Source organism: Atheta coriaria, unplaced genomic scaffold (assembly GCF_025399875.1).
Source record: "Atheta coriaria isolate IRGN ID8LTWV9N9 unplaced genomic scaffold, Caltech_Dcor_3.1 hic_scaffold_4_pilon, whole genome shotgun sequence".
NCBI lineage: Eukaryota > Metazoa > Arthropoda > Insecta > Coleoptera > Staphylinidae > Dalotia > Dalotia coriaria.
This window is the reverse complement of record NW_027045446.1, coordinates 6,938,300-7,074,276: the sequence shown is the minus strand read 5'-3', so window position 1 is coordinate 7,074,276 and position 135,977 is coordinate 6,938,300. Positions and strand designations below refer to the sequence as shown.

The 135,977-nt window shown below is 36.8% G+C and overlaps 10 protein-coding genes and 3 long non-coding RNA genes across 15 annotated transcripts; 8 read left to right on the top strand and 5 right to left on the bottom strand.

Annotated features, from left to right (window-relative positions):
* Positions 1 to 1,973: 1,973 nt before the first annotated feature.
* LOC135790957 (putative odorant receptor 85d) lies at positions 1,974 to 3,928 on the bottom strand. 2 transcript variants are annotated; one of them, XM_065301261.1, is made up of 7 exons: positions 3,436 to 3,928; positions 3,260 to 3,379; positions 2,910 to 3,004; positions 2,649 to 2,853; positions 2,438 to 2,593; positions 2,298 to 2,384; positions 1,974 to 2,236 (listed from the first exon to the last, which is right to left on the bottom strand). In XM_065301261.1, the coding sequence occupies exons 1-6, from the start codon at positions 3,649 to 3,651 to the stop codon at positions 2,319 to 2,321; spliced, it is 858 nt and encodes a 285-aa protein (XP_065157333.1). In that variant the 5' UTR covers positions 3,652 to 3,928; the 3' UTR covers positions 1,974 to 2,236; positions 2,298 to 2,318. The 2 variants fall into 2 exon arrangements, with proteins under 2 accessions (XP_065157333.1, XP_065157332.1); XM_065301260.1 differs by having other exon boundaries at positions 2,910 to 3,379; positions 3,436 to 3,925.
* Positions 3,929 to 17,396: 13,468 nt separating this feature from the next.
* LOC135791081 (uncharacterized) lies at positions 17,397 to 39,496 on the top strand. The gene is made up of 6 exons (XM_065301394.1): positions 17,397 to 17,885; positions 31,452 to 32,472; positions 32,542 to 32,666; positions 33,547 to 33,694; positions 33,761 to 33,820; positions 36,746 to 39,496. Exons 2-6 carry the CDS (start codon positions 31,497 to 31,499, stop codon positions 37,174 to 37,176), a joined length of 1,740 nt encoding a protein of 579 aa, XP_065157466.1. The 5' UTR covers positions 17,397 to 17,885; positions 31,452 to 31,496; the 3' UTR covers positions 37,177 to 39,496.
* On the top strand, positions 35,224 to 35,996 carry LOC135791264 (uncharacterized). Its single transcript, XR_010547987.1, has 4 exons — positions 35,224 to 35,315; positions 35,372 to 35,545; positions 35,594 to 35,758; positions 35,817 to 35,996. It is a non-coding gene; the product is annotated as an uncharacterized lncRNA (long non-coding RNA).
* A 22,480-nt stretch (positions 39,497 to 61,976) lies between the features above and the next one.
* LOC135790857 (GS homeobox 1-like) lies at positions 61,977 to 62,897 on the bottom strand. Its single transcript, XM_065301141.1, has 2 exons — positions 62,560 to 62,897; positions 61,977 to 62,403 (listed from the first exon to the last, which is right to left on the bottom strand). Exons 1-2 carry the CDS (start codon positions 62,853 to 62,855, stop codon positions 61,977 to 61,979), a joined length of 723 nt encoding a protein of 240 aa, XP_065157213.1. The 5' UTR covers positions 62,856 to 62,897.
* A 5,908-nt stretch (positions 62,898 to 68,805) lies between these two features.
* On the top strand, positions 68,806 to 69,927 carry LOC135790450 (uncharacterized). The gene is made up of 2 exons (XR_010547774.1): positions 68,806 to 69,466; positions 69,538 to 69,927. It is a non-coding gene; the product is annotated as an uncharacterized lncRNA (long non-coding RNA).
* Positions 69,928 to 70,308: 381 nt separating this feature from the next.
* On the top strand, positions 70,309 to 71,987 carry LOC135790488 (alcohol dehydrogenase class-3-like). Its single transcript, XM_065300707.1, has 4 exons — positions 70,309 to 70,445; positions 70,533 to 70,622; positions 70,678 to 70,921; positions 71,030 to 71,987. The coding sequence occupies exons 2-4, from the start codon at positions 70,602 to 70,604 to the stop codon at positions 71,896 to 71,898; spliced, it is 1,134 nt and encodes a 377-aa protein (XP_065156779.1). The 5' UTR covers positions 70,309 to 70,445; positions 70,533 to 70,601; the 3' UTR covers positions 71,899 to 71,987.
* Positions 71,931 to 74,979, bottom strand: LOC135790487 (uncharacterized). Its single transcript, XM_065300706.1, has 8 exons — positions 74,775 to 74,979; positions 74,267 to 74,696; positions 73,946 to 74,209; positions 72,980 to 73,858; positions 72,753 to 72,921; positions 72,540 to 72,691; positions 72,286 to 72,486; positions 71,931 to 72,233 (listed from the first exon to the last, which is right to left on the bottom strand). Exons 2-8 carry the CDS (start codon positions 74,495 to 74,497, stop codon positions 71,985 to 71,987), a joined length of 2,145 nt encoding a protein of 714 aa, XP_065156778.1. The 5' UTR covers positions 74,498 to 74,696; positions 74,775 to 74,979; the 3' UTR covers positions 71,931 to 71,984.
* A 434-nt stretch (positions 74,980 to 75,413) lies between these two features.
* Positions 75,414 to 76,400, bottom strand: LOC135790856 (uncharacterized). The gene has a single exon (XM_065301140.1). The coding sequence runs from the start codon at positions 76,398 to 76,400 to the stop codon at positions 75,414 to 75,416; it is 987 nt and encodes a 328-aa protein (XP_065157212.1).
* A 2,024-nt stretch (positions 76,401 to 78,424) lies between these two features.
* LOC135790440 (protein tolkin-like) lies at positions 78,425 to 85,530 on the top strand. Its single transcript, XM_065300645.1, is given in 9 exon segments — positions 78,425 to 79,206; positions 81,633 to 82,535; positions 82,538 to 82,579; positions 82,671 to 82,901; positions 82,953 to 83,294; positions 83,347 to 83,814; positions 83,869 to 84,681; positions 84,684 to 84,928; positions 84,988 to 85,530. Coding segments are annotated over 9 exon segments (3,351 nt in total). The 5' UTR covers positions 78,425 to 79,031; the 3' UTR covers positions 85,120 to 85,530.
* Positions 85,531 to 86,653: 1,123 nt separating this feature from the next.
* Positions 86,654 to 87,791, top strand: LOC135791023 (uncharacterized). The gene is made up of 6 exons (XM_065301335.1): positions 86,654 to 86,778; positions 86,831 to 86,924; positions 86,982 to 87,263; positions 87,321 to 87,461; positions 87,524 to 87,571; positions 87,650 to 87,791. The coding sequence occupies exons 1-6, from the start codon at positions 86,773 to 86,775 to the stop codon at positions 87,706 to 87,708; spliced, it is 630 nt and encodes a 209-aa protein (XP_065157407.1). The 5' UTR covers positions 86,654 to 86,772; the 3' UTR covers positions 87,709 to 87,791.
* Positions 87,792 to 88,592: 801 nt separating this feature from the next.
* LOC135791022 (glutamate-gated chloride channel-like) lies at positions 88,593 to 93,597 on the top strand. The gene is made up of 7 exons (XM_065301334.1): positions 88,593 to 88,843; positions 89,525 to 89,649; positions 90,106 to 90,179; positions 90,845 to 91,145; positions 91,402 to 91,545; positions 91,617 to 91,769; positions 93,152 to 93,597. The coding sequence occupies exons 1-7, from the start codon at positions 88,797 to 88,799 to the stop codon at positions 93,514 to 93,516; spliced, it is 1,209 nt and encodes a 402-aa protein (XP_065157406.1). The 5' UTR covers positions 88,593 to 88,796; the 3' UTR covers positions 93,517 to 93,597.
* A 2,446-nt stretch (positions 93,598 to 96,043) lies between these two features.
* Positions 96,044 to 125,448, bottom strand: LOC135791099 (lachesin-like). 2 transcript variants are annotated; one of them, XM_065301418.1, is made up of 11 exons: positions 125,284 to 125,448; positions 119,397 to 119,592; positions 112,041 to 112,177; positions 106,090 to 106,300; positions 101,749 to 101,910; positions 100,783 to 100,917; positions 100,004 to 100,142; positions 99,749 to 99,903; positions 99,480 to 99,563; positions 97,554 to 97,598; positions 96,044 to 97,396 (listed from the first exon to the last, which is right to left on the bottom strand). In XM_065301418.1, the coding sequence occupies exons 2-11, from the start codon at positions 119,446 to 119,448 to the stop codon at positions 97,200 to 97,202; spliced, it is 1,317 nt and encodes a 438-aa protein (XP_065157490.1). In that variant the 5' UTR covers positions 119,449 to 119,592; positions 125,284 to 125,448; the 3' UTR covers positions 96,044 to 97,199. The 2 variants fall into 2 exon arrangements, with proteins under 2 accessions (XP_065157490.1, XP_065157491.1); XM_065301419.1 differs by lacking the exon at positions 125,284 to 125,448 and having other exon boundaries at positions 100,783 to 100,914; positions 119,397 to 119,594.
* On the top strand, positions 125,299 to 126,066 carry LOC135791100 (uncharacterized). Its single transcript, XR_010547919.1, has 2 exons — positions 125,299 to 125,436; positions 125,694 to 126,066. It is a non-coding gene; the product is annotated as an uncharacterized lncRNA (long non-coding RNA).
* Positions 126,067 to 135,977: the final 9,911 nt, after the last annotated feature.

Genomic DNA, 135,977 nt, shown 5'->3' with positions numbered 1-135,977 from the left:
CATATAGATTATAGAGATAATTGCGTAAATAGCAATTTAGTAAATACTACATCAGACAGCACTTTCTTGATTGAAAAAATCTTCTAGAATGAAACGCGGGTTAAACAGATCAATATTTAAACTACGGTCAATGTGATTGAGATCAGGGAAAACCATTTGTCAGACCTTTTCTAAGTTTTTATAGACTTTTCTCTTTATAAACCATTATTTCAACAAGTATTTTTCTTTTCGCTTAAATATTACCAAATTTACTTATACTTTGTTAAATATAAGTATTAAAGTTGCATGATAAAAATAATGTGAAAGAAAATATGTCAAAAATCCATAACTTTACATTAAAAAGAAAATGGAGATAGATGTCGGATCAATTTGAAAGCACGTCACGCTGAACCTCTTTCAAAGCGACATTATCCAATAATGAGACATTTTTGTTAAAATATTAACTTTTTACAAGCTCGCGCACGAGTTTTTCGCCGCGATTTATAAGATATGTGCGTTGCTACATTTTTCTTCAAAACACACGAGCTGACGTAAGTTGCAGTATGAATTTGATGTAATAATGTACGAGGCAAAACAACGCGATAACCAAACGAATGTGAGTAGCGTAAGCGTGTCAAGCAACGAAAGTAAATTGTTTAAATTTTCAATAAAAATATATTAAATATTTAGAAGTGCTTTGATACAAACTCAAGTGGGCCGAACTGTCAAGCGACGAGGATCTGTTATATCTTTACTGGAGTAGTACAATGAAAGTGCTTTTAAGAAATAAAAAATATTTAGTTTAAAAAAAGAACAATTCTCTGTTGATTAAAAAAATATCATTTATTTATATTAAAATATTTTGTGTTTCAATTAAGTTATAAAAAATAAAAATAAAACTACAATAATAGATTTTAGTTACATGTACCTGATTAAGTAGTAATCCTTGTTTGCATTGTTATGTATTCTGCGTTGAGTTATATGCTGCGTTCTGTATTCGATCATCGTTGCCTGAAAACATATTTAATTGACATTGCCTTAATTTTAATTAAACAAACCGTTGCGCCCCGAAATCTCTTCGAGGCGTAGTTAAAACCGTCGTTGTCCTTGTTTTGTCGCTGCTGATTTAACTACCGCTTTGCGCTAACTACCCGGGCAGCTTTTATCTTCGCAGCCCTTCCAACACATCTTTCTATCGCGTGTTTCCAGATGGTTTAGCACACACACACATACAGCACACACACGCAAGCGTATTAAACAGACGTGTGTATCAATTAAGCATCCTTTCTTCCAGCAGGACGCAGATTTGCGCTACGGGTTCGTCCTATAAAGGTGTATTTAATGCGTACACGTGTAATGTATACCAAAATGGCAAAAGTATTCTCGAGTGTGTCGGTGAGTCAGTCGTTAAATAGGAGTTTAACGATTCGTTCGCAGGATAACTCTGGGACGGTACGCGCCGCCGACGGAGACGCTTCATTAGCATGCCGACAACGTCAGTGTCTTTAACACTATTATTTACCCCAACACGATCACGGTATGCTCGATGGCGCGATAAGCACCATACCAGTAAGAGTAGGTATAATCAAATATGGGTTTATTGGAGATTTATAAAGTTATTCTCGGTATATTAAACTAGAATAACAATAACAAAATTAATAATACAAAGTTGACATAACCAAAATTACACCCTAACATTTATTATTTTATAACCTAGACTAACTAACTAACTAACGCAGCTATTTGCTAATAATAACTAAACATGTAAACTCGTGATTTTGATTTTTGGTTGGCCGAAAGCAATTTAATAAAAATGTGTAGTTGTATTGAACAAAACATTCAAATAATATTGAAACCTCGCGATTGGTAATAAAATTTAAATATTGTGTTTTGTTTTCCTTTGTTTGTACAAATAAAATTGACGTCCAAATCATGAATAAAGTTCACATAGTTGAAAATTTAATTTTTAAAACATAATAATAATTTTAGGCCCTATATTAAATATAAATAAATATTTCGAATTTATTTCATATATTGATACAAATAACACTAGATTACTTTTTAAGTGAATTTTTTTTTGGCAAATTTTGGCCCTAGAGAATGTCGTAAAAGGCTCAGTAAAATCTGATAATTTTTATAATATTTAAAATATTTAAATAAGCTTGTAACGGTTATGTTGTAGTTTAAGAGACTTTTTATCATGTTTTTGTTGTTGTTCAATTGTAATTCCTAAGTGCTCTAAAATTCTCACCAAAAACTGAAATTAAAAAAAAAAATTAAAATATGCTATTGAATTTTTGCTCAAGAATCTAATTTACTACTCATGAATAATTGCACCTTCATCCATCAACGTTTTCTTTCATTTGTCGCATTAGAGTGTAAAACGAAAGTGATGTTTTAAACACCTATAAATATAATTATTGTTAAATAAAACTTGTGAAACAGAAATACTACTCACGACAACAAAAGCTTCGCAATTAATTTCAGCTAGTCCAGCTGCCATAAACTTGAATTCTTTTTGGGCACGCTGAATGACAAATCCAACATTTTTCTGAAGTGACACAGGTCCGTTGTACCAAGAACTACTGTAAATAGCCGTCGCTAACCGTTCGGCCTAAAATGATCAGTGTTTTATAAGTTATACCCTACTAACAATATCTGTTAAAAACCTCTGCGGTATATTCGGTAGCTGGAAAGCAATACAATGCAAATTGTATATATAGGCACAATACGTAGAAAACACTTAGAATAAATCGCTCAGGGCTTCCAAGACTGTCAGCAAAAAGATACAATTCCATACAGCTCAAATATATTGACAAGATGTACTGACCCAAAAGTGGAATACTTAGAATACTCAGCATCTCAGCTGTGAAACTGAAATATAATTTAATCAAAACGTAAATTATATGAAAATTAAAAGATGATAATACCTAAGTATAAATTTATGATGCTCCATACACTTTCTAAACTTTGATAGGTATTTTGGATCGTTAATGTCAAGATGTTCCAAAACATAGTTGATTATCTGTAGCTGAACCACAAGATGTGCAGCATACGCAACGTATAAGATGTCAAAACCGCAGACAAACGAAGCAAAAGCAAACGCGTAGACATATTGAAATGCGAGGATCACGGCGTATGCGTGTGTATAGTCAGGTACGTAGCATGTAATCAACAATTCACCTTCTTTGAAAATTGGTTGTATGTAAAACAGAGACATCGTGAAGTACACGGATGCGCGAAATATGTGAGAAACGTAGTAGGATGTTTTATATGTCACCTCCAGTTTCTTCTGTAATGTTTCAGGAAATAAATCGGGATTCCAAAATGTTTTGTGTTGCTCGTAGAGTTTCAAAAAACGTTTGCGATGTAATAATAGTGGTGTTGATTTAATAAACATCTGTAAATGTAAAAATAATTATTTTGTTCATTTTTGTTTTTGGTTTATAATTTAACCTGCAAGAATGTTGTCATGCCTTCCATAGTTTTCGCAAGTAGATCAACATCACCATTTAGATGAAACAACAACATTGTTGATAGCGTGCAATAAAAAACCGCGGCTATAAGCCAGAAAATGCAGATAGCATTTGCGATTTTTGGGTTGTCATGAGGACGTTGTCGATTGATGCCCAATGAGAAAAAACTAATGTCTAAAATGTTAGCGTATTTCATTTTTTTTTGTATGTAATTTTTTGAAAACTGAAATTGGAACTAATTGTACTATACAAGGCAAAACAGTATTTATACAAGATGGTAAAGAACAATTACAGTAAACTTAATTTAATTAATTTCTATGTTTGAGAAATGAATGCGCGTGTTTGCTTCAATTTATCTTACGATTATTGCATTACTAATTTATGTAAATACTATACACTTTGTTTAAACCACCAAATAAATTACGCAACATATACTTTTTATTTTTTTAATAAATAACAAACAAATATTTTAATTTATAGATTTATAAAACATAAAATAAATTTTTTGAATAACACCACTTTGATTATAAATTATTTTGTAGGAATATGCGTATAGTTTCGCATTGTGTATTAAAGTCATGTCAATATTAATTTATTAATTTTGCCATTACTTCGCAAGTATCACGTGTCGAGGATGCCAATTAAAACAATATCATACTAAAATTACGCATAATTGGCATATAGTGTATATTGACATGCGTGGGATTAGCAACTTTCCCTCATATTTATTTCATTACTTTATTCAATTATTTTAATTTCGAATATACCAATATGTAATATTATATTTAAAAAATGATATGTGTGAGTAAATCAGGGAAAATTTTAAAAGTAGGCACTCTAAAACTGCATGGTCGCTAAAAAAGAGAAGTTAATGTATGTTACAAACTTCATTTCATCATTATAAATTTATTTGCTTCATAATCCATCAAAGTTAGCTTATATAATAATAGTATTATGCTAAAAGCACTCCATTAAATTTGGTAAAATTTTATCTGAAAGCACAGTTGTTGACGACTTGTTTTACTATATTATAGGTAAGGTTGGTGCTTGACTTTGATACCAAAAAAGTTATTCAGATAGTTGATAACCATATTGTGATGCAATATGCTGTGTAATGTATTTGTGCTCTTCTGTTTTCGAACGCATTTAGCAAACTTAATCAGGCCATATTAGTGCAAATGCAATTCCTGTAATTGATGCAATTTGCGGCTGAAGCCATAAAATTAGGTTAAAACTAACATTTCACCACGTCTAGTCTGTTGTAATTCTAACGCGTGCATTTGTTTAGGGCGTTTAGGGAAAACAGCCCACGCGCAACCTTTGCACAGCTCTGCTTTAGCGCTTTGCGACTCCCTCACTCGAGGACAACTTGTGGTGCATCATGTCGGCTAGGCAGACAACAACGGGCACAAAGTTTGCGCGAGGCTCGCTCGTAATGGAACATTAGTTGCAAGATAGCGCGAGCACTTTTCAATTAGATTATTATACCTCCGAAGCGGCGTCGCGGCGTATTAGATTGCGCCGTTGTTTGTTCAACATAATATTCTCGGCAGGCGTACATATTGCGCAGGCGTTTAATCTTAAAATTTCAGCGTGTGGCCGTGTTGGTGCTATTTGTGCGAGCGTATTTCTACGTTTGCACGTTCGTTGGGTAAATATTCAAATATTGAAAATTAAAATGGGTGGCGAGTCAATATTTTCTTTGAATTCCCGACTTTAGAAGTGAAACAAAGTGTAGAGAAGTAAAACATATTCCAGACTAACTCAAGCAGATTTTTTACACATATTAACATAAAATAGAATAAAAACAATTTTTTTATTTCAACGCACAAAAATATCTTGTTAGATAAATTCCTATTTTATTATTTCTACTAAGAAAATATCGCAGAAATCAACAAAATAAATTAATTTCCGACATAAATCTACGATAAATCTAACCAGACCATTATTAGTTTCTTGATATGAAATCTGATATTTCATTTCATATCTTTTTTTTTTCTCTTGTCTTTTCGGTGTTTTCGACTTTAGGACATTTGGACTAAGAAAGGTCCGATCAACACCTTGTCGTCGCCTTTAAGCACCTCTAAATTTATCACCGTCCTTATCGGTACGACTTTGTGACCACATTACATTTACACCTGCTTTGCCTCTGAAGCCGCCAGCGAGAGTGCATGGGAAAGTATAATAAAAAGTATAAAGCGTCGAAGGCATGACGGCATGACGGAATTAGCAATCAGTTGATTCGGTCCGGGCGCGCATTTGATAAGCGCAGGACGTTTGTAGGACGCAAGGAGTCGTAAAACGTTTTACTGCTCGTGCAATCATAAAATAAACGAACGAAAAAGGCACCGAAAACGGGGGCGCTCCGCGAGAAACGAAAGCGAACGCGTCGAAATAAAAAGCAACATTTGGAATGAAAGAGTTTTATTGCGATTTGTCCAACTAATTGGCAAAAAGCTTGATTTATTATTATGACTGTTTTATTATATCTTCACATAAAATATAATTTAGCACAAAAATCTTGTTTTTTTTTATTTAAATAATATTTTATTTTTGATTGCCTAGGAAAATAAACATTTAACGCATTTTCAACGAAATAAATTGTAAAATTTTGTAAAGTTTATTATTAAAAAAAATATGGGCATTAAACATGATATTTTACAAACAAGTCTTTAAAAAGATAAATGAAATAATACTTTTGTCAACAGTTATAATAAATCCCTAACTGACCACCAAACAAGATAGATAAACTGTTTAAACCTTTAACATTTTGATACAAAGTAGAATTCCACCGCAATTTCCTTCATAAGTCTTTTTCCTAGTAGTGGTAGGTACTAAATCAGGAGCACTCTGGGCATATTATCTCGACGAGCAGATTTTCTTATCAAATTTGGCGTGTTGCACGTCACGTCTGTGATTATTATAATTATGCGCTTGCGACGTCGATGCAGCTCGGCACCGTCGCTGCGCTGCCATCCGACAGTAGACGTAATCCAGACGAGCAGTTATGCCCGACCCAACCTTGTCAAGCTGTCTGCGAAAATTCTGAAATTTAAAAGCTTTTTGGGCGCCCTCCGCTCGCCAGTCGACGTTTGCTAACCATTGGCGGCAGCGGGACGCCTTTCGAAATAAGTACGAACAACATACCTCCTCGCAACTTTCATCTCCACTCGAAAGAAAGGTGCGCAGAGTGCGACGAGACGTGAGTCCTACGTGCAACATTTTAAAATCTGTCAGACAAAACGTCAGCAAGAATTAAAGCATCTTCAGTAGCAGGCAAATCCGAAACATGAAAATTGTGGAGGCGGGCCCACTTGCTTCCTTACTTTTGTTCAACTTTTGCCATGTTTAGTATTTTAATACATGACATGTTTGTGAAATCGTGATAGTGGTTGCATTTGCATTCCGGTGAATATGCAGTTTAATTTTTGGACGTATGAATGCCATCTCATTGTGATTATCATCATAATGTTCATACCTACATCGCAAACCCGCTCGCTGGAACAAAATGTTTTGTTCACAATTGTTTTCTATACAATTTTACGCGCGGTCCTGTGAATGCATTACGCCTCCATTATTTCAACCGAATTGCGGCTCTGTCGGACGGCCTTCTCTGCTATTTTTATAGACTTTGAAAAATTCACATCTAGATAATACTTGCCTGTCAACGCGTCAAATTAATTTTGTGATGCAATCATGCAAACATACAACTCAAACACATTCCAAAATGCAATCAAATATAAAATAGGTATTTCAAAAATTTTCAAATTACAAAAAATATAATATATGCTATATTAAAATAGAACATGAGAAAATTAAGACATTTTATTAAGAAAAAAATTTAATGAGATTGATGTTCTGGTTGTAATTTAAATTTTTTGTCCTTTCATTGTCATCCCGTATTCATAATTTGTACCGTTTAATTTTATACCTGCCAATCAAGCAAGTGGGCAGAGCGTCTGCAACGGACAGCAACTTCCATCGACCCAAAACTCTACCGAACCAGCCAAACCAATTCCGCTCCACTGCCAAACCAAACTAACTGCTGCAAAATCCTCGATTTTATCAACGACGCCATACCCTCACCGCAAACTCTAATATTCAATCTTGTTTACCTTCATCTCAAGCTAAACAAATCAATTATTTCAAATATTTTGAATAATCATGGATATCATCTATAATATCGAAAAGTCGTTGCCCGAATTTTATTTGGCGGTGCATGTATTGCCCAGTGTTAGCCAGCAGGTATTGACATAGTCGGCTGATGTCTAATCAATACTGATTAAACAAGTTAGCACTGCATTGGACCGAACCATCCCACACATGGCCAGGTTACGTGTACACAGGTAAAACTAAAAGCTCGTATACACATGAACCGGAAACAAACAGAGATTCCGGATGGAGTTGCCTGGTAAATGCATCGTGGGCCAGTAGTTGGTGTCCGGTGTGGCAAGGTCCATGCTCAGCTGCAGGATAGAACAGGACTTACCTGCATTCGATGTATGTGTAATGGTTGAGGTGGTAGCGCATCTGGGAAACAATCCGATCTCCAATATTCCAGCTATTCTCATTAAATGCCTTATGCCGGTGGAGTGCTTCTAATCCTCAATAGTGTTGTTTGTTTAATCAACCATACAGTTTAAGATAAATTTTACAATGCCTAAAATTATAAACATTTAAAATTCTGTTCTAAAACATAATTGAAAGCCATTTATAAATTTAATCCAAAATAGTGACAACTCTATTTTTCTCAAAATCTTGAGCTATTTAAGGGCATAACCATATTATATAAATAGAGTGGTCGCTCTCGGAAGCACCTGAAAAAAGGAACCGAAACCAAAGTGACAAAAGTGTAAGCATATGTGCTACATTTATGCGTGCGCGTATGTGGGATGTGGGAGGGTTGGAATATGTGTGTACATGCGCGAGCGTTTTGGGGTGGCTAAACAAGCGTACTCTATCGTGTGAACGCTTCGGCGGGCACACACGACGCGTCGCTCTGATGTTCATCCCCGGTTGCTGCCGCTTTGAGCGAAAAGACCAAAGAGTTGTTCGAACATCGGGAGCGCGTCGAGTGCACGACTACCTGCGTCGAATAACATTTTATCGATGTGGCATAAATAAACTGCGCGCACGAGCAACTCGGAAGTTCGCAAAAAGCGAGCACGTCATCATCATCGCTGAAAACATTAAAAATGCAATTCAAAAATAAAGCGCGGATAAACGCAAAGTAGGAACGGCAAGAGGGAAAGTTTTTGTAATTATGGAATTTTCAGAAATTTGTGAAATGAAGTAAGTTTTACAGAGTTGCTGAGTTGTTAACAATTTAGTTAAAACGTCAATGGCAAATATTGGATTTTCGCTGCCCGACTTGATTAGTTTAAGTTTAAATCGATAAAGAGTTTCAATGTTGCCTTGAGCCAAACTTAAATTACCTGTTTAAAAACGCTAGAGTTTCTTTGAGTGCTTTGATTGAATCATATTTGGAGTTGATTTGTTATTTTTATGATAATAGAAAGTCAAGATGAGTGAACGATCGAACTCCTGCCTTCTGTCAATGTTTGTCCAACAAGCGAGACATGCCCTATCTTTGCAACCCAGATTTCAAGCAAACAAAAAAGAAACTCCTCAACTTTCATCTCCCCATTTCTTTGGCAACAACGCTGATTTTCTAACTTTCAGTGATTCCGCTTGATTTCTTTCTGCTTCGCATGAATACATCTACTCACATACAAGTATGCATTTGTTTGTGCCGCATACGATGATGACAGTCGTGGTAGGACATCTTCATTATACCATTTCTGCCTTTCGGCGGCGACGGCAACTGCTGCCGCTGAGTGTATGAAGTCGCCGCGTCAGAAATTATCAGCGACGCGCGCCTTCCGCGGCGTTTTATTTTGCCACTACTCGCGCGCGCGTTCCACTTGCGGCGATAGTGGCGGCGGCAACCGGCGGAGAAGGCATTGTGTCGAAATGTCGGTGAAGCGGACGAGATAGGCGCGGATATTTCCGAATGGCGGTGATGACAATGCGAGCGCCGCCAGGCGGACGAAACGCGTTTTGACGTCTGAGCGTCGACCGCTTTTGAATTTCACGAGGCGGGTGGCAGCGCGGGGCACGTGCAAGAGGTTTATCTTTGTAGCTGAAGAAAGTGAAATGTGATACATATTCAGTTGATGAATGCACAATTAACGTCATCTCATGCGTCTCAAATCAATAAAACAAAGCAAATACACATTCCCAGTGCTAAAAAATAAAAACCAGTTGATTTATTATTAACAATAAAACGGTATTTCTTGCTAAAGATAATTACGAAGTATAAAATCTTGATGTCCATCACTTGATTAAAACCAGCTTGGAAGGGTTTTTGGTGTGATTAATGAGTAAAATTTGATTTATCATAAAATGTTGCGCATTCCACCGATCTACTGCGTGCCGTTCAGTTTCCAGAGATAATAAATCACTGCAAATTAATTATCGATTAATCAAATAATAATCGCTATCGCTACCTGCGCGACGCTGACAGTTTTTCATGTCGATGTGAAGCACGTCCATTCCAAGCCCACACTTAGTTTATCAATCATTGTTCTAAGCAACAAATTTAATTAATAAACAATCCAATCAACTTCCGGTGGCCTTTGAAACTTGAGACGCAGTCTCCTGGGTTTTGGGGACTTTGAACACCATTACGCAATTCTTAATCTATACATCTAAAGTTTTGGAAAGTGATTCACGCCGAGGGTTTTCGATTAACGCAAGGTTTATGCGATATTAAGGGTTGTTGGTCAAACTAATCTACACTTTCATTATATGCAAATCGATAGACGATCACACTTTAACGGATAATTTCAATAAAACGTAAATATTTTTGTTACACTTGGGTTTGAGTGTACTTATAGATAAGAATATTATGTTGAGTAAATTGAAATTAATGTTGTTATCTTTATCAACCTGTATAAATATGAAACTCACCTATTTTACCTATGTGGTGACGATGAGCGCGCCATCCCCGGCGCCATCGCTAGTCTGGCTAGTCGGAGATATCTCCCCCGAATGCCTTGCCACCGCGCACCCCGCAGGCACCAAACAATCCACCATCCAACCGATCCACTATATTCTAATAACACAATACCGGGCCCACCGCATGACGGCTATACAAACAATGTGAGACGATATCGATCCGAACCACCGGCACCGCCGCCGCTCACCTATGCCGCTTCCGTGCGCGAGAGAATGGCGAACAGCATCTATCCAGCCGCAGAGGCGGCGGGTGGCATTTCCCTTTGCTAATTGATATATGTCAGTGAACGAAGCGGTAGATCGGCGAGAAAAGCTCACAAAGCGCACTAAATAGAGAATTGTGAGGATAAACACCGAAAGCACGTGCAAATGTAAATTTTGCGGTAAAAACTGCTAGAGTTCAACAAAGGAAAACAAGAACAATGGAAAAATTTAGAATGACAAAACATATTGTAAGGGGTTATTTTGTGACGCGGTCGGAGATGTAAGGGTCGACGATGAGGTCAGCGTTGGCATGGTCCAACGCCCGCATTGTGTGTCAACCGGCTTACGTCGAATTAATCATGCTAATTGAACATTCTGTGAGTTTGCGTTTCTGGCTACCAACGTCAACAATTTCACACTACAATAAAAAAAAGAACTTTAAAAATGTTTTTAGGAAATGTATTAAATATAATAAAAGGAAATATTACCACTACCGCCAAAATATGTAGCTCAGAAATCAATTTATTCACCACCAAAACTTAAAATCAACTTTATAATACACATAGATTCAAATATAAATAACACAAACATTGTGCATCTAATTTAATTTTTTTAAATTTAATTTTAATTTAATTTATTTTAGTTTCAATCATTGTACAATAAATTTTAAATTTAAAAAATCTAGAAAAAATTTATTAGTGCCGATTAGTGTAAACTTGAGATAAAAAATGCAAATAAATTACTTTTATACTTTTGATTATGACATACGATTTGAGAATATTTCACTAATTAATTTACACTAGAACACAGAATAGAATTGACTCTAGACGAAAATACGCAGTAACAAAAATACAAAAGAATTTATATTTCATTTGCTATACTTTGTAGCTTCCCAGAATAAGGTAATTAATGATTGTTATACAACGTCCTTGAAAGAAGAAAATTTTAAACTCCTTACAAGACTAGCAGTAAAGATCGAAGTGCCGATCTAGCAATCTGTTATCCCTCGATTCCTCCAAGCCGGATTGAGCAAACGAAGCGTGTCTATTTTACGCCACAAAGTAAAGAAATATCAGCTCCAGAACCCTCCGGTCTTCAATGAGAAACAAGGATGAAAATTGCCAAGTTGGCACAGTCAACCCGGCGCAATTTACACACCTTCCAAGGAAACTAAGGGATAATTATTTTCATTTGCTTCATTGGTTCACCTCTTCAGTGATTATCTGATTCATCAATAAATTACGGCCGAGCATGGATTAATCTTTCGCAGCCCGCATGAGTCCTTGTAACTGTTTTGTCGAAGCTACATGAGTGCAATATCCCACACTTTACCTAAAGTGCATTCATATTGGTACGTATATTCTAGAAATTGATTCACGACATAATTGCTTTGAGCAGGCAACATTGCCGAACAATGACGCATAATCGGATTTCCAATTTTCACTTTGATGCTAGCAGGTTTCAACCTAGATAACGTCTTGAGCTTGAGGTTCAACTTTCCAATATCAACTGCTCATACGACAAACCAAATAGCGTAGATTTAAATTGAGGTTATATATAGCTAGTAGGTCAAAGGTAATTTAATTAAAAAATATTATATTAATAACTATGAAACCAACTTTTTTCAGGCAACACGTAATCACATTACTTTGCCACGACTTTCTGCATCAAAGTAAAATATTGCACCGCTTGTAAAAGGGCCAGGAATAATTCAATTAATTAAAAACGCCACCAATCTGAATTAATATTTGAGTAATTGAGTTACGAATCGTATTATTTTTAGATGTTATATACATTTAAGAATAATTTATTTATTATTGCACAGAAACAAATAAAATTAAAACACATGTTGAATGGGTTGGTATGTGAAATTTAGTCCAATCGTCCGTTAATTATTCTCCACCTGTTTTATCATGTTTTGCAATATAACACATCATTTCGTAATATTTTACAGAAGTTATAATATTCATGAAATTGCATAGAAAATATTTCCATTAATATTTTCGCACAATGCATATAAACTACGCAACTACGTTTTATAAAATGTTGGTGCACAACAATTTGCTGTCGGGTTACCTTACAATATTCAACACCACTCTAACATCCAATCAACCAACAGTTGAAATGGTTCTTCGAATGCACTTAAATTTTAATTAATCAATAACGTTTTAATTTGCTTCGAATTGAAAACAAATTAACCTACAAAGTGTTTTAAATTTTTGTTTAAAATACAAAGTAAATAAAAGAAGAATAATTTTTATGTAATATGTTTTAGTTTTATTTATGAATATTTTTATATGCTATAGATGATGTTTATTATGTTACGTATAATGCATATTTCAATTTTTACTCTGTATATGCGCAGGTAAAAATGCTTTAGAAGTGAATTAATAAATTAGTTCATCATGCTCTTGATGCCCGTTTGCCGGCCGGTGAAAATTCTTGCTACGCCAGATTTAATTTTGTTCTCAGCGTCGCGATGAAAAAACGCATGGCTGAAAGCATCGCTGAAAGCATTTCCGTCTCGCGCACTCCACCGAGGGCGAACTCTCGCTTATTCGATTTAGTTTATTATTAATTGTGTTTAATGCACGGTGCGTGGCAAAGTTTTAGCTCAGTTCTGTGATGTTCAATATTAAACGTTAACAAAATGTGTTACTTATGGATGATAAATCAAGCTTAATATTAAATTATGTAAATGTGAATCAAACATACACAGTAGTTATTTTTAAAATAATTATAAACTGTATTATACAAATAAAAAAACTGTTGTAAAATTAGTTTAAAAATAAACCTGTCAACGTTTATTATTTAATTTTAGAATTTATTTTGTGCTACAACTTTTGCGTTCCACATAAAGCAGATTTATTTTGTAAAAACACATCAACGCATATTTCCAACGCGCACTTTCGTTTTTTAGTGAACGATAATAATCAAAACATTAAAATTGGATTTTTAAAAATTTAAAACTTAATTTAGCGCCCTCCGGATGGAAAGAGACGCGCCAAAATTAGGCGTTGTTTAATTTAGAGCGCGGAACGAGCGCGACGCTGTTCCGATTGGCGCGCTGCGCTTTATTACACGTACGCTAGCATCCCCGTCCACATCCAGGCAGCATTAATTGCCAAGGGTATCAACGTATCAAGCAAATCAAACGACAAACGCGCGTGCCTGCTAGAGTATTTAAATTGATGCGACGACGAGGGGACACCAATGCGCCGAAGAGAGCTAGCACGCTATGCGCGGGCGGTAAATAAGCGTAGGACGAAAGGGTTGCGCTGAAAATGCATGCGAGCATTTTGAATTTCAAATTTAAAATTAAGTTTTCATAATTTAGTTTGCCGTTTGCAATTTGTCACAATCGTGATTTTCAACTACTCGTATGTGTGGCATTTTCACTGATGGACATGGCTGAAGATCCAATTATGATTATTCAATATTGTAATTGAAGAACTTTTTTTACTTCTTTAAAATGTAGAAGTATAATATAATTTCTTCTTTGGAAATAACTTTTTAATTTAGCTTATTAATCAATTCAGAACAATTGACGGAAATGATATTACCGAAGGTGATTTTAATTTTATCTTTTTTTTTAAAAGCACCTAATTAGCAGCGGATGCAAGCTCAATATTTGGTTGCAACCATGACAGAATGACGCGGGTGCGTTCGTAAATTAACTACACGTAAAGCTGGAGTTAATAATTCCGCGTACTGTGCTGCGAATTTAGCGGAAATAATTAATCGGTTGGCACGCTGCAATATTCAATCAACGAGCGGCCGTGCGCATTTTTGGAATCGAATTTGTGCATTTATCAAATTATTCAACGTGGCTCAGGTCGAAAATTAATATTTTGTAGTAAAAGGTGATTACGTTTCATGAACAAAACAATAAACAATATTAAAGCGCGTTTCGCAAAAGTAACAACTCGTGACAGAAAGTAATTAAATATATTTATTAAAAGTGCGGTTATGCATATATTAACAAGAATATAAATGTCTTTTTTGTTATGCTGCATAAATCTCTAACAGAATTTTTGCAAAACACTTGTTTCTTTATCTCCTCAAGTGAGCCACACTTGATCCTTTGGTGATCCATCCCGGAAAGAAAAACACAAAAGGATAAAGACCTCTTTGGAGCATAAATCGTCCTGTGTGGCCTGCGCCTTGTGTTATATTTCTATGTTTTTATGTTCTCGTGGTATTCGCGTGTGTCCGGTAACAGATTTAAGGATTTTTCTAGATTTAGCTCGCGTGCGTCCACAACTTGCACGGGATGCTATGGAGAAAAATGCACTGGGTCCTAATGTCCTCCAGGGTTCGGGACGAAAGAGATAAACTCGCTCGCACTCAAAGTTATGAGATATGTGCGCGAATCAGGTGCTAGGAAACCCTCGTCGTATTTCACAATAAGCTCCGCGTCTGACAAATAGATGATGAATGTTGTTTTGCATTAAGCGCTGCCGCAAAAACACTAAGCGGTCGAGTGTTCGAGAGACACATTAGGCAGGCAAATTTCGAACAAAATGGGCTACCGTTTTTCCCCAGGTAAATTGAGGCTGTGCTTAAAGTGTACGTGTAATGCTTTGAAAAACTAATATATACATGTAAATTGTAAATGCAATAAAAGTATTTCGTTACAAATTAAATAATTAACTTACATTGAATCGTAATAATCTTTTGTTTTCTTAACAAAATATATTCGTAAAATATACTACTCATTTATTAGAATATTTAGAAAAAATAAATATTAAGAATAGATTTAAATTTTTAAAACTATTATTGCTTAGATATCATTAGCATTTCATGAATATTATGTGTCTAAAATTCCTATTCAACATTACTAAGAGAAATATGCCTAGTGAATACTAGTTGAACTTTTTCTTCAAAATAAGGGCTAGGAAACATTGTGAAGCATACTTACATATTATTGATTCTGTTTGTGGAAACGCAGAAGAATTCTATAAACACTGAATACCGCCATCTATAGCCCTCTGGTAAAAGTAATATAGGGGATGACGTTAATACCCTTTACTCTGAATGTTTGCGTATGTTTTTATAGAAAACTATTTATTATAGCATATGTACCGTTTTAACCTCTCAAGAATAGAGCTATGAACAATGTAAAATAGAAAGTTATTGTAAAAATATTTAGTAATATATCGCTTTTACAACGATATTGTGAGGGTATAGCGTACAGTAAGTGTTTACTTAACTTTTTGTAAAGTTTTACAGGAATTTTTCATGAATACTTTGCTTGAAATATCCAAAAGCGTATAAAACTGTATACTAGGGTGTCCGTTATTTCCCACATTGATTTTTTTTTTGTTGCCGCCCTCTGAAGTTTTAGTTTTTGCTCTAAAATAAATGATCAAACGTAAATTAGCTCTTAATTCTCAATTTAAACCGTGCCGGAATCATGATACTTTTTCCATTTAAATAACATGGGATTTCCTGACGTTTTACATTTAATTTTTTATCTCCAAAGTAAATGAACCTACAGCTTCGACAAAGACATATTCTAATGCAAAATTTTACCCTCTACAAAAAAGATCTCTTTGGTTTTTTCCATAAAAACATTCCTGTAAAAGTTATTTGCGATTAAAAGTATACATCGACGCGTTGTCGATACGCGGCTATTGTAACTTAAACTCTAGTTTCGATCAATTGACCATAGGTGGCGCAGTTAGAATTTGCTGTGAATGAGATTATAAACTATGTGAATAACTTTATTTCGATTTCCTTGACTACGACAATGTGCATAAGGCGAATTTAATACAGCATGTGATTGATATTCAGGTGCAAAGAAATGTTGTACATTTTGCAAATAAATTCTAGTTTAGGAATTTTGCAACGAAATTCTGCAATCTCGACTCCGTCACTTAACAAAAAAAAAAATACTCAAGCAATACATGCCTTTTGGCAACGAGCAATTAACTTTTTATTTTTATGGTGATTATGCCATTAATAAAATTATTTTGATAGTGACCATCAACAATGATATTAATAAAAATATACCTAATTAATAATAATAATAATAATAATAACAGTTTGTTGGAGGCTCCTCACAATTCATTAAATGCCAGTTACGGTAATTAAGAATTAATAACATCATTGTGAAGAGGGCTATTTAATTACATTATTTGCACAACCTTTTACTTAATAAGACTAATGGCAACACTTAAGAATTAACTCAGAAACTAGAAACTAAAAAAGATACACATGAACAAGAAAAACTGCATCTAATACAAAACTTTGAAAAGAATTTTAGAGTTGCAACTTTAATTAAAGTAGTTTTTAGTTAGCTAGGATACCAGAAAATCGTTATGCACTAAATTATTAATTTCTCCATCGGTTCTAATACAGAACGTAATAATTAAACTGGTATATACGTTAATATTATCTGACTACACTGACACATATACTCGAATATGATGTGAGTAAAGTAAATGTAATTTAATAAAAAATACATTTAAAAGATGTACCTATTGTGTATTTGTGTTTACTTGTTAAATATTTCATCATGTGTGCTTATTTTTTATGAAAATAAATTATGTTAAAGTGCAAGGCGTCCCGCTGTCTGTCTGATGGCAGCGACAAACGGCGAATAGCGAGCGTCAGGTGACAACGTCGGGCGCCGGCGGCGGTGGAATTGTTGGCTGGTGGCGGCAAGGACGCCGCCGGCGGCAGGGTTAGTCTCATGCCAGTCCCGCACGTCGCCTCGATGCAATCGCACGCGCTCGACGCCACGCCACTCGACGGACGGCACGCGCTCGCTAACACCGGCGGCGGCGACGGCAACAAACGACGCCTGCGACGGACGTCAACTCGGCCGTGAAAGCGATCACATTATTGTGAGCATATTAACCGTGCGCGACCATATGGACGCAATCATTTACAAACGAACTTTGTAAATAGATTAGTTTAATAATTTACGACATACAAACAAAAACCTCGATACAATTTCAATCGTAGAAACTATGTATTCAAATAGTGGTAAATTCAATAATCAAGTTTAGTTACCTAAGTAAATGTGTATAACAGAGAGGAATCAAAACCCCATTTGAAAACTGTCTTAATAAAACTTTAGTTAGAAGATGTCTTCATGTGAAATGTGTGTTCCGAGTTTAAACAAATTGTGCGTGTAATCGTGCGGAGTTTGCAAAGTGTATGAACTAACATGGGACAACTTTCACTCTGTACTCGCAGGTGAATATCGATTTGAACGTATTTTTCCTTCTTAAATATTCATACTAATGCAGTACTGAATATAGAGAATCAATAACACTTAAATTTATTTATTGCGTTATTTCTATAATCAAAATGTTCTACTTTTATACCGCGTCTTGTTAGTCATTTGTTTGTTATTACATTAATTAAAAAGGTGTCAAAACTTTAAATTAATATTTTTCTACTGCTACAATAAAATTAAAAGTTTCTTACTTAATTAACAGCGGCGATGCAAATTTTCTGTTGTGTAGGCTAAAAATAAAGTCATCTTTGTTTTCGTCGACCCGATCGCACATATCCAACGAAATTTTCTTTTTCGTATCTAGTTCTTAATACATTCGCAATGTGCTTTACTCAATATGTATGAGATGCCCGGAAATTATGTCGTCGTTGTGCTCATCCACACGTGAACTCGTTTCGAATTTGTCACGTAGCACGGAAAATACAGCGCCCGAAAGATCGTTGAAGATAAAAAAACATCGTTATAACATTGAATTTACTTCCTCCGCGTTGTTAGCGGCCCGTTTAATAAAAATACATTTGAGGCCAAAAATCACCGGAAAAATAAAGAGATGTTTGTTTTGAAATGCAAAAGGGGAATGGGAAGAAATTCGCGAACAAAGAATTATGGAAGATGCGCTTGGCGTTGTCGATGCTGAAGCTAGAGCGTGAAAATCTGGCTTTATCGGTCTCCAGGGAGTGTTTCAATAGATCTCAGCTTTTCTATCCGAGGTGCTATCGCAATCTTAGTTGGGGTTGGAAATTTATATCCGGAAGGTTTTTAAGTTACGTTCGTAAAGAAGATTAGTTATGAGCATGCAATTTTTATTTTAACCGCTTGAAAAAAAAGAGTAAAATATTAAAAAATTTTATTGGAGTCCCATATTATTAAATATTTTAATATTATGTCAATTTCCGTTTTGTAAGTGGATTTATTCTCTCTTTTTTTGAGCCAAAAAGATTGATTTTTATTTTCGAAATCCTGTCATTTTATTTCGGTTTTACGATTTTACAGCCACCGTTGTTTTCATATTTCATCATTTTTTATCATGTTTTTATTACATTTGCTCTCTGCTGAAGCGCTTGCCCGCAAATTCAAGCCTCTCCGCCCGAAGCGATGCGACTCAGACAAAACGCAACGAATGGCGACGGATTAGACGTTTCACACTTTTTTTGCGTCTCCCGTTTCATTGTACTTTTATATGCGCCAAAGGGCATGGAGTTTTACAGATGTGGGTATAATACTTCAAAAAATATATTTTTATTAGCATTATGTTTTGGGATAAGCCACTTTTAATCATAAAATATTTGCACATTTATACCACAAATTTTTAATGCCATCAAAATAAAATAAAAAGCCTTTTGTTTTAATATTTCCTATTGTGTTCGTATTAAATTTTTATTGTAAAACACAGGATTTTCATTCTTTTGTTACGTAAGTCAATAATAAATGTACGTATAAAAGTATATTACTATGATTTATAGTACGCCCAACCTAGACATATCACTTGGTTATGTTAAAAGATAAAATAAATTTTGTCTATTTGAGTTTGGCGAGCCAACCCGCCCATGAACTAATAGCGTGCCAACAATTTCAATCCCTTATCCGGAGTGTCTTTCGTCTTGAGTTTGGCGCTCGATCCAGCGACTTCTATGGAATGAATAGATGGATAGTTTTTGGCTTCTGTTACCATTCCGGGTGGAGGCGACTGGCGATTTAGGCGAATGCCGGCGGCGCGGTGGTTGCGGTCGTTCGGCGCGCTTTCGTGCTTGGGGTAATTCCGACGGACGGACAAATTGTTCGATTATAGAGATATATACGTTGTCCGACCTTTGGCCCAAGTATTTGCCAACCAAATACAACAAATCGATAGAAAACGTACAAAAAAATGTTTGAAGATAAACAAAATTGTATTTTTTGTAAAATATAAAAAATGATAAATCAGTTGAAAAAAACCCGACTATCAAAAAATAAATCAAATTTTAGAAATCATTTATTTTCAGCTTAAAAAGTTTTGAAATTTTCAATTTTCTGTTGTTTGCAAATCCAATTTAGTTTTGGTTTCGCGCGTCTAAAATGTCTCTGTACAAACCTACATAAACTATGTGATTAATGACGTGCCTCTTGCCGCCATCATTATCCAACCAAGTGTTTTAAATAATGATGCGACCATAAAACCGCACAGCATTCAACGCTAGTCACAAAAAAACTCCTCTCGCTGTTTTTCTCGACCAAACTCAACTTAACTCCAAGAAAAATACACTTTGTTGGATGCGCTGGCCACTTTAGTTGCTCGTGGCAGTCGGGCGATTGGGGTTTCCTGGGCTTGCGTTTTTTATCTTTTATGGATGCAGCCGCCGTTACGCGCAAATTCTACCCGCTCACGTTTACAGTATGCATTTGGTTGGTGCTTCTTGTTCTATCTTCTTTTTATCATTTATGAACATCCGGGATCTACCACCATTCAGTAACATCTATTGCATGCAGAGATAGTATCTAGTGTTTTTGCTTCTTTTTTACTTGGTAAATGGTTAATGCTTTCATTGCGTTACTGCAAATTTGCACAATTTATCTTTAAATAGTTTATTATTTAAATAAATGATTATACATTTCACTATATTAATCACAAGTAAAATAAAAAATGAGAAATGTTTTGAATGTAATAAGTATATTTTAAAAAGATTTATATAATGTGTCATTTATTTCAAGATATATTTTCTCGTTGCACCAAGAAGGATTTGACTTGATTAATGGTGAAAATCAACAGGGAAAACCCATTTATTCCAATTTGTCGCACTCAGCCGGAGTGAAAATTATAGGATATCACAAAACGTAGAATTAATTCACAAAATAGAAAATAATAATTATTCAGAATAAGTTTTCATGCTAAAAATAATAAATTTTAAAATTGTTGTTTATAAATATACCTACATCTATTTTAAATTCAACTATAAAGTTTTTTGGTACGTTGAAATTAATAAACATCATGCATAAATGAAGGTATTTATTGTTATAATTCGATGCCCGCATCCCAAACTGTTGATATCTGCACACGGCAGGCAAGTCCATTAATATAATGAGTTGTTGGAGCAAAACGACGATTGGGAGCGCTCTTCTGCGCTACCGATTCATTTGATTAATTTATTACCTGGATTTATTGAATATGTGCGGTGTATTCCATCCTTCACATTATCAGTTTACACTGTACGTCAAAAACGAATTGTTTACTATTAATTACATTTGTCAAGAACAAATTAATTTCAGTTAGGAATTGAAAATAACGTCAAAACTGTATATTGTTGACTTTTCTCAATTAATTGGAAAAAATATATTTATTTGATGACAATAATAAAATACAATTTCTAGTTTGACTTCAAATCACATTAGGAAAAGCACTAAAAATCAGAGACCACAACAACGCGCAATAATATTATAACGTAATAATAACGGATTAAAGCGGCCGGAAAGCGTAATCCTTGTTTTACGGCCGCTTGATGCCATAAAATGATTTGATTGCCGCTGTGCGCTTCCGGCGTTTATCTCCCCGCATAAAAATACGAATAAATGACGAACAATATACGAAGGCACACAGATGATTAGGTTGTTGGACCCGGATTCCGTTGAATTTATGAACATATTCTCAAGGACATTTTTTGATCAGTTTTGACGTTGTTGCTTTTAGAAATGCAGGTTGTTTCTTTTCGTCACTATTTTTATAATAATATTAATGTTAATGTTTAACTGCGCATATATTTTATTATATCCTAAGTTTTAAATGCCCGGCACCTCCACATAACTGTTTACCTGTGTGTATTTTCAAAACAAAATAAACTCTGAAACTTTTTATTTTTGCTAGAGCAACAAAACATACTATACAAGCATAAGGTTATTTCCTGCCAAAGTAATGTAAAGATTGCTGACGGTAACTTGAGGTAACTTGCGATAACTCTGTTACGTGATTTTCTCATTCGACGACGACGCTAGGTGGTCCGATTCGTGTATGCTTTGGGTAAAGAACGCATATAAACACGACGTGGTATGGTAATCAATAACTCGTTATTTTCGATGGATATCGCACGTTAGCTCGAACTACCTGACCTCATTATGTAACACTTCGAGCGGAGTGTTAACTGGAAGAAAGCAAGGAAAGTGAAAAATAAAATAAAAAATAAAAATTAGGAACATTCTATTTATTAAATATCCAAACTATAAAATTTTTCACCCACTTTATAACACACTTAATAAATTTAATTGAAAACGGCTAATAAAAGATTTGATTTGAAGAACTGAATAGATTTTTTTTTCATAGAAATAATTTTTTGTCGATTTTTTTGACAATTCTAATTATGATTAAGTGAACCTAAGTTTTTAATATGAATTCTTTAAAACTTTGAAAAATTAATGAGTTTTGGTTAAATTTGTGAAATATTTCATTAGTCCTGTCAGGATCAGTTTGCTGGAAACTTGGCACAGCGGGACTAATTAATTATTGATTCCGTAGAGTACAAAAATTCTTTTCGCTCCATTGTGTGTCACGCTCGTTGTTGCACTTTTTCTTTTCTTGTTCGTTATTCGTTTGCAAACTAGGTTTTTGACGTTTTTTACGAAATAAAAACAATAGAAAAAGCGGATGCAGGAGCTTTTTAACGTTTGCTCATGACAACAGAAAAAATCAACCAAACCCACAAAAAATACACAAAAAGAAGAAATATGAATGGGAATTTGTAAGCAATTTGTTCGCACTCGCGTGCGCTAGGTACACGAATTTATGAAGTCGCATATTAAATTTCTTCGCCCAACAACACCAATAACGCAAAAAGATTTTTTGCATGTTTGCGTTTTTTTATTCAAGCCGTGTTACGTTTCACACAAAATTTTATTAATAAAACTCTCGGGCCCTGGAGGATGATGACAGAAAAAACGCGACCGTTAGAGGGTGGAAGGTGTAATAATGCTAATGTCATGCTGCTTCACGACACGGTTCGCGTCTGATAAATGAGACAACTTTAGTAGCGGCAAACATGTCCAAGTTTACGTTACATTTTTCTGCATCGTCGCGCCTGAGAAAAATCAATTCTTTTTTATGTAGATGCAACGCGTATGTTTGTTAGCCGAGTCCAAGTTTACGTTGGATATACGAGTAATTGAGCTGTTTTCTGGTGGAGGTGTGGACGGCCTTGACATTTAGCGTTTTTTGAAGGTAATTGCGCGTTGGTTGAACGTAGGTCCATAAATAGGTAAAAGTGCAACGCCTACGCCAAACAAATAAATTTATATGGTATGAAGGTTTCCGGAAACTAAAGTTTAGAGGAATTATTAAATAATTTAAAAAGAAGATATTAATCAATATTTGTTGCAAATTGAATTATTAGTTTAAAAAAGTGTATTAAGTTTTCTATTTTCAGTAACACTCAACTTTTTGTTTCAAATGGTCAAAAAGTCGAATTTTATGCAAGCGTTGTAGTGGCCATAAAAGAAAACAAACAAAAGCGAATAATAACAATAAAAAACACCAACAACACCCAAACAGAAAACGTTTTACGTACGACCAACGGCTACAGTCAAAACGCCAGTGTTCCTGTGAGCACTATAAATATCCATAAACTTGTTTAAAGTCCTGGGCATAAAGTGCGCTGAAAAGTACTTTAAGTGCTCGGCCATAAAACCTGCATTACACATAATAGCATAACAATAATCGCAAAATGTTGAAATTAACAACAATTTTTCAGTTTTATTTTATTCGCTAATAAAAAATCGCTTATTTCTTATCTCAGTTATAGTTTAATTTAATTGAATTGTATTTGCGTAACTTTTATGTTCACCCATTTGTATTATTTAACATTTATTCAAATTTCAATTTATCAGGACTTAAATCTTCTAATTCTATTATCAGGATTCTTTGTTTTAAAAGTGTAATAGAATTTATTGTTACTTACATCAACCACTAATTTAACCAAAGTACATTAAGTTTTAATTAAACGCAAAGTCTTGAGCAACTTGAAAAATCGATGATGCAGACAAATTGCGAATGCATTCCACGTTCGCAAGTTGCAAGCAAGTTTACGTGTACAACACGTATAAACTAATGTATAGCACCAAATTGTTCACATATTCTAGAACTACGTACTCCAGAAACGTACAAATGTTAGACAACTCGCATGTTCTTAGGTAGAAGTCTCTTCCAAATTAACATATTTCTTCACATGTTAAAGTGTTTTAATAAGAAGATTAAGGAAAGACTAGGATAATTAATGAGCGGCCCAGTTCACAACTGTGCAACTGTTAAGCGATAAAATAATGCAAAGAATAATTAGTCGGAATGTGAAATGCAAAATACGTCTGTGAAAAGAAAAGGATGCTTTAAGTGTTGAGATAAGTTGAGTCAAGTTGAGTTGTGGTAAATTATAGTATCCTCGAAGCAGACGACATCTTCAGCGGAGCGTGACGTTGAATTTTAATGGAATACACATGTCCTTGATTATCATAATGCAAAACAAGTGTACTTGGAATCTAGAACTGTACACATTAATTTGATTCAAGCTAATTCATTAAAACCGTCAAGAAAACAACAAAAACACTAACTTACCTTCATTTCGCTCTGTGGTAAATACACAATTTTAATGATGTAAGTAATTAATCCAATTAACAGAATTTGCTTTAATGTAAACAGTACCCGAGCTTAAAATAAAATTTATGGGTAAAGCATCCATCTCACTAAGCGTCGAATCGCTCACATAACCAACCGAAGCGAATTACGACTGTTTCTCATAACCATCAGTTCGCATCAGCAAATAAATACGTACATAGCAAACGACTGCCGGTGTGGTCCCACGCTGCTAATGTAAAAGAGAACACAAGCGCGTGCAAACGTGAAAATGAACGCGACGCGACGAAGAGATACAGAAAACAATTTCGGTTGCGACATGTTCCGTTTGCGTTCGGCGTGCACCGGAAACGTGAAATATGTGTGAAAGGAAATAACGCGGGCTGTCACTCGAGTGTGCGGATGCGGAGTAATGCGAGTTCAAAATGGAAAATTGTAATCGCGTTTTCTTTAATGTGCACAAGCAGAAACCTCGAATTGCCCGTATTTTGCGATATATTTGCGGGCGTTGCGCAATAAGATTAATAAGTTTAGATCTTGTTTACCAACGTGTCTAAAATTAACGTCAAACTAAAAGTAATCGACCATGAAAGTCACGGATGAAGAATTAATCATAACGTTAAATAATAGTACCAACACTGGAACTTAATTATTTATGTTTGATTACGGAAATTTCTTTTTCAATTTACACTTTAATTTATTACTTTTCAACTTTACTTCTGGTTCTCGTTATCTTATTGCTAAGTTTTTAGTTGCTTGCTTGCTCCAATGGTGGAGGTGCCCAGTGAACCAATCGATACTTCGTTTCCTTTCGCGTGTTCCTTACGGGACAACCGATACAAATAGTCCCAAGCATAAATAATGTATATGTGTGCGAGGCGCACGCACCTCAGGTAAGTAGTAAAGAAACCAGACCCGAGCGGAAGACGTCCTGCGCCGGAAAGCGCGAGGATATGTTGGCCAACCTGACGTGCAGCATGTTTATCTTTTGTATGCGATTTCACCTCAGCGAAGTTGGGGTAGAAGCTTGTGTACTCGACGCTCAGAACTATTTTTTAAAGAGTTTTGTGCAAGAGTTCACGTTAGAACATTGAGAACTTGAACGTGGATTATACAGAGCGTTACATTTTTATAGTTTAAAGTAGATATCTTCAAAAATATGCCAATTTCATGCAATTTTCAGTTGTTAAAAATACGCAGAGATTAATTGGTGAGATATTATATTTCCGATTATATAAACAGTTTCGTAATATGAAAATTTGCACGTGACTTGGCACCATTCAACCAATTCGAAATTGACACGTTGAGTTTTCCGCATGGGCAACTTTCTTCACAGATAGCAGAAAGTTTGCCAAGACACCTTTGCAAATTGCCAAACGGAGCGACACGCCGCCGCCTGCTGTCTCATCCGACAGCAAGTTTACGTAACAATTCGATGCGTGCGTAAACTATTTCAAAAACGTCGAGTGTACACCTTCAAATAATATGCGACAGCATTTTCCTCTATGAAAGTTCACAACGTCTGCGCAAATTTGTCAATTATTTGCATACGCGAACAACAACCAAACTATGTTTACGTTTTCCCCAAAGCTGCTGCTTGTTCCAGCTGCTTGCTCTGGACCAACTCTCGTAATGTAGTCGTTTACATTGAAGCGCACATCAAATTCTACTTAGAGATATTACAGTTCGAATCGTTAAAGGGCCAGTAGAAGGACCAAGATATTTGCTTCTCGAGCCATCTGCGCAATTTCAGTCATACTCGAGTCTCATTTGAAGAAATTAAGTGCACAAACAGACGAAATGAAGTAGAAATATGATAAACGGCGAAAACGTCGACGGCTTAATTAATATTTAGCAGGTAGAAAGGTAAAATTTAACATTGGAATGTTAAGTAAGAAAATATTTCGTGGATCTTTCGTGGAAATGTTGAGGAAAATGAAAACGAAATGAATTCTATTTTACAGTGGACGGAAAAAGATAAGGAAATTAATGAAGTGTAAAATTAATTTTCTCGTTTGTACGATAGGATTGGAAACGTTTCTAACTGCTGGAATCCAAGTTTGGAAAACTTTACAAAATCAATTAATTGATTTTTCGAACACTTGAACTAGGATTTATTTCATAAGACATTTTTGATGAAATATTTTGTCTGGCGTTATTGGAGTAATATCCCAATTTATCTCCTTATAAACCTTAATATCTGAAACTATAAATAGTCACCTGTAACACGATCAGTGTTGTAATAATAGCTTTGTTGCCCCCTCGGAAATGCTCCGTCAAAATGCAGACAAAACCTAAAGATTGATTACTGCTATCCAACCCTCTCATTTTTACAACATCGCAGTAGCTTTGCTCTTATTTGTGCTGTTTGCTTCTTGTTTGCCCCGCTTCCTTACAGTCTTCGACGGGCTGTCGATAAACACGAATGTGTGCTCTCTGTAGCGTGTATGCAAGCAGCCAAGTTCGCGATCAATCATTGTGTCATCTTCATGTCGATGATAAATATTTCAAACCATTTTTATTACAAGTATTTTCCATACGCGAATACAAACTTTATTAGTTTTGATCATGCGTTCGTAATTTGATCTTCAAAAATGCTTTAACGATGTTCTGAAATGCAATTTCGACGTTAGTTTGATACCGAGGAAAAGTTTTCAGGCGGATGGTTTGAATAATTTATTCGGTTTTGTATTCGTAGCGTACTCTTTGTGCAGCTAAATGATGGATTTATTGGTGTTATTGGAAAGCTTTCAGAACCATGGGTAAAGTATTTCCATGTAGATGGCGTCGAAGTATGGTGTCACTATGTGAATGTAATATTCATAAACAATGGAAATCGTAATTATCTTTGTAATTGCCGAATCGATTGGCAAAAATTGATAAGTACATTCAACCATTTCTATTATACAATACAGATATACAAAGAATATGAAACAAAAATTATTGTGAAGGAATTTTTGTAGAGAATTATGAATTTAAACATTTTATTTTTTTAAACCCTTTTTTTTCATATATATTAAGTTAAAATACTTAAAGTTTAACTTTAAAAATTTCCTTTTTTTCTTGTTTTTTTTTTTCTATTCTTATTTTTTTCCTATCATTTCCAAAGATCAAATCTGTTTCCCACGAAGAGCAACAATCAATTATCTTTAGCATTGTTTAATTTAGTTTGCTTAGGCTTATAGTGCTTTTATCCCCAGATACACCGCCATCTCAATGTTTTGTTTCGCAAGTTATTTATGTTCATTATGATCTTCTAGATAGTGTTAAAACGCGACATGTTTGCGCAGCGAATGTCTCGCCTCTCCGAACGTGAGGTTCCCACCCACAGCAAAGTAAACCGAACCTTAATGATCAACAAGACGAAGCATTCATTTGCATAAAATGATTTATATTAAGCTGCTGCTGCACGTTGCAAAGTTATTAAATTCTAGACGCGGATAAATGCTGATGAGGTGAGCGGATGGCAAAGGTAGCAAAACTTGTCGATTGAGTGCTGTTTGCCAAGGAAAAGCAAATCCAACTAGGACTGATTTTTATTTACATTGACAAAGTAAATACTTTTAAGCGTATTAGATATTTATGTGAGCATCGGGAAAGGTTGAAAGTTAATGCAAATTGAAGAGTTTTTTATCCTTTTATTTTTAGATTATTTTCTGCGTACTAGGATTTTACAGTTCGATCTTCTTATTTTACTATTACAGTGGATTTGCTTGCATTCAAAACATGCAACTGTCAATAACTTAACATAAATAAAACATGAAAGCTGAAAATACAGAAAATGTCAGAAAATAAAAACAAACATTTAAAAATAGTAACAAATTAAGCTTTAAATTTATTTTTGCTAACGCAGCTGACCGTTTTGTAGATTCAACAACGACAAGAATTTATACTTTTTTAAAAGAGAATAAATACACAAAATATGCAAAAGATTCCTTGTTATCAGACAGATGCCTCTCAAAAATATATAATGCTTCTTACTACGTCGTTGCTTGCTAAGATAAGAGAAAAATAAGAACATCTTGTTTATGATGTCCACATGAAAAGTCACGTCGAGAGAAAACTTTCTCAGAACAAAGGAAAACACAAGATTCCCGCCTACGATATTCAACATACTGAAAAAATGTATCTTGCAATCAATAGATTCAGTTAGAAGCAAAAAGTCTGAACAGTTTCGTGCTGTGCTTGCGTGACCGACTTCTCCTCAAACAACAACAAACTAATAAAAAGCCAAAAACGAAACAAAAATTATTAGGGTTTATTTATCACTCAACTCGAAAGTAATTTTATAACGGAAGGAAGTTACACTCCGTTATTATTCACGTTGCGAATAGAAAAGTATGCATCAAGTTATTAAACTCCAATCCTCCAATTTACTCGGTTTCCTGCGAAAGGAAAACATTCTGAAAACAGTTTTCAGATTTTATTCCTTAACTATGTGCCATTGCAATTATCCGGAAAATAAAATACTTGTTTTTTTGCGGTTCTTTTTGCGTTGTGGCACGCTTTTCGTGTGGTGAGCCGGAAATGAAAAGAAATAGTCTTGGTCGTGCCCGTCGGCGGGTTTATAAAAGCATACTGCTAATAAAAATTTATGAAAAGGGTTAAAACTTAAAGAACTCTTTTGGCGATGAGTTTGCAAAGCTTGGAAGTCACCAAACTCTACGTGCAAGGTTAAGTAGCAGCGCCAGGCTTTTCATAAAATTATTATTCCATTTTCTTTTCTTTTTAGTGTTCTTGGGCGTATTCTTGCTGTTTTTTTTTTATTTCGCAGTAAACTAAATGTGTTTGTGTGAACAATCGTAGCAGGAAGAGAGGAAGTGTTTTTATTTTTCATTGCATAGTACTTTTTGAAATCTAGAAAGAAAAAATAAATAACAAAAATCCCAACATAAACTTTTTTTAAAATGAATAAAAAAAATTAAATTCAGTATCACCTGAATAATTATCCGCTTTTAAAGTCAAAAATTACGTGCATCTATAGTAGCTTGAAGCTTAACTTCGTGCTTTCCGTCGTCACTGTCCTTTTGCTTTCGAAATCTGCGAGGCGCAAAATCTCTCCGGCCTTTGTGCGTCCTGTCGATAAGACCTAGCGTGCTCGAGGCGCTTAAGAGGCTCCCAAACTTGCGCCCCATGAACCACTCATCCTTCCCAGTCTGCTAATGGGGTGTCGAGTTTGTCGCGATTGCAGGTTCTGCAAGCAACGTTCGATGAGCATTCGACGTTAATCTTCACCCTTTAACTTAAAGGCGAACAAAGCTTCCGAGCAGTCCAACAAGCAACAAAAGCCCAAAATCTACTCAGTGACAAACTTGTTAATTAACTATAAATGCATCAATGAATCCAATAATTTAAACCTGTATCTTAACTAAAATAAACAAATATTTTGTTATTAACATTATGATACATAGATAAACCCATATAGCTATCAGCCACATGGGAGTAGTTGGGATCATCGGGTGTCACTCACCAAACTGACGGTGGGTTATTAATAGTTGATTAAATGTATTCCCTTGCTGAGGTTTCAATAGAGAGCTTCTTGGGAAAGCCTTTAATAACCACGCATAATAGTAATGCGTAACTCGATCGCAGGCGGTGGTGGAGCACCGGTCGATAGCCCCACCTAAGTCACGAGAGGATCTCTAGCCAACTAAGTTTCCATCGGTAAATAATGTATTGGTGTCGGTGTTGGCAGACTTAATTGCCCCTGCTCGCTTAATTGAGCGGTTTTGTTTGACATGGACCACGCACCAATAACGTTATCCTATTTGTGTTTAGCTTCAAGTTGCTTACGCACGCATCGCATCTAAATGCGGTCGAACATCACCTACTGGAATTTTCCATTTTCATGTTGTCCTTTACAGACCGTTTGTTGGTGAGTGCACCACTACTTCGCATTCTCCTCTCTTAGGAGTCTGAAGCAGGGTTTAAGAGTTGCGGTGCACTTGCAGGTTGTGAGTCGACGTTTAATTAAAGCTTCGACACGCTGAAACACGACGCACTTGTGAAGTGCACACCATAGACGGCGCTTGCGGTCTCGCAAAGATTGCGTCGTGGCCGTGTTGTTTTGACGTTTCCGGTCAGATATTTACACACACGGCACGGTAAGCATAAACCATGCTGCTGATATTCAAAGCACGTCTGCAGCCGACCGAGAGGGATTGAAAACGAGATTGAAGTTTTATTGCGTGTCACGCTTGAATAAATTAGGTTGGGTAAGCTTTCATGAACACTCTTAAAATCCAACTAAAGCTGTGTCACGAGTTCCAATATAATGAAACCCTAGTATTATATTATATAATGTAATGAAGCGTATTCTACAAATAAATATGTTTTATTCAACTTTTAAAAACGAAATATAATCGAACATTTAACTTGGAATTCATACATGTTCAAAAAGTTCGAATTATTTATTTATAGGGAAATTCAATGGAAACTATAGAAATTTTCAATGCGAATGACGGGCACTTACTCTTTAAATATACATTTCATTTGTACACCGTTTTTCTTTCTTTGGTTGCATAAAAGTATAAAACGCGCACGAGCGCAAACGGGAAAATCGCAGAATCGAAGCTTATTTCGCACGACTTCTCTCAGACTGGTATTCTGGAATCACAACTACTTATAAAGTGCTTCCGACTGCTTCTGTAAGCCTTGGCGAATTTCCATGACGCTCTCTCTTCGCGAAAACTTTTTCAGCATCTTACATGCTGGCTCTCCCGCTACTTTAACATGTAATCGCTTTCGATTTGCTCTGCAATTTGGCGATTTGTGCGCGTAAAGTGGAAGAAATGTTCAACCATATGGATAGAATTTGTTAGAATGTGCCTTATGCTCACACAAGGAAACATTATATTTTATATAAGAATTAGATTTTAGTATACCATAAATTGCTTGACAGTAACTTATACAATGACAGTAATTTTCTTTTTCTTTTCAGATGAACCAACGAATATAAAAATCGTCTGCAGTTTGCACATTCACAATGATAGCTAGAAGTCCTTCCCGTCGAAGACGCGCTTCGCGCAGTGGCGGATCGTCTCCACAGCCGGTTCGCTCGACCCGTGTTCCGACCTCTCCAGCAGTGAGCCCAGGGCGCAGAGCAAGTATCGCCGTTTCCCCAGTAGACAGCGAACGCATCCAGCGTCACATGCTTGCTCCAGAAATGATGAGTCGAAGCCCGCGGCATTCTATCATTCCCGATATATCCCTAGAATCTCGCAGCAATTCCTCAACCGAAGACATTGACGTGCCTATTGCGCGCAGCCACTCTCCACGAAACAGCTTGGTCCCAGATAGTTCACGAAGTCCTAGACATTCCCTAGTGCCGGGTGACTATTCTCGCAGCCCCAGAAATAGTCTAGTTCCCGATGGACACTACAATCGCAGTCCTAGGAACAGTCTTGTGCCTGAGGTGTCAAAAAGTCCAAGACATAGTCTAGTTCCAGATCAAACGTCAATGAGTCGAAGTCCGAGGCATAGTCTAGTGCCAGATGGAAATGGGTCAAGATTGAATTTGGATTTTAACCGGAGTCCAAGAAACAGTCTACTGCCAGATGGCACAAGAGAGGCAAGAAACTCCAGGTTAAACGAAGACCAGATGAATTGGGGATCTGGTAGTCCCGATGAAATTGTAAACATGAACAGGAGTCCCCGGCATAGTATAGTACCAGATGGAAATAGAAGTCCACGTGGGAGTATAGCTGTTGATCGGGATAGAACAGACAGAACAAGCCCAAGAGGGTCCATTGCCAACGAGTACATCGATCGCAGTCCAAGAGGCAGTATTGCAGGCGACGGCCGAAATCATAGAGAACCATTGAGCAGCCTGAACAAAAACAATAAATTTGACAGATCCAACGATATGCTCGATAGAAATGACAGGAGTCCAAGGGGGAGTTTGACCTTGACCTTTCAAGACCCACCCTCTAAATATCCAAGGAGATATAGTACTGATTATGGTAAGTTATAACAAGATTACCTCTAAAATGAAATAATACTATTAATTATGCATACGTTTTTCAATTTAGGACAAAAAGGACGCAGCGCTTCTCCTTACAGGTCCTCTCGAGGGAACCTCAATCAAGGGTACAACCAGAGCCAAACCACATGCAACGAAAGCGGTTCACGGAGAGCGAGCAGCTCGGTTAGTCAGGTAATTATCTTTTCCTTGCGTCTTTTATAAAATGCCTATAAAAGCACTTCACTTTACTCTACATTCTTGCAAAACCTTTCTGTTGTAATTGATGTATATTTAGATATTATACTAGGTATTATATAAATATATTTATAGTTTGTTAGCGCCGTAGTTCACAGATTGAGTTTCCAAGAAAATCTAACTATCTACTTCCCTTGGAGCCTGTTCCTAAACTGCGCATCGAAAAATCAATTGTGCGCTTCCCTGAAAATAAATTTATCCTTAGTTGCTTCGCTGCGCGCTTATACACACATAAATCGCTTGCAAACGCACCGGATTTCGCGCAATTTGCGTTCGCTGCAAGCGGCGTCTTGCCGTGCAAACAACGGAACACACTTAGCCCGAACAACACCGCATCGAATCAAACAATTTCCATGAGAGCTTCCCACACTTGACATGCCCGTTACGTACAAAAACATTCCCCTTCGTTCCGGCACGTCAAAATGCTCGTGTCGGCTTTGAATTTAATTCGCATTATTGATCTTCCCACCGCATCAAACACCTACGTGTACTAGTACACAACTACTACATTAGAACTAACTTTATAAGTTATTGATTATCAATTTACACGTGTTTAATCATTAAATTTAATCTCGTGTTGTTGTTGGTGTTAAATGTGCTGATAAATGTTTTCTTGTGCTTTCTTGTTCTTCTTATTGTGCGTGAAAGAAATCAGTCTGACGTTCGATGCATGTTCATCTATGACCGAACATTGATCATGCCACTCACACGATGATCAGATGACCAGGACTGATTAGTATTTTTCCGCGTGCCCGCTTTCTTTCTCTGGGTCTGTGCAGGTGTCTGGTGATGAACAAAACGTTTGTTTTCGGAAAAGAATTATGGTGACGGCGAAGCTGGTCTTGGAATCGGACTCACCCTAACAACCTACGGATCAGTGGCGTATCAGCTCAAAGACGCCAATTTGGAAGCCAACGATACATGCGACTTCATCTTCAAAGCACTGCAGATTTTCAACAAAACAGGTATTAAAATCACTAGAGTAGCACAAAATCCAAAACTCATGGTTACGTGATGTGTTGTGGTTTCAGTTGTGGTTACCGTGGTACTGGTCTTCTTATCAACTCTGCCATTGCTAATGCTTATCATGGGTGAGTACTATAAATACGCAGTACGCCTTACTTTTACCTTTGATTCAAAAGCTGTTTTACATTGGTTCGTTGGTTGGTTGGTGGAACTAAAGCGAGTAGTTGCCGAATGGCGTGCTCGTTTATCGCGCCGGGGTCCGATAACGTCGCCGTCGCCTGCGTTTTCCTTTATCTACATCCACGTAGTTAGGAAATCGTGCAGTGGGTTTAACCATGCGATAAAACGCTCGACTTAAAATATCAAACCATTAAACAATCATTCATTCCGGTAGCATTCGCGGAGAAATTCTCACTTTACGAGATTTATTTTTGTGTGCGAGATTCATTAGTACCCCATAACACGCAGTTTTCGCCTTGGTTAAATAAATTACACTGGGGATATAATGATTATGAAACATGACTAGATTGGAGTTAAATTTCTTATTAATTTAGATTAAAATTGTTGATTTTTCTTCCAAAAATGAATTATTATACGTAATTTATCTACTAATGCATAAATTACAAGCATAGTTTTAATAACAAATTATTTTCTGGACAATAGAATTAATTTTTTTATTAATTTTTAGAAAATTATAAAGGGATTATTATTTTAGGGTCTGTTGGGGGTAAAAGTTTCTGACAAATTGAATTTTGGAATGTTTCTCTCAATATTCATCAAAAGCTTGAAAGCAACCAGAACTGAAATAGCCTCGCAGGCTGCGGTTTTAATAATCGTCGGCATCGACACGTGCGGTTTTGTGCGGTTTTCATTTGAAAAGTGACGCGTTTAGATATGAAATTCCATTCGCTTTGGCATTATGTTTTTTTGTGCGGCGGCAACTCGGTCGTCTGGTTGAGGGTGAAAGTTCAAGTTCAAACAAATTAAAACGTGTTTTGCCAAAAACGTAGCATTGTTGAGTATCAAAAATTTACATTTTGATTTCCTGCTACGTTTTCTGTTGACTGTTTTTTGGCAATTGAAGGTATTTCATCACATTAATATTCAGGATGTTTGCTGTTCCGGATGCAAGTTCTCGAAGCGTTGGACCGTAGTGCTCATTGTCGACATTGTCGAGTGCTGTCGTGCCAAATTGCAACGAACTGCATTCATACCGAGAGGACGACTAATGAGAAATAAGAGATTCCTCCAAGTCAGCGTAATTTGCACCTCACGGCTTCCATGCGCATTTCTGATTTGAACATAAATCTAGATTTTACACTCGTATAAATGCAAGCAAACTTATTGCGCAAAACACAAAACAAAATATGATGATAAAAATATACAACAACAAGGTTGTTTTCAAATTCATATAGGTATACATTAAAATATCATTAAATTGTCATTTTTCTAAATCTTGATTAATGCTTTAGATTGGACTAATGTTTAAAAACAATTCAGCAAATTAAACACAGTTAAAAAATTATGACTATGCCCATACATATTATTTCATTCGGCCTTTATTGTTGTTCCACTATTGTTTACACCATGGAGAAATTTTTAAAACTCACCACATTTATGGTATTTATACACACATGATTAAATATACAATGATAAAATAACTTTTAACTTTTTAGATAATTTTTATTATTTTTTATATAATAAGAAATGCAAATTCCAATATTCAATTCAAAGATTTTGGTGATTGTGATGCAAAAGAACGCCCTGCACATTTTTATGGTACAGTGCAAGACAATCTTTTCACCGAAATTGTGATAAACAGTACAGTTACGGATTATCCTGCAAAACCAGTAGGTCTTTTCCAATGTGCGATCATAATTTATAACATCACACTTTAGATTACCTACATATTTGCTGCTTCCACGGATGGAAAAAACTACGTTTCTTTTTACACCGGAAAAGAATCAAATGGTTGTACTCCTATAAAACGATTCATTAATGAAATATATACCGGAATAGCACAGAGATTAAAAATATATCCAGTTGCTTGTCCTTTTAGAAAAGTATTTGTTTTATTTTTATTTTAAAATTTTAAATTAATGTTTTATTATAAATTTTAAGGGATTTTATAAAGGATCCAATTTTTCACTGGCAGAAAATATGTTTAAAAGCATTCCAATGCTGCCAAAAGGATATATAAAAATAACCGTGATAGTTTACAGTGGTAATGATCGACGAACTGAATTATCATGTACAAACTTTCAACTTGAAAAGCAATAATAATCAAAATGATAGCAAAGATATAAAATAAAACACGAAATAAATATTTCCGTTTTATTTTGACATGTTTTATGTGGTGCGGTTTGTTTGTGTTTTGATTATGGTTATTATTTTCAGAACGGAACATTGTTTTCGCTGTTTTTTGATTTGACGGATTAAAAGATTGCATTTGCATGCGCCACAATATAAAATTGGACAATTCCTCTTGAGGGAAGCGTTGGAACACGAGCACCATCTACGTGGATGGGTTTTGCTTCTTTCCGTTTTCCGTTTTCAGCTTTCTGTTTTACATTTTCTGTTTGCTGTTTTATGTTTTATGCATTCACGCGTCCGAAGCTTGATGCACGGGCGCGACAACGGCCGTTGAATATGCAATATTTCGCGAGGGCGCGCATGAATACAAAACACTTTTGGCATTTTTATTCACATTCAGCATTCTTGATTTTCAACTAGTAGATTATAGCGGATATTATCATATTCGCATAATAATATGTATTAAAATCAAAATTAATCAAATCTAGTAATTTATTTTTTTTATTACCAAGCGTCAATCTTTGTTGTAATTTCATATCTGAAAACGAATGTCAATCAAAAATTGATTTGAAATAATTGAAGATATGTTCAATTAAAGGAAATTTAATTAAATAATGATCTTATCTGTTTCTAGACTGAAAATTGATTATTCCAGATGAGTTCTGAGCAAAATAAATAAATAAATACGTTTACTTTATAAATTATTATACTAAATATTTCAAATTTTTGATTTTCAGGAGCACAATTCCTGCGTGATTGTCCCCGCGAACAATACATCCCCATCTACATGTTGGTAGGTGGTACGGTGGGATGTTTAAAGATGGCGTGGATTCTCTGGGACCAACTGTACACTCGTCGGCTAGCCGCAGCGGGAGCCACAAACAGCTCCAACATAGGATCCCGTATCCTATCCCTTGCGCTAACCATCTTCCTTCTCGTATGGTTCGCTCTGGGTAACTACTGGATTCTTCGCATCAAGTGGCCCGACTACGCTCCCACACTCTTCGAACCAAATCGTTGGTGCCATCGTACTCTCTACGTCTTCGCTATTGTGCATCTGTTCATAATTTACGCGATTGCCGGCGTGGTTGTTTTGCTGGTAATTATCCTCGCCGGATGTCAAGCGTTTGGCTGCCCATGGCTCGGACCTGCCGGCTCATACAAATAGCGAATGCGCTATGAGAAAACCCAAGGTGCTAGCGATAGCAGTCTACCGGAGAACTTCGAGTTGTGGGATATGCCGAGAGGATATCATTGAACCAGGTGAGGAGACAAATGCGCTACAACTAGCTTCTGGCTAGATTTGAAAAGTCTGACGAGGTACTTCCAATTTGACGTTTTATATTGAGACCAGCATTAAATACTAACAACGCGATCAAGCAAAAACTTTTAAATACTTTAAAATGCATTATTGATTGCACTGCGTCAATGTAAATGTACTGTACATACCTAATTGCATACTTGCTTGGAAACTTTGCTTTAATTCCAACTTGTTTCTTCAGATGTCGAAAAATTTGTCAATTACAGTGGCTGAAAAAGCAAACTTCAAATTCCGCTAAATGAATTAAAGCTATAGTCTTGAAGATTTTAACACATAACGCTTAAACTTTTAAATGGTTTCTATGAACCAAATAAATAACCAAAGTGTGAAGGATACAATAATGTAGAACTAATACAAAAATGCTGTAATTGACATTAAAACGCGTTAAATTTGTATATTTATTGTGTGTTGTTTATTGTATACGTGTTACTTGCATATAACCAGAGCTTAAAAGACAGTAACATAAAACGTAAGCTAAATTATTGTCTTCAGCTGCTGAACAACTATTTAGGATTAATTTCGATGTGGTAAATTAAAGTTTCTGTCGGTTTGTGATTTGCATTCTTTTCATCTCTAATGATTGCCAACACTTGACTTGCAAACAACCGCGAATTAAATGCAATTTGCATAAAAGTTCCATTAATAATCGCAGAACTCAATTCCCAACTTATAATTTATCCTAGCGGCGCGCAATTTGTTTAACTATTCAAATATTCTTTCGGTCCACTGCGGCGGTAGTTAAAATGAAAAGACAAATATCGCATTTTGCATTGAGCAAACCAGAGTCCCCAACTTAAACATATTTAATTCGGTAGAGCGAGAAGGACTGCGAGTAATTAATATGCGGGGAAGCAAGCGCAGATTCAGAAATAAAACGACAGAATTGGACCGCCGAGTGGAAAACTAGGCAAACAAAAGAAGGGAAAACCAAAAAGACATAGGAACGTGGGAATTTAATTAATTTTAATGCGATTTGACGCGCACTAAACTTTCGCAGTTTTTTCGAGAGGATTTTTACGTTTTCATTACTTATTTTAAGACTTGTATAGAGACATAATTATCAAATCGTATTTTATGTCAATTCGTGTAAGATTTTCGGTATCAACGTGGTTTTAACGTCGTTATTTAATTTATTAGGTAACAAATGTCGCTCGATAACACTTCACCGTGCATTTGACTCACCGGAATTATTGAACAACAGATAGTGTGTGATTCAATTTTGTTTTGCGTGTAACGCCATCTAGCGTTCGGTAGCTCTAGAGTGAAGTCAAATGCCATTGTGAAGGAATGTATATTTATCGAACGGCGCGCGCGGTCCAGCTTTAAAACAAACAAACAAAACTAAAGTACTAAAAATGAACGTCTAATCGATATGGTAATTGTTTAAACGTGTGTGAATTTACTCGTAAAATATTTGCTATCATGCTCCGCAAAGTGACGCAACACATCCATACAAGTATATCTATTAACTTACACACTCACTGAGCATATAATATATCGCTAAACTATATAAATTGATAAATAAACGCAGAAGAGTGAAATTTATGCAAAAGAATTTATTATACAAATTTGAAATGGAGTATGTATAAAAATTATATGAAAACTGGAAATTTTTATATGCAAATGAACCATTTGTAACAAGGTATTCTATCGAGTGTCATAACTTATAAATAAACTAATATAATACTAACGAGAATTGAAAATCTATATTTAAAATGATATGTTGGTATTCATATCGCTATATAACTATTATATTGAGTTGAATTTAAACAGATTTATGATTTTGCCGAATCAGATTTTTCTGTAGGTATTTTATCAAAAGGAAAAAGTAAAGCAGTCCGCCAGCCATGCCGGGACAAAACAAATTTTAACGAGAAAACTTTCATAGCCACGAATATATCGATCCGACGTGGTTTCAGGACAAAGTCCTTGCCATTGTCGGCACGGTTTCCTCAAAAAAGTTATTCGTTTTGACCGAGTAAACTTGCATGTTAGACGCTCAAAGATTTTCTTTTCGGATATCTTAACACCACCTAAAGCATTCATTCATTGTTATTTTTATAATAGCAAAAAAATCAATTTTGCAGTTTTTATTAATGCAACGAATTCAGATATAGAAAAATTTACTAACAACATATCATAAGTATAAATTAAATATATTTATTAAGTTATACGAGGTAGATATACGTTGTTTTTGGATTGCATTGTATACAAATGTGCTTCTTCTAACTTTATTCATAGATCATGCTAATTGATAGCGATTGGAGTTGAATAACTACTAAATGATATATTGAATATATAGATTCAAAATAAAATAATATTTTTTGCTTTTAACTACTATTAGCTGCTGGATAGCTGGTTTATGGGCACCATTTATTTGTTTGTTTGAAATCATAAAGTAATCTATTTATAATAGTGAAAAATGTGATTTGCATAAATCATATATAATTTAACTTTAATTTCTTTAGAAAAACAACTATAAACATAAAAATTTATTAATTTTGAATTTACTTTTTCTTTTGTAACTTTATCACTTCTTAAAAGTTAAACAATGTAAATTTTAGTAGAATTCTATAAAACTATACAAGGAAATGTACAATATATTTGTAATATGTAAATGATTCAACCAACAAGGTTTGCATAAAATAATAATGCTTATTTTTGACAAACCAAGTCAAAATATGAGTAAAAGTTAGTCAAATAAGTATAAAATATATCTATAAAAATATGTAATAAAATATGTAAGCAAAATATAAATGAAAATCAAAAAAGTTTACGGAAAGAAAAGTAAAAAGTAAACTAAATGAATTATTGTAATATCTGTTAATTATTTTAATATGTTCTTCAACTAAAGTAACTAGATAAAATTAATTTTACTATTTCTAAATCTTTTCTCTCTTGACGCTGTGATAATATTTGAGTGAAACATGTCTCATCAATTTTACATACAAACTATTTATTATATGTATAATGAATTGGGTTGTTAATCATAAAGGACTATATCATTCTTTATTACTAAAAATATTTATCTAAGAACACTTTTAGTATTACTCTAAAAAAATCGTATATAGAGACGTGTTTTTACTGTTGTGATTACTTATGATGAATAATTTATGTTTGCGATTTATTTTTATAAAATGCAGGCTCGAAATATTTATCAACCATCACGTGAATAAATATTTGGTGTCTGCCAAACGTGTGTGTATGTTATGTTCATGTGACGTTGTAATTCTATGTGAACTATGCGAAGTAAACCAAATAAAAAATATTAATATAAAATAAAATTTGTTCGATTTTATCAGTTTCAATTTGTGGTATTGTGGTATGATATGTTTCCGTTTTACCATATATAATTTTCAAGAGTGCCACTGCGTAGATCCTCAAAGTGCTGTTTGCCACTCGTTGTTAAATTGCAACAATAAAATAAATCCGTAATGGAGCAACTTTCGCAACGTTTGCGAACTTTTCAGGATGTTTAATGACCGAATCTCGCGGTTTCTCTTCGTTCATTGTTTCGCCTCGTTGCCGAAGCTTAAATTGGCTCGCACTGTTTCCAACGATGCCGAGTAAGTGAGTGTCGAAGAAAAGTACTTAAGTAGCATCAAATTGGTGCATTCTATTCGTCCTTACAACACCCGCCGTGACAACAACAGCTATTCTAATGAAATTCCCGAACAAGATAAATATGAAACGAGAAGGAGACAAATAACAAACTTATAGAAATGACTGAACAAACATAAAGCTAGTTGAATTGAAATTCTAGCCATAAATGAATCGGGTTTTATGAAAGTGTGAACCAAACTAACTAGGCAATTCAATTTTACTACTCAGATATTTCCATGAGGCTTAATTACGTTGACTCAATTATCCCAGGCAGGCAGTCGAAATTTCGATATTTGGTATTTGATTGACTGATGCTATTTGTTTGTTTAGGCTTCTGACGCGTATTCACTAATTGTTATGACAGCGTGGGTCAATTGATATAATTACTGGCTTTGCATGAAGAGCAAAACAACTGAATAGCTCATGATCTATTAATGCACCGAATATTCAACAATCCGTATTGTTTACTGATTAAATTTAGTTTTCTAATTAGGTAACTTTTTAAAAAGTAACTTAATATTCATATTTTCCTATAGAAAAGCTGTAATGTATATTTCATGAGAGCTGATTAATAAAATTCTCTCGTCAATGTAAATTTCGGTATCCACCACGGGAATTTAGGGCGAGCGGGCGAGCACTAATGAAAACCGCCTGTAATTTATAAAGCTCTTGACTTCGCCACCTTTTCGCAGCTTAATATGAGAAAAAGAAGCCCCGCTTGAGCCGCTTACAACCAAGATTAGATCGTCAAGCGAAAGTTGTTCCAGGAAAAACGCTAGAGAGAAATTACTCGCACACGGTTTTTTCTTCAAAAACTACATGAAAAAAGGAAGATATAGAGACGGAGGAAAAAAGATAGGGAATGCCGGGACAGGTTTCCATTAATTTTTTAATCGCACATTTTTCTTGCTGCTTATAATAACGTCAACGAGTTTGTAGCAACAAAAAACGTGAAGATTGAGAGACGATAAACATCCGTTTTAATTAAATTATGTGTTTTCAACATGTATCCTCAATAGCACTTGTTGCTGAATCTATTATCCTTAAAAATAAATATAAAAAGTATTCTTATTCATTTTTTCCTAATCCATGATCAATTCTGGCGTGCCATTGGTGTTTTACCAAAAATAATTAGTTTATCTCTGCATTAGGTGTATGTCAAAGGTGATATTGCTATCTGATCCACTGAGGCCTTCAAAGTTTACGTGGGTCATGTGGGAATGGTTTTCTCTTCGTTTTAGTCATTTCAGTTGCTCACGTTGTCATGAATCTGGGAAACTCTACAAACTCTATGAGCTCAAAATTGATTATTACCTATATCATCCTATAGGATGATATTCGTGGATGTTGCTGATGCAACATGACCGAAAGGCCAGCGGACAAAATACGAATTCTGTCGGATTAGGTTTGGTATAAGAATAGAACGAAAGAATATTAATTTGATTTTTCGAAATCGGGCAATGATAAAATAATCATCAGCACATTTTTATTGGTTTATGAAATGCATCATTTCACAAAATATCTTCATGTTAAATTAAATCTAATTAGCTCACATTCGGCAACACGGCGCAAAACTCATCATCCTGACATGTTCAATGTTCACGTGCAGTTAATTTGTTTTCCTCGCGTCGTGCGTACGTTTCAACGCTACAGGCTGTGTGCATCCATCAAAAACGGGTTAACTACATTTCAAACATACCTACATTTGCACGGCTTGCAACAGTAATATGCAGGTATAATCGAAATACACTGAAATATCAATTTTTGGTAGTCATAGAAATTATGTTTACTCAGTTATGCACACTTATTATTAATCAAAGCTTAAAATGCGAAACCTCCCAATGCAACCGAAATATTGTTAACGTTAATACATAATTCAAACAAATATTTCAGCATCAGGAAGTCTGCAGCACAATAGATTGCAACTTGCCCCCGAATTGCCCTTGAGGGGTCGATTATGTAACTTGTAACTAATATTGCCTCTATTTGCTTTTCATATAGAACAGCGTGCAGCACTATCGTACCATATTTTATTATATAGTATGAAGTTATTACCAGTTATGCATTTAGCCTGAGTACAAAGGATGTGATTATTATTTTATCAAACCCGGCGGGTATGGTTAAGTCGGTGTGCAAACATAATAAAAATTATTGTCTTGTCCGATGTAACTTAACAAAACGTTTACATCGCGTTTGCACTTGATTTCCATCCCGACAAAATGAATTCATATTTGACTTCCGGCTATAATTTTTATGCTGTTATTCAGGAGGAGATAATCAGGTATAAAATGTTTCCATCATCCCAGACAAAAAATTTTGGTATAAGTAAATAAAATCTTTTTCAGTTATTTTTGATTAAAACAAATGTTTTGAATGTTATTGCAACTGAATGAATTCAATCTTGATTTTCTTTGTTGAATACAATATAACCTTGCAATCCATTCCGCTTCATTGCACTTTTTAGCAATTTCTACAAGTTTATTGTATTTTATCGTACCGTATATCATTCATCATTGTATTTATTGTATTTAATTGTGTTTGACAAAGTTTGATTGTAGATATTGTAACCGGATTTGTTGTGGGTACTCCAATTGTGTGATTATTACCCGACTAGATATGAAGAATGAAGATGCGATCTGCACAGCAAACAGTGAAACGGCGAGCGCGATGGATGCAAACATCGCCAACGTTTTCCATTTACCACGCAGAGCAAACATGGTGGCAACGATGTGCCAATGGCAAAAGGGTGCTTTACACGTCCGCTCATCCCTTCTGACGCTGCCTACGTGGTTTACTCGATTGCAGGTACGTGGATATCTTGTATCATGAACTGTGTGATACATCTGGAGATATTTAACATAAATATAATAAATATCTACACCACACAATAATTTAAAGTAGAGTGACCTTAATTTGTCTGAATTTTGACTAATGAAAACGTATTCAAACTTTGCACAGTTCGTGTACGTTTGTCGAAATTATATTTTCATAATTAATTGTGCGACAGCCAGCAATCTAATACAATGCAGTATTTATACATTCATCTCGTATATTAACAATTCCGACACAATTTTCAGTATTACACGCGCCAAACTCGACTGGACAAATTAATTAAAACAAACTTGTATTTTATACCACGTAGCTAAACTAAAAAGTATAATTTGCTTACGTTAAACACTGACATATTTAAAATTAGATTGATTTAAATATTGCCTGGGCGGTGTGTTTTTTTACTTGTTTGTTTTCATTGCTTTGTTTGATTAATTAATCGTCGATTGGATTGGACGGATTGAAATCCGAGACACAGGACAAAAACAATCATGGCAGTTGGCAGCAAATGGGAAACATAAAAACGTGCGGATTTTCACGGTCTTCTGCATGTGATGCTCACGTCGATAGCGATTGCTGTGTTCACTTCGATGTTCTGGCGCAAAATCGCTCTCGTCACGAAATGGTAATACGAAACCGAGGCAATGTGCGCAAACAATCTCAAGCGTTCGTTCGTATCTCATTTTCATGGACGTTGTTTTATCTTACGGCTGCGCGACACGGCTCTCGGTGTTGATCGAATTTAAATGTGTAATTAAAATGAAGAATCGTAATTTTTTATGCGTTGGGTGTAAAAAGTAATGGGAACGTATACAGTTATTCTCAATCGACGACAATTACTGTTATGCTTAAGTATAGATAAGTAAGACATTATAGAAAAAAGCGTAATAAATACTTTCAATCATTTAAAATATTGAATTTTGCTATAAGCAGCAAAAAATTAAAATATATTTATTCACTGTTATCTTTGGTAATTAGCAAATTTTTGATGATTTTGTGTAGTTTGTATTTCGGGAATGACATTCTCTGATTACTGTGTGCCATAAACGTTTCTGCATCGTCTGAAGCAAATCCAACGACAACTTTTGACTTCTTCTTTCAACTGAGTACTAATATTAGCTTTGATAATTACCTCGCACTGAGAAAATGACCTTTCTGGTTATATTTACATTTAAATTTGCTTACAACAAATTTACATAAATGTGTATAATATAATCTACTTTCTAACAAAGAAGCGGAAACTATATACAACTATATTCATTTAAATGTTATTCAATTTTGATACATTTGATATCACTTCAAACTCGAAGTAATTGAATGTTCTCGAATTAATTCAAATACGAAATGTTACATTTAACATTGTTAGCGAAACCTTCCTCATACCTAGCCCATAGCTTTTCTGCCCGAATAGTAATTACCCTAGTCGTCCTACGGATTCAAATGGCATTGAAAGTCCTTTTCATTCGCGACAAGCGTAAGCCCACGAACAATAATTATTATTTTCCTGTGAAGCACTACGCATGCAAATGCTCGGCGCGTACGTCAAGCACGAAATTAAACTAAAGCGACGCTCGCAACTTTTAATCGAAACAGATTTACGGCCCGGCGAGATACGAGCGCTACACTATTACGACAATTTGATCCCAAGTTTATTTCAACGCAATAGTTTAGAGTGTAACGTTCAAATCCAATTGTGGTAGCAAAAAGTTGATGTACGTTTAGTGCTAATAAAACGAAATAGCTCGGAGTGGGGAAGAAAGTCTGATGAAGAAACGAACGAGAGGATAAGTCGTTATTAGGGTTGAATTTTGTTTGAAGTCAAACAGAACGTTTAATAATTGTTTGCACAATCGGTTATCAAACAGTGTACGCACGTTTGTTAAGAGCGATAACGAGGTCCTTGAGTTTCTCGCTCGAGCAGAAATTTATTTAATAATGTGTGTTTTTAATTGCTGTTTTATTAGCATGTATTAAATATTATTTCAAGATCCATTATTTATTAACGCGCTTCAAACAATGCCGAATCAAAAAGTATAAGATTTGTACTACAACAATATTTTTCTTTCATGATAGAATAATGATAGATTATGTAATAACATGATATTCCATTTATTTCCATATTAAATCTGCAATGTATTACAATATAATTTTATTATTGATATGATTTGGCAGGCGCATGGAATTGCATGCGGTCTTGGGCACCGCAGACAGACATGCACAGACAAAAATTCCATTCCGAGATTAAAGCTCATGACTAAAGTGCTTTAGTCACGGCCTTGACCGTCCGTGTTTAAATTACCACTTTTTGTGTCTAAAAACCGTGGAAACACAGGCGCTTTAAAAGTAGAAATAGAAAAAAAACTATTATCAAAAATTACATTTTTTTACTAGCAGGACGGCCCGCTTAGCAACCAAGAGAATTCACGAAACTAACAATGCCGACTAGAGTAGCCACCCCATTGTCGCCATATTGGACCATTGGACCACCAATGTCACCCTAATTTTTTAATACAAACAAACTAATTAATTTTTTGCTTTTCAGTAAAAAATATAACATACCGGGCATTCTGTCCTGCCACTAACACCCCTTGTAAACACAGTATAGCTAAACGCGTTGTTTGGTTAATTTCTTTTGCATTCCGCATGGCTTCAGTTACTTGTAAAGGCAATGCGCTGCAGTTAAGAATGTTGGACTGATTATAGATCCACCACAAACTTGAGATCTAGAGATGTTGCTGGCTTTTACCCAAGCCAGGATTGAAATAAATGCCTGTGATGGAAATTGGCCGCGTTTTGCGGCTGGTCCTGCAATAATTCTCCTGGCAATACCTAAAAACTTATTGATTCATTAAATTAAATTATTATTATTTAAAGTGTATACTTACCAGATTGTTCTTCATCTGGATTATGTTCAATTGGTGTAATAATACCATCAATTGCCGCATTGGGTTCAATAATATCATCACTAGGCTAGTAATAAACCAACCAGCAATGTAAAAGTGACAACCGTTAGAAACATCATAATGAACTACATTTTCAAACAATTTTTTGCGGCTTTATTCCTAATTTTCACATTATTTATTTAAATTCCTTGAATAACTATGCATATTTTTATATTTGGCATGTAATTTAACGAACTTTATTTTTTCGATTTTCAACTTGTAAATACATTAAATGCACTTATAATTAATGTTTGCACTTAAAAATACAGAACAGAACTTAAAAATAAATATTTGCACTTTGAAAAATGAATTCCACTTGAACAAAATGCTTTCCACTATGAAATTCATACTTTGCACTTATAAAACTTGCAGGGTAGTATTAAGTACGTGCCGTACTCTTAACCGGCCCCTTCTATCACCCCCACCCCACCGCCCCACAAATAATACCAAACAAGGCAGCCTACCTAACCACCACCCACCTCCCCGACCACCCCCTCACCACTACCCCCGACCGCCCCACAAATAATACCAAACAAGCTAGCCTACCTAACCATTTATAAAGTTTCAATTTAAAAAGTTGATTCAAAGCTTTAAGCTTAAACCTGAATAGGTATATAAGTTCAGTGTATTAAAATATAAGTTATACAATCTATAGTGCATAGTATGAATTTCTTAGTGCAAACTATGAAAACTAAAGTGCTGCCGTTCAAGTGGGTTGTATTTAAACTAAAGTGCATATAATATATCCCTATATATTTACATATTGTTTTGCTGAGTAATATGCAACACATATATAAAGCTAAACGATAACATGATATAAAAACCGTGAAATATTTCATTTATAACTGGATAAATATCGGTTATAAGTTAGTCATTCATATTTCCGTATTTCTTATCTGAATTATCGGTAAAATTATTCGCCAGGTTGTGTTTAATCTACACGTAGAGTAATGTGGTTGCAAAATGCATCTAACACTCCTAGCAGTCATTCACATTCTCACTAAAATCTTATTTTTTTCATATTATTAAATTTATGAATGAAAATTTTGCCATTACATTCGAAAATATGCAACCCAACGCAGTCAAACCTATGTTGTGTCAAAACCATCTGCTTTCATCTGGCTTTCTGTTTAATCCAGGACCATACTGCCACCGCAAGCTGCGACTGCTCCAAATTGTGGTATTTACCCCCCGTCAACAATCATTTTCACTTGTGCCTATAAACTGATAATATCATACCACAAAACTAACTATAAACAAAAATATTATATCTTGCTTACATAACTATACTTATTTTAAGATAGTTTTATATTTATTTGCGTAAATTTGTTGTTTAAAAAAGACGAGAATGCCAACGATAAATATTTGAACCTACAGCATAAAACAAGATTAGTAGCTTATCCCCTTTCATGTCCTCCATCGCCGGTTGAAGGTTGTCGCACGAGGTTTTCTTTAATTCCTGACACAGATTTCGCACAAGCGTCAGCATTACACGCATTACAAGCATTATACTCATTCACCACATCGCGTCCTCTCCCGGCTAGGATTCTGAGAGGTTGTTTGATCTGGCGGCCGCAAAAACGCCGCAAAACAAACGACAAAACAACGCAACGACATGATGACACTACCACAGTTAAAAACGAGGGACGCAAGGACACCAACTACTACCACCTCAAGCTGTTATTCAAAGAGAGAAAACAGAAAAACCATTGGATAAAGAACGCAAAGAGACCCGCGGCACCAAGCATTTTGAATGAATCCGCATTGAATGCGGTATTAAGTAGAAATACAACAAAGAATTAATAATAGTAATTACACAACAGATAGAAAAACACGTAAAACACACATGCGTGAGAGAAATAAACAAAAAATAAAACTAATCTTTTCAGAGTTATAAAAAAATAAAGAATTCATGACCAGCGTCACGAAACATAGAATAGTTGGATTTGACGGTAATGCTAATATAATTTTTTCAGAATTAATTCAGAATTAGTCATTTCATTGCGATTGTATGTTTGAAAAAGGGTCGAGAGTGAATATACTGCCATTGCACTAATACTCCGCGACGAATTCGTCTTTTTTGCTTCGCATTTCATTTGAAGCAGTGTAAACGCATGCACTTTTAGCTTGTGTCCTGTATGATTAAAAATTCCAATTGGATTAGGCCTGCCAAAGTACAATATACAGAATGTAAAAAGAAATTAAACTAGACCCAACTATACCAGTACTAATTTTTCATAAATCTATAGATATAAGTAGGTAATTAATTAAATGAGAATTTAAATTTCTATATATTTTTCTGTAAAAACATAAAATATAATTCAGATACATATTTTTCCAAATCATAGAATATATATAAATATAGATCACTGGAATACTTCCATTTTCTATCTTTTATTGAAATATTGATTGAGGCGGACATCCGCCCGATAATTGCTTCCAACGCCGATTGTTTGAAGTATATTGCAAAATTCCAGCAGCAGACATACTTTCTTGCCTTCTATTGTTTGTTGGAATGACAATCAACGAGTTTTCAACTTCAATACACTTCAGTACTAACTTAATAATAAGAATCTTAAGAAGAAAAAACTTGTTAAAACACTTGGTATATATGCATGTGTAAAACTTTAACTGATGACATGATGCGACACGTGATTTTTATGCTGCTGTGTACATAGATGCGGTGCTTTTGTACACCCAAGCCCTGAATTAGTTCCGCATGGTGCCCGCCAAGGGTGACAATATTAAAGTCCTCCACCTCACTACCCCATTACAGCTTATTAAACTAGACGCGTTTTAGTATCGTATCAAAAGAAATAAATGCCGAATAAAAAGCGCTCCGATGTGTTAATATAAATGGCATGAAGCTATGTTGAAGGGCATGCAACGCCGTGTCAGAAATTCGTCCTCCTCAAAATGCTTGCATTCGTATTGCACGTTATGCGCCGCAAGTTGGAATGCTTGTTAATGTCTGGATGTGTCGCCGTTAGAATTCAGGATGCTGCCTGGTTAACGCTGGCAGCAAATTTCGTTTCGTTTCGGTGCGGAACGATCGAAACGAGGCAAATGTGAATTAATAAAAACCTGACACGCCGCATCTGTCGCGCCTCGTCCACTCCACTCACGCCTCAATTTGGTGCAAGTGCAAATCGCACAATTCACTAATTTTAATTAAAAGCGCTTGAAGACATCGCAAAAAAGAATCCATTCAAATCAGTCAAGACATTTTAATTAACCCACTTTAATTAATTAGTGAAAGTAAGGATTAAAAATGATACAATTTATTTACGTATATTACATAAATCCTTTGATATCGGAAACGGGCAGCATGCAATAATAATATTGAATTTGCCGAAGTGTGAAATGCTTGACACACATTTTGACACATTTTAGCGTAATAATCACATATTGTGGTGTCGGTCTGTTAGATTAACGAAGTTGGAGCCAGTAATCAATGCAACATTAGAACACATCCTCCCGCGGCGTTGGCAGGACTGCCAGCAAAGTTCATTACCGCAGTAATTCCATTCCGCAGCCGCCACCATCACTGTTTAACGCAAACCGAATTGAACCGAACCATACCGAATTACAGTATACCACACAATTTAAATCAATATGCATTCCAATATGCTATTACAAACTATTCCGAATATTATGGGTACATTAGTGGAGAAATCAATATAGGTATCAATTTAGTTGCCTAGAATTTCGGACAACAAATTTTAATATTGTGGACAGTGTATTTCAAAAATGTAGTAAACGAATATTTATACTTTGACCTAGAAAAATCAATACTGCAATGCCGTAGAGCAAAAAGTGAAATATAAAACACAAGGTGCCAAATCAATATTCTCATCTTTTTGCAAAGCAATAAAAATCTAAATAGTTCCCATCTCTAAACGATGATGCATTAGGATAAAATTGCTTCCGGCTTTTTAAGCTCCTAACCAAAGATCAGTACTTACTACCATTGAGTATGAGTAATGTGAATGAGGATGAAAAGTACGGACACGCGTGTATACTCCGTATGTGGGAAACACCACACGTATGCAAGTGGCGTCCCACTCAAACCAGGACAAGCACAACCCGACTAATTCTCAACTTGTGAACGAGAGCGGATCCCGGAGAGACACGCGACCAGCTAACAAGAAGCACGTGCGCTTCCTGCTGGACGGAAAACAAACAAAGACTTGTTGGCCGAACGCCGGTGATGGTTACTGACAGAAGCAGAAGGTCATCACAATAGGACTGTCATAACATACGCGTAGGGGGGTTAAATTGGATAATTACACAATTACATTATTACACCGCTGGCAACAGATTGCCTCATACATTCAGACTTTGATTTTCATTAATTGTTAAAGCAGAATTAAATTTATTCATGAAATAAATGAATTATAACGTGTTTTAGTGGTGTAATTTTAAAGCATTCATGGTTCTGTTAAAATGTAAATTTCTGAATTTTCCGAATGAAAGCGTAATGTAAATGATGATCACTTGGAGGGTTAAAAGTGCGAGGTCATGTGGAGTATCATGATATGACTATTTTCCACTTACTACTCTCGATGGTCGCTAAAAGCGTTAATTTTAACGATTGCTGTTTAATTGAACACGGATGACTCTTCACTTTATATTCATTCCCAAATTTTGAATTACAATTCAGCAGAAATGTTTCAATGAATGTATTAATTAATATCTTATATAATTTATTGTTTTAGTTCCTGTCATGTTGTTAAAAAGGAATACAATATTAACGAAAGTAAAGTGACATAATCCAAACGTGAGTTTCATTACTTTCGTAATGATCTGCACTAACGAGCGTTGAATTAACAAGCGGCCAGTCAATGACGGCGGCACATTAAAAACTTTTAATTGCGCCAAGAATCTCGCGTTGAAAGAAGGCGCTAATTGGCGATGCAAACACGTGCCAGAACAAAGCTTTATAAAAACCACTAGCGTGCTGCAGAATGTAAAATATGGATGTAAAATAATAATAAGCGTTAAAGATTTTTACACTTTAAGTATATGCACTTAATTTATGATTCATAAATCATTTGGATTTTTCATAATTTTTAAAATAAGCAGTTTACTAATAAACTTATCAAAAATCAAAAATATTTTCAATCATACTCTATTGTTCAATCACTACCAATACAACAGTGAGATAGGACATGATTCATGAATGGATAAATTATTAATTTGTGTGGTTTATCACTAGGATTTATGCATTTATTCAATATTCAAATGCAATTCGGCATTATCTCATCATTACTAGTTCCGTGATGATTTATTACGCTTATAATCAAATACGTTGAAACCTTTAATTCAAAATTTTGGTCATGTCATCCTGATAAGAATCAACTGATCGATTTATCGTTATTATTGTCGCTATACAATGAATTTAAATTCGGCACATTGTGCAGACAAAATCTACATCTTTGCATCACTCATTTTTCCGACAAGGCAGAATGTCAAAAGGGTTGACGTTGAAGTGGATGTCGATTGCGATGTCAATGTGGCCGCTTCAGAAGAAAAAAAGACGAATTGGATAGTTGCGTTCGATTGGAATTTTGAGAATCGTTTTATCGCTGCGTGCAATCGAGAAGTCTAGAATCTTAACTGATTCGGCATCTTTTATTGAACGGGATCTTTCGGCCGGTCGAAGCAAAGTATAAGTCACGATGAGCTCCCGACGCTTGTTGTACGTGCAACCGTTCGACGCTTCTTGAATTTTAATCAAATCTTGACTTGATGTGTGGAGCTACGCTGTGGGTATTAGAAAATATGTAATAAATAATGTAATAAATTATATGTAACGACATCATCAAATAAATTAAAAGAAACTAATATAATTATTTTCACTACAAAAATTTGAAATGAAGAAATTTGAAAAATTTGATGTCACTTTGCAAAAGTAGTATTATATTACTTAAAAAGATAGTCCAAGTCGTAGATGTAGCAAATAAAAGCAGAATCTTTTAATCGAACATTTAATATCAGCGGTTTCACCCTGATCTTGTGGGTCGGAAGTCGAATCTTAACTGGATCGTTCAAACCAAGCCAAAAATCACTTGTTCCCCCTCCATAACTCCCAAACCATCTTAGTTTTTCCTTTGTTTCCGCGTTTTTGCGGTTTTTCCATCTTGCTCATTTCAAAAAAAGCCATTCATCAATCTTCTCCTTTATTCTAACTATTTTTTTCTTGTAATTCGAAGTAAAAGCTACGAATGTAACGCAGAAATCTCAAGTATTCAAAACGCGCCGCAAAGATTTATTCCCCATCTGAAAACATTCAATTTCAATGTTTCCCCATTTTAAGCTTAAATAAATAGAAGAAAAAAACGAATGCGAATGCAGCCACCCTCCGTGATTGTTGACGTGACGTGACGCCCGCTCGCCCTTTCCTCTCGAGGGAGATAATTTATGTAATTAATGATGTAATAAAGTGGTGTAATATCGGCAATATTGGGGTGGATTAATCTATTAGACCTGCATTCGTGCGTCGTCAAGGGTAGCACATAGCCAGTCTATTCGCAACGTTGTACAAGACAGAGCTAAAACTAGTTTCGTGAAAGAGCAGATGAGAAAGAAAAAACCTCCACCCTAGTTTTATTCCACGTTGGGTAAGCATATGTTAGTTTATCAAGGGTTAGCGTTCTATTACATTTTAGTGTTTATATTTATAATATTATGCACTAGTAAGCAAAAGTTGTGTTTTAACATGTTTTACATCACGTTTTGTAAGAAAATATAAAAAAGTATTAAAAAAAAGTGACAGATCAATTAAGGATCATTAATAATCATGAACGGGCAGATGTGATTTGCATTCGCAGAGCAAATGGAAATTTGCTAACGAGGCAAATCTGAAAAAGGTGCAATGTGAAAATGTGAATTTAATGTGTGCAAATTTTATGCATGCATTAACGAGAGCTTTGATTTCGCCGTAAATTATTGTGAAAATAACCAATATAATATAAAAAATATAGACAGATGTTTATCGCAATAAATATATAATTTGTTTGTGAAATCAAAGAAATTCAAATCGATATCATTTATAATTTTATAATGATTTATGTAAAATATACCTTAAAATAATTAAAATTGAATAAAATAGCTTACATAATGCAGAATCTCATGACAATAAACAACTTTGTAGCCTCTAAGTGACCCCTCTTAGCATGCTTAGAGTCGGTATCAGTTCGTACACAAACGAAACGATTTATCACCATCTCCTCAAAGCTTACTATAGATCGTACAAATTTCGGTAACTTGGAATCTCACTGTTTCGTATCCTCAATGAAGTCCGCCATGAATGAATTTCGAGCGCTCGTTATTGTCACCATTCGGCGATAAATACCTAACACACCTCCACAACAGACGCTGTTTGTGCTGCTCTTCAATGGACTTTTTACATGTTTTCCACTGAGTAACACTCAACACACAAAACTACAATAGAGGACTTTGAGGATCATTCATTGGCGCGTTTAAGGACTTTGTGCAAATTCAAATCGAAGACTTCTTGACTTTTAGGCATTGATATTTAGGCAAGCGTTTAGTCCGCCCGATCAAAACACCACAAAGAAATTTTGACGCTTCATTAGCTGCTTAAACTTTCTTAAACAACATTCCAACACAGTTTCGGAATGTTATTTGTTCTATCTTGAAATTTGGACAGTTCTCTGACAAGTAAACTTTTGCAATAAACACTGAATATCACACCATCCCTTTTGTACTGAATTCAATAATAAAATTACATAAATTGCAAAAATGCATCGTGCACTTATTTTTATGTCACGAGTTTTGCGTATTTATTTCATTTTTTATATAACTGTATTTTTTACTACTTGCCTATTTTTCTTCCCTAAATTGAAAATATTTCAATGGCTATGTGTCGTAATATACCGTTTGATAGAAGACCTTTTGATACGTGGCCAGAATCTCAAGTCAAAAACTAGACGATAATTGAAACAATAAATAATTTTTCCGCAGAAATATTTCAGGCAAATCAAGAAATAAATGTGTCTAACTTGAAGGTAAAAAATTTATTTTATAGAGTCAAAATTTAATAAAATAAAAGGTTCAAACTGCAAACCCATGTTAATAAAAAAAAATCGGGTACTTTAAATTCAATATCCGTACCTGGAATAAAATATTGTATTTGAATTGAGTTTGGCTGGAACTATAATATTTTTTCAATGTGCAGCCGTTATTAATAAAAATATTCCGTTTTATTTTATTACAGTAAATTATGTAATTTAAATAAAAATGTAGTCAAAACAAAAATCAAATAAAATACAGCATTTAACTATTAGTTTTATTTGTTTGTCATTATTTTATTTATATTCTTGGAATCATTGGAATCATGATTGATGACAAAAAAGTATTGCCTGAATTACTGTTAATGCAAAATAGGAATTTACCGAACTTTGCAAAATGATACTAGCTGAATCTGAATCCAATACCTGGAATTACTGTTCTGTTGCCTGTAAAGGGATATTCAATCGTTTTGTAGTTTCAAAGTTCTCTACGCGCAATAAAAAAATGCTATTTTTCGCGAATAAAAATGATTACAACGAATAATTTATATTCAATATTTAACAAACTTGTCTTTTGATTAAATAGGTAAAAATAATTTAAATAATAATGCTCAATATTTAATTATGACTGTTTATAAAGTCATCTGTTTCATCTAGATATGATTCAAACTTTATGATCCATGATGTGACATTTATGATGCCATACAGTTGAGTCCGTTTAAACCTTGTAATTCAATAACGTTTAAATCCTTATCAATATCACAATCTGATGACATGAACGCAGTCCGTCTGGTCCGATATAAACACACTCTGAATAACATTTGATCACTTGCCGCATAGGCTTTGAACGCCCGAATCGATCCTGTCTAGATGTTGAAATAGTAATTCCCGAGGGTTTCAATGAAAGCGCGTACGTTGCGTGTCCGCGTAGCGTTTAACATTTCGAATTCACAGTCAGTCAAAGTCTGAATGCAAAGGGTGCGTCGCGTCCGCACACCCCCAGAGGGGCAATAACAGGAGTTGTGCTAACACAAACACCATCATCATCCTGTGTAACATTTATCGTCATCGTCGTTCTCATTGTCATTAAACGTGTTTAATTGCTGACATTAAATACAAAGCATGATTTAGATCTTTTGAGTTCAATCTCCTTCAAAAAAGTTTATCCCTTAATTTTTTTTATGATTATCATGATCAAATGATTTTAATGAGTGATACTCATGAAGTATTATTATTGTGATTAAAAAAAAAACTATTAATGTGCGTAAATGATGCAAGTATGTTGCATGTATAAAATTTATGTGAAAATTATTCCTTTCTGTCAAAATTTATCTCCGCTTGGAGTGAATTATGAGGTGTTAAATACCCTCGAGGTGTAATTAAAGCAGTGTCACATGCAAATGTCACAAGAACCTACATTGTAACACAGCACATGTAATTGTACAATTGTACAATTGAACAAAGGGGTGTTTGATCAACTCAACTCGAATCCACTCATGAGTGTCTATTTTCTTTTAATTCACAGCTCACACCTCAGAAAGTAATATTTTTATTGCGCCATTCATGCGATTGTGTAGCGTTTAGTTGGTGAATAGGTGACGCGACTAATTGGTGGCGAAAGCAAGCCCTCCGGTTCGGGGATCCTTGAAAAAAGACACTCAAAAAGTGGTCGTCATAAATTTGAAACTTGGGTTCAAGAGGCACCCCAAAACATGCGTTTTTATATTTTAATGAGACACGAAAGAGGCAGCTGCTTCATGTCACTACCGCAAACCCCCTTACAAGTGTCAATTTATTCATATCTACATAAATATAAAATACATTTTTTGTTTAAATATTTTTTACATTGTTAACAACCATAATGATTTAATATAATTAAATCAATTGAGTCGACAAGGATTATTCTACATCGAAATAATTGTACAATGTTTTATTTTGGAATTTGCATCAATGTAAACGTGTTTATAGTCGACGATATGTAAATTCCACGTTGTGTTATCTCTAATTGTCCATCGAAATGATTTATCTCGGGCGTATTTTGCTCGTTTATTCGTATAGAGTTGATACAAATTCAGTCGGGCTTTTCAACCCCGCAGGCAAATTCCAGTTGTTTCAACTTTGATGTTTTAGCTTTTGCTGGGATTCGATGCTAAAAGGCTATTAATGTTTTAATTTGCATTCAAGCAAACACGAGAAATCCAATTTCCTGGTAACCTTTCTGCTGAACAATGTAAAAATCTAATTATTTACACACAAAAAAATGAAAAAGATTGCATAAAATGTTTGAAATGTTTATATGATTGTGTTCTCATAGTTGTGAAAGCACTCGGCCTCTAATTCTCTCACAATCACATCACAAAATGTCACTTAAGTACCTGTCAATCATCGATCCGAAGGACTGAAGCCCTAAAACGCCGAAACGAGCTTTCGAGGCGATCCCTTTAACGGTTCGTCGGCTTGAAATAAAACCACGACCAGCACACTCAACACTCAACGCATTACGACAAAAACATCCCTCAGGACTTTCCCTTGATGTACACGAAGGGGCAAAAGCTCAAGAATAATTTGTCATTTGGTTAAATCAATTATTACACAAATACTCATATGTAAACATCTTTGAATACGTTGGCTATTCAACATATGAATATGTATATGAACCATGGTTAATGATCAAGTGGGCAACAACCCTTAAAGGTGACACAAAGCCAACACAATGACATTAAAATCGATGCAGTCGTTGTTTCATGCTTCGATGCATACAATGTAATACTTCGTTTATATATTGTATTTTGGTTTTGAAATTTGCGCTTATACCTTAATGCCGTTGTGTATTTATGTTGGCAGGCGACTCTGATATTATTTCGAGCTTTGTGCGTGGAAACAAAGTGAATCAAAGCGGCAAAGAGAGTCAATAAGGGCGGTAATCAAGTTGAAATCGACTCGGCGCATGCATGTGACATTTAATTGCGTCTTTGCGAACGATACCCACTGGAAAACTCATCAGTGCGCAACAAACTCGACTTGAAATTGATTTTAACCAGACAAAAAGGTTATAAATATAAAAGTGCAAAGGAAGTGATGATATTGAAGCCTTTGGAGAAACAATTAAGTGTTTTACTAAGAATTTATATTCATTTTTTTTATTGAAAACCGACAAAAAATTAAATTTTTAGCGTTTTAGAAAAATTTCTTACGTTTTTTAAATTAGTAATGTAGTATTAAACTTAATTAACTTATCCTAATTAGTAATTTTAAAGTGGGGACCTAAAAGATATTATTCTAAACCCAATTAAAATTTATAATAAGTAACATCTTGTATATTCTTTCCTTGTAATTAATATGTAAATATGTTGTTTCAAACTTTTTTCTTCTTTCAACAAGAAGTTTAAAGTTCAAGCTAATTACACTAATAGACCGCAGAAATTGCCGACAATTAAACTGTGCGCTGGTCGGCTCGCGCGTTCTCTCGGGAAATCTCCATCGATTTCCGCAAGCTTTTAAGTGTGTAAACCCAGCCGACCGCACGATATGCCTCATGAAGTAGGAAGTAATTTCTACTCGAGACACATAAATGAGCAAGAAATGAGAGCTGTAATGTGATGGATATAAAAACGACCAATAAGCAGATCTAATAAAAAAGCAACCAAATGTGCACTTTACGTAAATGCGTAAAATTTGTTAAGTATAATATAATGTTATTAGTTAATTTTATATTAACCTTTCCCATTTATTTAATGTTTAGATTAGTTTTAGATTCATTCTACCACGCAATCTAATTTATTGCATGTGCTCGACTTTCCGTGGCATGTCGCGTCGTGCAATAATAATTCGATTAGATGAGATATATTAAGACAACGACCTTTGGCGCACACGACGGGAAACTAGGTCAGCATGAAGTTTCCCCTTTTCATCGATAACTATTTTGTCAGTTGCGTGTAGGTATCGCAATTTCTCTCAGAAAATATTTTAACTTTACGAAAAAAATTGTAAATTATTTAACATTTTGACAAACACAAAATGTGTTCGATTTTCAACAGGGTAGGAAACACATACTAACATTAAACATTTAATTTTTGTGTGAAAACATGCTTCCGCAGACTTGAACGCAAATTGGTAAACAAACTCACAATGCTTGCTTTCACCATTTCGGCCCTTACAACCTTTCATATTAAGGTCTACGTAAACATAGCTAGCAATAATGTTTCACGAGGCGAACACTTCATGTTGTGTTATTAAGGACTCAGTAATGAACGACACATAATCATAACACGTTGTATGCATTGCAACGTGTTAGATTACATAATATATAATTAAACTGTGTATTATACTGGTATGTATAAATGTTATTTTATAAAATGAAAAATAGTAAATATGTGAATTGTCGGTATTTTTCATTGACATGAGATGTATTCGTCGGAACCCTTTGTCATCCTTTAACCTGTTTGCCGACAAACATGGGAACCAAAAGTTAAGTAATAAAATTGCCCTGTTGGTTGCTCTTCAACTCTTCAGAAGCCATTTGTCAAATGCAATTCAGCTCGGATGGCTTTCTTTACTTTCTGTACATTTGATATTATCTGTTTTCATCTCTGGTCTCGTGTTGTTAGTAGAATAATTGTGCAGTTTTTATTGTGTAATCTCAATAGTAGAAAGGTTTTTACTGGGTGCGAAACGCCGACGCACTTGAAAATTCTTTAATGCAAAAATTTTCTATAAAAATTAAGCAAACTATAATTTTTTTGTCATTAAAGTGTATATTATATAGAAAAGCGCACATTTTTAACATTTTTATCCATCGCAATGTAGGCTGTATGTAGGAAAATAGCTAATAGACTCTAATCCATAACTTTACTAATTAAATTAGTGTTTGATAATAATATTCCTAGGTATTATAAATTCACCTTTCTAATGCCTTGTATAAGTAGCTTACCTACATTTCTCCTATATTAAGAACTTATTCTAGTCAACAACAACAAATGAGTACTCCAAAGTTTGGTGGGAAATTTCTACGATCAGGATTACTCCAGCCAAACTATTGATATATTTGCATACTATTCACCTACGCATTTCTATATTTAACAAGCTAGGGAAAATCTATATTCATTCATTCCAAACAAAAATCAAAAATTTCATTTTTCCAGAAGCAAACACATTTTAAATCACAATTTAAAGCATAAATTTTCTTGCCTGCACTTGTCTACACAATACTCCAGTTTCTTGCATTCTTTGAAGTCGGTAGAGTACCAGACTTACGGAAAGAAAGTACTCGTACCAACCATACTCAGTTGTACTTCCTAATAATACTAATAATTCGAAATACTTGACTTGCCCCATTATTATCCCCTCGGTTCGTTCGAAACTCACGCAGTGAATTCATCGCTACAACATTGTTCGACCTTTTAACATTTTAACAAATCGCTCGTTTGCACGTTTTTTTCTTTAATTTTACAGCAAGTGTGAATGAAGTACAAATCGTGAATGAAACACCGATTTCAATACGTTGACTCTGGTCAAGTCAACGTCGTGATTGTTGAATGTGAACATATGAATGAGAAGCGCGCACAAAGAAGCCTAAAAAGTATTTAAGAAATCCGTGAAGATGAATGAAACCAAACCGAATCGAAAAGCTCGGACGATTTAAGCGTAGGGGATATATTACTACGACTTCGTGCCACAATCGACGCATCTTCTCGTCTACCTGTGCCGCTTTGTACGCGGCGAGATGAATGAATGACACCTTTTAGATCTCATTTGGTTACACCTACAAGCACCTACAACCCTCGGGTGAATGAAGGTGGAATACAAGTGCATTGGATGACAATAAATTCTCATTGTGTTCGTGCATGTCAAAGCTCGCACCGAACACGGAAAATGCGTTCGCATTCATTCGGTCATTCGGAGCTTCATTCATTCTCTGCCAGCACAATTAAGTTCGAGTCGTACAAATAGCTTTTAAATGCTTTTTGGGAATCGTAGAATCTGGCTAGACTTTGTGTCTGTGTGAAGAGTGCTTGTGGCAGACATTTCGGCGTCGTTTATTCTTTATTCAGCCTATAAAAATACCAAACGATTTCTCAAAAAAGTATCAAACAAGTTTTTCTACAATATAAGTTATTTTTAGAATAATTTAATTGCTATGTAAAGCAACTGTTAGGTAAATTAAAAACACTCACATGTTCAAATGAGCTATTTTTATTGATTGTTGGGTTTGTTCAGAGTAAATATTCAATATGCATTGGGGTAAAATATCTAAGATGAGTCGATAACCACTAAACAGTTGTTCAAATTGTAGCAGCACTTAACCACCCATCAAAAATTGAAGATGATTGACACGATGACAGGATGTGACATGAAAAACCACATGAAGAACTATTCAATATGTAGTATTTGTATTATATTCAGGTACTCAAAATTAATTCAATAAAATAAAGGATCTATAAATTATAATATATATTTTTTGAAAAATAAGTAGCAAAATCTAACACAAAATTTTTGCTTCTTTTTCCCGGATATAAAAGTTTTTTACCACGTTCGTACCTACTTAGATAGATACCTAGATACATACTTAGATATTAACCAATTGATACCTACAATATAAAATTTGGTGCCAAAAAAGACAAGAATATAAATTGTTTTATTCAATTTTACTTATTTTATCAACGCTTATCGCGTTCTAGATATTTTTTCTCTAGCTCTGGATATTTATTCGCATTTTGGTGGCGAGTGTTGGCACTTTTCCCTCGCATCGCTCGCGTCCCCTGAGTTGGTTAAGTAACTTGGGAAGTAACGTGAAAAGTTTTATTTTATTCGAATTTTATGAAGTGGCGCCCTTCGGGCACGGCACGATGAAGAAAAGGAATGGGATGAAAATTGGGTGCGTTCTTCTCGTTCACATGTGAAAAACACACAAGGATAAATCACTCGGAAAGTCACATAGTGGAAAAAGTACAACCTTGACCAAAAATTGAATTCAAGTAAAACGGGTAGTAAAATCGTTTGCAAAGTTTTATGGAAATCTGCGAAAACTGTTAAAGCACTATTTTTTCTTGTATTCAAAAAAATGTAATAAAAAAAATGTATTTTTATAATCAAATATTTATTTAATAATTATTAAGCTTTGGTATCAAAATATATACATACAATATTTTCAATTTCATCACGCAAAATTTACAAATTTAAAGATATTTATACCTACATAAATATACATATTTTGTTTTTCTAAGTAGCTATTAATGTTTTAAAAAACATTATTTTCGTTGTGTTCATGATCATCCAGATTGGTGACATCAATATGATCTTCGTCTCCATCACAAGAAGACGAAGTACTATTTTTCGGCTTCCTGGACGAGGAACACGTCCTCAAACAACAACACTTATTCGGCGACTGACCACTGCTTCCATTTGCAGCCGGGAGATCCTCTTTCTTGTACTTGACGCGACGGTTCTGGAACCAAATCTTCACTTGCTTTTCCGAAAGTCGCAAACACGTAGCGATTTCGATCCGTCGGAGACGAGACAAGTACATATTCGCAGAAAACTCTCTTTCCAACTCCAGGAGTTGTTTAGAGGTAAACGCAGTGCGGATTCTTTTAGAAGAATCTTTATCATCAGCCGTTGATGATGTTTTAGAAGGCGGAGGTGATGGTGGTGTTGGAGTAGATTCCCTACTAGTCAGCGGAGGTGATGGCATTGCATGACCTCGTGGACTATTCTGTGGACTGCTAGACGGACTATGCAATCCAATTTGACTATCAAAACTTAGTCTAGGATTCTTGGTGTTGATCATAGTCATATGATGATTATCATCAAACATAGGTGACGAAGCTGGGCGTTTCAACGAGTTGAAGTTTCTTGTATGTTGAGGTGCTGCTTGTGAAGGCATCATTGGTAAGTTGGGTAGTGAAGGCACTGGTCGGATGGGTTGTTTCAACATTCCTCCAAATTGATGCGCTTGAGCTTGTTGTTGAGCCAAACTCAAGGAAAACAAATAAGAACTGATGTAACTCGGGGGATATGGCAACATTGGTCGTGGATCACCCAGAGGTGATGGCATGATGTATTCCTTAGGCGGATTGTTGATCAATGAATCGACGAAGAACGAACGCGACATGTTCATTGTTTAACACAACACAATTTTCACTCTTGTATGATTTCTATGTTAACAGTTTAAAGTATCTGGTATGACTGACTTGCAAAAAGTGTAGGTACCCTTTATATATCCCTGGTTTTAAAATGGTAGGGATAGTTTAGGGGTGCCTATGGGGTGTATCCTCCACTTACCAAACTCCACCTTCTTTTATACCCTAATTGTACCCACCAAGTTGGTTCTCTTTCATCTTTTGTCGCCTAAGTATGGTTTTTTGTTCGATCACCGAGCAACCGACAACCCTCGGGATGCGGGGTTGGTGGATCTGAATGATATAGTGCTCGGCAAACATTGGCCTCTTCCTCAAACAAAACTACCCCAAAAACTAACGCGCAGCAAACGTATTTGTCGATCGTTTCGCTACTCCTCATACTTATTTTCGTAGTGGGTTTAGTTGCGTGCACAATGAGCGTACAATGAATGAATTGATGAATGAACAAGGAGCAAAGAGTGTGTGATACTGTATGCGATACCAGACGGTTGAATGGTTTCTGATGGGTCGCATTTATTGCTCTTAATTGGGTGGTGTTTGCTTAAGGATTTTAAAAACGACGAGCAGTTTTAATCTTGGTCTCTTGGTCATAATTTAAAAGATTAACAACAGTAAAATTTGAGTCCTCTTTAAAAACATATTGTTGTAACTAACTCTATAAAATATTTTTCATTGTACAGGTGAAAAATAAATTTTATATAAAATCTCGTTATAATTGGTTTGTTATGTGTCAGTTTACAAACATCCCACTTTTCCGATCCAACTAGATTATCTCGTATCAAAGTACAATTGGCTTGTGCAACGCCAGACCTTGTCATACAAGCCTCTCATATGTAGGTTTACATATAGGTAATCACAATAATAACCAATTGTTACATCAGACGCGAGTTGTGCCCAATTACGAACATTTTGTTCGCACCGGAAAATAGTATCAAAGCAAGTTATCCAACTTTTTCATCTAAACGCACTCAGGCAAATTCAAAAGCGTTTGCAGACTAAAAATAGTAACATAATGAACTTCTGCAATGACCTGCGACTAAACGTCCGACCAATAATAACAAGATACTAGTGAGCCATTAGGTACGACATCCCCTTTTGATGTAACCCTTCCCCAAGTCGGCATGTTCTGCTTGGAGTCTTGGCGAGGGGCAACTTTATGATGATGCGAAATAAAACGTAACGCAACGCATTCGAAATGAAAACATTTAATTGTGAACTGCGAGGCGTATTGTCTGCAATGTCGCTTCTTGTTTCGTTTAGTGTTTTGTTCGATGTCGGCGTTCTGTGGCGGGTGCATCGGGGCAACAATGGCATCATCCTTTAATGCTATTATTGGAGTGAAGTTTTCAGTTTTCAGTTTTGAGTCCGACTGTTGATGGAGTTGAAGAGGTACAATATGTGAAGCTTTTGTAATGTGGTTAACAAACTAATTGAAGCGGCACTTTGAATATTATAAATGAATACAATACAAGATATTAAATAGGTATGGCAAAAACAAGTTAATTAAATTAATAATATTTAAAATTAAGACACAAATTGTTAAAATTGTATTTATGTGCATCAAAAACTTTGATTTGGAAAACATATTTGTTTTGTGAATACTGCCTAGTTCAAATGATAATAAAAAAAAGTAACTGGGGAATTAGCCAGTGAATGGAAAATTATTCACGTTGACGTTTCACATTTTATATATTTTTTTTACAATTGACTAAATTTGACTAAAATATTCCAAATACCTACATACCTATCTAAGTAAGTAAGATATTAAGTAAGTAGGATTAATAAATATTTTAGTATAAGCAAAATTGGATATTTTTGACGATTTGCCAATTGATACCAATTCAATTTCACATTTAGTGCATTTTTGAGATTTTTAGAAATTATTAAAAGTTAAATATTGCATCAGCTACTCGAATGTACCTACTTACCTATCTATTTTCTTCTGTTTGATCTTGATTATTATGCTAATAATTAATATGTTTTCATTTGAATAAATTGTTTATGACGTCAATATTTAAAATTATTAGTAAGTACTTCTATCTATATGTAATAACTATTGAACAGCGCCCCAAATATATAAAAAGATAAAACAAAACATCAATAACACGCTTTTCGCGTCGAACGGTTTACCTACATTTAAGCCTAACTTTAGAGACTTTGGAATAAACGTTATACTAGAACATGTTCTTGTGTTGTACGTTACTTGTTTTTATTCTTGTTGTATTTATACCAGCACTTACCAAAGGTAGGTTTATTATTTTCTTTTATATTTATTTACTACAATACTTCTTTTTTTTTGTAATGAAGAACCCGAAAAAGAGAAAATAATTTGTGCCCGGGCTAATTCACTGTTTTGGGATGGTTCCTTGGGCATTTGCTGTCTGGCATGTAAAAACAATAATAGATATTATGAACCCAGTTGTCCCTTGCAGTGACATAATAATAATATACCTAGATTAGAAAAATTATTGTGATAGAATTATTTTATTTAATAATTCAAGAAATACCGTTTTGTGCTATTTCCGATTGGAATACTAATAACTTTTTTACTAATACTTTTTTATTAAAATAAAATGTAAAATATTATAATAGTGTGAATTGATTTCACGAATTTAAAACAAAATAACTCGCAGCGATTTGTTTAAAACGAAATAAAATTCAATTCCAAGGTTTGGTTAATAACATTACGCTACCTCGTACAATTCGCAACGCTGGTGAAATCCATTTAATTCTGACAAATTGCAAGCGTATCGAATTAGAACCGTGTTATCCATTTCATTATGTCATTGCTGCAGTCACCCGGTCCTTCATTCTTCCACAACAAACCAAACACTACCCGAAACGTACGAAAGTGAATGAAAAACATGCAATGAAAGTGATAACCGCGATGAATTGCACTTTTATCTAGTTTCTTTCATTCGCCCGCCGCAAATTACATCAACCCGAGTCGTTTTCAAGTGCGACGGCAGCGGCAGATGACACTCGTCCACTCGAAACTTTATTGTCATGATAATTCCGCAGCCACGACGGGCCGCAATCCAATCGTCGAAATTAACCATATTGAAATTCCCGGCGTGCGTTCTGCACCCTCGCAGTGTGAGTGGGTGAAGTATTTCTGGGCGATTCAATGCATCGCTGGCTGGATGCCTCATCGTGACGAATAGCGGCTGTAAATCAAATTGATCGAAATTTGTTTTGACTGAAATTACATTATTTGTGCATAAACACGAGTACGTTTCGCGCGCAATACTTATTATTATTATACTTGGATTTCCATTCTCGGCTTAGGTGAATTTCTAATTTTCTCGTGCAAATGTCATCTCTATGAATAGAAGCGTGAATAAATTTGTACAGAATATGGAATGTGTGATTTGCTACAGTTCTATTCGTTTTCCAATTTCTCAATTAGAGAGTTATGAACCTACAGCAATTTATTTGAAGGTGTTCTATATAAATTCTATTTTATGTTAAAAATTATGTTTCTTATGTAATAACAATTCAAATATTTTCTAGTTATGAGAATAAAATCAAGCATAACTAAATAACGGCTTAAACTGTCATAACACCCCCTCACGAGGCACTCAAAGCCATTTAACACATCTATTGATACAAGTTTTTGCTTGTAACTTCCTGATGTGGTTCATCTTCAGAGGGTGGCTAAACAAACGCCTAATAAACGCCTAATTGTAAGCTGCGTGCGGCGCACTGGAAAACCGCCACAAGCCGGCACGCGACTTCATTTCCTGTTCACCGCCCGCGCACGCTCATCATTCTCTGTAATGTTGCGCCTCGTGCTTGCAATTCGTCACATCGTTCCGAAAAGTCACTGTGCGTTCACCACCGCGTCGCGTTATTTTATTATTAACGCCCGATGCAACCAATGCGTGCAGTTTTATGTGCAATGGTGCAATTAAGTGCTTCACATGAATTTTCAACACTCCAAACACGTGTCAAGTATAAATTGTCTTTTGAATGGATAAGTGTTGAAGAGTTTAATCGAAAATTGTTAGTTATTGCGTTTTGATACGTCAATAAATCGTGGGAATAAATTAAAACTTGTAATTTTTCGCAAAATTTAATGAAATATTTAAAATTATATATTTCTAAGTACACCAAAATAAAATAACTCTAATAAATCCTGCTTTTGTCTAGTGCTTAATAAAATAATCCGATAATTACGCACATATTATGAGAGCATAAAAGGGCGCTTATTTTTCCAAAAATCTGGAATATTATTGAACCCTATTAATTCAATATCCATTTGAGCGATTAATCTTAATCTAATGTGACATCGTGCGCGTGTTGACACACAAAACCTTTCAGTACCATGGCTGAAAATGCCGAAATAGGTAAAAACCGACGCAATGCAACGCGATGGAAACTCAAATCGGATTAAAATCAAACAATGAACGGCGCATTATGCCCACAACTTCGGTGATGTCGAACGCTTGCAGCAATGAAGGCTTTTCATATTTTTGATCAAAAATGACATCCAAGCGTAAATCTACGTGAATATATTTGGATTTGCGAGCAATTTCGGAGAAAATTACCCTATTTCTAAGCGGATTATAACCTACCCCAATATTTGTTTACATGGTGTGCAGAGCGGATTGAATTTCTGATAATAATTATTGATAAATATTGATTGATATAGTTTTGGCCCTTTTGATGTATTTGCTAAACATTTTTAAGTAATTACTTAGATCTGAATGTTTTTTGTGTACCTACATTTTCATTTGCAGATGCTGAATAGACAGTATTTGCTTCTCTTCACTTTGCAAATTAGCTCCCGCTTTTGGTTGCACGTACGAAATGGTTCACGTTAATATGCCCAAAATTCACTGCACCTCCAAAAACGAGTGATTATATCCTCCCTGGAAAATCGCTTAACAAGCCAATAAAAGAGCATCCATTCACCGATGGCGGCATTGTTCGGTTCGTGCGCTGCGCAAACAGGGAACCGCTAAAACTGACCGTTGTGTGCTTTTGGGGCAAAAAAGGGAAAAGAACGGGAAACCAAACGCGCACCTGGCACTCAACGTATCGATGCTCGTTCGAGTCATCCACGCGTATAATTAGCAGAAAATTGTGCGCGAAGCACGCACGAGAAATGCGTAAAAAGGTAATAAAATAAAATATGATGCGCAAGACACCAAAGCCCACCAAGGGCGCCGCACACTCGAGGGCCCATTGTCGGTGAATCGGTATTGATACGTTCGTGAGGCAATGTTGTGGAATCGTCGAATTAGTATCTAAGCGAATTATACGCGCCGCACTCGAATACAAATAATGCGAGAAGTATGGATTACACAATTCGATGAGTGTCTAAAACGCCTAAAACTGACTACCACCCTAGCATACCAACTCCAGAATAAGAACTGACTCCAAAAGAATCCCGCTTCTATTTCTTTCTAATATTGAATCAATTGTAGGAATGGGCATCTCTTCAAGGTGGTCACGAGTGGGTCACACAAATTGAACAACAGATACTCGCATGAATGAAATGTTTGAATGGAGGAGCGACACCAAACAGATTGTGATGCCGCCACGTAGTATTTGGATATTTATTTGGTCGTCGATACACAAATAGTTTCCAAGTGGTATATACAGAAGTTTATATTGTGTAGTTTGCTTGCAGTTACAAAACGAGGACCCTCTCAAACGTTGCGTGAGCGCATCGAATCTTTCGAGAAGGCACTTCGAGGGTTGAACTACGCAATGCAATACGCGTTACTAATTTATTATTGTCACATTCGCTATCAAAAGCACGAAAACTAGTGTTTATTGTGGGGAAGCAGCAAGTCCACCGTTAAAGTTACAGCATTAATGTGGATTTTATGTATTTTAAGCTCACTTTACGATCAAAGTCGGAAAGGTTTTTAACTTTTATTAGGTTCATGGCTTGCTATAGTAACAAACACCGTTTGAAACAATAGCAACTCGAAATAAAATACAAACGTCGATCAAACAAATATAATAATAATATAATTCAAATAAAATGACTGAATTTGATGAAACACCTGAACCACCAATAAAACCTCAAGAAAGAAAGAAAAACTACTTCGAAAAATTTTTTTGTGTCGTCAGTTGTACCTTGAACAAGCCGGTGGAGATACTTCACGATACTTTTGTGACACCTGATCGGAAAGAATATGCATGGTATCATCAGAAGTTTCCACGTGTGCCTACAATTGATGAATGCTACGAAGATGATCTAGTATGTTTCTCAGAAGCTAATTATCAATACAAGAGGGATCGCCTTGTTGATTCGGAAATTATTAGAATTTTAAGGCAGCGTTTTGAAAACTGCGTCATGTATGAAACACCTCAGCACTTGGAAAGATGTGATCATCTTTTAAAAGAATACGACGAGGCTAGTACAAACTGGTTCACAAAGTATGGAGATCTTGGTGGGTATCACAATGTTACTAAATGTTATATGAAGCAGAAACATCGATTGCTTTGGGAAAGAAAATATGGGGAAGTCGGTACTGGAATGAATGAAAAGGTAGAAGAGGACATTGAAGATGATGAAAAGAACCAGAAACATGGGTGCTAGAGTGGTGTACAATAAGAAGAATAATAGATGGTAAAATAAAATAATAATGTATGATGCATACGAATAACGACTAATTTGGCTTTGTTTTACGATTTATAAAGTAATTGGACATCTATCCAAGCTTTGCACTGCTGTAATTTACTAATGAAGACGATTAGAGGTGTAATAAGTTTGTGATTGTGTTGAATACGCTGCATATATATACAAATTAAATTCGGATTCAGGATATTTCTACGATTTTAAGGCTAATAAGTGTATGATGGCGCCATCTTGGTTCATTTTAAACAACTAATTCATACACAAACTTTCATCCCTTATTCTTTTCAAATTCTAGGTTTTTCTCTTCAAAAATGTTAATGTTTTATTCATGTAAAGCACCTAGAAAAACTGTACTGATAAGGGAAACCTGAATTAAAACTGCGTGATTTAGAAATTGTCTTACTGTTTTGCTATATATGTACTTTAAAAATTAAAATGTCTGACATGGTTAACATACGACAATTCTTTTAGTCAAAGATTCAAATTTTAAATCATGCAGATGAATCCAAATAAACAAAATATCTTATTTGAATAATTTGTAGGGCTGTACAAATTAGCCGACCAAGCCGGTTAAGGAAGTTAACCAGGCTAATTAGCTGGCTGACTACTCGGCTTAGCCGGTTAACCGAAATTAGCCAGGCTAATCAGCTAAAGGCTAAACCGGCCAATTGGCTAATTTTATATTTTATGCAATATCTTTGTTTCCAAATGCAAGTGATAACAATTCGCCGCGTTATCAATACGTTTGTCGGACTTGGCCCGAACATATATTGTATAAAATATATATAAATATATAAATTAGCCAATTGGCCGGTTTAGCCTTTAGCTGATTAGCCTGGCTAATTTCGGTTAACCGGCTAAGCCGAGTAGTCAGCCAGCTAATTAGCCTGGTTAACTTCCTTAACCGGCTTGGCCGGCTAATTTGTACAGCCCTAATAATTTGTCTTCTTCCATCTGACACGAATTCAAGGTTAGATTATTTAATGGACCGGCGACTTGAACTTTGCTCTCTAACGTTTTTAATACATATTGCCACTACATTTTTATCCCTACGTAGGTCTAGAACGTTCCCACTAGATTCGTGACTTTAATTTCTCTCAGATTGTGTTGTAGCTAATCAAAGAGAATGTCTGACACACAAGGGAAAGTAAGTTGATGTCCATGCATATTTCTGTTATCTCTATAGAAAATTATCTTTGCAGCCAATTTCATGTAAAGCAGCTGTATGCTGGGGCCCCAAGGAAGAACTCAAAATTGAAGATGTTGAAGTTGCTCCACCAAAGGCCCATGAAGTCAGAATAAAGATCATCAACACAGCAGTGTGTCATACTGATGCTTACACTAAAGAGGGCCATGATTCTGAGGGCGTCTTTCCAGTTATTTTGGGTCATGAAGCTGCTGGTATTGTTGAAAGTATTGGTGAAGGTGTAACAAACGTTAAACCAGGTAATTATTCTGTTTAGTACTAGGTTATATATCCATGCACATGAGAGGTAGATGCCTGAAAAGCAATTTGATATATTTCTTACATAAGGAATCATTATAACTTAATAGGTGACAGGGTAATCCCACTATATGTTCCCCAATGCAAAGAATGCAAGTTCTGCAAATCTCCCAAAACCAATCTGTGTCAGAAAATTCGCATTACCCAAGGAAAAGGCGTTATGCCTGATGGTACTACTCGTTTCACATGCAAAGGCAAACCAGTTCACTCCTTTATGGGCTGCTCCACCTTCACCCAATATACAGTGGTTTCTGATATTTCCGTTTGCAAGATCAATGATAAAGCCCCCTTTGAGAAGGTGTGCCTCTTGGGATGTGGTGTGCCCACTGGGTATGGTGCTGCTTTGAATACAGCCAAAGTTGAGAAAGGTTCGACTTGCGCGATTTGGGGTCTTGGAGCGGTCGGTCTTGCAGTGGCTTTGGGATGCAAAGCTGCTGGTGCCAGTCGAATCATCGGCGTTGATCTGAACCCCGCAAAATTCGAAGTCGCCAAAAAGTTCGGCGTGACGGAATTCGTCAATCCCGCAGACCATGAGAAACCAATCCAACAGGTATTGGTCGAATTGACCGACGGTGGCTTAGACTACACATTCGAGTGTGTCGGCAATGTGAAAACAATGCGGGCTGCGTTGGAGGCCTGCCACAAGGGCTGGGGAGTATCTACTATCATTGGGGTAGCTCCTGCTGGTCATGAGATATCCACCATGCCTTTCCAGTTAGTCACTGGGAGAGTGTGGAAGGGAACCGCTTTCGGCGGATACAAGAGTATCGATGGAGTGCCGCAACTTGTCGAGGACTTCTTGGCTGGGAAATTACCACTAGACGATTTCATCACGCATAACATGCCGTTGGAGAAGATCAACGAGGCGTTTGAGTTGATGCATGCGGGAAAAAGTCTTAGGGCTGTTGTAGGGTTATAAACAAGCCAACAATGCACCAATTCAACAGAAAATGTTTTTGATTTTTTATATTCTTATGAGAAATATAAAAATAAAAAGGTAATGCTTCACTGCTTTTTGATTTCCAACATCTTGTTGGCTATTATTTGACTTAACTTATCATTGCCGAGCGCAACAAGAGCAGCGACAAATTGCCTGTCCTTGGATAAGCTCTGCAATGCTTTCTCGGAGAATAAATTAATCAAATTCACACCCTCTTGATACTTTATATCCTGCGGAAGCATCTTAATCAAACGGCAAATATTTTTTACAGTCTCCGCTTCGAATTGTAGGGAGATATCTTTCTCGCGCATTTTCTACAAGATCGGATATTAGACGATAACAGATTAATCTAATTAAAGGTCTTACCTGTATACAGATTCCATAATTCGATAAATAATACGATAGTGCGGTGAAGACAGGTTTGTTATCAGCACCTTGCGTGTTGGTAACTTCGCAGATCAATATAAGAACATCAGTTAGGGACTCAGCTGCTTTTTGCATTCCTAGGGTCGTCGCAACCTCTTCTGTAATTTGCAACCATTCTTGTGTCACACAACGTGACAACATCTAGGCACGATCAGAATTTCACAAAATGAAACTTAGAAAAATCAAGTTCTTACCTTAAGTAGCTTGCTAATTTGCTGGCCATACGAATCAATTACAAAATTTGGAAATACATAATTAAGAAGACTTTGATATGAATTTGCCCCAGTCAATGTGAGGTAGTAACTGTTCAGTTTGTTAAGTTCAGATTTGTGAACCTCATTCATATCTGAAACAAATTATTACAACAGTTTTATTTAAACACTTTCCATTCGTTTTAAACAAATCACCTTCAAATGATCCACTTATTTGAGTTAAAAGTGAAGTACTGGATGTACAAATGCCAATTTTCCGTGCACAAAAATCTGAATACTTTACACGGTGTTTTTCCAAGTTGTTTATCAATTCAATTGCCAGCTCTTCTTTGTGTGTCTCATTCAAGGACTCAACTGGAAGTGACTAAAATCATTTCTTTTTGATTTAGTTTGGCGTACTTTAGCGAAAATTTACTACAAACCTTTAGTATTTGCAGAATAACATCCAAATTTTCATTATTATCCTGAGCAGACAAAATCAATGGCTTAAAAACATATGTAAACAAATGATTCACTTCAGTACACTCTGTCCTAATCAACATATGCATTAATTGTGTGATACTGCTCTGCTCATTCTCCTTCAACTCATCCAAAGTTTTAATAATCTGCTCCAACTTCATTAATGGAATGAAATTCATACTGATCACATTTTTAATTGCCCTGAAAACATCTTCTAGCCATTTAACATAGACTTCGTTTTTAATACACTCCCTAAAGAGAATCTCAATTACTTCCTGTGGATTTTCAAGCAGTAAAAGTTGAATATTTCGAATTAATTCCTCGTTACATCCATTTTGCATTTTATTCAGCAGAAGAGTGAGTTGGGGCTGAACGGAGGTCAGTTCAATGTAAGTTTTCCAAGGTTGATCGATCCAGAACGACCTCGCGATCAAAGTCGATAAGTTTGGCACAGACAAATGCGCAGCGCATTTGATAGCGAGGCGTTTGCATGATTCGTCCTTGGACATGGCTAATTCTAAAATAGAGAGCACCTCGTCCAGAGTACACAGCGCACTCCAGCGCTGCAAACACTCGCGGCTTGTGGGAATGTCGAAGATATCGCTTTTACGCACAAGAGCAGCAAACCACCGACGCTGATGTTCATCGGCGTCGTTGATATGATTCACTATTGAGGTGACAGATGCACCTGAGATGATTTCTGATAACGATTTCGGTTTCTTCGCCATGCAAGTTAGGAGCGAAATTAGTTCGGCAGCAGGTTTGACTTTCGCATATTTCTCGACTACTCTGTAAGCTTCTGTGCCAATAGCATACTGAAATGGCAAGTCATCTTCTTCAATCTGCAATTATTTTTAAAAATTATGCCCAAGTATCATTTTAAAATATATTGTTAACACTTTAAATATTTTGTAAATTTTAAGACTTACCTCTGCCCAAGTACAGAAGACATTAACTGTAACTTGTTTCATCACAATTGAAGTTGTCATAACCAAGGCATCTACAATTTTTCCACATCCCATGTGCACTTCATTCACAAGCAGCAACATCTTAAATAATTTATGAAGTGTGTATCCTATGTGTAAATCTCTTTCAGTGTCTGTCGCATTTGTTAAACTGATTGAAGGATGCACACTAAGGTACATCAATAGTTTAACAATTATATTATTAATATTTCTGATATTATCAAACACCTAGAAATGAAAAGTTAATAAGAATTGTTTAATAACATGAATAATGCAGTAGCATACATGATTATCTTGAATATCAGTTGAATTCACTTTCTCAATTAGGGTACTGACAATAATATTAACATTTTTGAGTGTCTTTCCACCATGCCCATTTATGAAAGTATCATTAGCAGCTTCAAAGAGTTCAGACACAATTTGCAAAGGCAATTTTATAGCAACTTTACCATAAATATCTATCAACTCTGTTTCAATTGCTATGTTAATTAACAGAAACTTGGAACATTTTGGCATGATGTTTATAAGATGGCTGTATTCCTTAATATTTGCAAGGGTATCATCATTTAGTTTTGTGTTTAAAATCAAAACAAGATGATTTTTTCAAGTGAAGCATTATTTCTCATGTGAAGATTGGGTGGATCTGTTATGTAGCTTTTGGAAAGTAAGAACTGCTTGATCTTGTTGACAACCAATTCAATTTTTGATTCGTTTCCTTAAAATAATAACTTATTAATGAATTGTATTTAAGAAAATAACGAAAACATTCAATTATAGGTTATAAAATACACACCTCCTTTGTGTTTAATTTCTGCCAATGTTCCGACTTGACGCTCACATTCACCAATTATATTTTGAATAGCAATTAAATCTTGTGTTAATTCCATCTTTCCTCTGTCACTATATTGCTGCAATTAAAAATAAGACAAAGTCTTTGAGGAACAACTGGGAATGTTAATCACAAAAACACAACAGTTTGAAACCGTTTTCCACTTTGACACTTTGAAGTAAGATTGGTTGTCTAAGTTATTGCTTTTTTATTTAAACTTAACAACGATATAATTTTTATTATAATTTTGAGATACTTTTTTTGGACAACTTTAATATTAGTAACAAACAACCATTTAAAAAAATGTAAAATAAAAGTATGAAAGACAAGAAAGAAAGATTAATTCTCTAACCATAGTTGTGCAATTTTTAATCGAGATGGCGGTAAGATGCACTTATTTGCATTAAATTCTTGTATTAAACTTTATTGAACGTATTTGAATTTATTAATATTCAAATATAATTATTGTTATCATTTTGACAGAAGTATACCATTTTTTTTAATACATTATTGAAAAATTTTAACATTTCTAATTAATACATACTACGTATATTCGTTATAAAAGATAATACAATAAATGCAAATAAAATGTTATATTAACAATTACAATGGTGCAGGCACGTTCGGAGTGTAGTTCCCAACGTAATTTCCAGGTGGGGAATAATTACACACGACATAAATATGACCATTCTTTTTGGCAATGCCAACTCCTAACTTTTCACTAAGCCTCCAAACCACTTGGGTAAAGTGACCAGCTTTTAAATCCCTGGGTTCTTGACCAAAAGTATAGAACTGAATTTCATCGTACCATGAATCAACAGCCTTACCACCTTCTACCGTATAGTTAGGATCAGATGACCAAGCAGAAAAGATGTTTTCTCCGTAGGTATTCTGACTCCGGTGTTGCATCACACCACGCCTTGCTAACTCCTCAGCCCACTCTTGACTGTACCTGCAAAGTTGATCATCTAGTTGTAAAGCAGGTACTCCATGCTTAGCCCTGTACATATTATGTTGGTTCAAACAGTCACGGTTAAAGTTTCCAGAGGAAGATGCGCCGTTAGATCTAGGAGTTGACGCGGCAGAAGGTCTTACGCAAGTTGGTTGGGGTGGTCCTTGAGGACAGACCTGTCTTCGAATACCACTTGACATCGGTGGTAGAACATTTGCACAGAATTGCCCCCTTACATTTCCTGGTGGCGAGTACCTGGTAACAACGATGACTCTTCCACCCTCTTGTGCCAAACCAATAGCCAACTCCCGACTGTCTTTCCAGACAACTTGAGTGAAGTTACCAGTTGGGTTGTTCTCCGGCGGTTCACAAGAGTAGTCATGTTCTGACTCTTTGTTGTACCAGTGATTTACCGCTGCTTCTCCACTGATCGTATAATTTGGATCCGTGGACCGCACCGAGTATATATTTTCGCCTAGGTCGCTGACATTGCTGCTGCGAAGTGCTCCTTCCCGGAGTAACTGCTGAGCAAAGCGGGTAGCGTCCACGGATAGTTGGGCGTTGTACTTCAATGGCGGCACACCATGTTTAGCTCGGTACTCATTGTGGGCTTGCAAACACTCGTTGTTAAAAGACATGATTGTTTAGAGTAATCACGAACAGCAAAAAAATGCAAATACACAATTCTACAATTGGCATAGAATTTGCGCTCTCGCCGGGTTTATATATGCAACTCTTATCATACACACTCAGGTAAATTGATAAGGAGTTGTTTTCAGTTCGTTTTATTGTTTTAGCAAAATGATATCATCTTTATTGATTCCATTTTACAATTCATCATACTCACAAATAGTAGAGGTACAAAGTTGAAGACAATACGAGTGAATTTACAGGATATTTGGAAATTCTAAATGTTTAGTAGACTTTAAACTGAAAAAAATGAGGAATTAGAAGAAATGACACGTGGCGCCGTAAAACAAATAAAACATAAGTTGCGATATAAGTACACAATTACTCATTTTCGTTTAATAAGGACCATAAATGACGGAACTAACTAAATGAATCATAGTGTAACAAAGTTAGATTTTATGGCCATTTAATCAAATAAATGAAGGCCATTTTTAACTTTTCACGGAACAATTATATATGTGTATTATTCGTCGAAAAAAAGACTATAAGTGATTGATTAATTAAAAAATAAAACAACAATATATTATTTTAGCAGTTATGATTAAAACAAGATAATTACACTTGAAATTCTCAATTTTTAACATTTCACGGAACAATTATATATGTATGTGTATTATTCGTCGAAAAAAGAAGACTTTAAATGATTGATTGATTTAAAAATAAAACAACGACATATTATTTTAACAATTATGATGAAAACAAGATAATTACATTTGATATTCCCCACTTGAAAAGTTTATTATGCATTCCAGTTAATTTTAACCAATTGGCAATCATAAAACGTAATTTCGGTGGCGACTAGCACGTGGTTAAGCCCTCTCACACTTGCCCGCCACCCCTTTAGCGTACTATCGCTTGTTTTCACGCCGCTATTTGCAAATGTATTTCATGTTTCGCCATGTTTGTCTGCAGCCTCTCATCTAGCATTCAGCATCGACCATGAGCGTTATTACGCTTTAACGACCATGCTGTAATTATCACCCGGCAACCAAACACGACGTACCTGCACCACCGCGAATAAATCCGTTCTCGCAGTTGTTTTCGCCCCCGGCTGGCTTTTCGGCCATCCGGCTTATAATGGTCGCAAATGAATTGCCACGAAGCAAACAGCCGACATTTCCGACTAAAATTTGCCAAGCTTTTTCATATAGGTGCGCAAGCTTAATACAAAATTGACATGGATTTATGCGAACGCTACTTTTCCAGATGTTTGTGAAAAAAAGGAAATAATTGCGCATTAGTCTCAATTTCTATGAAATATCTGATTTTATTTTTTGTATTTTTAAACCTTTTATGCAACCGACACTGAGATTAGTTTCAAATTTTGCTAATAAATCATGATTAACGCGAGATAATCTGTACTAACAGTGAAGAAATATTGTCTGGGATAATAAATAAATTGTTATTTAATAGATTATTTATCTTATCAGATGTCAAACACTTGAATGGTATTATAGTGAATCAAGTGACATTGAATCCTAAGTTAAATATCGTATTTTAATACCTGAAATATCACTTTGTAAATATTTGTGTTTCAATTAAAATCATATTATATATTATTTGCAAAACAAACATTTATATTTTTTCTTTACTCTACATTAACTATAACTATATAGATTTTAATTTAAATTTTAATCTACTTTTAAAAAGTTTTCTGATTTAAGATGCAACAAAATATGTTAAATTGCAATTCCATCAGATGCCAATTAAACACTTTCAGAGAATAAACTAGAGTTTGATATATTTTATGTATCAGAAAAAGATAATTACATCAGCAAATGGAATCGTTTGAATGTTCGTTTAAATTCGTTTCCGCTTTTGACCACACTGACCGAACAAGCCAATTCATATCCTCTCGCCCTCACATGCCCCTTCCATCGTGCAGGGGGCTGCTGGTGGTGATCCCTCGCAATGAACATTACGAACATTACACTCGCTACGGCGCGCAGCGTACGAAATAGACGAAACAAAATCGTAACGAGCATTTCGGGCGGAATGCGCGAGCTCGCTCATCGCCGGCTGTCGCGTGTGTTCTCCGCACATCCATGCATATTCAAATCGTGGCACAGAGTGGACACGATAAGCGCCCGCTGCAGCATCCTGCTGTCCCGCTGATACGCGCACATCCAGCGCAGCCAGTGGATCGCTTGCCGCCTGCGAGCGCTCGTTCAGTGTGTCTCCATGACGAGCCGAAGCCAAAAGCACCACGAGCGCCTGCAGGGCGAAAGCTTTTACGTCCGCGTATTATCCAAAAAGTGCTTCAATTAAGTTCGAAAGTCGAAAATAAAAATCATAAAACATGTAATCAAATCTATGATAATCAATCAAAATTAAAATAAATACAGTTTAAGAAGTTTAACTACAAGTGATCTTTTTGAAACTATTTTAATTTTATTTAATGGTACGAGATGTAGTGCAATGTGCGTGACTATAACTTAACACAAACATCGACAATAACAATAACAATACATCAATAAGTCTCGTCTAACACGCTAATACTAGTGATGCTTTGTCCTGCGCGCGAATCGAAAATGCGCGTGTAATGTGCGATCGCATCCACGTGCACAAAAACGCAAAAAATGTTCAACGCGCTGCGGTGGCGCGTGCTACTCTCCAGCATGCTGCTGGTTGTAGGCGTTGCCTGCTTCGACGAGGAGGATATCCCGAAATTTAAGTTTTCCGCTGATGAACTGCTGCATATGAATTTTCCGCCGAAGAGCAGTAATGATTTAGATCTGGATCCGTGCAAAGCAGGTAAATATAAATAAAAATATATAAAGAAATTTAGGTTTTACTCTCTATGTTTATATTTAGTTGATAATTTATTAATCTGCCGAATATTGAATGGAAAACATGTTTATCACACTTGTTTATGTTACGATAAAATGTGTAATATTCGAATAAATTTAGGCGACCCAATAAAATTTGTAACTTTCTTGAAAGTAACAAGTTATAATGATATTTATCAAATGTTTGTATTCCGTCCCTGCATTGTAAGTTTGAACATCCGCAGTTTGCGTGAATAGTCGAAAATGTTTCCGTGGCTCCCACTTGGGAGCCGGTGCAGCGGCTAGATAAATCGTGGCATATTCCGTCTACGAGCGCGGTGATACAAAGAGGACTTTAATTAAACACACCGAGTTGGCGCACAAAGACGCGAGGCGCCCATGCTCGGATGACTTATCGAGTGTGCCAGCGAGTTTGTTACTACAGTAACGCTCCCGAAGACGATGGTGAACAATGCCTGAGAATCGAATCGTCGCACAAAGCGATTCGTTTAAAGTTTACGAATTAATCTTGTTTATAAGTATACGATTTCGGTCGCTGAAACGAGATAAATAAGACGTCGTTTGAGTGGCCTTACGAGACTACAAGAAGTTTTATTTCGTAAAGTCTGATGAGATTTTTTTTATTGCACGAGTTATTGCAAAGAGCGGAGTATAATTGAAGGCGAATTTTCGTGCGCAAGTGAGGAATTTTCAATTTGTCGATCACACTTGACGTGGTCTGACGTTTCCATTTCGTCGAAATCGGATCTAATTTTAAACGAATTTGCGAGCGCCCCGTGAGAAAGTGGCGGCGGCCGGTTGACAAGACAAGCACCCTGGGGCGGGGCGCGACAGATTAATGTCTATAAAACGTCGAGGAGCTTAACTTTGCTTTCGGTGATTGATTGATTCATTGCCTATTGGCTTCTTGAACAAGTCTACGCTGTGCGGCAAATTGATAGAAATGTAATCAAATGATTTTTATAGGATGAACAAAAAGCACTAGTATTTTACCAATATTAATAAATCTATATGTAAAAAACAATGTCAAATTAGTTACAACATTTATAACTCAAGAACGACTCGACCGATTTTGATTATCAATAATTTATTGGATTTGTCTTTGCTCTAAATAGCATAATGTCTATTTGACAAAATTTTGTTCTTAAAGGGTGTTAAATAAACGATCTAAATTGGTATAAATATTCAATAATAATTATAGTTAAATAACTGAATACGAGATGGCGTTAAAGTGTATTATTAGCATTTCTCATTTCTCAATAAAATTGCGAATATTATTGATAAAATCGATACAGACTAGGTCTTGAACGAGAAAATAAAAATGAATTATATTTTACTAAAAACAGCGGGGCCGAGGTCGCAGTTATGAATATTGTATACAAGCAATTCTTGTTGCGAAACAAAAACGCAACTGAAAGCGAATTTAATAACCGCGATAGTGGTATATAACATAAATTAGCCAATCTCTTAATTACAGCGAGTTAATGATTTCGTAGAATTATTGACTCGAACGTCATTTGGTATGAAGGCGCGCGCTGTAGTAAACAAATCTAGTAGCAGCTGGATCAAATTAAGCCAAAGCGATAGACAATGCGCGCCCAGATGTCACGCATCGTCGTCATCATTATCATCATCTCGACAGCGCGGCGGCGTCGGCAATAGTTGCGTGCGGCGGGCGAGTGAGAATTAATTGGGTCCGATCATTCATGAAACGTTGAAGCGCACGCCATGGGACAAAGCGTCCGGCAGATAACTACAGAAATTGCACCAGCGACGCTTCTAGTAGACAAGTTGACGCTTGCTATCGCCTATCGAAACTTATCGGGCATGCGTCCGCGCGTATGCGCAGCTTGTATAAAGTCTGCGCGCTCGCCGAGATAACAGCATTCAATAACAACACTGATAGCCGGGACGCGCTCGAGGGATGGCCGCGGATTCAATGTTTCAACGCGCTTATCAGCAGCGACTATCAGCGGCCTAACTAGCGGTGGCTCTGGTGGCTGTGCACAGATCAAGGACGGTCATGTTTTACAAAATTATCGAAATTTTGTGTTGTCACGAATTGCGCACAGCAACGATGCACGGGGTCTATGATTTTTCTCGCGGGCTTTTGGCCTCATTAGCGTTGTGTTGCGAAATAACAAAAGGAGTCTATTGATTAAAATCTAATGATGATGACGGCGCGAGAAACGGTTGCTCTACTCTTGCAATTTGATGGGGAGTGTAGAGTAAAGGGGGCTTAACAAAGTGCCCACTTCAAACGGCAGCGGCGGGGAATCGGATGAGTATCGAGTGATTCTTCAAACACTTCGAATCTTACAGTTCTGCATTTAGTATAATTTATACTTTTTGATGGATGATATTTATTAACAAAAATCCTTGTATTTGTAGGTGGTTTCTTGGGAGATATTGCAATTCCCGATACACCAACTTCTAAACCCCAAGACTATCAAAAACAAGTTAATTCCTTCAAACAAGACGTTCTTGATGGATTGCAAATTGAAGAGGAAGGTCTTTCTGACCTGGTGCGTCGCAAAACCAAAATTGCCCACCAGCAGCAGCAGCAACAGAATATACCCACAATATTACCAAGTTACAATGACCCATCTTTACTGGTCAATTCCAATACTGATACAAAAACCAAAAAAGACATTCTTAAAAAACCTACTCCCCAAGAACTTAATCAAAACAGTAATGGCCGAATAGTGTTTCAATATGCTACTGAGAATGCCAAAGATGGTAAAAACACCAAAGCCCTAACTGAATTTCCTTCCCATGATGGAGGTATTTCGAGAAGGCGTCGTCGAAAGCACAAGAAACGTCGACGTGGTTCACAAACCTCTTCTAGTTCTGAAACTTCCGATGATCCTATGTTAAGTGAAGATCCTAGACCCGTTCATGAATTTGAACCAATGTTTGACTTAAAACCAAAAAAATACGCACCTCATAGACGTACCACAAGGGCTGCAACTGCGCGTAAAGAACGTGTGTGGGATTACGGTGTGATCCCGTATGAAATTGATGCTAACTTTAGTGGTGCACACAAGGCCCTTTTTAAGCAGGCTATGCGTCACTGGGAAAACTCCACCTGCGTGAAGTTTGTTGAGAGGTCACCTGATGACCATCCCAACTTTATTATGTTTACTGAACGCCCGTGCGGATGTTGCTCGTTTGTAGGTAAGCGAGGCAATGGTCCACAAGCCATCAGCATTGGGAAGAACTGTGACAAATTCGGTATTGTCGTTCACGAGCTTGGGCACGTGGTGGGTTTCTGGCACGAGCACACGCGACCTGACCGGACATGCACGTGAATATCATTCGCACACACATAATGAATGGTAAGAATCAACTTTTATTCTTAATCCGGAGCGGTTTTGACTTAGACACGTCCGGTTTGATGTCATATAATGTACCTTTGGCACGTTGCAGGCCAGGATTACAACTTCAACAAACTGAGTTCGGATGAGGTCAACTCGTTGGGGCTGACATACGATTACGATTCGATTATGCACTACGCACGGAACACGTTCTCGAAGGGGACTTATTTGGACACCATCCAGCCGATTGATGTGCCAGGCCGGAAGCGGCCCGAAATCGGTCAACGCCTGCGGCTCTCACAAGGCGATATCGATCAGACTAATTTGCTCTATAAATGTCCAAGTACGTATTTATTTGTTATAAAATACATGATAATAATAAAACAATTTGTAGAGTGCGGTCAAACATTCCAAGCAAACGCCGCACACTTCAATTCTCCAAATTTTAACAATATGCTTAGTTTTCACGAAGAGAAATGTGAATGGCGAATTACTGCCACCCACGGGGAAAGAATTGTTCTGAATATTACTGATCTTGACATTCCAAAATCTGCTAACTGCTCAGAGGACTATATTGAAATACGTGATGGATATTGGCATAAATCGCCAATCCTCGGAAAATACTGCGGTAGTGGTAAAATAAACGAGCCTATTATTTCTACAGGTAGTAGAATGTTGGTCACGTATGTAACTAAGGAACCCACCAGTCAACGTGGATTTGCTGCACATTACGAGGGTAATAATTTCAAATCTTGACTTAAAATCAATTAAAACTTGTTCCGTTTTAGCTGTTTGTAGAGGTGAACTTGATTTGGAATCAGGTGGTCACCTAGAATCTCCTAATTACCCCGAAGACTATCAACCTAACAAAGAATGCGTCTGGAAGTTGACAGTTCCTGAAAATTATCAAGTTGCTATGAAATTTCAAAGTTTTGAAATTGAAAACCATGATAATTGTGTTTATGACTACGTAGAAGTGCGTGATGGATTAACAATGGACAGTCCTGTTATCGGTGTGTTTTGTGGGAACAAGATACCACCTGATATAAGGTCTACCAGCAACCATCTTTTGGTAAAGTTTGTTTCGGACGGATCTGTACAAAAGGCTGGATTCTCAGCAACGTTTATCAAGGAATATGATGAATGTAGTGGTACTGAGCATGGGTGCGCACAAGAATGTGTAAACACTTTAGGGTCTTATGTGTGTGCATGCAGAATTGGATATGAGTTACATTCCGATGGGAAAAACTGCGAAGGTTTGTTATATTGGCATGATATAAATCTAGATTTAATGTATTTTGTTATTACAGATGCTTGTGGAGGGGTTTACCAAATTGTTAACGGAACTATCACTTCTCCTTCATTTCCCGATCTATATCCAGCAAATAAATCATGCACCTGGGAAATAGTGGCACCTCCCCAATACCGTATTACTTTGAATTTCACATCTTTTGATCTCGAAGGAAATGAATTGCAACAACAACAATGTGATTATGATCGAGTGGATGTTCTTAGCAAAAATAGAAACCATGGACCATTTTGTGGTCCTACTAAACCACCACTTATTACTTCCGAGAGTAATACATTACGAATAACTTTTAATAGTGATTCAAGTGTTCAAAAAAGAGGGTTTGCTGCTGTTTTCTCAGCTGACATGGATGAATGTGCAATTAACAATGGCGGATGCCAACACGATTGCATCAACACTTTGGGCTCCTATCAATGCGGCTGTCACAACGGGTTTGTTCTTCATGAAAATAAAAAAGACTGCAAGGAAGGCGGATGCAAATATGAAGTTACCAATCATTACGGAAATATAACTTCTCCCAACTATCCAGATTTTTATCCTTCTCGAAAAGACTGTGTTTGGAAATTTAGTACTACCCCCGGGCACCGTATTAAAATTCAGTTCTTCAGGTTTGAAATGGAACCCCATCAGGAGTGCTCCTACGATCACATTGTTTTCTACGACGGGGATTCTCCTGAAGCAAATACTTTAGGAAGATTCTGCGGATCAAAGCTACCACATCCTATTGTTGCCACAGGCAACCAGATGTATATGGTGTTTAAATCTGATCAGAGTGTTCAACGTGGCGGATTTCTTGCAACACACTCAACAGTATGTGGGGTCATTTGAGCGCCACTACTACTAGGAATCACGTCTACTCACACTCAAGATATGGAAGCGCTACTTATGATGAATACTCAGACTGTGACTGGACCATCGAGGCACCTCCCAACCATAATGTTTATATTAATTTTCTCGAATTTGATTTGGAGTATGAAGAACATTGTGGGTATGATTATTTAGAAGTGTTTAATGGACCAGATGCTAGTGGTATGTCATCGGGGAGATTTTGTGGAAATAATGTAAGTATTACATAGAGCAAACTACAATCGGTCATATTCTGTAATAATCTTTATTTTAGAAACCAGCTGATATTATATCAGTGCAGGAGACACTCCTCATCCGATTCAAAAGTGACGATACGTACTGCCTCAAAGGATTCTCCATTGTCTACGAAGCCGTGGAACGTTATGACAGTGACGAGGATTCTTAAATTCAAGTTTCAGCCTCGGCAGCTGCGGTAAAGTCAAAACTTAAGCGATAATACTCAGAATACTGCCATATGCTTCCATATAGCGGTTTATTGCGACCAACATTGTTTGATCTCTCGTGCACAGCTCAACACATGTACTCATTTATCCTGACGGTTTGTACATAAGTATTCAGTTAGATAATTAATCAATTACCTCTTAAATCAACGTTTAAGCGACAATTTTATGTACTTGTACCATGTAATACTAATTTTAATTATTAACGGTAATTATTCAGCATAGTAAACTATAAATATTTATTTCTAGTTGTTATACTAGTGTAGATTTTGTGTGGCTAAACATTGATTATAACCGTTAGATACGTACTAGTAAGTATAATTCAAAATTATAAATAAACACAGAACTCAAATTTACTGATGCAATTAATTAATTTACTTTAAATCTTTTTCGACATTTTGGAACTAAGGAATTGATCAAATTTACTTATTTTATTACTTTTCCAGTTTCTCATCGTTATATTGTAAATATCCTTTACGCGTATTTCACCAAGTTATCCTTTCCATCTTCTATAACCATATACTTATTCTATATTAATTAATTTATTTCGAGTTTCTTACTGCCATTGTTGCCCTTTGGAAGTTCTTTACTTTACGCATACGCTTTCAACCCACGAAACAATTTAAAAGGCGCTGTAATATCCATTAAAAATAAATATATTTTTTTTAATTTTAAGATTTGATGTAGAAAACGTTCAGTATCCGGTAATGTAAATAACATGTGAACATTTTGAGTTTTTCACTTTTATGGCACCAGAACCTGAGTACCTGATTTTGAGTATCTCACCGAAATATTCTTATTTCAAAGACGTTCTACACGTTACATGCTCTTTCGACAATCTAAACCTCTCGAAGGTGCCCTGAAATGCTCTTTAAAACTGGTAATTTTTGCAAAAATTTTAAAACAGCCCTGTATCTTGTGAATTAATTCACTTTTTTGAGTACCTCATTTAATTTTGAAAAATGTCAATTTTTGAAGAACATTTTTGCGTACGTTCAAAGGGTTTAGAAGGTGTATAGCAACTTTTAATTGGAAATATGATTATTCAAATAATGTAAAATAGTTGACAAAATACAGTACGTTTTTTAGTCCATTTGCATTAATTTTTGTAAAAATGTTAAGGTTTTAAAAGCATTTTAAGGTGGCGTAAAGTGCAGAAATAGCAACATTTTGTAAATGGTCTCTTAAACTAAGGTATAAAAATATTTTATTGGTACACAAAATATTGGGTGTTTTTGGAACAAAATTTGAAATCTTATAAAATGATGATGATGGATGAACAAAAATCAAGTATTTATTTTATGATTCCATTGTTTTTAATTTTATATTTCTTTGCAAACCTCAATAAATCAAACTTAATTACGTCAGTATTTGTTTACATTAGAAATAATAAAACACGGACCAACGGCGAAAGTCATGAATATGTAAGCCAACTAAGCAATTTACGTATACCTATGTACTTTCCACTCGCAAGTAAAACAATCAAACACAATAAATTACAGTGATAACAAGAGTGTTTACACTAGCGTTTGTACCTTTTATAGTCGCGCATTTTTCTTACGTGAGTGAATTTTTTGAAAACTAATTAAAAATTAAACATGAAGGTGACATTACTAAAAAAATTGCAAATTGAATTTATTTGAATGTTTGTTTTAGGTTTTCGGCATTTTTTGTTTACTTTTGGGAACAATATCGGCATATCCGGAGGATTCAAATAGACCTCATGGAGTGAAACCGTTGTATTATTACCGTAATAATACTTCATTAAAAAATTAATTAACGGAGTAATCACGATTTCTGTTTGCAGAGCAAATTACATCATTATTAGGTCCAATATTAGGAGGGGATGATTCGAATGGAAGCCTACAATCCATGCTTGGAGCCATTGGTAAGCTAGGTCAACGTGCGTCGTCCTGGTACGACATCCTAATTGAACACAGCGACTCGCACAAATTTGTCGACGATCCTGATTCAATGCTCGGCAATGTTGTCGAAGGTGTCAAAGAGAAGATTCAACAGTGTTATGCTGATGAATCTAACGGTGAAGCACTGAGGAGTCAAGTATCTGAAAACAATCTTGATTTCAGTGGTAATTATCACAAGTATTTTGAAAAATTAAATATAATATAATTTTGGTTTGAAACAGATCCTGTGGCGAGAGAATTTATGGTCATTGTCAACGGTGTCAATCAATTAAAAGAGCTTTTACAAAAAGAAGGATATATTCGTGATATCAATCAAATGAAATATATGAAACCAGTGAATATTCAAAATGGTGGAAGGGAATGTAAGTTGACACGATGCAAAATTATAAATGTAAATAATTTATTAATAAAATTAATTTTTCAGTTTGGATTTTCAAGTTGTTAGAAAGCAAAGCGTTTCTACGAATTATTTGTGAGTTTTTTTTTTTAAATTTAACTATTAAAAGTAAAATGTGATTTTTAATCAAATATTAATTAAACGTTGTTGCAGGTGGAATGATGAATGTTGAATGGGATATCCTCGTCAGCGCGTTAATGTCACAATTGTAATATTTTAATATCCTATTTAGTTAACAAGCGTTATTGCATATGTTATTATTACATTCGACAATTAAATTTCACTTTGAAGATGGTTTAGTCTGATTAAAATTGACAGATCCGCTGTCATAATCAGTTCGAGAGTTATCGGACAATTCTGCGCTTTCGCAATGCCGGTTTTGCAATGTTCCTGATAAATAACACTAGATTAAAATGTAAAACGTTATAGTTTGACATTAAATCGTTAAGCCGAAACCACCGAAAACCCGCTACTGTGGGCCGTGTTAGTTCGTTACGCAGCACCGGATGGCCGGATAGGCGAGAAGCCTTTACTCTAAATGAATATTAATTAATCCTGACGATTTGTGGGTGGCTCAGCTCCCCGGCCGGCGATCGTTGTGAATTTTGCATTTCGACCGCGGCGAACAAAGCCATTGTGCAAAAGTAGGTGCCGCCACCCCGGCGCCCTACCGCCCCAACTCGGCTGATAGCGGTAATTTCCTGTTTTGAAGTCCTTTCACGGCGCAAAACGCGTGCGAATCGAAGTTATGCGCAGGCCAACCGTAAACCCAATACATACGAGTGCAATTTAGGCGTAATTTACGTATAAATAAATTTAATACAATTGAATACTAGTTTTTTCAAATGCAATTATTATTCATCTTACTCCCAGACCAGTTTAATTCCGGTTTATGTGTTGATTAACATAACTACTCAAATTATCTAAAAATAAGATACTATGCTTATTGCGTATTTAATAATGTTTACAACCTTTGTGGGAGTCGCACTAACAAGATGCAAACAGAGGAATAAGAACTACTTGAAGCTAAATAACAGTAGGCGTCTCGCTGACAACGGGGAGAGCGTATCGCATTATTCAATTAAGCTTCGTCAACTTGCCTCAAGTCGCAAGTCACAAGTTCTTCAGTCGTAGCCTAAACCAGCTTGAGCTAAAACTAAATTTCACTGTGCCTTTACTCCAGTATTCGGAGATTGTTTGCTATTCGAAATTGACTCTAGCGCAGTGCACCAAGTCAGCCTGAAAGACTAAGAAGTAAAGAAGCTGAGAAGAGGAAAAGAAACCGAAGGAAACGAAGAAAATGTTCAACTCCCTTGGTATCGCCATCTTGCTGATGTTGGCGTTGTTGTGAGTACCACGCGAGCAAGACGCGGCTTTTCTTAATTTTCCGTTTTCCCTTCTGCCGCTGCGGGTGCTGGATGAAGACGCTAATAACGATTATGTTTACGCGCACACGGACGCGTATAGTAAAGCAATTTGCACGGCGTAATCTTATTAAATTCTTCTTTCCGCCGGCGGCTGCTTTCATTGAAAATGCGAAAATGCGCACTGTGTGACGATACGCCTTCAAGTACAAATATTTTGAGTGCCCAAAGCGTACAACGATAGGGAAAAACGTCGAGAGTCCTGTAAGATATGCGGAGCGTTGCGCGTAAATTAATTCGTTAATTGGCGCTTGTCCGCTGCTCTGATTAATTAGCGCCTAATCAATTATTATTACAAACAATACTTGAACTCGAAATTTCGGAATTAAAAAATTCCCGAAATGTTTAAACAGCATTTATTTAATAATTATTTTGCTTAATCCTGTATTATTTAAATGTTTCTTTGAATTATAAAGTTATCACCTATCTGTACTTGATAAATTATGCGTTGGATGGCAATTTACAGCTGAAGTAACTTGTAAAATTGGCTCGTTATAAAAGTGTCAAAGTTAGCTCCCTAAACTCCTACTCAGCGACAAATTGCTTTCTGCGCCTTTGCAAAAATACTCCACAACAAATAAATCACAATTTGTGTTTGCGACAGGCAGCGACATGGCGCAGAATGCAACGCACACCAGCGCAAACTCGAGAAGCAGATCATCGACAACGTGTTCTCTTCGACGAACTATGATCCACGCGTGCGGCCATCCGGCGTAAACAGCTCGTCTGGTAATTAAATAACTAATTAACGCACTGAACGCGCGCGATTCGATCCAATCGCCGATGCCATTAAGTGATTTTATTGGCCGTTGGAGGATCGCTATATTTTGGATTTCATTGAGCGCGTGGTGCCAATTTTCTTTGCCCTTTATTTTTTATTATTTGCTCGTTGCTCTCGTCGACTTGTTTTTTAATATTTTTCCATTATCTGCTTTGTTCCACGAACGCCAATGCCAATATTGGAAATTCGCTCGGGTTGATATTGCCACTGCAACTGGGTTTTTTCTCCGGGGGCATATCAACGCAAATTGCCGGCTTCCTGGTATCCGTGGCAATGTCGACTACGTGGCTGCAAAAAAAAAACACCGTGCACTTGTTGAAAATTGCGTAACATTTGTTGCGAAATTTTTTTTGCGTACTGCTTGGACTTTGTTTGTTACACTTTGGTGGCGGGTGGTCCGACAGCCTTCGTTAAGCCTTTGGAGGTAGTTGTGAACATGTATGTTCGAAAGATACACCGCCTTGATGACGATAAAATGGTAAGCCACATTCATCATTTTAATTAGTTAAATCAAACGTTGCTGCACAGAAAAAAAAACTCACAAAATTAAAAATAAAATTGAGTTTTACATACGCAGTATTTTCATAAAAAAAGATCTTTGTGAACAAAAATTGCAATTTTAAAATTTCATCATTTTTTCAAAGCGATTAAAAATATTATAAATAAAATATAGTAATAGTGTTAACTTTCTTTATAGCTATAAAATACATGTAAATTATTTAGTATTCGATGGCAAAATTGAAATTCAGATAAATTAATTGATTATGGGCTCTGATTAAGATGCAAATCACGCATCGTCTTAATGCAATAAACTCTTTGCGAAAATTTCCAGCATCGCAATTTGTTTACGACGTCGGATGCCGTCGTCACTTCAATTTCGCGAGCCTGGAACGCGACGCGACGTTGAAACCTTTTTATCTAATTAAACTCAATTACATTTAATTAAATTAAATTAAAACCGGCACGGTGCGGTGCGCGCACGCAAATTGGCGACCGACCAAACGATTCAACCAGCATACTCACACATAAAAGAGAAACATTACCAAAAACAATTAGTATGCATTTTTTTTATCGAGATAATAATTTCTCCAACTGTTTCACAACACTGCTTAGGAATATTTTGCTGAATTCTTTTGCGTTCAGTTATTTAGCTTGGACACAACGTTCAGGCAAATGTGGGTGGACGAACGGTTGAAATTCAACGCAATCAACGGCGTGCCCCACCTGAATCTCAACGACGACGATGATTTATGGACGCCAGGCCTGTTCTTCAACGATTACAAGGGATCGACGCACGACGTGACGACGCCGAACATTCTCGTACGCCTTTGGCCGAATGGCACTGTGATGCATAGCAAGCGGTACAATTTGATGTTGTATTGCGATATGGATTTTCACGATTTTCCGTTTGACGTTCAGACGTGCAACATGACTATTGCTGCTTGTACGTAAAAGTAATTTATCATTAGCAAGCAATAAATATTTAAATATTTTTCACTACACAAAAAGTTTCAAAGGTTGGAGTTTGTATATAGAAAAGGTTTTATATCAATAATTCGATGCACTCAATATTTTGTTCTTATTCTGTAATGCATTTAAAGTTAGAAGCATCGACCCAAAACTTTACTTTCAAATGAAGAAGTTTGCTGCGCTCGACAAAAATATAAAGTGCTTTATTAATTTTCTATCTCTGTTTCCAGACGCTTACAGATCCAGCGACATTGTTCTAAAGTGGAGATCACCCGATGAGGAGGCAATATTCATCGCCAAATCGCTGATCAATGATGGACTTTATACATTGAAAAAGTTTGATACTATCGCCACCAGCAGTAAAACTTCGACAGGTCAGTTAATGATTATAAATTGAAATTGTAAAAGTGCAAACACTCGTCAAATATAAATTTATTATTTGCAGGTGAATATTCCAAGCTGGTTTTATCGCTTGATTTTCAACGTGTGCTTCCTTACTATGGTATTCAAATATTTATTCCTTGCTTGATGATGACTATTGCTGGATATTTACCGTTTTGGATTGGAATGAAACATTTCAATGCCAGAATTATTTTAGGTGAGTTTTATGAAATTCCCGTATATCTACAATTATTACTATTACTTTTTTGTTGTCAATTTATGATGGGAATTTTCATTTTCTGTTGTTTTTTGTTTATCATTTTTTATTGCATATTTACAAAAAATCGTTTTCCTTCCCAAGTTTGTGTCCGCTTGAATGGTAAATAAGGTAAGAGAAAATAAGAAAGTTGAAACTCTGACATATCTCACGCAAAGGTAAGCTATAATAAGGATCCTTGCGTTTAGAACGCATAGTCCTTTTCTCTTTTGGGTGCCCTGGAGAATGATAAAACGAAAACCGACCCGCAGGCACAGACATTGGCGTTGGTATCGACATGGAGACAAGATCCAACAAAAAAGAGAAAAACGTTACAGTAACAGATCGAAAACGAATACGAATTCGAATGTGAAAACGTACATGCGAAGGCATCGCCAAAGAAAAAGGCGCAAACGTTTTTTTTCTCTCTACTGTTGCTGCTGCGTCAGATCCGAGTTTGGGTTTGGGTTTGCGTTTGAGCTGATAAGACTTAGGAAAACCCAACTAAGTGATTCTCCAATTCGTTTAAATTCGCCGATATAAATAGATAGGGCGATGTTTTCAGTCAAGGCTCAGCACCAGGACGAATCTCGTTCGAATTCCTGGCTGTGCTTAAACGACCGGGTATTTGAAAAAAAAAACGTATGATACACAAGACTGAAGAGTAATTGAATGTTTCTTTGAACTCGTTATAAGCAAAAGTCAATTTTGCAATTAAAAAATTTAATTAAACTCGTAACTTCCATAGATTTAAAAATAAGTTATTTTTTATTTATGGCCAATTAAAAGTTTGTTTAATTAATTACTTCCATAAATATTTGTTTTAATTATTTTAGACTTGTTTTTTCTCTCTTCTGGGCACAATTGCTAATTAATTATACTAGAAGCCATCAGTCCATAAATATTATTTATTTAGAGCACAAATCCACGTTTTAATATTTACAAGATGGCATATGGTATAAACGAAAAACAAAGAACCTTTAAATCATGAACAGAAACAAAGTAAAAAAATTCCCTGCTTTGAAGAAAAACCGTAAAGACGTATCCACTCGTCACAGACGCACAAGTCACAAAGCAGGCTGTCATAAATATTTACATGTAATTTTTATTCATGCAAAAATGATACAAAGCAAAAAAATCAAAGGGCATTAATTTTAAAATAGTCGACGAATACGCATATTAATATTGTGTATTTATTTACTTTCACATTTGATTATTTATTGACTAAGGAACTTATTCATTTCTGATGAAGGCACATCGGTAAATAATGCGTGCACTCCCTCGGTGTTTGTTTATGATGTTTGCTTTTCTGTGTTGATTTTCGATTTTTTTACATTTTCCAGCCGTTGCAACCTGTTACACTCTCGCCGTGCAAATATCCAACTTCAACATCGACCTACCGCGCACATCGTACACGAAAGCAGTGGATGTTTTCACCGGCATGTCGCTGACATTCACCTTCGCAACAGTGATCGAGACGATTGTTGTTTATGTCCTCACTGCTCACAACCAGGAGAGCATCGGCGAGTCGTTGATTCAGTCCAGCGATGGATCGTCTGCAACACATTCGAAATCGTCAGATAAGACCAAACGGATGAGGGAGTGGTTGAGGGATCATTCTGACAGTACCATTGACGTAGTAGCAAAAATTGCTTATCCTGTTGTTTATCTTGTGTTTAGTATTGTTTATTGGGGTTATTATTTGTAACTAATCATTTTTCACAGGATTGAATTGTCTTTAGTTTATTTTGTGCTAATTTTGCTAATAAATACATATTAAACTGTATAATTTCATCAATTATATTTTATAACAATGAGAAACAGTAATGATGCACTTTAGCGCCATCTCGGAATCAATTATATAGCTATAACTGTTATTGAATCTCTATACCAAGTTTTATCCATTATTTAACACCTTAAAAGTAATAATTTTTGATATTTTAATAGTTGTTCTGCTATTATACGCGGAGACAAATCCAACAAATCATAGATAATCAAAATCTGTCAAACTATTCTTGAGTTATGAATGCTGTAACAAACACTTTATATAAAAATAAATTTTAAACTACAATAATTGTCAAAAAACCGGCAAAATTGTGTTTAAAACACCTCTTCGCTTACTGCATTGCAAACTTTAAAAAAGCTGGTGTCACACATGTGGTAATATGGACCCAATTTATGGCTTAGGGTTAAGGGTCGTAAACTCGCGGGTGCGAATGCAAAGCAGTTCATTATTTATTCGACGAGTTTTCGTCTTGGCGCGCAGCCGAAGGTTCGAGAAGTGGATGAAAGATTTGATTACACATCGTCCTTCGCGCAAGCCATCGACGCTATCAGTCACAAAGTTGCGGGCCCGCGAGACAAAGCTACCGCATGCGAGCGCGTTGGGCGTAAAGGGCGGAACGACGTTCGTTTGCGTGCGCCCTCGAGGCGGCTCGAGGCGCATCTATTTACATAACATTAAATTAGAACGCGTCAAATTCGACTATCAAACGGCGACACCTTCTTCAGCCTCTGCAGGCTCGGCTAGAAATTCTTGTAAGAGATATCCCTACGTCTTTATCAAGTGCGGGCAAAAGGGTTTTTGATTTAACAAATTAGGCTGACGCAAGGGAATGTTGGGTAACATTTTTTGATTATCGTTGAAGTGTGACGAAATTTGTTGCAAGCAAAGTTTGACTGTTTAGTGAGTAAACTTGAGAATAAACGGCGCACTTCGCACGAACTCCTCATCCGAGGAGTGGAGAGTGGCTTAAGAACGTCACAGGATAAATCATGTGGACTTAGCGTACCTTCTGACGGCTTCTCGAGTGATGCATGGGTGCATCACTCACATCTTCCAGCCAATGGAAAATCTGCACCTAGAAACTTTCACTTTATCAAAATAATTACAATTTATCTCAGGATATTAAGATATAGCATTGATTAGGTGTTTAGGCATGTAAATTAACGCTCACATATTATAACATTAGTACACAACATTAGCTAACCTGGTTATAAGCTTACAGACTCAAAGGACAACAGTACAAGGTTGATGAGATCCGCTGATCCTAGACAAATAGAGCGGTGAGCACTGCGACAACAAACGTGCCTAATTATCTAGAATCGACCAAGCATCACCATACAATGACAAGTGATCCTAGGCAAACGTTTATGTAGAGCTTTGTTCAAGAGAAAGCAGAGTTAGCACTATATTAAAAAATACTACAAAAATGGCAAAGAAATTTGAATGTAAATTAACATAAATTCCTATTCGGCCTCAAGCAACTAAAGAATAAATTTGATTAAATTTGAAAATGAGAAATCCAACTACTCATACTCCGCCAACAATGTCATATATTTCCTTTAGTCCTCGCACATTTTAATTAATCCATCCAACCAAACGACACAACAATGAAAAGTAACCGTTTTACCGCTGTACAGCACTCGATGCGAGTCGACAAGGTAGAAAATTACTCCGCGCAACTTTTGATAAACTTTCGCTCATTCAACTTCCGCAATGGATTTCAGATTTACGCCTCACTCATTCTCCCGTGTTTCCATGTAGCAGAATGTAACTCATTACGTTAGCAACACAATGCGCATTAACACATCGCGCCTAACTTTTGTCACATTTTCAATGACAGCGTTTGCAAAATGTAATATTCCCGGTGCTGCTGCAACCAGCATGCATTATTTTGCCGTACCTGTGAGTTTGTAAGCAAGAACAATTGCAGGTGCAATTATACCAGATAGAACATGCAACAACAAGGATAGAACTGTGCGAGGATATGTAATTGCCGAAGGGGGTGGCGATTTGATTTACCTTGGTTAGGCGCAGTCATATTCCTAAGCGTGAATCGGAAATGCAGAATAAAAACACAGAAAACAATTACACAAAACAAACCGCACTGGGAATACGCACACAGATATAAAATGCACGTGAAAGCAGAGGGGTGCAAGCGTCGTACGCGTCCTGGCGTGTTCCCGCTTTGTGTATTTTGAGAAAGCCTTGGGGCATTGTTTGGATAACTATTCCGTCCTCCCAAACCATTTCTATCCATGCCTAACCGTTATCTCCATTTAGCCCTTGTGCTAGGGTGGAATTCTCATTTCAATTGGGATGAAAATCATGCAGGGTACACACCGCAGGAGGGGCACAATATTACCAGCTGTTACACAATTTTTGTATTGATTTTTATCATATCCGCTTAGGGAATATCTGAAAATAACTTCGAATGTCACAATTTAATGAGCAAGTTTAACATTGATTTATTTGTCCTTCAAAAGAAACATTTCGCTGTGATAATCACCGGTTGACATGTTATATCATGCCAACAACGTCCGGCATATCGAAATAACTTGAAATAATAACAAATTATGAATTATGTATTAATTTTACATAGTTTTGGACGTTGTATAGTTTCTTTTACAATCATTTTTTGGAACGTTTATTAAGGATGTAACAGTTGACGTACATCTAACGGTTTCCAGCGTGTTTGTGTTTTAACATTTGTTTAGGCTTTTAACATTTCAGGTTAAATTATGCTTCATTAAGAGTACGATTCTATTAGTTGCTAGTATGTACAATTATGACACAGGATACTTAGTTTTATCAATTAGCGTATCATGCATCGACATATTTTTTGTAAATCTTAAACAATCGTCTTAGTAGGAAAACATCGGCGCTTATCAAACATTTCGTTTATGTACATATTCGTTTCATTTCATAGGTAATATTTAATTAAAAAGTGTCTTAATGGAATATTAATAGTGTGTATCTATCTTAAAATAAAAAAAATAAGAAATTTATTTTTGAAAATTTGAACTTTTTGTGACAAATTTAGAAAAATAATTAATAAACTCAGGTACTATTTGTCTATGACTATGGTTTCGTTTTATAATATTTAATTCCAATTAAGAATTTACATATTATTTTTGTCAAATAAAATTAACAAAGTATCCGAATATTCCAAATTAACTTAGGAAAAGGAATGTTATATTAATCTCTGTGGATGTAACCTATAAATGATTTATTATTGACTTGAGTTCCAAAACTGTTCGATAACTCTCGTCCGGGATTTAGTTTTTGGATATGTCTACGATACATACAATATTTATTACTTACGAGTAATGTGTGTTTGTTTGTGTGTGAGTGTGGGGTTAGTAAAACTGCAGGCCTTCCAAACCAGTCAACAGAATATAAAATTAAGATTTATCAACACCTCTTTCACTCGTATCCATTTTTTGCACCTGGCACATTTCTCTTTTACTTCACGTCTTTTTTTGATTCAACTCAACGCACTTGTTCGTTCCCGTGTTCACAATTTCACATTTTCACCCATCCGTATCTTCTTTATCATACTCTATCATCCCCGTCGTAAGCGTTTAAAAGTTATGTTGTGTTAGTTGTCACCGAGCGATAATAATCATCGATGCGGCAAGCAGCAGACGGTGGACGACGGCGGCTGCTGCCGCCTCCGCGCCGCCCGACGCCGAGATCGTCTCCAATTCGAGTGGCGCCGGTGCCACGCTGGGAAACAACCAATTCTCGACGGGGTCCTCCTCGATCGCCTGTTGTCGATTGTGATGATGCACTTTTATCGCATCTACACACAGCAACAAACAAGTCACACAACTTTGCCAAGTTCAAGAAATTTTAAACTCGCAGCATGAGAAATTGCTGGCTGGCGCTAACAAATTGATGACGGTTAACAGATGTGGCAAAAAATAGAGTTCTTGTATGCAATTTCAGTGATTACTTACCACGAGCGTTGCTGCTGCCAAATAAGTTTATTTTTGTGGATAACTCTGTGAACAAAGAAAAGTTTGTTAAGTTTTAAAGTTAACAATAATATCATTACTTGGCGAGAAATATATACAACAAAGACTGTAGAATCAGCGTGTTTTATCAATGCTATAATAATATTATATTACAAATGTGATTGTTAGAGAAGGAAATTTTGATTAAACTTTGCTATGTTTATGCTTATAAATTACACATGAAAAGTGTACAATAAAGAGGAATATTTGTTTAAATCATGATATTAGTTTTATAAATCAACACGAGATAGCACTAAGATTTTTAAGTCTGAAAATCACAACACGCTGAGTCAGTTGCCTCGCAACTGTTGAGGCAGCAAAACGCTCCCAAGGTCGGCGTGTGCTGAATTTTTATCAACAGTCTTTTATTGATATTTATTCACAATAATATTCTGAACGCAATAAGATTGTTTCCAATATATATACATTTTTAAACGAAGCGAATTTGGAACGTGTCGCTCGAATAAAATGTGTTCGATCAGAATTCTTTTGTGCTGTGACAAAGACGCGTTTTTAATTATCAACTTTCAATTGGAGTTTAAATTGCTTTAAACGGGTCAAAAATCTCGAAAAACTTTGAGGCACTCTAGCGTTATTGAAGTTTTCTGCTCGTTCAGACTTTGCTCATTTTCCCATTTCTCAAACGGCGTAATGTTTTCCTCGCACATCCGAAATGGAACTGGACGAGGACGTCGATCGAAATTGGAACGCCAAGAGTATTGAAAGTATTGAAAAAGCGCGAGGAAAGATTTATTTAGGACTCACGCCTTCGCGCCGGAAAAGTTGGCCGCGCACGCGGGCACATCCGGCCGTGAGCGAATTTTTATAGACATCGAGATATTATTCACGCCGTTTACCGTCCCGCAGTTGAAGCAGAAGCAGGGGGAGAGAGTTTTCGGCGCCCCGTGACTTTAAACTAGAGAATTCTCGCAAAGGTGGATCACACGGTTTGCTCAACGTAAACGCAATCGAGGATGATCCGCGTCGAATTTTCTCTTTTCGCGTGCGGGAAGAGAGTCCCGTCCGAGAGAAATCGACAGCGACGGAGAAAAGTCCACAAATCAAACGCCATTTGTCTGCCGGACCCAGATGGGGCTTTCAACTTTTCCTCCGCTTCCCGCTTCGATTTTCCACTCGCGCTTCTTCTACTCCTGCTGCGGCAAGCTTTCACCCTCCGACGTTTTGGATGAATGTTAGTTTTTTTCTCGGCGGCGTGCGAAAAATGTCTGCGCATATCGTCATTTTCGCACGGTCCTCGAGCGGCGGTGGAGGCAGTGGTGGCGGTGGTGATCGATCATTTACTACGCCTGAAGGTGTTTCGCTAGTGGTAGTGCGCGACGTGCCACATAAATAAAACTTTGCGCACCCTCCCGACACAGTTTGGGGATGCGACGCGCGACGCACGAACGAGCGAGCGAACGAATGAACGTTCGAACGTCTTTAACGCTGAAATATTACATTTTAAGCAGGATAACACAGGAAAAATTTACAATTTATTCTGTATCCGGCCCGGTTTCTTTGAATTCACTTGAGTTTATTGCGTTTTTGGCACAATATTCAATATTATTGCAAATGAAATATTGAAATATGAAAATTTGTTTTGTTTAGTTTTTTTTATATACATACAAAACTGTTACAATAACATATCCTTGGCATTTATATGAATATGTAGTTATATGTTTACCACAACATCCCATTCTCGAAGTTGTAACAGGGAATATATGATGAGGATAAACGAGCAAAAATAGTTTCGGTCTTTAATGGTTTTCGGGTTGACCGCGCCGGAAGCCACAGTGTACACTCGCGCATTGCCAAATTAATCAAAACATTAAACTCTGGGTGGTTCTCTCTCGCCTGTTGTACACTTACCTGTGCTGGTTGTGGTGGAAGGCCGCGGCGTCGTCGTAGTCGTCGTGGTTGTGGTTGTCGTGGTCGTCGTCGGTATTTTCACCTCTGCAACAAACCATCCCACATCAAAACAATAAACGAGCCGTGAAATAATCGCACTTTAGAACACATAACACATTTCACATAACTTGTATGCGTAATTTGCGTGCATGGTTTGAGGGTTGTAGCGGATGTTAGGGGTTCCTGGGGGCTAACGGGGCTAAATTTTATTTAATGGCGCAAAAATTTACCAAACAATCTGACGGCGCCATCTGCTTTCCCCATCTGGTTAGAAGCATAGCATTTGTAAGTGCCGTAATCGGACTCTTCTACATTCTGAATAATCAACATCATTGTCACTTTGTTGGTTCCGGAGATGCGTTTTTCTTGTACCATGTGTTTTTGGCTAGAACAAAATTTTTAATCAAATTATAAAAATCCGTATGCAATACTTTGGTGTTTTAGGTTGTATTCATCATTTTTAACCATGTCTCAATTTTTCGCACCTGTTTAGAACGTTGGCATCGTTATCCTTGATCCAGTAATTGATCGCAGTGGGAAACGCCTCGACGTCGCACTTCAGCTTTGCGTTGGTGCCGATGGCAGCTCCAACCAGAGGCTTCATCACTTGTATGCTCGGCGGGACTGCAAAAACCAAACTTTTTCACAAACCAGCCAAGAGTATGACGAGTAGAAAAATTTTCAGCCTCTGATTAACACCTGACCAGACAAAGTATAACGAAAAAAAGTGCCCACACATTTTTGATATATTATTCTGACTTTAAAACAACGCAAAAAATGATGCAAAAACTGCGCAGAAAAGAGAAAAAGTGTGAAAAGTGAATGTTGTCACGGGTAAAAAATCAATCAAAATCAAATATGTGCGCCGCTTCACGAGCGCGTACATTTATCAGCGTCAGCGTCTAGACTTTTCTCAAAATATGATGTAAAAACAATGTTTCCTTTATTCCATTTGCAAAAAATATCGCAAAACGAAATAATGTATAGTTGCATTTATTACGTAACTTTGACTAATTTTAAATCGTGCTTTTAATTTTTTGTACTGTCAGAAAGGTAATTGCTGTCGCAATAATGAGTTAATATTCAACATTATATTACTTTTATATAATGTCGTTTAACAACTCATTGCAACTCTCAACTCCGTCTAAAGTACTCGTTTCCGAGTAGATTTTCCAATTAATCCTCTCGCATTTAAATGAATTTCTCACAGTTACGCGAATGGACAAAAGCTCCTGGGGGATGGTGGCTTCCGCGAAAAACTTACAGTTGATGTTGAGCGTGATGCGTTTGCTAACCGCCGGCGGGACATCGTTGCTGGCGATGCACAAGTATGCGCCCATCTGACGACGATCGGCGCGGACGAGTTGGAGCGTCGAGCCGCTGAACGTGTCCGCCGCTGCTGAAGAGAAGCGAGAAAAACCGTTCCACGATTACAACAATGAAATAACGATTTGCATTTGCATACTCGAGCTGGGCGGGCGCCTGTCGGGAAATGGGAAACGAGCGCGACATACAAATGCGACTGGGTTACAAGCGGTAATCTACAAATGACAACTCCGGACATCGGCATGAATCTCTCGCGAGCGCTCGGCGAAGCAAAATTTTTTGTTCTTTGTTTATTGCTGCGCGCGGAATTAAAACGTTCGGGCGTAATGAGCGATGCTTCAGTAGTGTATGCGCTTCGGAATAATATGCATCGCTCAAGAACGAGTTGCATTATGTAAATACACGGTGAAAACTCAACTGTAGATTTATTTGAATATGCATAGGTAGATTTGTAAAATTTGGAAACCAAATAAAACAGATTTTTATTCCCGCATACAATATCCGACTCATACACATCCGAAGTGAATAATAATTAAACCTTCAAAATCAATATTTTTATGAACTGATCAAACGAATGTAATAAAAAAAAATATTCTCGTTGTATTCACTATGACCGCATCAGTTACAAGCTAGGCAATATTGAAGAAAATAAACCGGCTATAAAAAAGAAGATTAAAGATCAATCAAGACTGTCCGTAACACATGCGCTTCCGATATTTTCTCAAAGAGCGGCCCAGAAAATTGAATTTTTTCCCCGACCGTAATCCACCCGGATTGATCTATCCACCAGCACGGCAAGGGAAAGACAAAGGATTAATTGCCTTTTCGGCACGTGCATGTGCTTTGGTTTTATCTCTGTTAGTTAGCGAACGAAATGGTGCAGTTTATGCGGTAATAGACTTGCCGACATCGCCGCCTCCGCTTGCCGCGATGCGTCCCGAGTCCTCTCGGCGCCACAGGATCCTCGGCGGTGGGTGACCGGTGGCGCGACAGATCAGCGTGACGTTGTCTCCTTCCGGTATCGTCATGTCGGCGCTGGTCGTCTCGTCGTCGATATCCGGCGGCACTGCAACAACCAAAAAGCACATAAAGTATGCGGACTCGGCGACAAACTTCCAGCCGGGCTTTCACGGAGTTGTTATGCTTTACGACGCCTTTCGCCGGAAGCGTGAGGAGGTATCGTTTGTCTCCGCACCGATAAGCGGCCGCAGCAAAGATGGACGTTGATGTAATAAGGAAGGCGAGCGGAAGGACGTTCCGGGCAGGCTTCGGATTCCGGCCTTCATTAGTTTTCACTTAACTTCTCCGGTCACGTCATGAGCGGAGTGTGTCGAAGCGTTTCGCTTCGATTTTCTTTGGCTTCTACAACTTCGACGCTGAGCGTCTCTATGTGTGTTTGCAGCGCGTGGAGAATCGTAAAATTTTTGCTGAACAATTTTCGCGCGGAGGACAATAAGGTGTCGATTTCATTTCTTGCCAATTTTCTTCGTTTTTGCTATGCTTCCAATAAGATTTTTCACGCGCAAGCAAAAGTTTCAATTGAAAAGTTTTTGATAATATTCACTTAGTGAAAGGTTTCTTAAAACGTTCATAACAAATTTATATATAGTAGATAATATAATACGTCGATTTTCCATACAATTGAGCAAAAAAACTAAAACATACTTTTTATATCATCCTGTTACCTTTGAAAGTTTCACCTTTACTTAATTCAATGGCAAAACGACAAAATTGATTTTCTTTATTCGATTTTTCACTCAGTGTACGCACGTGTGACTACATAAATTGTGTTCAACGATGGCGAGTCGATCAGACCCCGGTGCCATTTCACTGATAAGCTTCACTACGCCTGGGTAGTGTGTTGCGCAATGAACTGTACTATTGTGGTAATAAAGTGGCTCCGTATCTCACATCTCACCTTCCTACTAGTGCGATATCTGTCCGACTGGTTAAATGGCACGTGCGAATATTTTTCGTACGTGACTCGGACACAGCAAAGAAAAAAATCATGATAAAAGTAACATCGCATAAACATCTCTGAAAAATACTTACATTTTCATTAAAAAAAAAGAACAATTTATTTAAATTTCGTATGTTTATAAAGGTTTTGATATTTCTCGTGAGCGTTTGCAGTTGTGTTATTTCTGAGTACCCTTTTCGGAATGTAATTGTGGTCCTTGCGGGAATGTCTGCTGCAGGTAGGTACAAAGTGCAAAACTAATATTGAAAGTATCAGCTCGGAGGCGCGGGCAACACAGTCGTTACGTTTTATTGGCAACGCGACGACCCGCTCTGTATACACTCACGCGCGATTGAGCACGCCCGACCGGGAATTCGAAATTTGTTAAAATCTCCTCGTAATAAAAAAACACCCCAAACGGATTGAACACACATTGCGGTATAAATTTGCGCGCGACAAACGGCGGAAAATTTTCAATTGCGCTGTGACAAGTGCCACAGAAGGTGCGGCACTGTTGAAGTGGGTGGTAAGCGTTAGAGGGTAAGAATGGCAGTCAGTCACCGGTGAAGGCGAAGGTGACGGTGACGTTTTATGTGACAGTGTCGGCTGTCGGCACTATTTCTCTTTTTTTCGCGTCGCTTGATATTCAGTTATGCGGGCGAGCGGGTGGAAAATTTCGAAATCAGGTGTGCTGGGTGGGCGCAAGGGGTGCAAGTCGCGGCCGAATATCTGAAAGTGTAATGAAAGGGCTTTTTCGTTTCGAATACGAAATGAGTGGCACGTCCGCTCGCAAAATATGTATGTGCGCGCACGTAACATGCATACCGCAACACCGGGTGTCACGGGGGGTGGCAGAAGAAAATCCTACTTGGGAATCAACACGCGCATCTATCTGCCAAGGCACTTTTAGCAAATATTCGTCTATTTAAACAAGCATTTTCAAATACTAGCAAAAAATATAATGCAATATCTGAATAACGGGCAAAGAAAGATTGAAATATAAAAATACTAAACTACACAATATATACTTTATAAATAAATATTATCTGCGTTTTCAGTTTAACCTTTCAGAAATCTATAAATATAAATATAAAACGAAGTGGGGTTAGTTACAGCGTTTATAACTCAAAATCGGTCGGACATATTTTAATGATCTATGATTTGTTGAATTCGTCTCCGCTCAGAATAGCAGAATAACTATTTAAACATAAAAATTTACGATATGAAGAGTGTTAAATAAGAGATATAAATTGGTATAGAGATTCAATCATAGCTAAGTAATTGACATTATTTGCAATTTTCATTTTTGTTTAAATAAAAATAGATTTTGATAAAAAAAATAAAAATCACTAAAAACTAATGTGATGAAGTTGCGGTGAAAAGCTATCAAATAAAAGTTAATTATGCTGAATTTGATAACCAGCTTTTATTTTCCTAATATGCGTCAAAACGCAAAACGATAACATTACCCAGACCGTGTACAAAAATGGGTCAATCATCTCCTGAAAACGTAGGCAAACGCGGAATAGGTGACGCAGCAATTTAATAATTTTATTCTCGTCTTCTTATTCCCGCCATCATCATGACGGTGTGCTGGAAGAGGCAAAACAAAAAGTGAAAACATTCCAATCTCGTAAAGAAAACTCAGGACTTTGCCGAGCAGGAACAAAACGACGATAACAAGGCTAAAATAACCCGAGAATGTACGAGACACATCCCCTGCTCAAAGACGCAAGGTAGGATAACACTTGGCTATCCTCGCAGCACGGCCATATAATAGGAGCGGAAAAATTGTTGTGTAATCCGGCTCGTTGGAAATAATTCACGTGCCGCTCGCGTCCTGCGTCCTTTCGCGGACGTAAAACTTTTATGCGCGCCTTTTAGCCGACGGCGCAGAACGACGCCGGCGACCGTAAAGCAGATGACAGACAAGCGACGTGCGGAGGTAAAGAAGCAGGCGATTGTGGGATGGTGCAGGAGGTTGGGTGGGCTTACACTTAAACTTAGCGCCTTGAATGGCCGTCGGTGCTTAGTTTCGGTTTTAAGGTCCTTATGGCCTCCTTACGCTTTGCTTATGCACCTTAAGAGAAAGACAATAGCAGCGTGCGTTATCAACTTTATTATAGTTTCCAACGCGCGTTTAAGTGCAGTAAGAATGAAAACATGAAAGCATCAAAATAATAATTAATGTACACACAGCATTTTGCACTAGTGGATAAAAAAATCGCTCATATTTTATTTAGACTGCAATAATTTTTATCATAAATTCAAATCTGAGCCAGTACCCAATCTGGAATACTCCATTCTTCCTTTTATACCCTTCGTCATGGTCGTCGTTTTTTCTTGTCTCAATATTCCATCTTGGGCTGTTCAATTTTTCATCATTTGAGCCCTGTGTCCGCGAAATATGCCCCAGATCAATTCCACTTTGTCTTGCACGCCAAACTCGAAGAATACGAGCGCATAAAACACAAAAACGGTAGCAATAAAAAAGTCAATAATGAGCTCGATAATAAAGCCAAATAAAAGCACGAAACTTAATTTTTAAGCTTATGGTAGAATTACGACCTTGAAGGGCTTCGATATCTTACTATATCTCCAAGGATAACTTTCAACAGCTTCAACCGGTACGTAATTCAAATATATCTTGCAATATTTTCTCAATGCGTTGGAAATAAATAAAAAGAAAAAAATATATTATCGAAAATTAAGTTAGTAAAACTCGAGATAATAAAGAATCTTTAAAAGACTAAGAAAATACTATAAAAGGACTAAAAACATAAAAAGTTTATATAGCATGCCATAAAATCATATCTCAACTGGATGCGCTTAGAAATTTCTTTTTTATTACGCCTTATGAATTGATTTTCGCGTTGAGCAAATTGGACGCGAAGTCGCCTTGAAGAACGAATTCATTCCGCAAGCGGTGCAAACTTATCCTCATTGTCTGGCGAGCGCGTTCACACGTTTAACTCCACTTAGTCGCCTAAAGCGAGCGCTCTCTAATTGAGATCCTCGTTCTTTATCCTTTTATTCAAGACCCGCCAACCGTAGCACGTCCCTGCTATCCTTCAACAAAGTAATTAACAACCGCATTAAGAGATCAGAAGCCAAACACTCGAGTCCTCTTTTTCTACTCGAAGCGGACACTTTTACTTTAGCACTTTTGTACTTTGTACACTTTGGCACTTTGACGCTTGTTGAGTAAAGTTTGAGGGGCCCTTGAGGATGATATTTCAGGGTTGCGGGTTTTAAAGGAGGTCGGACGGGCGCGCGCGCTCTCACCTTGAACGTCGATGCAGCCGATGGTTTTCTTCATAGCGCCTGTGTTGATTTGACACATGTAGCAACCGCCGTCGGACTCCTTCAGTTGGCGGATGCGCAGCTGCCATGTCTTCAGCTGGTCGTCGTGCGTGACGGATATCCTTGGATTGTGTGTGATCACTCGAGTGTGCAAGCTCAGGATCGTTTGATCGTCAGCCTTCATCCAACCAACCTGCAAGTTAGAAATAAAACATTGATTTAAATATTTTCGAATATTAAATAAACCTGTTTGATAACATTATATCAGCTATTATTGCACACTGAAGCTTTATTTAGTTATTGAGTTTCCAATTTCAATGTGAACAATTTCATTAACTGTATTGATTTAAACTTTACATGTATTCACACCTTAAAAGTGCTTAAAACGCACTCCGTTAATGAAAGAATAGCGAAACGTGAAATAACGACGAAAGTTCCCAACAGCCTAAAGCACCCCGCCGAGTCCCACAACCTTGCGAAGCATTTAACTGCGAATGCTAAACTATTAGAAAAGTTTAATAGTTTTTCATGTACTTTACAAATTTATGAGTTACACGAACTTCTGCGCTGCACCAAGATATAAAACCTTCCTACATCTCTCTGAAAAAAACCATCGCCCGCGCCTGGAATCACACAAGATAATTTATAAGTTTCTAAAGAAGCATTCACTTCGCATCTCGCATTTTAATCGTTATTTATGTTACATGTTGCTATTACTACGCGCACTAAAATGCCAAGATAGAAAAACGGACAAACATTTACGAATCTATAAACTATTTGGAATTTTATTTCGTTTTTCTTCGAAGCGTTAGGGTTGGATACTGGAGAGTAAAGTTTTCTATTTTTGTGCCTTCTGCATACGTGATGCGAATGTGATGTCCCTGCAGAGCATACTTGGCAATTAATTTTAATAGATAAACAGTGGACGGCCCAGGACCACCGCTGGTGAAATACAGGATGGCTGAACTGGGTGTAATAAAAAGCCTTTTAATTTTGTCCTTTCCGCGGGCAGGACCAGCCATTCGAGGCTTATAAGAACGTAAAATGCATTTAGAATTTTAATGAGATTTTACTTCTTCATTTCCTTTAAGGATATTTAGATTTTTATTGCATTGTACGAAGAATTCAGATTAAAAGTTTTTTCTTTTAGTTTTTGTAATGCAATATTAACTCAACAATACTAATTTGTTTGTTTTTGTTTGATAAAGCAACAGAGAATACATTTTTTCTAGTTTAGATTCCAAATATTGTATTTCCGAATTGTAAAGAAAGTTTATTTTCTCAAAGTAAAAGGAAAATTGAAATTTGTTTATTTATTTGTGTATTTATTTTACAATAAATCCCGCTTGTGCAGCTGTAAAGGTCACATATATATTTATACAAATATTCTGCAGCATCTGTTCCGGACCAGTGATTTATAAATATTTGTATTTTTCTCGTACTCGTGAGAAAAAGCGACTGCTTTGTTCATGTAGAGAACATAAAAATATTATGCATTGCTTAGTTGCGGCTCGAAAATCTCCGCGGCATCGATAAGTACTCGCATGTCTCCTCCGTATTCTGATTGGCAGCGAGCGATAAGTGCGCCCAGAAAAGAAGATATCGAAGATGCGCGCTGAGAAGCAGAAAACCGAGAGTATCTATTTTAAATAAGTAGGTAGTAAGTAGTAAGTAGGAGTCGATGCCGAACGCGGCGAGCATCTCAAAGCGCATAGCGTGCATTGTTAGCTATTGTTATTTAAAGTTCCTTTTTATTTCCACTCCCGAAGGATTGCGCGTTACTCCATTCCGACGCGGTCGGTTTGCACTCGCGTAAGACGCTCACGCCCGCGATGGATCTCGGATGCGAGATACATTCGCATTTGGATTTTATTTTGCTGCATTTCGTTTGGGGGCGGTACGCGCCGGCGGGGTGTTTTGGTTTATTTTCAGCCGTAACTTTCCATTTGCGCTGGCGTCGGAAGAGTCTTATCAGCCGGCAGTTAATAAGGAAAGATATTAAAATGTCGGCGAACGTAATTGAAATGTATCTTAATTTAATTTACTAGTCGAATTCCTTTGAACTAAAGAAAAATGTTAAAATGTTGCAAGGTTACAAATTACCTTGATGATGAGAAAAAATTAAAATTGCACCAAGAAGAATATCAATCTGTTTTAATAGGTTTTATTAACTTTCTTTCTATTTTAACTTGCAATTTCACCATATTTCTCGTACAAAATCACCACAAATTTAAAATATCTCAATGAGAAACTCAGAAAAAAGAAAACCAAAAATAAATACTTTTTATTCTTTCACTGCATATGAAGGATGTCCTTAGTAACCTTAATAAAAGTGAGGAATTTTGTATAACTTTTATTCCCGGAAAAGGATAATCTTACCCTTGGCACTTAACACAAGATCAACTTCAGTTCAAACATGCAAATTTGATATCTAAGGCTGTATCACATTTATCAGGTTATCTTTACCACGCAACGCTGAGAGTAAACGATCTATTTGCAAGTCTCCAAAGTATACATTGATATCGGAGACATGCATAATCGCCGGGAGCCCGTCTCGGCTCGGTGCTAAATCAATGCATTGTGCGAGGGAGCGGTTAACCCTTTGGCGGCAATCGTCATCTAACATTCGAGTGGCATCCGACATTCCAGCCGAAATTACGAGCCGACACACATTCGTAATCATTATTGGCTGAGGTAGTTTTGCACCCCCGTGAGTCAAGCCGCCTTCGAGGAACCCTCGGGGGATGAAATGTGTGCGGAGCGAGCATTCCGAGAGTTCGGCATCCTTTTGTCTCAGAGCATACCTAGAAAGTGATATTAATTCAACTTGGAAATATCGACGTGATTTATCGCCTTTTGCCACCATACCGCAACCGCGGCACACCCTCAGGCGGCCGCTATCAACCCCTTGTCATCCACTATTTAGTTATCCTCCAAATTGTCAATGATAAAATGACATCGCGATGATATGATATTGTCAAATATTTAGAATTTACGTTAAAAATTGCTTCACATGTTTGCTCAACATTTTCCAAGGGATGGTTGGAAAAAGGGTGAATAAAATTGTGTTCAAACAGGGTTGTAACACACCGTGAAGGAATTTTTTCCGGAATTTGTGGACCATTCGGCGACACGCTTCGCAAATTGCCAAACGACTGAAAAATGCGGACGCGAGCCAACCCCAGCACAATACGGCTTGGTGGATAAAATCAAAAAAATGTGGGCACGAGCAATCTCGGCGCGCTCCGTCTCCCAAATCGAATGCATCATTAACGTAATTTTATTTGTCTTCCTGCGATAGACTCACCTTGCGCTTGGCTCCATTAAAATGAGTCCCGATTGAGCGCATCTTCGGTTGGGGACAGCGGGGTAGAATGAGGTAGTAGCATTGATGATGTGCTGCTGATGGCTTCGAATTTTACGTCGCTGCGCTTCGATCGCGCAACGTAACAATAAAAATCCGTTTTCGTTGCGAATTGCGAAGAGCGAATTACGCCCCGTAACTAACTACCTCGTCTTCCCTTCGCCCCATCTTCTCCAGTTTCGTATTATTCGTTAACCTAAGAAATACAGACCTCGTATTTCGCCCTCATCGTAAAATCTTTTTTCTAATTCCCATTCAAACATTTCCACGCTTTTCTTTCAGCATCGCTAATTTTCCAATATCGATTGTTTCCACAACCCTTAAATTATACAAAATTTAAAGGGAGCATCGTTAAAATTAATTATCCCTACCGGCCAAACCCCTATAAATTCCAAAATTTCGCACTTTTTTGTTTGTTTATTTTTGCATGTGTTTCATGTTTTCAGTGTGGGGTGAAAGTAGAAATTGGGAAGTTGGAAGTCATTCATCTTTCGGCGTTAGGAATGCCTGGCCACGTGTGGGAGTACGATAAAACGAATGCCCATAAAAACAGGATGCGAATGTTTTCCATGCGCTAATAATTTTCATTCGCACAGGAGGAGGGAGATGCAAGGGTGGACTCGCTGGACATTCTTTGGTGTCCGGTGGCGCGCGCCCGGCGGAGCAGAAAAAATACGACGTCATAAATGCGCTCGTGACCCCCGCCCCACCGGCGCCTAACCCCTCGCACCCTGGGCGTGATCCCGCGCCCTGGCTAACAGGATCCTTTACAACCGGTAATAATATCGCATATAATGCGCACCTAAATCATCGCTTTATCGAATTTATACGTAATAACACTCGTGCTCTCTGCTTTTGGTTCCTACTTTCACACTGGGAGATGATATACAATGTGTCTAGAAAAATTATAGACTCGCGTCTTTATATCATCCACAAATTAAAACAAAATAGTAAAAATCTTTTTGTGTTTATTCAAAGACATTCTATATAGCTATGATTCAATTATTGTAGGTATTGTTTGCTATTAGGTGTTGTCCAGAAGCAATAATTTTCATTATAGATTTGGCATGTGGAGTGAAAGCATTATTTCGATTCTGCTTTGAATCCGCTTCGGACCGTATCGTACATTTGTTAAGCTTGCATCCTCGCACCCTCTAGTTCTCTATTAGCTGGGCAAACAACAAAACTCTCAACGCACGCAACGCGCGCCGCGTTTGCGTAAATTTGTACCTCAAAGCGTAGTCGGGTTTGGGAGAGTCGAGTCAATTTCGTAAGTTATTTCAATGTTTGCACGCGACTAATTTCTGCCTGGTGTTTCAGTGGGCGGCGTGAACCTAGCTCGTAATGAAGTATGCCGTACGCTGGCAATTATGGTTCCATACGTGCGCTGTATCAACCAAATATCAGTGTAAAATCAGCGGTATAATTGGTTTACTGTGATGTATTATGTAGAATGTAAAAACATGTTAAAATTTATAATTCATTGTTGATTTGAGAAGGAATTGACAATTATACGAATTAATTTGGGCAATATTTTAGATAATGGTAAAACTACTAAAATGAAATATAACAGATTAATGAATTATAAATTAAAATATTTTTTTAATCAAATAACCGAATAATTTACACATAAAATGTATTCATTGCTAAGATATTTCTGAAGCTGAATGCAGTTTTCCAGATACCGTCGTCACGCCCTTTATTGAAATTTTAGTACTCTAGTAAAAAAATAGTAATTTTCTACTTCCACCTTTATAACGTGTGTTTTTCACTATTTTGAGACACAAAAAGTGGTAATTTAAACACGGACCAAGGCAAGCACACTGCCTTCATCACGGTTTTTAGTCACGGAGTGGAGCTTGCTGGCTATTCGCTATTTTTACTACTAATTATCTAATATCTCTATAACAAAAAAAATTTTTTCTAAATTCTTTCTAAGAAATGAAGAATCAAATTGTTACCGGAAAATAACAAAATTTGTTCTTTGTATTTGAATTTTTTCTGACAATATTTTGTCAAATATATTATTAGAGCTGTTGTTTCAATAAACATACACATCTCCTACCCACAAATCTCGCAGCTTATTATTTACCAGCCTACTCACTATTCAAATCAGATAAGCCAATGTGTTATATGCCTCGTAAAGTAGCACAGAAACGCGCGACATAAATACGTTCCAAGGCGATAACGATAAAAATAAAAGAATTATGAAGACGCTTATTGCCTTATTGCGATTATTGTCAGAATACATATAACATTATCCGCCATTCCGAGCTTCCTCCGCGTTTCCTTTGTCTTTTTTTCGTCGGGCACCCTCAGAATTTCCGGAGACGCACTGCTCTATTAAAGGTGCCCGGGAACAAACGACGGCGACGACCAAAGAGTTCTATTCCGCCTCATTCCGAATCGTTATTTCCCATTCTTTATTCTGTCGATTCGCTTAACTCCGCTTCGGGCCGATTTAAGTTTCAATCTGTTATCCTGATTGTGCTGAGCGGCGCGAGTAGAAAATTTCGAATGTAAATTGCGAGTTGAAATCTATGCATCGCTTAGATGTCGCCTCTCTTACCTTATATTGCCCCAGCTCGGATACGATGCAACTGAGTACCGCCTCTCGGCCGACGGCGACGGTCACGTTCTCAATTGGACCGGCGAAATTTGGATTTGCTTCGCTGCCAGACTGGCTGGACGATGCGTCGACTGGTCCTGTAACAAGAAAAAAATGAGTAGAAGAAAATGAGCAAAAAGCTTTTTGTTTTGTTTTGTTTTGGAAAAATCCAAATGAACAATTAAGCTTTTTCCATCGGGGAATTACTAAATCACTGACGTTGTAATTTTGCTGAGCTAGCAAGTATGAAAATTTGATTCATCATTCAACACAATAGTAACTCAGAGACATAAATAATTCTGCGATGAAAAATAAAATAATTTTTTAATTCTGTTGCATGATATTTTTATTTTATATAGAGGTGAATCATATTTTTAATTTGTAATTGGATTATTTTTTGATTGACATTGTAATAGAGCCGTATTATCACTTTCACTTTTGCAATATCAAGCTCGCAATGTCTGATGCCAATTTTGCTTATTTTCAAGAGTAATTGATTTCCCAGACACCCTGTATAATCCGCTGCTAGCTCGCATGAAATTGTGTAATTTAATAACGAGCCCGTGACACGAACGTAATTACGCCCTGGCGCTGCCACCGCCGCCGAGGACGAACGGCATGACTTGCACGAATCGCTCTCGTGCGACTTTACTCCGCTTCGTAGTGGAAGCACTAGAGAGTGATTCGCCGAGAATAGCCATCCGTCCTAACGTGGAACGCCAACATGTGGAGCGTACCCGACCACAGCATCACCGCCGCCGCCACAGCCAGGACTCCTTCGAACTTTCCGGCAACAGCTTTGTAACGCGCGGCAATTGCAGAAAACTTCACTATTACGAAAAGTCGAAATTTGAAATGCCGTGCACTTATAGCCCCAACGCGGAAAACTTTGAGCCTGCAGGCGCATGGTTTTGCAATAATTTCTGGATAATGAGAGTTTGTGGTGGTCGGTGTGGGGCGGCATCGTGATGATTAAATGAGCGACGGTTTCGTGCGTCATTATTCTATTCGTCATGCGAGGCGACGAGGATGGCTGTGTGTAATTTCAGTCGGTAATTGTAATACACTTTCCAACAAGCCTGGTGGCGTAGCGGTGAGGAAGCGAGGAGTGGCGCGACGCAGTTTACCGCAATTGTCGCACCAATTTGCGACGTGTCCAGTGGAAATTCGTCCGGGAAAATCGCGCGCGTGTGCTACTGCCGACTGAAAATTGTATGCGCGAGGTACGGCCGCCGGAAACAAATGGTAAAAACAGCGAAAGAAAAGTGCTGGCTATGGAGTTAATTAATTATATGTGTCAAAAGAGTATGCGGGATGCAGGATTAAAAAGATACAGTTTTTAGCTACAATTTCTTGTGTTTTTTTTTTATTAGCAGCGCGTTGAGACATTAGTTGAATTGATTAACTCTACCGACCTTAATAAATCACTTCATAATTTTTATATTATAACGTTTTTGAAATTTTAACTTAATTATTATGCTTGAATGTATACTTTCTTCATTAAATATGAATACGATCAAAACACAATGAGTTGTCGACCTCTAATTTCCAGAACTCTAGAACTCAACGTAACGGAAGTTAACTGCATTCTGCGTCATTTTATCGCGTTTCCCACTTTGTGTAGTTCTCGTTTGCATTTTCTCAGATTCGGTTCGTTGCTTTTGTGACTATAACAACACACTTAGAGGGAATAAACTACACAGTATGCTCCTGCAATCCTCGGGGTCTGAAAAATTATTAGTACCTTTAGACATTACGAAAAAGTGCAAAATGCCGGCGTAATCCTTAAAATTCCGAGAGTTTTCGAATTAAAACTAATCACATTTGCTCTCTTACGCCGTTTGCGCCATTTGGGCCAAACTATCCCGCGCGCCTGCATCCTGTATCCCACAGTCAAGAGGATAATGGCGAAGTGGTATACTAGGTAGATAAGGATGAGAATTGCCCAGCGTCGAATCCAGGCCAAATGCCAGCCGTACAGGAACATTTAGTGGCACTAAACACGAAACAGAATTAACGCGTCCTGAAGTCTAATTTAAAATAACGCCAACTCGCGCTGTTTTCCGGAAAGAATCCGAGAAAGAAACTTCTGCCACCGCTATTGAGACAACTATCGGAAGCAAATAATTGTGCAATTATTCACTTTAATTGCATGCTCGTCTGGCAACTTTAAATGAGCAAAACATAATGGTAAGAAATGATAATAAAATGTGCTTTGTAAGCCTTTCAGCGCTTGTAAGTTCGCTTTGATGTCGCTTGACATGCAAATGAATAAATACTCGCGTGCGCATGCAATTTTTAATGCTTTACAACATTTGCTCATTTAAAAAGACCGAAATAAAATAGCAGAAAATTCTTTATGAGGCTGCATTATACAAATTAACAACATCCACCATGGTAGTTCATTGTGCAACTGCGGAACATTAAAAGCTGCCTTTTATGTAGCTTCAGTTTATTTATTTATTTTTATAAAGTGCTGGACAAAGCATGAAAAGCAAACATTTTATTACTATTTAAAAATTTGCGCGCATAAAAAAGTAAAGAATAAACCCTACAAAAAGCTACTATACAAAAATATTGTAATAAATTATTTGACTGATGAATAAATGTTGGCAATACCAATTTATTTAATTAAATTTATCTCAAAGTCGTACTATTATATTACTAATTTTAACTCATTAAAAACGATAGCCATTTTAATGCACAAAATAAAATAATTGGCCGAAATGTAATTAAAACGATCACCAATTTAATTTTATATTCGAATAAACTCGTTTAATTTGAACTGATACATATTATTTTGTGTACAATAATTGTGTATACTTTCGTCATGCTTGATGTCAACAGAAGGTAATTATAACTTGTTTCAAAATGTTTGTTCAAAGCTGGTTTGTCAATAAATTTCTGCCTGATTTGTTTGCGAATGATTATGATTTCATAATTTCAACTATGCGGTAGATACAGTTTGCTCTTTCTATAGCTGTAATATAATTAAACGTATGCAATATAATTTTATTGTCACTAGTTATAAATACATACATATTGATTTCTGAATAGTATTTACACGTGTTGAAATTGTAGATGATTAAATGGTAATTATTGACAGCGGATTAAATAAGAGATACTACGAGTATGCGCGAAGTGAGATCAAAGAGAATCAATTTCAACGCGAATCTAACTGATGCGCAAGTTTTCGGTGCAATTACGTGTCGTTTCCTTCGCATTAAATATTAACTTTTGATAACTTTCCTAATCGTCCGTTAATCTGCGGTAATCGGTATCGCATTAAAACGCATTAAAACATTATGCGTCTCGGGTTTCTCAGCTATTCGGATCAATTTCAGCTTTTAACAAACCACTTTACTTGATTTTACTTTATGTTAGTTTACGTAGTGCTTAATGGTTGGTAGTTAAAAGGTAAAACTAATTAATTAATACACACAAACCTAATTTAACTTATAAAGTTAAAGATTTTTGTTTATGAAAATGTAACAAATTTATATCATCTATAATTTTGTTAAAAATACAAAAATTTAAACTATTACGTTACAAACATTGTATAAATCAATATATTTACGATGCAAAATAGTTTTAAAAACTAAACTAACTTCGAGGTTCCCTAAAAGTCTTGGGAGTTGATTTCCTACGTGCTTCGCAGCATCTGTTTTTCCGCCCGCATCACTTCCGCATGAATTAATGTTTTTAATTTCCTCACCCCGCCCTGCCCATAGAAACTTTCCCCCAATCACGCACTACGCTGAAACCGCAAGCCGCTTGTCGTCAGGAGGGTGGCAAGTAATTACCCATAATTAATACCAGATGCCAAAAGTGCGGGCACAAAAACTGGCGAAAATCGTAAACTCTCTTAGCATATTTTACATCCGACTCCATACAAAGGGCAAGGAAATACGGCAATACAAAACAACTGTTTCGCATCCTGCAAGATCACGCCGCACGAGCCCCATTCGACATTCAGCTTCCGTCGGCTGGCTGTAACTTTGTAGCTTATTGCTTCTTCTATAAACTTCTTTGTCGTGCCGCCTGCACCAACGTCTTAATAAATTTTATCTGTTCCTCGCGTGCGCGGACACGACCAGCAGGAGCAAGAGCAGAAGTTGCACGAGTGCAATAATTTATTTTTTCCTATCTGCAGTTCTGCGGTTTGTGGTGGCAAGTACTTGCATGTGTTGGTGTATTTTGCGGGATCTTCACCCTTCGCCTGCGTTCGCGCGATAGTCCTGAAGGATGGGTCGTTCTGGCCGGCGGACGACCCGTTGAATCGGCTGTTGTTGTTGTGAGTTAGGGCATAATGCCGGGACGACGTTTGCTTTTAATGGCCTTTAAGTTCTTCGAAGTGACGTTCCACTTAATGACCCATCAGGATACGAACTGTGGGATGAGCCAAGATGAGATGCCACGAGTTTGCATTTCTTCGCATACTTTGTACAAATACAAGTTGTGATCGTTTTCCACTAAACTAATTTTTTTCATTTTTAAATTAGTCTACAAATTTTATATTGATATTTATACAAAATTTTGTGTAAAAAATTAGTTGACCTAAAATGACCTTTTGACCTTTAAGTATTTAAAGCAAATAAAACATATTTCCGCAAAACTCTCTATTTTTCTTCATATTGTGGCCAACTACATAAATCATTCGTTAATGATTCGTAACTTTTTCCCTTCGATTTTTTCCCTTCATCGCATTCGACTCTGAGTATCCATTGGGACGATATAAACATCAACAAAGCGCGAAGCGAAAGATTTCCAGCTTTGCACTACGCGCGCAAACTGAGAAAAGATTAGAGCGCAAGAAACGTCGTGGCGAAAAAGTTGGCCATCCTTGGCCGACGTTAGACATAAGTTGTGTGGAAGTTTGTGAATGATCGGAAAGCACTCAACGCGCGCCGATTGAGCGCCGAGGGGATGGAAAACAACATCGAGCAATAATCATGTTGACAAGATTAACTCCACATGTACCAACTCCGAACGTGCGGGATTTCGATACGTGCCTTGTCACTAAAACTTGAGTTTGATGCAAGTCGGGAACTCTCAGTGAAACTTGGCCAACTTCAGAAACTTGAGCAGCCCTAGAGCCCGTCAAGTAGTCAATATAAATGACAATTCGACAATCGAATACCGTTGAACGGATATCGCCGATTGCGGCAATAGTTCATTCAATAAATCGATGATTTTGTGCATTCCAGCACTGGCGAGTTTTGAACATCCGGCGAGAATGCCATTGTTAACAAAGCAGCGCGCGGAACGTCGAACAAGAGATGCAATAACATAAAGTTATGCAATGCCATCCACAAAGTTTCCTTGGTGAACGAAGCGGCTGGGGATTCTTGACCTAGAGTTAAATGTCACCCGGATGGCCAATAATCTCGGTTTATTATACTCTTGTTCCAAGCGACGAAATTATATTGAACAAAACAGAGAAGCAAAAAAGGAAAAAATACGCTTTAAATTTCAATATTTTTTTCCAGGACTAATTAGTTTTAAATTAAGCATAGTGCCCTCCAGCAATACGGGTTCTAGGAAAATTTCAATCAATAATTAAATTTTTATGTTACTTTGTGAAAATTTATTACTTTTATTTTGTTCAAATATTGCTTGAATCAATATTTAACCATTTCTAGTGAAAAAGAGTAGTTCAAAAACAAAACATCATTTTTCCATTTGAGTTCATATTTATCAAAACACTAGACGTTTGCTTTTTTCGAGGACTGGCAGAAAACTCAGGCAGAAACAGTGCAGCGAACGAATAGTAAAAGCCAAGGCAGGCAATCTGAGAAGCAGGGTAATATGTGTCAACACATTTCGCCACTTCTTCAACCTCTTAGTTTCCCATTTCCCATTCTCGTTGATGCTTTCAATGCTCGCGTGCCGCCTGCGCAAAGACAGAAGTTATAGTTTATTTGACTTTCCACTTATTTGCCGCCGTTTTCCGCATGCAATTCCCGCCGAGCCAAAAATAAACCCTACCAGAATAGAAAAAAAAAAAAACGCCTTTATGGCTGGAAAAAAATGGCCGCATTTACATTTTCACATACCACAACTCACATTTTTACGTTTTCACATCTAGACAATTGCCGCCGGATGAGAGCCAAGTCTCATTTTTATCTTGCTCACAGCCAGCTTCATAGATGCAGACTCTTGACATTGTTTTTGCTTGATTATCTTGTTATCAGCGGAATTAAACGTAGAGTGCTTTACCTGCAGAACGCTCCGCTGGATTTGATTGCGATTGCAAACGACGCGACTCAAGCGCAAGCTGGATAAAGTACATTAACCGAGAGAGATAAATTTCTAGTCGCGTTATTTTTCTTAATCGAACAAAGAGCCATTCATGTCGGAGGCGCTCCTTATCGACATCGCGTACGTCAACTGTGCGCTCTGCACTGAGCAGGTAAATGGAACGCCGTCTAGGCATTTAAACATTTCTGGAGACCGAACGGAAAATACGAGCGTTTGTTTGCATTGTCTACTTTTACCGCAGAGCAAAGTTGAAAAGAAAACTAACAATGCGCATGAATATATTTTGCGTTGTCAGGTAGAAATTAATTTCATTATTTGAGAATCATAATATTTTTTCATTCATAATTTATATTTTAATTTCAAAAGAAAATTTGCTTTTTGCTAGAAACAATATATGCTGCAATACAAAGAATCATAGGCGCTAATCCTAGCTTTGTAAACCGTTTGCCAAACTAAGTGTGTACCAATAACACGGTTTCAATTATTCGCTTTTGTGCAGAGGGCGATGCGGTGCGTCAATGCATCAGGGTGACGAATGCGCACCAAAATGTATATCGATACGCATGTCGCATACAATTTTCAATATGCGCCCGCGTGAATGCGAAAATGTATAGATACATGTACAGATTCCGAATATGTCACAATAAGCTAGATGCTTTTGTGTCACCATGCGCTCGAGCGTGGATTGAGTGCCCAGGCGATGGTGAATGCGCCGGGAATGGGCAATACGTGGTGCACATAATGAGAGCGCAGCGCGGCATTAATAAATAAACATGTTGCAATAATTTTCAGCGACACTCTCGCGCGTGCTGTTGTTGTTTTATTTTTGAAGTCATAAATCCGCAAACACGCTGCTGTCGAAATGCACACGTCCAACGCGCAATGTGTCTATCGATTACGGTTTTAATTGCTTCCAATATTTATTCGTTCGACGCGTTAGCATAATGGATTTAACTGTTTTTGTCTCTATTTTTAATCAAGTCACGTTTATTGGCATAGATATATTTTTTTTGACGTCTGTATATGTTAATTGTGAAATGTTTTTTTTAAACTTACCTTGTAACGTTGATGGAAGGATCAATTCCGCAATTAGCAATAGAAACAGCATGGTTGACAAGTAATAACGATGAATAGTAATTGTTAAATAGCGTAATTTTTAAATTTGTTAAATTTTATGTTTTGATTCGTTACAAATCAAAACTTTATGTGGATGACTTGAAGAAAATCCAAATCGTTGCTTTCTCATTATTATCTGCAACAGAATAAAATATTATGGTTAATAGCGTAATTAAGCTTATAATTTTTAATTTTCTGCTCAATTTTGTTTGATTCTTAGTGTGCAAGATGCCGGACGAATGCACATGTGTCCGGACCTAGACAATGCATATACGCCCGTGTGAATTATGAGCATTTGTTTGCGATAAATTCAGCCAGCGTGTTTCTGGCTAAGCCGCCACCATGCCACCGCCAACGTCACCGCCGAAGGAGGGCGAGATTTGGCATCGTTCGCTTCGGTTCCGGGCCCCAAAACGCGCGCGTTCCGCCATCGCATCCTGCCTGCCCGCCACCACTGCCGCCGCCAGTGTTGTTTGACTCCGATGTTCATTAAAAGTTAACAAACAGGACGCTCGACGCTTGGATGCTCCGCCAACCATCCCCCCTCGCGCCAGCAGTTGATAACAAACGTTTTCTCGCTGCCAGAGCTCCCCGAACCGGCAATGCTACCAAAATGTTGATATCGGAAAATGTGAATTTACCAAATTTTAAACTTTACAATACAAACATTACTCTTGTTGTGAACGCCTTGTAAATTGTCAAATATTATATTATCTCAAACGCGCCGTCTCGATTACTTCCGACCAGACATTAAAAGTGCGTCTGCAGATGTTTGCTTGAGCGAAGAAACGTTAATTGAAAATAAAATTTTACTTTCGTGTTTTTCGGTTGTCGGTCTTGCGCCAACAAAGTGCTCGGTCTTCGTTTGCAGCGAAGTCACTTTGAGGTGAATTCGTCTGGAAGGGCTTTTCTCCAGCTCTTCGACTAAGATTTGCATGTTTACATTAGTTGCTTTCAGACAGACTCGCTTAAAACAAAGCGTAGTTTAATTACGAGGCTCGTCATTAACACGGCCTAAGACTCACGACTCGCCAACTTTCGGCCAGACTTTGGAAAAAGAATTAATTAGTTTTAATATTTATAAGGCTGTTGAAAATTGCTTTATGTCAAAAGTGGACTAAAATGCTTTCAGGAAGACTATTATTAAAAGTATGTATCATTATATTTTAGATTAGTTTAAATTATGTTCTTTTTATGAAGGTGTTATTGAATTAATAAAGCATATTAGCTTTAAAGCATAAGTAGAGTGTGTCTATGAATATTTTATCGTCCTGTTTATAAGCAAGAATATTTGTCAATTTTTTTTCTTAAAAAGAATTATTATTTAAATTATTTACACATATATTATCATTTGATATTTTTGTTTAAAACATATTTTCAAAAATGTTTACAATGTAAAACAATTATGTTCGATTTCAAGTTGATCGATAGTATTGTTGCGATTGGCAGATAAATAAACAATAAATGAAACAATACTCAATTTGACTTTTATTTACGTTGTATTATTTACTCTAACTCAAGTTTTTTGTTGTTAATCCCCAAATTGAATCCAAAAATATAAAAAGAAACAAATTATTCATTATGCCTTGAAAATTCAGTTAAACGTAGTTAATTTTAACCAAAGGATATTTTTGTCTTTGTCAGAGTTACAGCGAACCTGTACTTGAGTCGGGTCTAATCAATTCAATATTAATTCCGCACGTAATCAACTAATTCATAATTCACGAGGCGAAGAAGCTCCGCCGACGCCAACGCCTTCGTATTAATTACACAATATCCTCGTGAGTCACGTTAGGCGAGACAAGTGCGATATTGCATTGCATATTCAATTAAATAACTGAAGATGTGCTTCGAGGAAGACGTATCAAAGATATTTGCTGTGCGCATTAACGCTCCATCCGCGCGCGTTAACTTAAACACAATTAACATTAGCATTACCATTAGCTTCAATAGTGGTAGTGGCGGAATGCGCGAAATAAAAGCCGGATGCATGCGTCTAGCTGAAGGTAATTCGATTATACGAGTGCATGTTATGATCGTGTCGACATAAGGAATAATATTCATGAGATACGGCGACGCCACGTCAGGTCGTGTCTCTGCGGTACCGTAAAAGGGTAGGAAATTTGCATGAAATTTTTACGGTTCCGTAAACGTACGGATTATCTGCTTTAATGATGCGTATTTTCCAAATTGCAAAGCTACATTATCCACTGCGTATCATTCATACATTTTTATAGACTCAATATTAAATATTAAAAAAACATTTTTTGCAAAATTTTGATTTTTTATAATTTCACTTATTTTGTTCGTGTAAATATATTGTAACATCTTAATAACAGAAAAATACTCTAAATACTCTTTTAATGTTGTGGTCAAATTATCATAGACTAAAAATAATAATTAAAATACAACCAAGAATAGTAAATACTGGATTTAACATGAAGAAAATAATCGCGTTCCTCTTGGAGCGGTGCCCCCCAGAGAGGATGCAAAGAGCAGTCGATGGAAGCATTCGTGCTAGGAGCTCCAGCTCCCCGAACAAATTAGCATCCATAAATTTATTAATATTACTCTTTCTTGTTGGCTCTTTTTGTGTTGCAGCTTTTTTATTCGCATTCACTTTTCGTACATCGTCCTTTCGCGCATTTCTATGGTGGCGGAGTTTCTTTTTTTAGAAGCATTTTTTGTGTACGCTTTTTTGTTTTATTTAATTTGCGCGTACCATGCCGAACCATCGCAGTTATGGTTATAATTCATTTTTATCGTTTTCATTGTTACCTTTGCTTTTATTTTATTATATAAATTTGCTTTTCTGCTTGCTACATTTGATGTTTTCTATTATTTAGACTTACTGAATCAAAATAATTGCATTAATTAGGACAACGCTTTTCTTTAATTAATGTATTTCTTTATAATAAGAAATAAAGAGATATACTGAATGTGAAATTTCACGAATATTGCACTTTGTATTTTTATGGTGCGAAATAAATTATTAAACAGGTATATTCGTATGCAAGCAAAGAATAATACTCCAGAACAAAAAAGTATTAATTAACTAATTGTGTAAATATTTACGGCGCTGTGCTCATTAACAATATTATAGTAATTTACAATTAGCATTTTCTTTGTGCAGTGTTGTGATGCATAGTAGTCACTGACGCTGTCGCCGCCTCCGGAGCGCGACGTTTTCGCTAATTTCGCAATTTTAATGTCGTCGCACGGCATGCTGGCACGCGATATCGCTTGAATTAACCGAAACTGAAGCTCTCCATCAGTGTAGTTCTCTGCGTTTGCAGAACTAACGCTCACAACGAACAGGATTTTGATTTCACGCATGCTGCGCTTTGCATGCACTTTCGAAGTCCGGAAGAGAAATATTTGACGAGAAAATTAATTTTCAACTTTAGCAACGTAACAAACAATATTACGAACAACCAATTTTCAGTCTAAGTGACTACATATATTACTTTTCCTGGTGTTTTTCAAATGTTTTCGTGTAAATGCATGGTAAGATTAATAAATTCAGAGTTATAGGTCAGTTCTTAAAAAAAAATTAAAGAAATTTACATGTTTTATAAAGTTGTGACCTTGTTAATGAATAATCCAATCAGTTTTAATTTCAACTTTTCTAAATTCATTTCCTAAATTGTGCAAAAAAAATAAAACCAAAATTAATAATAAATTTTTTAACACACTATTCAAATCGGCGAACCACTAAATATATTTTTTTTCAATTTGAGAAACATTTTTAAAGCAATTTAATTACTTGTATTCAATTGTTTATTTAGTTCAGTTTGATTTGGTCTCAAATATTGCAGTAAAACATATTAATATAAATTCCTTTAACAATAAAATCTAAAAATCAAATTCCATTATTCTGTTTGTATCTGGATCAAATATAAAATTTAGGTGCGAGTAGAATGTAAGTAAGAACATATCTACGTGTTGAGTAACAAGTAAGTCTACGAGTAGTTCATTTTTCTTTTTCGTGGTACTTCGCTCACTTTCATTTCGTGCGCCATCCTAGAATAGCGTAGGCTTTCGTGGCAATCGCTCTGCGTGATGTTTGCGCTTCCATCTTGTTTGTTTGTTTGTTGCCGGCGCGTCTCCAGACAGACATCAGCGTGAAGCGGCCACTTAAAAATACATTTGCGTGCGCGTCTAAGTTGCCCGAAGACGCGATAGAGATATATTTCACTCGACGGAATATTAAATATTTTCCTTTGGCCACTATCCACTGCGTTCCTGTCTGGTGCTATGTTTGAGCCAAAGATCTACATGTTTGAAAACAAACGATTCTCTAAACTCGGGCGATAATTAAATATTTATAAATAAATGGAATAGCTTAGCAACAGAATAGTCATAATGAAAGCAGAATGATTTAGACAGATGATATATTTAAAATTTAATACATTTTAGAATTCACAAAAGATTATTTTAAATTTAAACAGCATAGATTTACACAAAGTCTATTCTTCCCAAAGTGATCCCCTTTATTGCGGTGTTACTTTCCATGCAAGTTCAACTATTTTTAGACTAGCTCATCTCATGCGCCGTCTTAAAATATTTCTCCTAAAGCTCTGAAACGCTTCCACAAAGAAAGGCAAAATCTTCTTTGTTTGTAAACCTGCACAGACTTGAAAATTCCGTGCAATAAAGCTCACACAATTCCTTTGATTTTTTCAAAGACGGTCCTGTGTGTTCACCGGGAGCACGTCGAGAATGTGTGACGTGCCGAATGCGTGCTGCACGTCGCGGGGCTTTAACGACTTCGCGACGTTAGCGTTAGCGCAACGCTAATAAAATACCAAACGACCGACTGCAGAACAGCGAAAGAACGGAAGATGCCCCAACATCACGGGGATCACGAGCATGAAGTAATGAAATCGAAGTTAGTTTGACAGCACAACAAACCAAAAAAACAAGGAAAAACGCAAGTAGAAACAGGAAAACAAGCGAATTCAAGAATGATTCAAAAACACATTTGTGTGAAGAGTTTTTCGCATGTTTTTTTTTTTCGACGGTCGAGTGAAAATGGGAGGATAATCTTATTTCAAAGATCAACAGATCGACACAACCGAAAACAGAGCGAGAAACTTTCGTGGAGATAGGTATAGTAAACAGATGACGTCAATGGATATATCAATTTCTATGTAAATAATAAAAGTAATTTAGTAGACCAATTAATTGTTTTGATACGTTTAAAATATGTTTTCACCATATGTTTTAATCTATATTTAATAAAAAGCAAAACGTGTAATATTTGTATTTTATATTTGTACACTAATTAAATTTGCAGTTGGCCTGCAGTTACTAAAAGCCGCATAGTTTAAAAAAGTTCAATTTATTATGATGTTAAATAAAATGCTTCAGTGTTCCCCGCCGGTCTAATTTATTATTAACTACAACCAAAATGAAAACGCGTGAATTTATCGGCCGTGTTTTATTTCACCGAACTGTGTCGCAACTGCAACCAATTGCATAAAATTGTCTGCCGATTGCGACCCAGCCCAATGTGTAAGTAAAAAGTGCGGAATAATTTGAAAAATTGCGCGAAAAAATGCGAAAAATGCATGTTATTCAACTCACACAAGCGACAACTAATCTATCAATGTTGTGCACACCCTCTGACAATACGACCAGGCCCTCATTGCGCTAAAATGCCACAACACCGTAATTACGATTATACGACAACGATTTAAACAATGCCGTAAATTTAACCGCTGACGGGCTCGGCTGGCGAGTCAAAATTGTCAGGATTCGAAAAAACACCCGGCCGCAACGAGTGTGCAATGATGCCGTGGACCGGCCGCCATTGGATACATACGTGCAACGCATAAATAGTGGTCGACGGAGGCGGCAGCATTCGAGTTGCGCTGCAGGATTTATTTTATCTCGTTGGGACGATCGCGATGCGTCGTAAATCGCGGCTATCGACATTGTGCGTAGTTATCCGGCGTGAGCATCAAATCAGGATGTGGTAACCAAACAAAACATTCTGATACTTTTTAATAACTAGAATTACTAAAAATTATTATTTAAATCAAATTACTTACTTGAAAAAACAGAGATCAAAACTTCACAAAAATCCTTGTATCACTTCTTATCTACCATACTTTTATAACAAATATTTTTATATTAATATTTTAAATTATTATTTATAACATTTATAATTATAACGATTAAACACTGTTGATATTGTAAGTGAGTTTATTAACAATTGCTACTTTTGTTTAGCAGGTTCTTAATTCGTGTGATTACACTGGTTGGCGCGTGATTGTAAGTTAGCGGCGTCGCGACGCGTCGATGCTGTGGTGTCGGCGGTTCGCGGCGAACTTGGCGGATCGGATGCACGGCCGCCAGCATCCCATCCGTTCGCCCGACTCGGCGTGATCATGCGCTTCTTCTCCGGAGAGCGCGCTCCCTGCGTTCCCGTGTGTTCAACATGCACCCGCATTTCGGGAAATGAGAATCTGGATTTCCTTTTCATGCATAGCACCATTCAATGTATTTTTTTCAATTGAATATTCAGAATATTGCCTTTTAGTAATACGAACATAAATTATTTACTTCCATATATGTTTTATTGCACTATATTTTATCAAATTATTATTTATTTTGTTATTACTCAAAATGCTTTCCAAAATGCCGTAATTTACCCTTTCATTAATATAGTAAGGTTAATTGATTGGTAATGTAAATTAACCGCACAGAACTTGTGTTTGAGTTGCGGTACAACTTCTGAATTTGCAACGTTTTTTGCATCGTTTCATTAGAACTGTCCAGTTTTTATTTTTTATTTTGCATTTCTTGGTATATATAATCCATATCAACGCTTTCTTACCCTTTACTCCCGTAAAAAAAGTTAAATTTTCATTTAAAATCTAAGGTTTCTCAAACTTTTTTCAGCATTTTATTGACTACTTAAGAGTAGTTAATATAGAAGAATTTAATAGTGATTTAACGTAAAATCAATTCCTATCTATACTTTTGGTGTCGGCGGTCGTCCTTGCATGCTTTGTGAGAGCTTGAAGGACTTTGCTATGCGATCGGATCTCCAGCTCGCCATCATGGGAAATTAATCGAGTGAGAGCTCGCCGTACGCGTCGGGAAATTGAAGCGATTCATTCGTCGTTTGCGTTCGTTCCGCACGTTTCAGTTTGTTTATTTACCAGCCGAACACGTCGCAATTGCATATTCGCTATGAATGATCCGTGTAGTTAGTTATTAAATATAATTAAAAAATGCTTTCAGATTTATCTTTCACCCACGTAAAAAAAAAACGTTTTTGCAAAAAATATTCTCTTGGCTTATATATATTTTTTTATTTTCTCATTTTCATTAGTCCGTTTCAGAGAAAGGTTAATTTAGATTAATTGAACAATTTTTTTCTTGCGTGTGTATCTAAAAACAGCTCAAGAAGTGAAGGCGTTTAATAAAGACCTGCTCGCGTCCGTTACGCCAGGCTAAAATAAGGCATAAGCAAACACGCTTTCTTCTTTTACATCAACTTCAGTTTGAGCTTTAGCTGAAGTTGAAGCTTTTTAACTGGTGCTTCAAGATGCCGTCGGAAAGATTGTAGTTGATGCTACGCAGAGACAAGACATGCTCGTCACGAAATTAAAATAGTAACGATTAAAGCTACATAAAAGTGATTTAAATATCAGAGCCGGAACGGTGTGCAGAGCGAAATCAGAAAAGGGGGCGCGTTCACGTGGAACGACTCGCAACGGACGATCTGTCCGGGTGGATGATTAAAGAGTCTAGATGAGCTTGTGGTTCACCTCTAGACACGAAAAAAATTATCATGAAAAAGTAAGAAAAACGTGAATAATTTACTGAACTTGGAAAGAAAAACACAATGTTTTCAAACAAGATATCAGCTAATAAACAAAATAAATATATACTTTACCGTTGCATTCAATGTTTCATATTAAAAAAAAACATTTTAAAATCACATAATAAACTATAAATTTTTATTCAAAAAACGATGAAATTTTCTACTAAAACATTTTGTTTGTTGAAAATAATCATTATATCGGTCATTATACTGACATAGAATTGAAATCATGTTTGAATTTATTCGAAAATAACACCAAACTGTTTTAAATATTCTTGATGAATGTATATGTGCGACCCATTTTCGACAACGAGAAAAGCATGTTAATTAATTAATCATTTCATCTGCACGCAATGTTTCCCTGTTCGCACCCCGCATTTGAGCGTGCTCGCACCGAGTAAAATCGCAAAACGACCGAATCTAATTCATTAATTTCTGTCGTTTAATTTAATATATTATCGCTTCCCGGTACGTCGCGCCGCCGCCTTCGTTTTGTCCTTTTGTCTCGTGAGCATGTCGGCAGGCAGCGTTCCATCATTCAATCTTATTTACCAAAATCACGCCGTGAAATGTTCTTGAGATTGTGTCCGAAGCGGCGTGTTGGTATGCTTTGATTCCACTGATGAATTCATCAAATTACAGTCAAGAATTGATTTTTTCCAACCCCAAAAAATAATTAGGTAATGAAATAAAACGACATTTTGTAAAAATACACAATTTAATGATTTGCAACATCATTTATCTTTCAAATGACACTTGAAGAGTAATATTTCTATTGAGTCAACGTCACATTTTATATTTTTGTATAAGAGCACTTAACATTCTTAGCATCTGTTCGAGTTTTAAAATGTAGACCATTTTTCGCGAGCGAGTATTTACATCGATTTCTCGCCATCTTCACACAGGCGAGGCGTCAAGTTGCGCACGCCTTGCTAATGACATCCAGTTCAATTTCATCAACTTCTTCTCGCGCAGACAGCCGCCGGGAATACGTTCCATTAATGCGAACGTTAATGCAACTTGCTTTTTGGCCCGGTTGTTGTCTTTTTTTGCATTACGCTCGTCTTCAGCATTTTAGCTCTTTAGTTACATGAACACTACAAGCGCGCCAGAAGCACGCGTCTGTTGATAATGCATACTTCAAAAAATGTATAAGACAACAAAAAAATGTCTGCCAACGTCGAGCATTATTTTATGTGACAACAATCAATATAGTTTAGTATCATCTTAACATGTTTTAAACTAAAGCAACAATGAAAATTTTTGAAAAGCGATTTTATCTTGCATAATATTAGATGAATTTTTACATTTTTAGAAGATTTATTAATAGATCACCGCACTTGAATGAAGATATTTAATTGAAAGTCGTTATCATCATTTATTTCTCATTTTTCAAGTGCAGCTTGAAAGCGTTTTGGAACTCGATTTAACAACGCATTGAAACACTTGTATTAATGAATATTTCGTGCGCGGAATTTTTCATACTTGTCGATAATTTGGTTGATGAGAATTTGCAGTGCTGTGAATCGTGTAAAATCGAATGAAAGTCAAATGCAAGCGGGCGAAAAGCGAATGATTGTAAATGAAAGCGATGACCATTTACGCGTCGCGATCGCCCACGGACTGTTTGGCTCGCCGACTGATTGACGCTCGCCGCCCCCCTGTCACCGCGCATCCACCAACCGATTGGACTCGATCACAAGGGAGTTTCATATTAACAAGCGCTCGTCGGCACGAGTTCGAATTCGTTCGCATTGCACGATTCCCTTGCGATCTGCTTCGACTGCCGCCGGTGATCGAACCCGATCGAAACCCAAACGACGTGATCGCATTGACACCAAACGCCGCGTTGAAATTTGAATACGAGAATGCGATACTCTCTTAGGTACTTCACAGCTGTTTAAAGACCTTTAACGGCGGAGTCAATAAGTTTTGCTGTTGTTTGAAGCGTTCTAATTAACAACTCAAACACTCCGACTATTAATTAGTACATGCCTCAGAGTATTTTGATTAAAAACAACAAAAACAAATCTAAATCGTGGAATATTTGGTTTGTATATCAAAATAAAGTCGAACAGAATTTGTAAAAAAATCATTCCAATTTATTATGTTTGCTTATTCATGCAGAAATTGTTCTCGGTATGTTTGCTGCGAGTGAAATTCCAGAAATTGAAACGAAACGTCGAGAAATTGGACTGCTTTCTGAGCAGAAATGCTTGCCGTTGGAAGCACAAGTGTGAAAATAATCTCATATTTGCAAAACGGGCGAAGCCGAATGCATCTATCTGGATAAAAGTGTGCAGCAAGGCACGAACAGCAGGAAAACTCAGCAGCGTGCGCCAAAATCGCGTCCGGACACAAAGAAACAAAGGCAACAAACTGTGAACAACACGACCGCTCGACGCGTGTTTATATCGATAGCTGGTGCTTATTTTCTTGATTTTGCAGATTATACAGCGATATCAGCAGGCGCCGGATACGAAAGCCACAAAAACAGCGAGTCGAAAAGCAAATGGTAAAATTCGAATCGATAAAGACATCCATTTCAGATAAACACATGTTTATCTGGTTTTATCACACTAAGCTAAGCAATTTTAATAATGTTATCTTTGTTTAATATTCTTGAGGTATTTGAAGCATTTATTTCGGATTTTTCTGTTTTTTCTTTGCTGTATTGGAACATGGAATTTTTCAGAATAACAAATGCGATAAGACGAATTCCAATTATAAAATTGATCGATTGATCGCCTTCGCGGGAAGGATGCGCGCATAGTTGAGGCCATAAATACGGCATCCGATTTTGGGGGCCATGAGCCAGTGGCAGCAGAGAGCCGTTTATGGTCGTGCGTATACGTTTTGCCTGCCGCATCCATTCTGGAAGAACGAGCCAGTCGCGGTTTCTTAGCGGGAAACATGCGGGGAAGCGATGGAAAACCGGGAAATGGGACTATAAATAAAGAGCTTCTTATTCCCTTCATTCCCCGCAAACCTTAAGCAACCACTGCTCGAACGGAATCTGGACTGTTTCGAAAATGAGAGCCACAATCAGGAAGTCTTTGCACAGCTGCAATAACATAGATTTTTTTGGTTTTATTTTTAATTTCATATTTTATCCTCGGCGGTTGTTTCCAAATTATCATTGTAAATTCGAGCGTTTAATCCTTTGACGTTGAAATTCCGGCAATCGAAAACTTCATTAAGTGTGCATTAAAACTACAATTACAATCGAGCATAATGTTTTCTTAATTACGACAAGCTTTACGCCGCTCGCCGAAGTTCAGCACGCGCAATTTCGCCGACAGTATTCTTATCGCCTCGTGGCAGACGTCTGTTCGTCGCGCGACTGTTTTCTTTTCATTATCGCCGAGGCGCCCACATTATGCTGTCGCAGAAAAGACTAAGCGCGAAAAGTGCAAAAGGCTTTATTCATGCCGAGCCGAGGAAGACGTTCACGTATTCGCTTTTCGGTGTTTCATTGTCAGGCTCGTCCTTCACCGCTCTACACTGCTCTGTATTCATTGGACGATGACGATAACAGATTATTATGATGATAATTAACTGCGAAATCTTCTGCTAGCGGGTAAAAGTTTGCTTCATCCCGCAAATTGCGGTCGACGGCTGTTTTAAATTATTGGCGCAAAGCGATTGAAGCGCTTGACTTGGCGTTGAGTAAACAAAAGTTTCGGTTGGGAATCAAGCGCGTATGCGTTGTTTTCGTCGCTTTTGTCAGTGTTGTGCTTTTTGTTGCGCGCGGCGCAAACGGAAACGTTTGACTTTATTTATCGCCACGAGGCACGTCCTGAGTGGCCCACAAGCGCGCTGTTTGAGCTTCCCGGCCAGGGACCAGCGGTGGAATAAAAAAAAAGGTAGCAAAAGTGCGCGTGAAAAGGCGCGTGTGCGTCTGGCGCTCGACGCTTGGCGATTTTTCACTCTCACGGCGAGCGAGACTTATTGTTCGTTAGCGTTACCCACGCAACTCTGCAGTTGAGTGCGTTTTTCACAGTCAAAGTCAGATTTTTACGCCGGGATTTTATTAAGTTGTATACACATACCTGCAAGGCTTTTGTATTCGCAATTAAATGAATTAATTTTTACCGTGCTTATTTTTATAAACCGTTCTCTGTTATTTTTGACCGCAAAATATAAAGCTTTCGGTTGTGTCTTGAAGGTTTCTAATTTGGGCTTAAATTCCTTGCACGTCGCGCGCAAGCTTTCATTGCGTTACGTGCATGCAACCCTTGCTTGCTTTCGCTAAAAGAAACATGCTTTATTATTTAAACTTGAATCCACTTCTTTTCCGCTGAAAAACTACACGTTGAGAATTCTGTAAAGACGCCGGGCATGTTAAGAAAGGAGAAGCTAAGTTTCACTCTATATGAAACCGAGTTGACGTTTAGTTCAACTAATTACAATGGTTTATATGTTTGGCCAGAGTGCTGCATCTCGTTTGCCATTCCGTCTGAGTTCGACGTGCCAGCCAAGAGGAGTAATTGACAGTGTAGTAGAGGGCAGAAAATGAGACCAAAACTAGGGTAAAATTTGATTAAAGCATCCCTAAATTGATTTTATCGAATCAACATTGTCGGGTGCAAGTAGACCGACGCACTCCATTTAGAGTTGAATAATCAGCGCTTCTGCTGACCGGAAAGTGCCGGAAGCATTGCAAAACTCTGCTCTTCGATTGTAATTAATTTACCATTTCGATAATTCTATAATCGACTGGTTCCTGCGCCAGTAGTCGTCACTTTATCAATGCTAATTTCGTCTGGATTGGAAAATGCCGCAAGGCCGACCCTCGTAATGAAAATCGACACATTTCGAGCTCTATCTTTATCTGCCTGTTTCCGCTTTAACCTATCGTCGCCGGGACACAACCGTAGGCGATGGGGTTGAGTAGTTCTCAAAACATTTGTTACTTGGGTCAAACGTGGCGCGCGAAGGCTGGAAAAACAATAATAAAAAATGTAATATTTGTCGGAGTCGGATGGCACACGGGGGCGGATGAACGCGGGCTGATCCTTGACACGCTTTATTGCCTACGTGATGTCAATGCGGAAGCAGTGCGTTTCTTATATAAATTTTCGGTTCATTCGTTTCGTGCTGTCGCCGGCGCCTCCACCATCGAAGAAAATTGCGCGCGCCCGGTAAGTGCGCGTAACTGTAACTATCATTGTGATACCCGCCGAGAAGGATTTGTAAAGCAAGCGCAAACGCAGCTGCGGCGTCACGTTCCCGCCGAGAATTCGAGTAGCAAGAATGGCCTCGAGCAAGCAAATTCTTGACTCACACCCGGCGCCACCGCCATTGCCGTCAGAGATACGTGCGAGGAAATAGCTCAAAAAATGACGGAATGCAAGAGGGGATGAATCCTATCCGTACACAGGCGGTGGCTTGAGTTTCGGCTCTTCGGAACATCGCGTTATTTGTTTACTCGGGCGGACAGCGGACGTCCCACGAGCTGGAAGCTTATCGACAAACATAAATGTTATTCTTGCGTCTTACACACTCCTATAAATATTGCTTTCCTCTTTCCAGCATCAACACGTTTGCTGGTTAGATAGGAAAGAATAAATATATATTTAATAACTTCGAAGTGCATACGAATCGAATAAAGTTGTGTGCAAAAATATTGTCAATATCAAATCATTTTAACAAAAAATTATTTTTACTTCTTATTCACAATTAACAATAAATAATTCACGCAAATATTTTTTTCAAAATTTCTATCTAACTGATTTGTTTCCCCATTGTAACCTTCCTCAACGCCTGCACAATTAGTCGAATATCTGATTTATGATCATCGACTTTATGTACGCACACGTGCTCCACCGCTATCTGCATTTTCCACTATTAGTTTAGGCGCATCGCGCTTCAATGCCGCTATAAGCTGGTATTATTAGCACGCCGGCTCGACATTATCTGCCTAAAATGTGACACCGACAAATGCGCCGCACTGATATACTGATACGCCTATGCCATAGCCACCCGGCGTTGTTCTTTTGTGCTCCGCTCATAATTACAACTTTTCGTCGCTGGTGTCAATCCCTGTATCTTCATATCTATCCGCCATTGCCTTTGTACTACGGTGACGCTCGACGCCTCTGCCCGGAATCACTGCTTTGTGTGAGCGCTCGCTTCGCTCTGACATACGACGCGAGTAGTTTAATTTCGAAACAAATTCGACACGACGCTAGAACCTAGCGCTTTCGGATGCAATTTGCTTGCGAGCCATTATGTCGTCTATGTGTAACCGAATTGCAGAACGAATAGAAGCGAATTAGAACCGAGAGTGATAAAACGAAAGAAAACACACACAAACAATTTAGCAGAATAATGCCGCGCGAGCCGAGCGCCGGAAAGATGCACATTGTTCGCTCCTAATTGGATTCGTCCTGAATTCGTCCTCGCCGGCAATCCGGCTCGAACATCGCACGTGCAATCTTACTGTTTAATATGCTCTTGCCTTCCGCAAGCGGGACAATCGCGACGCTCTTGATATTTGCTAGATGTAATGATACGTCGTTCTTACCATGTTAAGAGTGTTAAAATATGTTATTGCGTCTGACGGGAGGACAATCTGCACTTTTACCATGTTATAGACGTATCTTTGCATATGTCACCGACAAGAACTCGCGCCTGCATCCGCTTCAGAAACGTTCCTCTTGCAATTCTATCGTCAAGCTGCAAGAATTACACTCAGAGCTACAAACGCAATTTAATTACGTTTTTGTAGCGTTTGATGTGCAGACACGCCCTTAATAAATAATAAAGGGGTAAGACTGTTCTGTTCCAATCCCACACCTCCTTCTTCTTAGCGTTGCCTCCAAGCTTAAAGACATGAATGTGATTGTGAGAAAGCATTAGTGAGTAATTTGCATTAATGAAAAATTGATGTCAGCGCCACGTTTGCGGGCCGCTCTTGAGGATGATGATAGTTTCAAAGTAATAAGACAACTGGGACTGAACGGATGCAGATACATGTTTTCCTCGCAAACAGTTCGAAGAAGCAGCAAACAATTAAGATACAATTCGCAGACTTATGTACACAGCGGGCGTGAGCAGCAGCCGTGCAAACGATACGTATGATAATGTTATGTTAATTAAATTTAGGCATAAGTATCGCGAGCTATGAGGATAATAGGATTAAATTAGTTTGCGCTCTTGTTTATCGCTTTGCGTCATCTACACGAAACATTTATATCATGAGCGACGTTTAAATTGATACATTATATATTTAGGTCTTAATAATTAATTTGCCAAAATTCTCACTCATTAGCAAAAGATACAAATATTTAAACAACTAATTTATACGCGGAACGTTATATATTTGTTTTCGAAGATATGGTATTAAATTTGCAAAATAATATTCACGAACACTTTGTTTTACTATTGTGTTTTGTTTTGTATAGTTTCGGATCGTTTTGTAGCAAGGGCGTTTTATTAAAACTTGAGTTCGTCCTGCAAAATGCATTGAACATAAAATATCAACTGCTAAATGGAATGAAGTCGAGCGCGTTTTCTTTCTGCCGACGAAGCTGGCGCAATAAAGCAAGCGCATCGGTACATCAGCACTGGCGCAAAAAAACAACAACAAAACAAGCGACGTAGTAAAGTAATACTTCCTACAGAGAAGATAGTTGGTGTGCGCGAACAAAAGAGAAACCATTAAACGCATCTGCAACGCGATATTTCACTATAAATTGCAAGCAATCTCATCATTTCCTATACCTGTTTTTTACAGTTTTTTGCACAAGTACATCTTAAAAATGTAAAATATTCGAGGTTAAATAAAAAAAATAACACAAGTTAATTTAAAGCTTGTTTGCTTCGTTTATTTCCGAACATAATACAAATGATTGCCCATTAATTTATTCAAAATTGGTGTAAATAATCCTCGGCATTATTAGCAAATGATCACACAGCATGTTCAGAACGTTGTAAAAATGTGTATGCGTAGAAATTGCTTGAATCGAGGCTGCAGACTACGCACAACAAACGCTTAGCATAAATGCTTGTCATAAATATTGCGCGATATCCCGGAGCTTTGCATAACGTAGCACTGCGCAATCATTGGCAGCAACGCTAACTCGCAGGACCGATTCGTAGCACAAAGACACAATTTTGGTGATATTAACAACATAAACGCATTGAAAATGATAAATGATACTTTTAAATAGAAAAAAAGATGAAAACAAATAAAACAATCCGCATTTAACTGCTGATAGAACCAGGTATTTACAAAAAAGAAACAGAAATTGAAAAATAAAAAAGAATATGCTGAGGACATGTGTGCACGCAGTGGGAAAAACTTGTTTTGCAGATGATAAATGAATGCCTTGATCCAAGCGGACTACAGTACGCTCACAGTGTGAAATACAAAAGTGTCAAATGCTATGTAGTTGCCAACTGGCGCTTCCACCACATTCCGCATACTTTGCTGCTAGGATCAACACCGCGCTCACCGAGCAAATAATAAGAACAAATTTTGAGGGCCAAATTCACCATATGCTGAAAAAATGTATGCGTTGTTTTAAAAGGGGTAAAAAAAGTTTATTTTTTGGTAAAACAAATCACCTTAATCTCATAGCGCACCCGAGACACCTGCAGAGCAAGATTATCGAATACATTTACTGCGCTCTCAAGGACGATTACATTTGCGTGTTTGCTGCCTCTTTTGCCAC

Excerpts from the sequence above, each read along its gene's own strand:
- LOC135790957 (XM_065301260.1), bottom strand. The coding sequence starts at position 3,651 with ATGAAATACGCTAACATTTTAGACATTAGTTTTTTCTCATTGGGCATC. Across the intron at positions 2,854-2,909 it reads CATCATAAATTTATACTTAG|TTTCACAGCTGAGATGCTGA; the intron begins GTATTATCATCT and ends ATTATATTTCAG. Across the intron at positions 2,594-2,648 it reads CTACCGAATATACCGCAGAG|GCCGAACGGTTAGCGACGGC; the intron begins GTTTTTAACAGA and ends TGATCATTTTAG.
- LOC135791081 (XM_065301394.1), top strand. The coding sequence starts at position 31,497 with ATGATAGCTAGAAGTCCTTCCCGTCGAAGACGCGCTTCGCGCAGTGGC. Across the intron at positions 33,695-33,760 it reads GCAGATTTTCAACAAAACAG|TTGTGGTTACCGTGGTACTG; the intron begins GTATTAAAATCA and ends TTGTGGTTTCAG. Across the intron at positions 33,821-36,745 it reads ATTGCTAATGCTTATCATGG|GAGCACAATTCCTGCGTGAT; the intron begins GTGAGTACTATA and ends TTTGATTTTCAG.
- LOC135790857 (XM_065301141.1), bottom strand. The coding sequence starts at position 62,855 with ATGAACATGTCGCGTTCGTTCTTCGTCGATTCATTGATCAACAATCCG. Across the intron at positions 62,404-62,559 it reads TCGTTGAAACGCCCAGCTTC|GGAATCTACTCCAACACCAC; the intron begins GTCACCTATGTT and ends GCTGACTAGTAG.
- LOC135790488 (XM_065300707.1), top strand. The coding sequence starts at position 70,602 with ATGTCTGACACACAAGGGAAA. Across the intron at positions 70,623-70,677 it reads TGTCTGACACACAAGGGAAA|CCAATTTCATGTAAAGCAGC; the intron begins GTAAGTTGATGT and ends TTATCTTTGCAG. Across the intron at positions 70,922-71,029 it reads TGTAACAAACGTTAAACCAG|GTGACAGGGTAATCCCACTA; the intron begins GTAATTATTCTG and ends ATAACTTAATAG.
- LOC135790487 (XM_065300706.1), bottom strand. The coding sequence starts at position 74,497 with ATGCCAAAATGTTCCAAGTTTCTGTTAATTAACATAGCAATTGAAACA. Across the intron at positions 73,859-73,945 it reads TCTTCTGTACTTGGGCAGAG|ATTGAAGAAGATGACTTGCC; the intron begins GTAAGTCTTAAA and ends AAATAATTGCAG. Across the intron at positions 72,487-72,539 it reads AAATTAGCAAGCTACTTAAG|ATGTTGTCACGTTGTGTGAC; the intron begins GTAAGAACTTGA and ends GATCGTGCCTAG.
- LOC135790856 (XM_065301140.1), bottom strand. The coding sequence starts at position 76,400 with ATGTCTTTTAACAACGAGTGTTTGCAAGCCCACAATGAGTACCGAGCT.
- LOC135791023 (XM_065301335.1), top strand. Across the intron at positions 87,264-87,320 it reads AAACAATCTTGATTTCAGTG|ATCCTGTGGCGAGAGAATTT; the intron begins GTAATTATCACA and ends GGTTTGAAACAG. Across the intron at positions 87,572-87,649 it reads AGCGTTTCTACGAATTATTT|GTGGAATGATGAATGTTGAA; the intron begins GTGAGTTTTTTT and ends ACGTTGTTGCAG.
- LOC135791022 (XM_065301334.1), top strand. The coding sequence starts at position 88,797 with ATGTTCAACTCCCTTGGTATCGCCATCTTGCTGATGTTGGCGTTGTT. Across the intron at positions 88,844-89,524 it reads TTGCTGATGTTGGCGTTGTT|GCAGCGACATGGCGCAGAAT; the intron begins GTGAGTACCACG and ends TGTTTGCGACAG. Across the intron at positions 89,650-90,105 it reads CGGCGTAAACAGCTCGTCTG|CCTTCGTTAAGCCTTTGGAG; the intron begins GTAATTAAATAA and ends GTGGTCCGACAG.
- LOC135791099 (XM_065301418.1), bottom strand. The coding sequence starts at position 119,448 with ATGCTGTTTCTATTGCTAATTGCGGAATTGATCCTTCCATCAACGTTA. Across the intron at positions 112,178-119,396 it reads CCTTCCATCAACGTTACAAG|GACCAGTCGACGCATCGTCC; the intron begins GTAAGTTTAAAA and ends TTCTTGTTACAG. Across the intron at positions 99,904-100,003 it reads GATGCCAACGTTCTAAACAG|CCAAAAACACATGGTACAAG; the intron begins GTGCGAAAAATT and ends ATTTTGTTCTAG.